The 141,473-nt window shown below is 37.5% G+C and overlaps 10 protein-coding genes, 3 long non-coding RNA genes and 4 pseudogenes across 19 annotated transcripts in view; 9 read left to right on the forward strand and 8 right to left on the reverse strand.

Moving 5' to 3' along the window:
• Nucleotides 1-4,735: 4,735 nt before the first annotated feature.
• LOC137713679 (uncharacterized) lies at nucleotides 4,736-7,049 on the forward strand. Its single transcript, XR_015955617.1, has 2 exons — nucleotides 4,736-5,438; nucleotides 6,477-7,049. It is a non-coding gene; the product is annotated as an uncharacterized LOC137713679 (long non-coding RNA).
• A 12,878-nt stretch (nucleotides 7,050-19,927) lies between these two features.
• On the forward strand, nucleotides 19,928-20,719 carry LOC137712287 (uncharacterized; annotated as a pseudogene).
• Nucleotides 20,720-23,215: 2,496 nt separating this feature from the next.
• LOC137712804 (serine/threonine-protein kinase BLUS1) lies at nucleotides 23,216-40,482 on the forward strand. 2 transcript variants are annotated; one of them, XM_088683891.1, is made up of 22 exons: nucleotides 23,216-23,240; nucleotides 32,962-33,536; nucleotides 33,965-34,219; nucleotides 34,318-34,442; nucleotides 34,557-34,601; nucleotides 35,126-35,207; nucleotides 35,303-35,371; nucleotides 35,563-35,733; nucleotides 35,832-35,897; nucleotides 36,077-36,145; nucleotides 36,280-36,345; nucleotides 36,497-36,846; nucleotides 36,944-37,080; nucleotides 37,198-37,292; nucleotides 37,364-37,402; nucleotides 37,480-37,539; nucleotides 38,760-38,858; nucleotides 38,967-39,018; nucleotides 39,118-39,173; nucleotides 39,542-39,606; nucleotides 39,716-39,767; nucleotides 39,897-40,482. In XM_088683891.1, the coding sequence occupies exons 2-22, from the start codon at nucleotides 33,363-33,365 to the stop codon at nucleotides 39,948-39,950; spliced, it is 2,181 nt and encodes a 726-aa protein (XP_088540017.1). In that variant the 5' UTR covers nucleotides 23,216-23,240; nucleotides 32,962-33,362; the 3' UTR covers nucleotides 39,951-40,482. The 2 variants fall into 2 exon arrangements, with proteins under 2 accessions (XP_088540017.1, XP_088540018.1); XM_088683892.1 differs by lacking the exon at nucleotides 37,364-37,402.
• A 784-nt stretch (nucleotides 40,483-41,266) lies between these two features.
• LOC137713810 (uncharacterized) lies at nucleotides 41,267-42,854 on the forward strand. The gene is made up of 4 exons (XM_088684277.1): nucleotides 41,267-41,666; nucleotides 41,810-41,889; nucleotides 42,042-42,258; nucleotides 42,359-42,854. The coding sequence occupies exons 1-3, from the start codon at nucleotides 41,409-41,411 to the stop codon at nucleotides 42,073-42,075; spliced, it is 372 nt and encodes a 123-aa protein (XP_088540403.1). The 5' UTR covers nucleotides 41,267-41,408; the 3' UTR covers nucleotides 42,076-42,258; nucleotides 42,359-42,854.
• An 18-nt stretch (nucleotides 42,855-42,872) lies between these two features.
• On the reverse strand, nucleotides 42,873-44,409 carry LOC137712286 (uncharacterized). Its single transcript, XM_068451389.2, has 2 exons — nucleotides 43,889-44,409; nucleotides 42,873-43,489 (listed from the first exon to the last, which is right to left on the reverse strand). Exons 1-2 carry the CDS (start codon nucleotides 44,285-44,287, stop codon nucleotides 42,920-42,922), a joined length of 969 nt encoding a protein of 322 aa, XP_068307490.2. The 5' UTR covers nucleotides 44,288-44,409; the 3' UTR covers nucleotides 42,873-42,919.
• Nucleotides 44,410-45,007: 598 nt separating this feature from the next.
• LOC137712285 (uncharacterized) lies at nucleotides 45,008-47,468 on the reverse strand (annotated as a pseudogene). Its single transcript, XR_015955643.1, has 3 exons — nucleotides 47,368-47,468; nucleotides 46,972-46,987; nucleotides 45,008-45,916 (listed from the first exon to the last, which is right to left on the reverse strand). The product of XR_015955643.1 is annotated as an uncharacterized LOC137712285 (transcript).
• Nucleotides 47,469-50,323: 2,855 nt separating this feature from the next.
• On the forward strand, nucleotides 50,324-53,174 carry LOC137712647 (uncharacterized). Its single transcript, XM_068451763.2, has 7 exons — nucleotides 50,324-50,617; nucleotides 50,757-50,903; nucleotides 50,996-51,094; nucleotides 51,397-51,588; nucleotides 51,767-51,886; nucleotides 52,044-52,115; nucleotides 52,670-53,174. Exons 1-7 carry the CDS (start codon nucleotides 50,390-50,392, stop codon nucleotides 52,895-52,897), a joined length of 1,086 nt encoding a protein of 361 aa, XP_068307864.2. The 5' UTR covers nucleotides 50,324-50,389; the 3' UTR covers nucleotides 52,898-53,174.
• A 102-nt stretch (nucleotides 53,175-53,276) lies between these two features.
• Nucleotides 53,277-57,665, forward strand: LOC137712648 (uncharacterized). The gene is made up of 2 exons (XM_088684276.1): nucleotides 53,277-54,716; nucleotides 57,562-57,665. Exon 1 carries the CDS (start codon nucleotides 53,536-53,538, stop codon nucleotides 54,589-54,591), a length of 1,056 nt encoding a protein of 351 aa, XP_088540402.1. The 5' UTR covers nucleotides 53,277-53,535; the 3' UTR covers nucleotides 54,592-54,716; nucleotides 57,562-57,665.
• A 3,121-nt stretch (nucleotides 57,666-60,786) lies between these two features.
• On the forward strand, nucleotides 60,787-62,004 carry LOC137712000 (early nodulin-like protein 8). Its single transcript, XM_068451152.2, has 2 exons — nucleotides 60,787-61,159; nucleotides 61,451-62,004. The coding sequence occupies exons 1-2, from the start codon at nucleotides 60,967-60,969 to the stop codon at nucleotides 61,852-61,854; spliced, it is 597 nt and encodes a 198-aa protein (XP_068307253.2). The 5' UTR covers nucleotides 60,787-60,966; the 3' UTR covers nucleotides 61,855-62,004.
• A 1,131-nt stretch (nucleotides 62,005-63,135) lies between these two features.
• LOC137712284 (putative N(6)-adenosine-methyltransferase MT-A70-like) lies at nucleotides 63,136-65,659 on the reverse strand (annotated as a pseudogene). Its single transcript, XR_015955644.1, has 6 exons — nucleotides 65,620-65,659; nucleotides 65,392-65,510; nucleotides 64,944-65,295; nucleotides 64,604-64,820; nucleotides 64,241-64,320; nucleotides 63,136-63,694 (listed from the first exon to the last, which is right to left on the reverse strand). The product of XR_015955644.1 is annotated as a putative N(6)-adenosine-methyltransferase MT-A70-like (transcript).
• Nucleotides 65,660-66,558: 899 nt separating this feature from the next.
• LOC137713776 (oligopeptide transporter 7) lies at nucleotides 66,559-71,916 on the reverse strand. The gene is made up of 7 exons (XM_068453127.2): nucleotides 71,167-71,916; nucleotides 70,586-71,082; nucleotides 70,327-70,424; nucleotides 68,429-68,998; nucleotides 67,996-68,251; nucleotides 67,575-67,757; nucleotides 66,559-67,372 (listed from the first exon to the last, which is right to left on the reverse strand). Exons 1-7 carry the CDS (start codon nucleotides 71,228-71,230, stop codon nucleotides 66,767-66,769), a joined length of 2,274 nt encoding a protein of 757 aa, XP_068309228.2. The 5' UTR covers nucleotides 71,231-71,916; the 3' UTR covers nucleotides 66,559-66,766.
• A 2,764-nt stretch (nucleotides 71,917-74,680) lies between these two features.
• On the reverse strand, nucleotides 74,681-76,721 carry LOC148691172 (uncharacterized). 3 transcript variants are annotated; one of them, XR_015955635.1, is made up of 3 exons: nucleotides 75,499-76,721; nucleotides 75,173-75,294; nucleotides 74,681-74,968 (listed from the first exon to the last, which is right to left on the reverse strand). It is a non-coding gene; the product is annotated as an uncharacterized LOC148691172 (long non-coding RNA). The 3 variants fall into 3 exon arrangements; XR_015955634.1 differs by having other exon boundaries at nucleotides 74,681-74,994; XR_015955633.1 differs by having other exon boundaries at nucleotides 74,681-75,294.
• A 1,385-nt stretch (nucleotides 76,722-78,106) lies between these two features.
• Nucleotides 78,107-86,791, forward strand: LOC148691173 (transcription factor bHLH147-like; annotated as a pseudogene).
• Nucleotides 86,792-107,762: 20,971 nt separating this feature from the next.
• Nucleotides 107,763-110,959, reverse strand: LOC137712685 (serine/threonine-protein kinase WNK8). 2 transcript variants are annotated; one of them, XM_068451816.2, is made up of 6 exons: nucleotides 110,217-110,959; nucleotides 110,019-110,056; nucleotides 109,676-109,903; nucleotides 109,209-109,587; nucleotides 108,722-109,112; nucleotides 107,763-108,639 (listed from the first exon to the last, which is right to left on the reverse strand). In XM_068451816.2, the coding sequence occupies exons 1-6, from the start codon at nucleotides 110,304-110,306 to the stop codon at nucleotides 107,945-107,947; spliced, it is 1,821 nt and encodes a 606-aa protein (XP_068307917.2). In that variant the 5' UTR covers nucleotides 110,307-110,959; the 3' UTR covers nucleotides 107,763-107,944. The 2 variants fall into 2 exon arrangements, with proteins under 2 accessions (XP_068307917.2, XP_068307918.2); XM_068451817.2 differs by lacking the exon at nucleotides 110,019-110,056 and having other exon boundaries at nucleotides 110,217-110,412.
• Nucleotides 110,960-112,411: 1,452 nt separating this feature from the next.
• Nucleotides 112,412-116,876, reverse strand: LOC137712985 (plant UBX domain-containing protein 10). Its single transcript, XM_068452209.2, has 4 exons — nucleotides 114,982-116,876; nucleotides 113,495-113,665; nucleotides 113,167-113,370; nucleotides 112,412-112,917 (listed from the first exon to the last, which is right to left on the reverse strand). Exons 1-4 carry the CDS (start codon nucleotides 115,792-115,794, stop codon nucleotides 112,687-112,689), a joined length of 1,419 nt encoding a protein of 472 aa, XP_068308310.2. The 5' UTR covers nucleotides 115,795-116,876; the 3' UTR covers nucleotides 112,412-112,686.
• A 10,100-nt stretch (nucleotides 116,877-126,976) lies between these two features.
• On the reverse strand, nucleotides 126,977-129,542 carry LOC137712448 (aluminum-activated malate transporter 10-like). The gene is made up of 6 exons (XM_068451519.2): nucleotides 129,197-129,542; nucleotides 128,931-129,071; nucleotides 128,561-128,833; nucleotides 128,334-128,449; nucleotides 128,043-128,186; nucleotides 126,977-127,687 (listed from the first exon to the last, which is right to left on the reverse strand). The coding sequence occupies exons 1-6, from the start codon at nucleotides 129,540-129,542 to the stop codon at nucleotides 127,217-127,219; spliced, it is 1,491 nt and encodes a 496-aa protein (XP_068307620.2). The 3' UTR covers nucleotides 126,977-127,216.
• A 10,861-nt stretch (nucleotides 129,543-140,403) lies between these two features.
• LOC148691174 (uncharacterized) overlaps nucleotides 140,404-141,473 on the forward strand; it is a 1,609-nt gene continuing 539 nt past the window's right edge. Inside the window, exons 1-3 of the long non-coding RNA XR_015956016.1 lie at nucleotides 140,404-140,821; nucleotides 140,935-141,085; nucleotides 141,344-141,396. This is a non-coding gene — a long non-coding RNA (uncharacterized LOC148691174). The remainder of the gene's footprint in view (nucleotides 140,822-140,934; nucleotides 141,086-141,343; nucleotides 141,397-141,473) is intronic.

Genomic DNA, 141,473 nt, shown 5'->3' on the forward strand with positions numbered 1-141,473 from the left:
TTATTTTGGTTGCATGCATATTGAATGTTGAATTTAAGTAGTTTGATAATAAACTAATTAGAAATAGAAGTATGAAATTAAGTAGTTTGGAACATCAATTTGACTTTGGTATAAATGAGTTGGCATTTCAATTGGTGTGAAATTTCAAATTAATATGAGATAAAAAACCTAAATTTCAATTAATATGAAATTGGGGAACATTTCGAGATACCAAAAGCCCAAATTTTAGCCCGCATTTTGGTTAATATGAGATAAAAAAATCTAAAATTTGAGATTTTTTTTTTATGCAAGCTAAATTTTAATTAAAAAACTCAAATTAATATGAGGTAAAAAACCCAAATTTTAGCCCACATAAATAAATAAAAAAAATCTCAAATTTCAACCGAAAAACTCAAAGGCCCAAATCCCAAAATCCAATCCCAATCCATTCCGAAATACCAAAAACATTTCGGGAATCCCAAAAATTAGGAATACCGAAATTTTGATACAGAATTGATCTTTGAATTCTTATCCTAAAAATTTTCGATTTGAGATTCGGAATCTCATTTTCGGTTTGGGATCTTATATAGAACCACTCCTAATATTTCATGTTATGGTCTTTGCTTTTATATAATTTCAACCACTTGCAAAAGTACCAACCAAATAAATAAAAACTTTTCTGAAATGGTAGGAGGGCAGAATCTGGAAGGAAGTGCTTGATATAGAGCAAGGCAAACGAATTAGAATATTGATCACAATATGGAACACATGATTTGGCTAGTTGATGGGAAAGACTTGCATACGCAGACATTTTATAACTTTCTCGCATATCCTGACCAATAATACAATATTTTATATATTAACTTTCTGCATGACATTATATTATTATCTAAAACTCGAGGATGAAATGTAAGTCTCTATCCTACTTCACAGACATTTGCCTTACTAGCTGACCTTATCATTGACCTTATTTCTCTTTCTTCTTTTTCACAAGGTGTGCCCTTATGAATTAGGATAAAAGTGTTGGGGTAGGACTGGTGATTTCCTCCCAATGAAATGACGTGGTTAAATCGGACCATTGGGAATCTGTAAGTTGTAGATTTGTGGGTCAAATCACCTCTTTCACAAGGTGTGCTTAGGGATGGACAATGGTTATAACGGGCGGGTAACCGAGGGTATTACTCATAACCGTTTAAGCCTTTATCAGCATAACTGTTTACCCGTTGGGTAATTGCATAAACAATTATATTCATACCCATAACCATTTATAAATAGTTAACTGTATTCATAACCGCATACCCATATAACCATAACCGGATACTCGCTTACTCATTTACCCGTTTACTATTTTTTACCCATTTACCATTTTTTTCACCCGTTTACACGATTTTTACCCATTTATAGGTAAATAGAAACAAAATGTTCATTAGCTGCCAGTGTGGACTAAGTTTATGTATGATGTGAGAATCCTAATCCGTTAAATTGGAATGTGGATCCTCTTCGGATCATTTTTGTAAGAATTATGGGGATTCTCAAATCGTGTCCATTCATTGTACATCGTGCGGCCATATATTATTTTAAATACTTTTATTTAGAGTTAAATATAAATAGTATCTGACGAAAACTGACCGCATGATATACGATAAACGGATACAATTAAATGATTCTTAAAATTCTTACAATGAGAATTCAGAAAGGACCGTCATTTGTTAAATTGGACCATTGGGAATCTGTTAGTCGTAGATTTGTGTGTCAAATCACCCTTTATTTAGTAGAAAATGATTGCTGCAGAAAAAAGAAAAATAAACAATGATGTTTTTTCAGCATGATTGGTTGATAAAAGTCAAGAAGATTCTCCATTATATGTGAAAACCTTACTTTCCATCACTCATAGTGTGAAAACCTTACTTTCCATCACTCATAGTGTGAAAACCTTACTTTCCATCACTCATAGTGCTTCTGTTCCACATAATTTCAGTGGACTGCGGACATGTGGAGCCATTGCTTGTTAACCTTCAACTACCTAGAGGATTTGTTTGGTAATGCTCAGAATTGTTTTGTTGAAGTGCTTTTGATAGAAGAACAACAAAATTATTAGTGAAAATCCAAGTGCTTTCTAGCTAAGTATTTGAAAGTGTTATTCTTGAGTACTTTTGTAATCCAAAAATACTTCTAAATTATTCTTCTAAAATTCACTAAAAGTGCTTCTTATTTAGAAACGATGTCAGCCATTTCAAAAGCATTGCCAAATAAAATACAAGTTTCTTATCAAAGTACATATACGTTTCGTTGATGCATAGAAACATATCAACAGTAAAAATTGAATAACCAGAGCCACAATCAAAACAAACACAGACATATACGTGAATCACCCATTTTTGACTTTGTCCACGAGGTTGTAGAGTGTTCTAATGAATAAATTATAAAGTTTCGTAACAAAGTACATATATGTTTTCTTGATGCATAGAACAGATCAACAATCAGAATTGAAACGCCAGAGCTACAATCAAGACAGATACAATGAATCAATGATATATGTGAATAACCCAATTTGGTCTTCGTCCACAAGGTTATATAGTGTTCTCATGAATAATTGATAAGATTACATCAAAGGAAAGTGAAATTACATTTCATTAAACATCAAAGGAAAGAGATCCGTATACATCTTTTCTTATTCAGCATACTTATATTTGTTTTAGGAAGTTTGCGTTTGCATAAGTCCAACTAAGAGTGTCCAAAAGAACAAAATGAGTTTGCGTAAATCATTTCCCTAGTTCAAATCCTGAAACTACTTATCAACTCAATATGTAACCTTCTAGATGAAAACACTAAATTCAACAATTAAGGGTTTTGTCCTCTATGTAAAAAACAATGGCCGTGAGTTGCTCACATACACTTTCCACAGCTATGCTTGTGGAATATTGCTTGTGCCGGCAACTGGCGTTCACACCAAAAAATAAAAGAATGAAACAAAAATGATGATAGATGAAATTAACTGATTGAAACTTCAGATCCCACATGATCAAACAAAGGAGTGAACTTTAATAAAAAACTCTCAGTACTGTTCACTTTAACGAAAAACTATATTTTTACACTAAAAAGTAAATCCTGGTACTATTCACTTTACCCTTTATTTTATCCTTATTGTTAAAATTCAAAATTTTCAAAATTTTTTCATTAGTTTTTCTAACAAAGAGTTGATGGTTAAAGAGTTTTTCATTACTTTTTTCATTAGTTTTTCCAAAAAAAAAAAAAACAACACATATGTCCATGGTTAAAGAGTTGAATTCTTTCTTAAAATCATGGACATATGAGTTGGTTTTTTTTTTTTTTTCCCTTTTTTTAAATAACTATTAAAATACACGCACGTTGAAATTTGGGAGGGAAATAGGTAATAGGCATGGCCCGATTTAAAGGTTTCAATATTGGAAAAGGTTCCTCGCTCGATCCTTTTTTTGAGGATTTTAAAAATCCTATGATCATGACTGTTTATTGTACATCATGAGATCATAAATTATTTTAAAATTTAAAATTTAAAATTAAATATAAATATTACCTAACGAAAACTGACCGCATAATGTATGATAATGATCACGGATCCCTAGGATCCTCTGAAAAAGCATCCATCGAGGATCCTTTTCCTTCAATATTAGGTATGCATGCGTACATCATCCAAAAGTTGACAAATAATAATTTGTTAAGATGTCGAGAATTACCAGCCTTTTTCTTTAAATAATCAAATATGTAGGAAAATTTGAAAACATGAAGAGTTTGACAAAGAGAAATGAAAAGGTGTAGTTTGGTTTGCATCTTTTGGAAAAATATTTTCTGCAAATTTTATATAGCGAAGCGAATTATGATTTTTCGTCACATATTTTAAAAGACATGTAAGAATATTAATATGCATATTAAGATCTGATTCGTATACATCAAAAGTTTATCTTCTTTCTATTTTCATCATTTTCAATTTTTTTTACGCGTTAACAACTACTAGGAACTAAATAACGCACATGTTAGTTTCTAGGAATAGTAAGTCATTTTGCTAGACTTACTCGAGTATTGATATGTATGTATGTATGTGGGATTTGCACACTTGGAAGTTGAAGCTCAAACTTTCTTTTTGGCACTAAAGAGAATGACATAATTTGCATATTATCGTTTTTACTTGATTTGTGATTGACCTTTTCTTTTAGGATTTTCTAGCAATGTGGGCAGGTAGAAGCCTTTGCGCACCACACTTGTTTAGGCTTTAGCATTTTTCTTGTTTAGCTAGCTTCTGAAAGATAAAAAAAGAGAGAGTGGGGTTGCAATCCATTAAAACCACAACAACAAGAACCACCACCATACCCTAAAAACCACCACTTTGTAAAGAAGATTTTACTTGACATTACCATAAACGCATGGGACCCAATTTTTCATAGTGATCATCACATTTTGTTTACATATCCGACACGGAGCTCTAAAAAACCATTCAGTTTATTCATGATTTTCAATTCTAACATCATGAAAAAAAGATGAAAGGCTGGATTGGTATTGCTGTGCTTTGATAAAAAAAAAAAAAAAAGACTACTTCTGTTGTGTTAAGAAAATAAGTAGGGATGGGCAAATGGGGGTATAGGAACCGCGAATTGGGGTGGGTAATCAAGATTGAAGACGGGTAAGGGCTGGTTCCTCATTTTAAAAAAGAGAAATAGGGCAGGGCGGGTCGGGCCTTCGAAAATTTAGGGGAGGGCCGGTTTCAGAAATATAGAAAAACGGGTACCCGGACCAGCCCGTTTGTAATTGCAATGAACGGACGAGATTGAAGATTAAGCTACCATTCAATCTGAACCGTAAGTTTTACCCTTGGTTCTCTCTCGTCTCAAGTCCTCAATTCTGTCGATGGAGACTGGACCTCGAACTCATTCTCTCTCGCCATCAAGCGTGCGTCGTCCCCTCCCCTCTGTTACTCTCCGTCAGTCATCTTCTCCTTTCCGTCACTCTCCGTCAGTCGTCCCCCAAAACCCTCCTCCAACGGTGGTCCAGCACCGGCTCGAGAGGGAGTTCCAGGAAATCTACCCAGATAATGCGAACCCAAGGAAGCTGGTTTCGAGGATAAAGAAGATTCAAGAAGAATTGTCGACTTTGGAAGATCAATGTCGCGAACTTCTTTCAGCCAAACAGACAAATTTTTAATTTTTTAGATAAAATTGGGAAACTTCAATTTTTAATTTTGATTTTTGGGTTTTGGGTTTTGAAGGATTTGATTGATAAGGCTAGGACGACTCTGGTTGGGAACAGAAACCAATTGCATCAACTCCAATGTATTGGTGTGGGCAGGGTCCGTTTCGGGAGCGCCCAGTGGTACAAGTTCCGGGTTGGATTCGGGAAGATCCACGTCGGCGTCTTGTACTTTGACGACGTTGCTTCCTGGAAGAAGTTCAGGAAACCCAGGCATCTGGGTTTTCATTAATCTGCAGGTATGGTTTGAGGAGATTTATAACTTTGTATTAATTATAGATTGTTGGGTTTTCATTAATCTGCAGGTATCGTTGCCTTTTGTTGTAATTTCTCTTCTCCTTACTTTGTCTGAGCAGTCTTAATTGATTTGTTGATGGTTTTTTTATATGAAACTCAGGTGTTATCAGTCAATTTTTTGTTATATTATATGTATATATGAATTGTTTGCTTACTGGAAGTGGAAGTAAGTTGGGAATTTGATTGGTTTTTGATATGAAATTCAAACCTTATACTTTTGAACTATCAGTTCATGTTCTTATAATAGAGTGCTTAATGGAGTTTCTTAGTACAGACTCTATATGCTCTCAAAAGTGGACCTTCATACTGTTAATTATTATTTGTTAAGCGATTAATCATGTGGGGTTCAAATTAGATGACTGAATTCTTCGTCAACTGCTATGTCTCTTGTAATATGGCCAAAGCTTGTCCAATGCCACAAACTGCTAATCTAGCCAGCGCCAGCAATTCTATTCTTTCTTGAAATTGTTCATGTGTTTTCGAAGATTTGTTGATTTACTCTCTACTGATAATAAGATTTGTGAAGAAGGAGTTTGTGACCAAATATTCCTACCATTTATTTGCAGCACTCCCTTGTGCAGCTATAGCACCACTGTTAGCTTGGCAGTTTGTAATTCAGGCTGATATGAAACTCCAGTATTTGTAATGCAATTTTCTGAACATACACATTCAGTTAAATCTCCTGCTCCCCCTCTCCTTAGTTTCAAGTTTTGTTGCTTGCCAAAATTGGCGGAAAAGGGGGGAAATGTCTGATTGCATTCTTCTGTGAATGGCTTTAACTGGATTTTTTACTTTAACTAGTTTTAGATTTTCATGATTCATACACCCCTGTTTATTGCTGGACCAAAAATGGCTGTGAGGAATGTATTTCCCTTTATTTTAATCAAGAAGTTATGCAATCATTGACCCCGAAATTGTATGCATATAGATGTAGACAAGTGTTGTATCAAAATTAAAGTCGTTTGTTTTTAATGTTGCAGCAATGAGAGCTCATACGTAATGGAGGACCTCAAAGAGAAGCTACTTCCACCAAATGTCCCAAAACCTGCATCAGCTGTAAACCTTCACGAAGCATCTTATCGATCATCGGCCTTTGGAAGGCAACCTTTTCAAGGAGTAGATGTTCTGGGGCTGAAGAATATATAAGAATTCATGTCTGTGTTGCTGCTGTGCAATACAGCTTATAAATTACAACAAAAAAAAAAAAAAAAAAAAAAAAAAAAAAGAAGAAAAGTTTGGACCCTTGGACCTGTCCTGAATCGGCCCGTTTTAGATGAGCAGGGTTAAGTCTGGTTCCAAAATTCAAAATCCCTCTACCCGGCCCATTCTGCCCCGTTACTGTTTAAAATGGGTAAGGTCCGGTTCCTCCAAAATTGGGCTTAGCCCAGCCCGTGCCCACCCCTAAGAATAAGCAGCTGTGAAATAAAGCAGTAGAGTGTTTGAGAAACATTGTTGTGAAAGTGCTTTTGGAAAAAAAAAAATAGTATTATAGTATTTGGTAAACTTTTATGTAAAACAGTTGTAAATGTGTGAAATGATCAAAAAAGATATAATATTGGATGTGCCATAAATTTAATTTTCTTAACAAATTAAGGTGAATTACTAAATATACTTTATTTTTAAGGAAAACTAATGAAAATAGCTTGAAAACTTTGAGTTTTAACGATAAGGAAAAAAATAAAGGGTAAAGTGAATAGTACCATGATTGATTTTTTAGTGTAAAAATATGGTTTTTCGTTAAAGTAAACAGTACCAAAAGCTTTTCGTTAAAGTTCCCTTATTTTTAAAAGAAAAATATTTATAAATTTTATCTTAAATATTAATTAGTATGATAAACTACTTCAATTAAAATATTTTAGACTGAATAGCTAGGATTCATTAGTACAATATTGTTAATGTACTTGAAAGTAGTGTAATTAGATGCATTCATCAAATTTGCCGCTATTCTATTTCTTAATGCTTATATCTCATGTGATCTTCAAACTTGATAATTTTGGTATTCATCATCATCATCACTACTATTGCTCTCTTCACAAAAGTCTCTGGGGTCATCAAAATGACGATCACGTTCAGAATACCTTCATATGTAGTTATGAAGAGCCATTGTAACAATGACAATCTTCACTTGCTTATTGAACGGGTAATTAGGCATATCCCTTAAAATTGTCCATCTTTTCTTCGATACCCCAAAAGTTCGTTCAATGATGCTTATAAAAGAAGAATGCATGTGGTTGAATACCTCTTTATGACCCGTTGATTTGGGATCCCTACGAAAATCCGGGAGATGATATTTTTCACCTTTATATGGTCCCAAATAACCTCTCATTTGTGGGTACATTTACCAAGTAATATTTTCCTAAAAATTGAAAATTTTGTTTTGTATTGTAATAGTTATACGAAGCAAGTATGTAAAATGTTATAATAAGTATGAAGATTACCATTTGGAGGCTTAGAAAAGTTTAAATTTGGATTCCGTAGCACGAATAGAAAAACCCTTGTATCATGTGCAATGCCTTCCTATCCGACATAAGCAAATGTGAATTGTAGAGGGACTTCACTACTTCCTTTAGCCTCAAGGCACTCCAAGAAGCTAAGAAAGCACTCACTGAATTGTACAAGGCTTAGCAGAACTTCTAGCTCCTTGCAGCAGCTAGTGGAGAAGGGCTCAGCCATGGAGGAATGCATAATGGTGGTTGTTGCAGAGATCCAAAAGTTGGAGGAGCAACTTTCTGCACTAAAGGTTGAGCAAGTAACCCTCTGGAGCAAATTATATCACAAGATTGAAGAAGTGAAGAGGGTCAATCTCGAAGTGGATGATGCTAAAACCCAACTTGCTAATAGCAGCATAGCTTTGGAAGAGCCTGGTCAAATTTTCACCATTATGCAAACTTATCATTCTAGGATAGTTGCTCTTGCTAAGGATGTAAACTTGATAGAATAGGATTTCTATAATTCTCCCATTATGAAATGAAAACTTCTTTGTTTGCTCCAATACTTGTTTATTTACAATATTTGCAATTATTAACTGATCTTGAGCATAACAAGGATTTTCCCCACTTCTTTGAATACTTAAACTTTATCAATGTAACAGTCTCTAACATCCCAAAGAGTTGGTCGATATTTATTTAAAAATTTGGCATTTACTGGATGTTTTAGCAAGGTTCCTTCTAAATCTACCAAGTAATAACCTCATTGGTCTAATACTCTAGTGATTGTAAAAGGGCCTTCCCAAGTGGGACTCCATTTCCCAAAACCTCTAACTTGAGCTCATAAGGGTAGAACTGCCTTTTATACCAACTCTCCTTCCTTGAAGGTTTTCAATTTTACTTTCTTGTTGTATACTCGGGCAACAATTCTCTTTCCTTCTTGGATCTTGTTCAAGGCTTCAATTCGAGCTACATCTAAATCTTCTGTCCCTTGACATATGGCCTGGATATATTCTTCATTATGTAGTCAAAACTAGTTTTCAAGTATCATAGAACTTACATTAATCTCCATAAGGAGTACAACATCTTGCCCGACGGTTAATGCATAAGGGGTGGTTCCAGTTCCTACTCTCTTTAAGGTTCTATAAGCCCAAAGAGTATCTCCCAACTTCTCATGCCATCTTTTTGGGTTGTCTATCACGATTCTCTTAATAATATTCACCAAGATCTTATTGCTAGCTTTTACTTGACCATTTGATTGAGGGTAATGAGGACTAGACTGGATCATCTTTATCTTGAACTTGTTTGCAAATTCCTCCACTTTTTCCAAGATAAACAATGGCCATTTGTCTGTGACAATTGTCTAGGGCACCCTATATCTGTGTAAAATCTTAGTCTCAATGAACTTCCTCACAACAGTTAAATTAATAGTCTTCACCGCTGAAGCTTCTACCCATTTAGTAAAGTAGTCAGTTGCCATAATTATAAAGGTATGCCCCTTACTGGAGGCTGGATAAATTTGCACGATGAAGCCAATTGCCCAACCTCTAAAGGGCTAAGGTTTTACTACTGGATTCAAGGGTACTGAAGGTATATGTTGAAGAGGTCCATGTCTCTGACATTCGTCAAATCCTCTAGCATAAGCTTTACGATCTTTTTTCATATTGGGCCCGAAGTAGCCATATCTCTTCAGCAACCACCTCATCTTAGTTCCAGCTTGGTGTGCTCCACAAATACCTTCATGCACCTTAGCCATCACCCTCATTGACTCTTCTAGGCCTAAGCATTTCAATAAAACCTCATATGGAGTCTTTCTTAGTAAGGCCTTGTCCCACATCACAAACTTAGTTGCTTGCTGCCTAATCTTCTTACTTGTAAGAGAAAAAAGATCTTTTAAGTACTTAATGAAAAGTGTTCTCCAGTCTTCTATCTCAGGTTCCTTGGTCATTACATTTAGATTGAACCCTCTCTCAAATATGGAAGAGAGATTTCTTCTCTGTACCTCTATACTCACCTTAAACCTTCTTTCTTGAATCTGTGCTTCATAAGCCAACTATGCCATCTCATTGGCAATTAAATTTGCTTATCTGGGAACATGATTGATTGACACTTCAATGCCCTCAATAACTTAACAACTGAGTGGCTGCCAAATAATAACATGCCATTATGATGTGTCTGCACTTGTAGTCTTCATTCAACTAATTAATCACCAACTCCGAATCACCATATATTTCTACCTCAGTTGCCCCTAACTCTATCAAGATTTCAAGGCCAATGATTAATGCTTCGTACCTTGCCCTGTTATTAGTAGTATCTTGGAAATCTAGAAGGAATGAATATCAATGTTAAATCCCCTTTGGATCGATGATAACAATCCCAGCTCCAGCAGCATATTGGGTGCAAGACCCATCAAAATACAACTTCCAAGGAGTGATCCATAGACTAGTTATCCTTCTTACTTCTTGTTGGATCCATTTTTCTTTGCTCGAGTGATCTTTACTAGGTAGGATCCATAAGCTAACCACTTCTAAAGTTCCTGGGATGTTGACATGTTCTTCCTGGGACTTTTGGTGCTTGGACAAAAAGTCTACAATTGTTTGTCCCTTTATTGCCTTTTGAGGCACATACTGAAAACTGAACTCTAATAGTGCTAGAATCCATTTCCTAATTCTTCCAGTTAGCATTGGCTTAGACATCATGTATTTGATCACATCAGTCTTGGCAATGATATAGATGTGGCAAGGTAACATGTAATGCCTCAACTTATAGGTAGTGAAGTACAAAGCCAAACTTAGTTTCTTAATTGGAGTATATCTTGTTTCTACCTCAATAAGGATCCTACTAAGATAGTATATTGCTTGCTCCTTCCCACTTCATTGTTTTAAGCCAATAAGCTTTCTATTGACTTCTCCGATGCAAAGATATAGAGCTTCAAAGGTTTCCCCCTCTGAAGGGGCATGAGCACTAGTGGAGAGGCTAGACAAGCCTTTACTCTGTCAAAAGCTTCTTGGTGTTGTGGGCCTCATTCGAACTTATCTTGATTTTTCAACTTTAAGAAATGAGTCAATGGTTGAATCTTGCTTGCTAAATTAGCAATAAATCTTCTTAAAAAGTTGATCTTTCCTAATAGCCTTTGTAATTGTATTTTGCTGTTAGGGGAATATGAGTCCATTATAACCCGAGCTTTGTTCTTTCTATCTCCACTCTTTTTTTATGAATCAGGAATCCCAAAAAGTTGCCCGATCTAACCGCAAATGCACATTTCTTAGGATTCATCTTCAATTTGTGGGTGCTCATTCTTAATAAGGCTTGTCTGAGATCTTCTAAGTGTTGCTCATCAGTTTTAGACTTCACCACAATATCATCACTACATACCTCCATACCATGCTCGATTAAATCATGAAAGATAACATTCATTGCCCTTTGATAGGTAACACCAACGTTTTTCAGCCCAAATGGCATGACCACATACTCATATGCTCCTACGTGTCCTGGGCACCTAAATGATGTCTTATGTATATCTTCTTTAGCCTTTTTTATCTGATTATATCCAACATTCCCATCCATAAAAGATAGAATTTTATATTTTGCAACTGGATCTATAGACAGGTCATTCATGGGCATAGAGTATTCATCTTTAGGCGTGGCTTCATTAATGTTTCTATAATTGACACAACATCGAACGGCATTAGTTACAATTTTTAATACAGATATAATGTTGGCCAACCACTAGACATACTTTGTAGGCCTAATAAATTCTGCTTTTACCAGCTTCTCAATCTCTTCCTTGACCTTTTCTTCTATCTCTTTCAACATTCTTCTTGGAGCTTGCTTCATAGGCTTGTACCCTTCTTTGATAGGCATTTTGTGTTCTGCTAAGCTAGGGTCCAAACCAGGCATTTTTGTGTAACGTCATGCAAAACAATCTTTAAATTCATGCAAACGATCCACTATTTTTGCCCGATCTACATCTTCCAACAAGCCATTGATTTGTATTGGCCTTAGATCCTCCTCAGTCCCCAAGTTAATGGTTTCCAAGGGGTCTTGTACTTCTGGTGCTGGTTTATCAGGCTTGGTACATAAAAATTCAACTGACTTTGGACCCTCGGGCTCATCCTGTGGTTAGTCAAAGTCATATATACATTCAGCCATGTGAATGGTTACTTCTACTTCTTCTCCCAAAAACTCTTCTCATTCCTTGTCCTTGGTGTCGGAAGTTCCTTTTCCCCACTTTGCCACTTCCTTATTAAGGACCTGACTGCAATCACTTGGTTATTCCTCTTCTGCTCTGACATTATTGGCGTTGGTGGGCTGGGACAATGTAAGGCCTATCCCATTTCTCCTTGGTGAGAGACAATCTTTTTTCCAAGAGTTTTTGGGTTGTCACCTTGGTAAGGCATTCGTTCTTGTCAGCTCCTCAACACAGCAAGATCCCAACACTAAGATTGTAAAATTTTGCTTCTACAATATTAGTTGTGGGGAAAAATAACCGTGATCTGGCCTCCACTATCTCCCAAAATCCTGGTTCCTCAATCACGACCTCATGGTAGCACAGTAACTTGTTATGTAAAGTGGATCGTACAAACAAACTTTGGTGAATCCAATCTCTCCCTAGCAATGCTCCATAGGTAGAGCTGATATCCACCACAAACAATGCCAACATTATTTGCTTAGGAATACAGGCATCTTGAAGTTGAGCGAGAAAAGGTTCTGCTCATCAATATACTTAGGATAAGGCTTTTGGTATGTTATCTTGAACAGCGGGTGAGCTTGTGGTTGAGCATTCTAGACTACCGTCCTTCTTAGCTATATTATTGTGTGAGGTGTAAGCAGTCCTCCACTTCGGGCTACGATCAACGCTCGAGAAAGCCTTCATTTATAGATCTGGTTGTCTTCATCTGTCACCTTCTTTTTTAGCTAATGGTGGTTGCCTGTAGGGCAGAGGCTTGGCCCCAACTGTGGACAAACCTTTCTTATTGGCTTTTCCTACTAAGTTGGGAGTGCCAATCTTCAGTTCTTCTTGCTGAACTGCCTCTTAACATCTGGCAAAGGATTAGGCAAGCCCATCTCCTGAAATTCTTCTTCCCGACAGTTGGTTTCAGCTTCTTCCTTCTTTTTCCCCTTATCCTTCTTTTCTTCCAGTAATGAAAATAAGGGAACTACTGGCCTTTTTCCTAGGTTCACCTCCGTGACTTCTTCACTAGAATAACCATATTTTGGTGAAAAGTATTCTAACTCTAACCTTCTTTGAAACAATCCTGTTAAGGAACAAAGCTGGCTGACCTTTCATCTGGTTTACAGATAGATCATTTCCATGCTTCTCATTACTTGAATCATGGTAGTTTGCAAATCTTAGTTAGTAACCTTTCCACCTAACTTCTTAGAAGAAGTCGAGCTTTTTAAAACTGCTGGGATGTGTAATGGGGGAAAAATCTTTTGGATGATCCATCATACTTATTTTTGCTGGACAAAGAGGATGCTCGTATTCTACATTCCACTTGAACATTTGTTGTTTCCTTCTTCTTGCATACAAAATGACAAAATGAATCCCACCGGGCGTGCCAAAAATATGTTCGAGCTGGATTTTTGGACCTAGACCCTCGCACAGCTTCCTGAGGAAATGGCTCGTTTTTGCCTGTCGGGCAAGATCTTGCTGCTTGGTGTACTGCAAGACAAGTTTATAGTTAGTTTGAAATGTGCCTTTGTAGGGCCTTTGGTGTAGGCCTTGAGGCTCACAATTAAAACTAACAAGGATCTGAGCATGCCACTGTTATCTTTGTATAACAGATTGTTGAATAGGTGTGAATTAAGTTGATTAGTTGCACCTCATGTTATTTAAACTTCTTGTTTATCAAAGGATTATCGCAACTAGGTTAAGTCTTCATTAGGTTTTTTTCCTTTCCTTGTAAAACAAAGACTTTTAGTTCATAACGTTGTTTGTCCAAAATGAAGTGGGTTCATGGCCCTTCCAACTGTCTCTCGATCAAAGTTTATTGTAATGAACACAAGCTTAATAACTTAACCAGATTCAAATCTAAATGGAACTTGTAAGTAGAAAACAGTTGAAAATGACTTAAATGCATGAAGGAAAGTACATTAAATGACATATCTACTAAATGTAAGTACAAAGAAGAGAGACTCGGGCAAGATTTAACCCTGTCGGGCAAGGTTCAACTTTTTGCAGCCACTTCTCTTTATGTTTAGAAGGGTTTGTAAGTGGTGATGGATGAAAAGTAAATACATTTTACTAGAGGGAATCAATGTTACAACACTAAGGGAAGGTAGCAGAGCTTCTAATCTTGACAAAAATGGCTTTCTATTCAGCTTTCTGGGTACGAACTGGCTTTAAAGCAGAGTTTGTATGTCTTTTGATTGGTTGGTTGAGTCTCTTTGTCTCTGATGCGTCTCTCAACTTTTATAAACCATTTGGCCTAACTGCCTCATCTCTATTTTTAGCTGATAACATTTGGAGGGCAGTGAGTCATCACTTATTTACTTGTCATGCCCTTAAAAAGTGTTTTTTGGTTGGTGGTGAGTTGGTCTCTGTCACCCATCATTTCAATCATAGGCATGTGGCCTAAGCTTTGGCTGAAATGGCTTTCAATCTGCTTCGGGATTATCAACTGGGCTTGAGCAAGTCTTCATTTACTTTCGCGCCTTTAGGCCTTCATTATTACAAAGCCCAGTGTTAAATATTAACCCAAACAAGTCTTCCACCAAATATCTTGTCAAACTCCATCCATCAAACTTTACAATTAGATAAAGGAGCATATGGCCCAAACACAATCTAACGAGAACTCATTTTCTTTTCAACCAATGCACGTATGCACCACATTAACCCAAAAACATAGCTAATCCTTCACGTTAGACTCCTCCTTATCTTCATGCAATAAAGATTGCAGTGTGGTTTCAATGAATAATCATAAATCAATACAAAACATTTGCCATCATGTGTTAGGACTATTCACATAATGCTCTGATGCTCCAATCCATATGTCTAAATGCTAAGAATCCCAAATCAAATTGAAATGTACTGCTTGATTCAATATATTTTACATCTCAATTGTCTTAACATCTTACACATCCAACGGTCTAGAACTCTATTCATTCAACGACCTCGATTGCTCGGGTTGATAGTGCAAAATCTATTACAAAAAACACTACAAGAAAACATGGAATAGGTGATGATATTTTTTGTGACGCCCAGAAATTCATCACAATATGGTGTAATAAGTGAGGAATTTTATGAAAGCGTCATATACACACTTGTGCGGGATACATATTTTTTTTTGAAATGTTGTTCGTCGCATAAAAGTCTTAAACTCCTCACAAATTTTTAGGCGGCAAATTTTACCGCTCAATGAATTCTATTAGGTGACGAAACTTTTGCTTTTTTTCACAAAACATAAGATAAGGCCACCTGGGTTCCTGTGAGGAAAGGCAAATCATCACCTTTCTTTTACTGAAGGCAGAGAAACAAAAACATAAAAGTAAATAAAATCCAAAAGCCCCAACTTATTAGAATTCATATGTTCTGCTCTCACTCCACTTCCTCTCTTAGCCGACGTCCACCTTTCCCAAATTTGTCAGCTGACTGCTGGTGACGGCGAGTACCATCGCTCTTTCATCTTCCCCATACTTCCCCTGCTTGCTATCACACTCTACTCTCTTTTGACCTAAGACGACTTAGTTTCTCAACTACCCTTTCTTCCAATTTCTTCTCCAAAGGTACTCAAATCTCTCTCTCTCTCTCTCTCTCTCTCTCTCTCTCTCTCTCTCTTTCTCTCTCTCTCTCTTGAATTTACTGCATTTTTTTATTTCTTTCTTGGAATTTTGTCTTAGTCTTGAAAATTTGTTATTTTATGTATCGAGTTTTTGAGATGCTAGAGAAACCTTGCCGTGGAAGACTTTTTTCCATTTTTAGTTTTTAATTAAATTTTAGGATGATGTCGATGTATATTTATAAATTAGGATTTTCACTATTGGTGCGAATACTTAATGGCATGCTTGCTTTTAAAAAATAAAAATAAAAAAATTTGTACCTAGATGGGTGTGAATACTTAATGGCTTGCTTGTTTGTTTAGCATCTAGCTACTCTTGAATCTCCTGTTAGGCTTTTTAGCCAAAATGGTCCCTGAGATTTGTATAACACATCATTTTGGTCCCTAAGATTGTCTACCATCCATTATTTTGGTCCTTTTGTTAAGTGTCCCAGAGCTCTTGGCTGGAAATTTGGGTAATTTTCAAAGCTTCATAACTCAATTGTTTCTTAACTAAATTTGACCCATAATATATCAAAATGAAGATAGGAAAGTGTAGAATAAGATTATACCTATTTGGAAGCCCAATGGTCACCAGAGATGGCCAGAAAATAGCTTGAAAGGTGACTTGTTACCGAGAAAACTGAAAAACTTACCGGAAACCGGGTAAACTTTAAACATTCATAACTTCTTCAATACTAAACGAAATTGAGTGATCAAAAATAAAAATCATACTTCTCGATGAGACAAAGAGAATGGTACCTTTCTTGATGGCTACTTCATCGTGGTTTAGCCATAAAACGGCTCGAAAGTGGCTAACTTGAGACCAAGACAACCACTTTTAAAAAGTTTTTCAGTCAAACCACGGCGAGTTAGCCATCAAGAAAGGTACCATTCTCTTTGTCTCGTCGAGAAGTATGATTTTCATTTTGAATCACTCAATTTCGTTGAGTATTGAAGAAGTTATGAACGTTTAAAGTTTACCTAGCTTCCCGCGAGTTTTCCAGTTTTTCCACGGACCAGTCCTCTTTCAGGCTATTTTTCGGCCATCTTCACAACCATTGGGCTTCCAAATAGATATAATCTTGTCCTACACTTTCCAACCTTCATTTTGATATATTATGGGTCGAATTTGGTCAAGAAACGATTGAGTTACGAAACTTTGAAAATTGCCCAAACTTCCGGCCCAGAGTTCCGGGACACGTAACGGAGTTTTTAACGGAAGGACAAAAATAATGGATGATGGACAATCTCAGAGACCATTTTGCCTAAAAAGCCTTCCTGTTATTTGAATTTATGAAATTCAATTTATTGACATTCATATTTGTTATGTTATATGTCTATCTTAACAAATTTTTGAAAATTTGTTATGGCAACCTATTGAAATATGTCAAAATGTGACGAATTTGCATGATTATGTGACGAATGTCGGTCGCCACCTAAGCCATGTTTTCTTGTAGTACAGGTTTATAAAATTTTATGTATGAGCATTATCAATGCATGCATGAGGGATTTGTAGATGATGCATTCGAAATAAGAACTCACAAATCCCTTGTAACTTGAAAGTTCCCCATCCAAACATAAGGAAATTCATCATACACTCCTATAATAGAGCAACTAGATTTCGATGAGTGCAATATAAGAACTCACTACAAGAAAAGTGATTATTAAGGGCGGTCGATTAGAGGCATATATAAGGATTTGTCCCTATTAATCTTCATTAGGGTGCATAAGTATAGATTTGTCTCTATTAATTGTAATAGAGGCTAAACAATAAATGCCCCTATTAGTGCTACTACTTTTAGGGGCAAAAAAATCACATCTAAAAAATTAAGGGGGTGTATTCAATTGAGAACTTGAGAGACTTTAATGGATTTATAAATCCATGGATTTTTATGGAGTTTAATTGATTTGTAGAGATTCCACATAAACTTTTGATTCAATTCCCTCAAAATCTCATAGGAAGAGGTGAGATTTGTGGATGCTTAAAATACACTACGAAATCTCTCAATTCCCTCTAATTCCTCAACTTTCTCAAATTCTTTAAAATCAATTTCTAATTGAATACACCTAGAATGTTATAAACATATTTAAGATCCTAATTGAATACACCCAAATTTCTAAGGATTTTAATAAACTATCTTAAAATTCTAATTGAATACACCTTGAATTTCAGAGAATCACTTAAAATTTTGATTGAATACTCCTAGATTCATTAAAAGAATTAATATCCCTCAAAATCCCAATTGAATATACCCCTATTAGTTATTAGTGGTGGATAAATAAGCCTCTAATATATATATATGTTAACTTAATTCAATTTTTAATTTAATAATTTATATTAGGAGCATTTATCTCCTTATATTTAACTTTTTTTTTTCTTAATTATTAATCAAATAAATAAGATAGTTTTCAAAACCCTAATTCTAGGATAATCAACACGCACATTCCCCATATTTCTCTCTTGATTTTCTTTCATGGCACAAATTCCCTCATCTCCATTTTTCTTGTTCCTTCATTTTCTTCTCCTCATCTCCATTTTTCTTGTTCCTTCATATTCCACTCCAGCCCAGTTCAAGATTAAGCCTGTGGAAAATGAACGATTGGAGGAAACCAGAAAATCTTCCAGTTGAATTCAAGATCAAGCCCCGACGACCCTTGAAGAAATTTCCAGCCCAATTCAAGATCAAGTCTCGACGGCCTTTAGATTGACATCTACATTAAGGGACTTCAAAATGCATCTTCTACATGTGACAAGCACATGTATACGACGCGGCCTGAAGTGGGGGCATTTGTAGACATTGAAATTTCAATGAAATAAATGTTGACCAATGCATTAAAATTACAACCTTTATTCATTTCACCTACATCACACACTCATTTCACCTACAAACTCCATTCATGTCACCTACAACATCCACTCACTTCACCGAAAAAAATGGATGGTGGTGATTCATTCTCAAAGCCTATAAATAGGCTTCTCCATCAAGGGATAAGGGGGGAAGAGAAGACCAATTCACATCACACCAAAACCTTGAAGCTTTGAAACTCTAAAGCTCTCAAGCAAATCCCGAAGGATCAAGAAAGCCCTATTCGTTCTTCGTCAAATCCTTCTTCAAGATCAAGCCCCGACAGCCCTTGAAGAAACTTCCCTCAACCTTCAAGATCAAGCCCCGACGGTCCTTGAAGAAAGTGTTCATCATTCATTATTCGTTCATCCTAAGATCAAGCCCTAAAGGCCCTTTGGATCAACAACATCAACAAATTCACACACCCGTTCTTCAAAATCAAGCCCGAAAGCCCTTGAAGATCTGTTCATCAACTGTTCATCAAGATCAAGCCTCGAAGGCCCTTGAAGATCCATTCATCCTCAGATCAAGCCCTAATGGCCCTTTGGATCAACAACATCAACAAATCCACACAATTGTTCATCCCTAGATCAAGCCCCGACGGCCCTTTGGATCAACAGCTCATTCACAAATCTACACTTTACGAAGATAGAATCAGAGGATTAAATTGTAAAAGAGATTGTAACCCTAAAATCAATACAAAAATATTATTTTGTACACGTGTTCTTATTTCAGAAAAATTCGTGTTTACAGCAGATTAGTAAAATTACAAATTACAATCTTATGAACGATAATTGTTGGGTAAAAATCAATTGTAAAATAAATCATAGAAAAATATTTGAATAGAACCAGTTACCAAAGTCACAACTTGACAAATTGTTCCCAAAATATCAAATCTGTCGAACAGTTTGCAAGAACTTGATTGAATACACCCGAAAACCACTCCAAGACAAAAAACCATACCATGGTCCCCCATTCATGCACCTCCCAAACCACCCAATCCTCTACCCCCTCCCCTCAAAATTCACAAAACTCGCATCCCGACCGTCCATTCCCCATCATCCTCACCCCTCCTCCTAAATCAACAATCAAAAACCCAATTACAAAATCCCGCGTCACACACAAATACTTCCCCCACGCAAATTCCATGAGGTTTTCTCCCAGCCCGACGCGCAGAAAAACCTCAAAGACCCTGTTGGCGGTCTTCTTGTCTTTTTCTCTGCGTCAGCACCATAAACCGTGTGCCCACTACCCCCGGAGATCCGAGTTGACCCGCATCTCTCACCGCTATATGATTCCCAACGGCTTCCATTATCTCTGCAACTATCCAACTTAAGTACTTGAATTCCACTCGGGTCAAAATTCATGACACCATCGAAAACACTGAAAATTCAAGATGTGTAGATCGACGGACTACCACCGATTTTAGTCGCGGAAAGACCGATTGAAGATTTGGGAATTTTTTCTTCGATTTTCAGGTTTGATTACCCAGGAACCGTTACCCGAATAGCTCACGCTTATGTATCTTCCACGGATCAACGAGAATGAGCTTGAAATCAACGGGTTGAAGATCCGACCCTACTCGTCGGCATTTATGACGCTTCACTGGGTCGTGAGCACGAAGGTGAAAGAGGGGGAGGTGGTGTTCGGGTCTCAGGAACGGGTCGGGGCTGGCGACGGAATTCGGTTCGAGGTGTATCTGAGGGAGGAAAAGGTGCTGAAGGGAATTTTCAGGAAGGACGAGGGGCAATAGTGGAAATTGGAGTGCAAGTGCGTGCTGGAAGGCAAGAGAGTGGCGGCGGAGGTCGCGGAGGCTGAGGTCTGCATGGTGGTGGAAGGACACGTGGCAATGAACGAGAGAGTGAGGATGGTGGTTAAAAAGACGAAAAAGCACCGGAAATGCGGGTTTAATCGATTGGAGGAGATTCCGAAGGAATGAGCGGTGGATGATGAATATGATAAATCTGATGAATCGAACGGCTGTTGTTGCAACTGTAGATTTGACGGTGAAGATTCGGAGATGGGGAGTGACGTGGAAGGTGAGGATGAAGGGGAGTTGGAGATGGATATGGAAGGAGTGAGATGAGCCATGGATGTGGGGATCTGGGTCATGTGTTTGGGTGTGAGTTACTTTGTTTCTAATACTAATTTTGGACACTTTTATTATTTTGTTTTTTTAATCAAATGATAGATTTTGTTAAATTAGATATTAGATTAGTCAGCGACGGAGTTTGAACCTACAGTAATATAAGAGTTCAACACATTTTTATCACTGTGAGGTACATAATAAAGTTATAAGGCCCAATTTTGAATGTAATTCTTTCACGGGTTATTTACATTTTTACCCCTCAAGTTTCCACAAATTCATTTTCTCATTTTGCCAACTTTAATTTTTTTTTTTTGTCCATTAATTTTTTTTTTATTCACTAAATTCAAAAGCTAAAAACGCACACAAATAGCCATCGGATTTAATCATGGATTTAGATTAATTTAGATTAATTTGTTTTGTAGGGAAATTAGTTGTATAGCATCCATTAGTGTTTCATCGGCTTTTAGAATATTCCAGTACCAATTATTTGTGCATTTTTTTGCATCCTTTGGGCTCCAATCATATACGTACGCACACTTACCTTTCACCCAAAAAGTCATATAGCCTTTTCCCCCAAAACTTTTTTTCGGTTCAGCAAAAGTGCCTTAAAAGCTTAAGTTGATGACCTTATCTTTGGACATGACTAAAACTTAACTTTATGCTTTCTATCCTCTCTACTTATGTTCCACCACGTGCAGGACATGTTATAGTTTTGATACGAGTAACACTAGATAGATAATACAGATGAAATGATTTGAAAGTTGTTTCATAGTATTTTATCTCAAAGTAGTGTTAAAAAGGGCATGTCAGCCTACCTTTCTTTTGGCGCCTTCTCTATCTTCTTTCACGTTCTCCACAGAGTTATATGATGATCGATCTCATTAATTTTTATGCTCATCTTTCAAGAATCATTTCATACACAAAATATTTCAAAATTTAATTGGTAAGATTACTTGAGCTCGTTTTTCAACAGGTACATCACTTAATCTCCATTTGATTTTCTTTGTCCTTGTGCCTAAAATATAACATCTATAAAGATACCTATATACTATGAATTGTGAATGTTCACTAAGAAATTACGCAAAATAGGTATTTTGAGCATAAAGATTCTGCGACCTATACAAATGGGCCTAATCTTTGCTTCACGTCAAATTAAACCACATGCTCCAGCTTGTCTAATTCTACGTCAATTGAGTTTTTCCTTTTTACTATTGTGAGTTTACACTAGCTAAGCTATGTAAGTATTTGCTTTGTAAAATTAAATTGTCATTTTAGCAATTGTTCAAAACTTCTTATAGCGTGGATGCAATTTATGAGTATTTACATTTGCACTTGCAATCTCGAGTTTTGTGTTTTTCGATCTCTCAATATCGTTTTTATAAAAAAGAAACAATAATAAATTGGTTTTTTATAGCCAAAATAGTCCTTGAGTTTTGTATAACACATCACTTTGGTCCCTAAGATTTGAAATCAATAGAAGTGGTTACTGAGATTGTTCATTATCAATCATTCTGGTCATTCCGTACAAAATTATGTTAAATAAGGATCAAAATGATAAATATACCCTTAATTTAATAAACAATAGGCCAAAATCATTTGAAAAAAAATTGATATTGTCCACTTTGGGCTTATCATTCCCTCACGGGTTTTGTTTCAGGGAACTTACGCAAGCAACTTTCTAGTGGGTCACCCATCATGGGATTGCTCTCGCCCGAACTCGCTTAACTTCGGAGTTCCAATGGAATTTGAAGCCAATGAGTTCCCAAAATGCCTCGTACTATAGGGAGGGGAGCATATACATATAAGTCACATCACCCCTCTCCGTTGGTCGATGTGGGATCTAATAATCATCCCCCCTTAGGGGCCTGACGTCCTAGTCGGCACATCCGCACAGAATGGTAGAGTGGCTCTAATACCATTCTGTCACATCCCAGACCAGCTACGCTATAGCACGATATTGTCCGCTTTGGGCTTACCATTCCCTCACGGTTTTGTTTTTGAGAACTCACGTGAGCAACTTCCCAACGGGTCACCCATCATGGAAATGCTCTCGTCCATTAACTTCGGGGTTCCGATGAAATCCGAAGCCAGTGAGTTCCCAAAATGCCTTGTTCTATATGGAAGGTAGCATGTACGTATAAGGCACATCACCCCTTCTCGTTGGTCGATGTAGAATCTAACAATTTTGGTCATTTTATTATTTAATAGATGTTTTTCATGAAAGAATCAAAATGATTGATAGTGGACAATCTCAGGAACCAATTCTATTGATTTCAAATCTCAAAGACCAAAGTGAAGAGTAATGCAAATCTCAATAGGTCATTTTAACTAAAAAACCTAATAAACGCACATTCTTATTTAATCTTAACCAGAGGATCTCTTTAAGACAATTCTAACAATAAGCAAAGGTGTGTGATATCTACATATCATTTTTTTACTTTTCACACACCCTTCTCATTTTATACCATGTATCAGATTAATTGAAAAAGATCAACGAACATAAATTAACAAATGAAGTAAAAAGATCCACATATCCTAAAGCATATACTCTCTTTTATTCGACAATAAAAAGGATCCCCTCGTTAAAAGAGCCTCAATGAAAAGCAGCATATCGTTAAGAGCAACTCCAGCGTTGGAGCCCTCCCCCTGGCAATACACTATTCAATCCACCTAATGAACAGTAACTGCCCTTAATGAACAGTAAGTAGCCCTGGCAATAGAATTTGCATCTCCACCGTTACACTTCAATAGCCCTGGCAATAGGCAATAAAATATTAGTATTTTTTTTTTTTATAAAATAATACAAAATAATTTTAATTGTAATATCATATAAGATTTTTAATCGTTCTCGTTGCGCCACGTGTCATTATCCGAAGTATTATTAAATAATACAAAATAATACAATTATTGGTGATGGATTTCTGATAAGATTATTAACCAATCACGTCGTGCCACGTGTCATAATCGGTTCACAATCTTTGAGGATAGATTTCCATCAGATTTTAAACGAATGACGGCATGCCACGTGTCATAATCTGTTCACAATCTTTGAGGATAGATTTCCATCAGATTTGTAACGAATGACGGCATGCCACGTGGCATTATGCAGAACCTAATCCTTTCTGAATCCTCTATATAATCCACCATCCATCCTCACAAATCTCACACCAAAATTCTCAAGATCTCTATCATTATTCATAGTTTCTGCTTCCTTATTCACAAAAATTTGTATCATTATTCATAGTTTCTGTTTCTTTCTTTCAATGTCGTCTTCTTCTTCCTCAAGGATGATGTGGGAATACAATCAAGAAGAGGAAGAATTGTTTAACGAATCTAAAGCAATCTTCAATCACCAGAGGGTAAGAAATGAGAGGGAAGAGGATGAGGAGCGTCAAATGAGAAATGACGAAGTAAGAAGGGGCAGAGCCTCACATTCCGGTCGAGTCATCCAAGTTGCGGCTCAGATCTGCAGGCCCAGCCGTTTCGGAAACCTTGATAGAAGCAGGCAACGACGAGGTATGGAACTCTTGGATGATTATTTTGTTCCTAATAGTGCATTCCCTGATACGTACTTTAGACGTCGTTTTAGAATGGAACGACATTTGTTCAACAAAATCATGATTGCTGTTTGCAACCATGATTCTTATTTTGTGCAAAAAAAAGATGCTTTTGGTGCTATGGGTCTACTGCCTGAGCAAAAAATTACTGCTGCCTTGCGGATGCTTGCATATGGAGTATCTGCAGACCAAGTGGATGAGATAATGAGGATGGGCCAATCAACCATTCTTGAGTCCCTGATGAGGTTTTGCGGAGCAATCGAATCTATCTACACCGCTGATGCGAGATTTATACGCACACAAATTAAACCCTCTTTTCGTCAAATTGTAGTATATGTATAAGTAGGGATCGTTCTGGACCGGGGATTAGGAGGGATTGTTAATCACTTGGATTTGACTCAAAAACGTAAAAACAAAGTTAAAAACGTTCACAAAGACTCAAAGGACTCAAAACAAGTTCAAAAGACTCAAAACTGCCTAAAAACACTAACTAGGCAGTTTCTGACCTTAAACCTAATGTTGGACGAATTTAAGATTATGGCTTGATTCAAACGTAAAATAACAATATAAAACACTATACTAGACTCAAAGAATGCAAAACTAAACTTTAAAACACTCAAACAAACCAAAAGACTCAAAACAACACAAACACACTCAAATCTGCCTAAAAACCACTTTCTGGGCTGATTTGAGCACAAACACAAATTTGGACGAATTTGTTGAACAAAATGAATCAAAACACTTATAAACACAAACTAAAAGTATTTCTAACTAATCTAACACTTTAAAATAAATGGGGGATTGGTTTTGAAGAATTTAAACTAAAAGAACAGATTGTAAGTAAAAACAGATAGTAAAGATGAATGTGATAGAAAATGAATGGATGAATGCTAGCTAGAAGGTTCTTCTCCACACATGTTACACTTGCATAATAAAATGATTTCCAATTGCATTTCAATAAACCATTAATTCTCAACACCCCAAGTTAACCGTGATGCACTAATTAACCTTCAAATCTTCCTAACGTTATTGAATTGGATGATGCATGCGACAATTCAAAACATTCCCCACAAGTCCTCAACATGAATGCATAGAAGAGGTACAAGCAAGAATCATTACGCTCTATGAAAATTATAAGTGTTGACGAGGCATTCGTTACTATGATTGCATGAAACTTATGCCAAGAATTCGTTTAACGCGATTGTTTATAAGCAACCTCCACTACTTGTGAATATAAGTTCGTAACTATTAGGTGAAACTCACTTATATTCTAGCGTCATATTCATGCATGAAAATTAAGCGTGCACTCTCAATAAACATACATAAATAAGTTATCAATCAAACGGTTAAACAAATTGAATCACAACTTATGAAACGCAATTAGAAGTAATCAAATCAAAATGTAAGCATAAACATATATTTCGAATTTCCTCATAACTTTGAAATCAAAGAAACACCTAAACATTCCAACAACTCAAACTTGAATTGTATGAACGTTTAGGCACTCTTCTCTTCCATTCCTCATACGTACAAAACAAAGAGAATTGAATTTAAACATTGAAATCAAAGAAACACCTAAACATTCCAACAACTCAAACTTGAATTGTATGAACGTTTAGGCACTCTTCTCTTCCTCGTTGTTGTAGCACAAGGTCTAAGGATAGTTTGATGGTGTGAATGGTTTGGGGAGTGGTGTTTGGATTAATAGGGAAGGCACGGCACAAAGGGGGAAGTGTTGGTGGTATGTACAATGGAATGGAAGTGTTTGTGGAATGGGTGAATTTCTGGCACAAAGGCCTTATTTCTGTGGTGAATGGATCCCCCCTCCTTGTGGCTGCAATGAAGGGTTATTTATAGGTGAAATGGGGGGAACATGACAGCTAGGAGGGTGGTGGAAATCTGGAATGGTGATGGGAGATGCATGTGGCTGATTTATGCATGTGATTAAAGGGTGGAAAATGCATGTGCTTTGAATAAGTGGCTGCATGTGCAAGGGGACAATCTGGAAATGAGATGGGAGATGCATGTGGCTGATATGAATGTGTTTGCATGTGAATTAAAGCTTGGGTGAATGATGATAAATGCATGTGGATGGAAATAATGAAGGGTGAATGTGCATGTGCTGCAATGGGTTGGGAAAACATGTGAGGGAATGATTAAGGTGAATGAATAATGAAATGGGAAAGCATGTGCAAAAGGGGAATGCATGTGGCTGCAAGGTTTTGTGTTAGGGGATGGGTGCATGTTAAGTGATAAGTGATTATGATAAGTGATATGATAAGTGATGATGATAAGTGATAAGTGATAAGTGATAAGTGATAAGTGATAAGTGATAAGTGATATGATATGTGGTTATGATAAGTGATAAGTGGTGATGATAAGTGATATGATATGTGGTTATGATAAGTGATAAGTGGTGATGATAAGTAATGGGAGCATGTGAGGGAATGAATAATGAATGCATGTGTATGGTTTTGGGAGAAAGGTGGAGATGCACGACATAAGGGAATTGGAAAGGTTTAAATGTCCTAAAACTAAAGGGAACAAGGTTCCAACACTTTGGTCTTCAATTTCGTCCAACATTTTGGCGCCAAGCATAAACTATCCATCCTTAGCCCAAAAGTGCTCCAAAAGTCTCCAAAATGCATCTTTTTGCTCCTTTAGCCCTTTGGACCTACAAACACACGAAAATAGCTTAAAGGACTAAAATAACTAAAGAAACATAACGTAAATGCACGAGAACAAGCCATTTAAGTCGCATGAATATGCTCCTATCAACCGCTGAGTACCTCCGCAAACCTACACACATGGACTTGGAGCGGCTGTTGAAGAAGGTGGAGATGCGTGGATTTCCTGGGATGATTGGAAGCATTGATTGTATGCACTGGACGTGGAAAAACTGTCCAAGTGCATGGCAAGGCACTTACGGGGACAGAAAAGGAGCAAAAAGTATCATTCTGGAGGCGGTGGCATCTTTTGATACATGGATTTGGCACGCCTTTTTCGGGGTCCCGGGAGCTCAAAATGACATCAACGTCCTTGCCCAATCCCTAGTGTTCAACGATGTCCTGCAAGGAAAGGCACCAAAAGTTACGTATGAGGTCAACGGACGTATGTACGACGGGCCATACTACCTAGCTGACGGCATCTACCCGCGTTGGTCAACCTTTGTCAAAACAGTGCCACGTCCGCGGAGTGCAAAGGAAAAACACTTTGCAAGCTGTCAAGAGGGGTGCAGGAAGGATGTGGAGCGTTGTTTCGGTATCCTCCAAGCTCGCTGGGCGATCGTCAGGGGTGCTGCCAGATTGTTTGATGTAGAGTCGCTTCGATCCATCATGATGACATGCATTATTCTTCACAACATGATTGTGGAAGATGAGTACGATTATGAAGCTGTTGATGAATATGAGCCAGACCCGATGAACAATTCAAGAACACGTATATATTGTGCTCATGACGCCACCGATGAGCCCGTGCAACATGAGCCATTACAAAGGGATGAACGTTACAATGAAAGGCTCATTCAACGATATACTGCATTTCAAATGCCAGACATGCACAATGCCCGACAAATTGACTTGATAGAGCACCAGTGGGCATTGAAACAAGCTGAAGATAATTAAGTTCATTTAGTGTGTTTTTTTGAATTTGGTATGTTTATGTTATTTTATTTGGTGTGTTTTATTATTTGGTATGTTTATGTAATTTTTTTATGTTTATGTTTATGTAATTCTTAGTATATGTAATTCTTAGTATGTTTATGTTTATGTTTATGTATTTTTTTTATGTTTATATTTATGTAATTCTTAGTATATGTAATTTTTTTATGTTTATGTTTATGTAAAGGACTTTTAATTAGAACGATGGACTTTTAATAAATAACTTACCAAATTAATTTGAATAAATATTCAAGAAATTGGAAACAACATAAATAATACAAACAATAAATAATAAATTACAACCCAAAATGATTGGAAAATTATGGGCTCCGATTACAAAAAGTACTATATTCATCATCACTTAACCAATTTGTGGTGCTAGGATGATCTTTTCTTGCGGTGCTAGAACCACCTTGGCTTGCTATTGCTTCTCTGGCACGCCTCCTTCGCACAACGTCCGCTTTCTCTGACTTCCAAAAAAATTTAGAATTTGGAGACTTCCCTTCTAAAGACATGTTCATAATCTCACGATCTTGTTGAGCCCGTCTTTCTTCTCTAACATGTTCCCTTTCTTGCCTAAGTAGCTCTCTTTCTCTCTCATTAGCATAAAATTTTCTCTCAACAGCTGCTTGTTTTGATGCCTCTCTAGCCTTATCAGCCTCATCTTTCGCCAGGTCACTCGCCAAAGTCAATTCACCTTGGCGAGTAAGTTCTTCCATGAACTTTGCATAATCGTTCTTCGAAGCACTCCCTTTTCTCTTTGAAGCCTTCTTACCTTGAGGCCTAATTGGAAAACGGGTCGAACCCGACGCGCATTCAGGGAGGGGCGTTTCGGGCACTTCTTCTGCATCATCTTCATGAACATGATTGGGTGTAGAGTGTAGAGGGGTGCTGTTCATGTGCACTTCTGGACCGACTGGCACAACTCTAAATTTAGGACAATCTTTGACAATATTCCAACATTCCCACCGGTTGAATGATTTATTTTTGCTTTTGGTTTTGGCAGCGTACCAAACTTGTGCTTGAAGTTCCTACACAATAAAAATAAGTAACAAATAAATAATTATAATGAAAATAAGTAACTAGCAAATATATACATATATATATATATAAGTAACAAATATAATGAAAATAAGTAACTAGCAAATATATACATATATATATATATATATATAAGTAACAAATATAATGAAAATAAGTAACTAGCAAATATATATATATATATATATATATATATATATATATATATATATGTCATGTTAATCATAACATGGGGCTAGAGTTCCAAGTTTAGTAAATAAATAATACAAACAAACAAATAAATAAATAATACAAACAACATAATTATAATGTAACAAATAAGTAACAATAAATAATAAATTTTGTACGTAACAAATAAATAATACAAACAAATAATTATAATGTAATTATGTAACAAATAAATAATACAAACAAATAATTATAATGTAAATTTGGGTATCAAATAAATAATATATTGTTACCTGATCCGAGTAATTTTCCCCACTTCGAATATTACTACTAGCTTGTGCCAAAGCGTCTCTCCGCGTACTAAACGATTGGCTAAGTAATTTCCAACGACTGGACATCGATTCTTTGGTTCTTTTCCCACCAATTTTCTCAAGAAAATTGGTATGAATAAGACTCCACATTTCTCGCAACTGCATCTCATTACCCGTAAGCGAACTATGAGTAACTTCAACCCAGCTAGTACACAACGCAACATCTTCAATAAGCGACCAATTCGTACCTGCACCAGTTGTGACAACCCGTTCCAAATTTTACGTTTTTATTTTATTTTAAAAGCGTGAATTTACTAAATTGCCCTAGAGGCAAGGACTTTGACTTCCGTTGACCATCGACTTGAGAGATGTGAGACTTATTCTTTAAGCATATCCTCGTAGTACTCTTTGGTACGAACGTATAGGCGAAAGCCGTTTGCGCGTCCGGATTATAACGGTATAGTTACGGACGTTCGAAATTGGTTATTCAAGGTTTAGTGTGTATTTAAATTAAACCCCCACTTTGTGGGGGAAGCCCAAAAAAAAAATCAGAAACGGAGGGAGGAAAGAAAGAAGAAAAAAAAAAAAAAAAAAAAAAGGGAAGAGAGCTTCCCGTGCACCCATACCCGCGCCACCACGAGACCATCTTCCAAGGCCGATTCCGGCCAACTCCGGTGGAGTTTTTCGATGCCACCACCACCATCTTGAAGCTCTCATTCCCCTCTACAAAACCCACCCAAGAACCACCTTGATTAACCATGGTATGGAGCGGTTTGAGGCCACGAAAGTCGACGAAAATCAATGGTGCTCCGGCCACCCTTTTCGATTTTCCGGCAAATCGGCAAAGCGATGGCCGATGCCACCACTTGGGCTTTGTAGCCCATCATCCCAGGAGAAAAACCCAACCAACCTTGACCCCGTTGGACCACCGTGGACGACGAATCGACGTCGGGAAGTTTTAGGCACCCACCGGCTTCGTGGGCAAAATTGACCATCTTCCGTCCACTTTTGGACTTCGTGGCAGGGACCAATCATTCAGGACGCCTCGATGTGTGCGCTAGAGAATCATAGCGTGAACTCCAGGTAAGTGGATCTTTTCCTTTTTATCGTACATATTATTGAGAGTTCTATTGACACTTTTAAATTGATTAGGTATATTACTTTCATATATAATTATTGTGAATGCTTGAAGTACGATATGAACTACGAATGGCTTGATCCCTATTTAGGGTACGTAGGCAGTCTAACGAGACATTAGATGCAGCCATAAAATAGTTGAGACCAAAGCCTTGTTTGGGAAATTGAGTAAGGCGAATGAAATTTGTAAAGGCAAGTTTTAGTTTTATGAATTAGTTAGCTAAATTAGTGTTAATTGAGTCGTCATGGGTAATTATCCCTGAAAATAAGTAGTTTGGGAGTAATACGTTATTGATTGTACACTTCTCACTGTATTGTTTATAATTGAACACGCTACGACATGGTTGAGTATTAGATTGCATCATAGTATATCAATATGTATATTACTTGCATATAATTATTGGGAATGCTTTCAAGTGCAAACGTGAACTCAGGACACCCAGGTAAGTTCAGGTGAGTTTATGGTACTAGTTGAATCGATTGCGTTATAGCATGACTACAGTTATGTGTTAGGCAACTTCGATACTGTCGTACTGGTTGCCATGAGTTGCACATGTTATATTGAGATGCATTGAGAGCTCATAAACCTGCACCCCGGTGTTAGTGCTCCCGCCCGTGGCCAGGGCACAGTCCTTCACGTGATGTTCACCTCCCGCACCTTATGCTCACCTTGGATTCAAGGTAGGTGCACAGTCCTGTCGTACATACCACTTTAGGTGGTTCCGACTCGTAGGTGACCCGCGATTATTCGCCCAGTCTTCACGTGATCGTAGCACTTGAGCTTATTTATTTACACCCAGTCCTGTCGTACAGACCGCTTTAGGTGGTTCCGACTCGTGTGCAGGTATACTTATTAAGCTATATGCTAGCCAGGATTGATGAGATATGGATAAGTCGTACAGGTCACTAGAGGTGACTCCGACTTATATGCTAGCCAAGATTGATGAGATATGGATAAGTCGTACATGTCACTATAGGTGACTCCGACTTATATGCTAGCCAGGATTGATGAGATATGGATAAGTCGTACAGGTCACTAGAGGTGACTCCGACTTATATGCTAGTCAGGATTGATGAGATATGGATAAGTCGTACAGGTCACTAGAGGTGACTCCGACTTATATGCTAGTCATGATTGATGAGATACGGATAAGTTGTACATGTCATTTTAGATGACTCTGACTGATATATCACTTTGTATTGATTTAGTTCATTTGGCCTACTTATTAATGTATGGTGGAGTTAATGGCAAACCGTGGTTTTGGTCATTTCTGAGTATGGTTTGGATATATGTATATATGTTGTACTGTCTTATGGAAAACGATACGGGTTTTACATTAGGGCATTACTTTTAGAGAGGTAATAACTTTGGGAAACTTGGTTTTATTGCTTACTCACACCTTCTATTTGGTGCCCTCCAGGTTTTAGCTGCTGAGTTTGTATCGACAACAATCTGTGGTGAATCTTAGTATTAATGGATATTTTTGAGGGTATGATTCTTACCCATGCTACTGTACCTTACTTATGCTCTGACCTCGCGTGTGAAATGGGTTCGCTCCCACTCGTAGCGCACTCTGGTACTTAAACACTTTTAGATTCAAATTTATTCACTTTTTGTACACTATCACATTTTATGGCTTCGTCACCTTCCAGGTGTCGGCCAGCACAGCTCGATTCAGGGTCCAAGTGGACTTTCTAGGTCGGGGTGTGTCACCAGTGGTCATTTTGTTGAAAAAAAATGGATTCAAACTTTGAGACAAAGAAAGGAATGTGATTGAAAGTAGTTGAGAAAATATGAAATTGTTGTGTAAGGTAGATGATAATGAGAAGGTATTTATAGAAAAGTAAAAACAATTTTTTTTACAATTTTTTTCAGATTTTTCAGATATTTTTTTGAATTTTTTTGAATTTTTTACAATTTTTTTAAAATTTTTATTCAATTAATTAATCTCTACCGTTAGATATAAAAAAAATTTGAATTCCAACGCTCCAGATTGTGCCACGTGTCACAACGGTAACTTTTCAGATTTTTAAAACTATTTTTTCATTTATTTTTTAATTTATAAAGCATTTTAATATCCACCGTTGATCTCAGATCGAACGGTGGATATTAAATCTGACTTCTTTTTTTTTTTACCGTTGAGATCTAACGGTCCACATTAAGTGACCGTTAGGATCTAACGCACCGTGGGAAGCCACGTGGCTTCCCAACGGTAACTGACACTTGCTTTTTTTAATTTTTTTTGTGTCGGCGACGCGCCTGACACAAAAAAAATTACATAATGCGCTGACGCCACCCTGGCGTCAGCCCCACCTCGGGCTCAAGGCCTGGCAATCCCTCACGGGCCTGGCCCTTGGGGCTCCCCCTGCCTTCGGCCTCCCCCACGCTGGAGCATCGCCATCGGCCCTCGGGCCATTGTTTTGGAGCCCTTCCCCCGAGCAAAAGCCCACGCTGGGGATGCTCTAAGAAATATATTGGGCAAAGCAAAGAAATCTGGCCAAGAAACTCAAATCGTGGTTCCCAAAAATCATGATTTATCTGAAATTACATATAATTAGCAACAAAATTATTGACAACTCATCCAATTAAAAAGTAAAATTACCAAAAGGCCAAAAGGGCCAAGCACGGGTCCCCGCCGTCCATTTAAAGACCCGTCCACGTGTCAGAATCCCCTTCAACGTTCACCACCACCGCCACGTCATCACCCCTCTCTCATCACAAAGCCAAGTTACCTGCTCCGAGTTCTCTTTCTTCACTCTCGCTTCCTTTGTATCGCTTCTCATGGCGGTCAACGTGTCCATATAAACCATCGAAACGCAGAGGCCTGTCCTCAAAACGACATACCCGAAGCACAAGTCCTCGAGCAGCATGGGGAGGATGGGAAGCAATTCGAGAGCTCACTCGGCGAATCCGAGCGACTACAAGCTTCTGGAAGAGGTCGGATATGGAGCCAGCGCTACTGTTTACAGAGCGATCTATCTCCCTTTCAATGAAGTCGTCGCGGTCAAGTGCTTGGATCTCGATCGCTGCAATAGTAATTTCGTCAGTTTCTTACTACTCTCCATTTTTTATTTTAAAAACCCAAATTTTGTAGTTTTTCAATGATTGTTGTGAATAATTTGAAATTGTTTGGTTGCTAATTGAAGCTAGATTTGAGTTGGAATCAAGATCTTTTCTTTTTTATGAGATTGGAATTCGATTTCGGAGATTTGTTAGATTTGGGAATGTGAAGTTAGTGAGCAATCGAAAGATTTTTGCTTTTTTTTTTTTTGGATTGGTGTAGGTTTTAATTTGGATGAGTTTATGGTTAAGATCCTCAACCGTCGTTATCGATGAGCACGAATCACGAACTGTAAATTTTACAATGCTATTGTTTTACTTGCTGAAGAAAACCCAAGTTTTAGTCTTTTCAATACTGTGGGTGATTCCTAACCCAGTAATTGATGTATTATGTTTGTATTATTTTGTAGGAGGATATACGAAGGGAGGCGCAGACGATGAAATTGATAGATCATCCAAATGTCGTACAGGCGTTTTGTTCATTTGTTGTTGAAAGAAACCTTTGGGTAATCATGCCATTCATGGCAGAGGGTTCTTGTTTGCACCTCATGAAAATCGCATATCCGGATGGGTTTGAGGAATCTGCGATTGGTTCTATCCTTAAGGAAACCCTTAAGGCTTTGTATTACCTTCATAAACAAGGTCATATTCACAGAGATGTTAAGGTCTGTTTCATTTTTCCGGTAACCATTCACTGCGCTTCATTTTCATATCTTTGTTTGGGGGATCTCACTTTTCGATTGTGTTAATGTCTTGGCTGCAGGCTGGAAATATATTACTTGACACTAATGGGGCAGTGAAGCTTGCCGATTTTGGCGTTTCAGCTTGCATGTTTGAGGCAGCTGATAGACAACGCTCAAGAAACACTTTCGTAGGAACACCATGCTGGTAAGTTTTATTGCCTCAGAAGTTATTACTTAATTCCTGGTTTGGTACCACATGTTAAACTGCTTGCTTTATCACCGATGTAGTTGAAATTTGGATTTGTTTTTTGCTTTCCAGGATGGCACCAGAGGTATTGCAGCCAGGAAGTGGATACAATTCCAAGTGAGTTTTATTTGATATAGTCACTTAAATATTTTTGAACTTCTAAGAATTTCTGGCTCCTTCTCAAAAAAAAAAAAAAAAAAGAAAGAAAGAATTTGTGACTCCAGGGAACACATAAAATCTCTTCTCCTCATCTGGAGACAGACGTAGTTTCTAAATTAATATGCATGACTTCACAAATTGCATTGCTATATTTGTTTCCTTCCCTGAGCATCAGAGCTGTTTATTACAGATTTTTTCCTTTCGTAATTGCCACTGTGCCATATATATTGAGCTGATAACTAGATAACAAGAAATAGAAGCTGTGCCTTCTAAAATGTTAGATCTATAGAATGTGTTTATGCACATATCAATTATAGATTAGATAGTTGACTTGTACAAATGGGGATTTATTTTTTATTTTTTATTTTGTGTGTGTGTGTGTGTGTGGAGGGAGGGAGGGAGGGAGAAAAAAAAATTGGTGGGGGGGGGGGGTGTGGCATATATGATATGTCTTATTTTTCTGTTGGATTGTCACTGTTCAGGGCTGATATTTGGTCATTTGGTATAACGGCACTGGAGTTGGCTCATGGCCATGCACCATTTTCAAAATACCCTCCAATGAAGGTACTTATGTTACCTGAGTATAGCTAGACTGCATACCTATGTGGTGGTTCGTCATCTAAACCTCTGACTTGCCATTCTTTTGTTTGTTTTCATAGGTTCTTCTAATGACCATACAAAATGCCCCTCCAGGACTTGATTATGACCGTGATAGAAAGTTCTCTAAGGTATTGCTTTTCTTTCTAGATAGAGTAACATTAGTGCAAACATTTGTTTTTGTATGTAAAAACATTTGTTGCTGCATTCTGTATCATTAATTGGTATATAAGTGTCAGAGCCTTCAATTCTAGTGGTACCCTTGTATTGTATTTCGCTTACAGAATAATATTCTAATTGGAGGATTTTCAGTTGTCATCAGTCTTTTAAAGAAATGGTTGCAATGTGCTTGGTAAAAGATCAAACAAAGAGGCCAACAGCAGAGAAATTATTAAAACACTCCTTTTTCAAGAATGCAAAAGCTCCAGAGCATTCTATAAAGAAACTGTTTACAGACTTACCACCTCTTTGGAATCGTGTAAAAGCCCTCCAGGTTAGCTGTCACACTGTTTTATATTGCTTTCCTGCTTTCAGTCTTTCACGTGTTAGTATGCTTGTTTCATGAATTGCTAAAGTATTGGACTATCACAGCTTAAAGATGCAGCACAACTGGCTTTAAAGAAAATGCCGTCAGCAGAGCAAGAGGCAATGTCACAGGTCTGATACGTATCTTCAAGCTGTTACTTTTTCACCTAAAATTAACTTAAACAGGTTCACAAATGTTCACATTCAGAGTTCAGTTATATAAAAAAATTTCTTTGGTGTATTCCTTAGTGGTTTACTTTTTGTTTCTTTGGGTTTTTTTTTTTTTTTTTTTTTTTTTTTTTTTTAAACAGAGTGAGTACCAGCGAGGAGTTAGTGCCTGGAACTTTGACGTTGAGGATTTAAAAGCTCAAGCATCCCTGGTATGCCACATTTTATTATTTAGCAAGTATCAGCATGTTCCATATAAAGATGCTATCTCTGGGGATTTCTTTGTTTTTGTGTATCGCTGACTGCTGAGTGAATCTCAATTAATATCTTTCATTTTTTATGCTAGGTGCGAGATGATGATGAAACGATGGATGAAGATGAAAATTTTAAACCTGTAGTCGGTAATGATAAGGTCATCAATTTGCTTTATTCTTTAGAAAATTGTTACACTATTTTAACTGCAGTTCAAGATTTTAGTTTTATATTGTACATTGCTGGCCTTTTGCCTTTAGAAGTGTGATTATTATGCAGAAAGGTGATTTCCTTTTTGTTTATGCTAGCAGATTGAAACTAGTTGGCGATCCAGTTTGGGGAAGTTGAATGAAAATAATGAATCATATTGGACTGATTACAAGGGAGAAATAAATGGTGATGAATCACAACAGGTTGAATGCTTAAACAAAAAGGGCAAGGATATTGAAAGTAATTTATCAGAATCCGCTGGTCAGCAGAAAACAGGCTGGAAGAAAAATGAATCAAGCTCTGAGGCAACAGCGTCTACATCAGAAAAAGACACAGTGCAGGCCAAGCCTAAAACTCTTTTTGTGAAAAGTCGTCAAGCGCTGAGTGGTCCACTCACACCTGGTTCTGTACTTAGTCATTCATTATCAGAAAAGGGCCGCACCATTGAAAGGTTTGTCATGGTTGAGTAATGCTCCAGAATTTAAGCTTTTGGTTTCATCTCTCGCTCTCTCTTGTGGGATATGTTCCTGATGCTTTGATAACTTCAGGCGTGAGAATGAAAATCAACCGATAATTGATAAAGGTAAATGTGAAGTACGACGAACACCAAGCTTTAGTGGTCCACTGATGCTTCCCAATCGAGCTTCAGCAAACAGTTTATCAGCTCCTATAAAATCCTCTGGAGGTAATGAGTATTTTCATAATGTTTTTAAAGATGAAAATCAACAGTGCAACTTTTTCAACCGTTATGTGCCCAATTGCTTGGAATTCTTATAGCACTAATTGCTTTACCTTTTAATAGGATTTAGAGATTCTATGGATGACAAGTCAAAATCTAATTTGGTGCAAATTAAGGGGCGATTTTCAGTGACATCAGAAAATTTAGATCTTGTAAAGGTGAGGCTTTATTATTATGCTATGCTTATTCTATTTTTCACAATCACTAACTTTAAAAAAAATTGCCATAGGATATTCCATCGAGTACAGTACCTCATCATTCTTCACAGGTAGGTAGCTGGTTTTGCTTAACCCTTCTCAAGTAAATGTTTTGAGTTCTAATTCATGTTCTGTTTTGTTATTTTAGGGATCACCTCTGAAAAAGTCTGCTAGCGTTGGTGATTGGGTATTTGAATCCAGGCAAATGGTTTGTTTGTGATCTCTCTCTCTCTCTCTCTCTGTAATGGTTTTTATCAGAAATGTTCCTTGATGTTTCGTCAACTCTTAATTCTTGTCCATCTATTGAAATGCTTGTCAATGTTGTCCCTCCATCACTGTTAAAAATCCGCAAGATTACTGACGTGGCGTGCATGTGGGGACCATTTATCCAATACCATGTATCAAAAATGCTGAATAAAACCCACAAAAAGTTAATAAAAAAATGAGTATAAAGATGTTAAAAAACTAAAACAAATCCCCCTTCCATCTCCGCCATTGCTACAGCACCCAACTAAACCGTCCTCCCCCTCCTCACTACCCCATTCCCTGACCCTCATTCCAAAACCAAAAACCCATATTTCTGGCTGCAATCCACCCCCAACCGTACATGCACACATACAACCAAAACCCGATTCTCCGTCCCACATCATCTGTGTCCAATAAATCTACCATCATATGTGAGCTTGATGGGGACGGTCATGGCGGTCAAGATCTCGACTGCTTTAATGAATATTGAATGCCATGGCGGTCCAATAGGACTCTTGGGATGGGCCAGGTCATCGGAGGGTAGGGTGGTTTGGTCAACAGGTCATGTGTATTATTTTGGTTTTTTGTACTTATTAAAAATTAGATTTTTCATAATTTATAAACTTTTTTAACCATTTATTGTACCCACATGGCACTCTCTCTTTGGATAAATGGTCCCCACATGCACGCCATGTGAGCAGACTAACAGAAATTTTAACGGAATCTGACAGAGGGACAACATCGATGAGCATGTCTATAAATGAATGAGCAAATTGAGGTTTTTGAAATCTAAAAGACTAGAAGTAGGAGTTGGCAAAACATCAAGAACCATTTGTGATAAAAATCCTTAAATAAAAGAAGATTACTTTATGAGATCTGGATTCCAGCCGTTAGATACTGAGTCACTGTAGCGAGCATGAACTTCATTCTCATCAATAACTGGGAGATCTAAGTTATATGTGTGCATATATTAATATTCTGAGTTCATGGGTGTATTTGATGAACAATACTAGATTGTGTCTATAGCTTTTTCCCCATTTTCTATATTCACTTAGCTCTTAAGTAGTTGGTACTTTATACTATGACGAGCATGTTGAAGGTTCAGTTACTGACTTTGCCTCTGCGTGTAGTTTGAAATCTTATTTGTCCTTCATTTATATGATTTCATTCTTTATGTTTCAGTCTGCCATGTCACCAAAGGAGTTCAACAACAGCAACGTACCTGCATCACTTCTCCTGCCTCACCTTCAGAATCTTTTTCAACAGACGTCGTTTCAACAGGTAAAAGAGCAAATCTGGTTCAACACAGATGGTTGATGGACTTGAAGAATTGATTCAAAACTTCAGCTTTCAAATTTAGTGCAAATTTGTTTATTCTTTTAATTGCAGGATATTATTACGAATTTGCTAAGCAGCTTGCAACCAGCTGAGGCAGTAGAAGGTGAGTGAAATATCTGTGGGAGTATAATACTAGATATAAGTTTTGTATCAGTAAAGATTTATTGAACCAGTTAGTAAGGTACTCCTTTTCTTATTTCAGCTACTCAAAATGGAAAGTTACCTCCATTGCCTCCCTGTTCTCAGAACAATGGAAATGTACGTATATTTTATTTTGTTCCAGTTCTGATATAAAGATATCTTATCATATTAGCTTCTCAGCAGTTTCCCTTTGGTATTTTTTTTCTTTTCCAAATAGTAGATTTCTTGATTGTTTTCTTTCTATCAACTTTGACTGATTGCTAAAACTTCCCTCAACCTTCACTGAAATTTGTTGTTAAATCAGTTAAGTGGTCTTTTGCTTGCTAGATGAATTAATTTGATACGGGCCTTTTCGGAAATATTATGGTGGTCGCTTTACTCTATTGCATTGCATGTTAAAAACTCTGTTAGACTTGTATATCAACGGTTAGTCAATGATTAGCTTTGTACATTTTATAACATTCTCTAATTTGTCCGACCAACAGGTTGAAACCGCAGTTTCTGAGAGGGAGCGTTTATTGCTCATCAAAGTATCGGAGCTTCAAGCCAGGTTAGTTATCCCAAGTCTAAATTGAGTACTGCGGAAGTGGCTTTTTTTTTTTTATCTTTTATTTTTTCCTGCTTTTATACAAGTTTGGCTGATGTTTCTCTCTTTCCAGAATGAACAACTTGAGTGATGAACTGACCGCCGAAAAGACGAGACACGTACAAGTGAGTTGCCAAAGACTTCTTATTAACAGTATTATGAGTAGGAAGTGTTGATGGTGATGGGTTTCTGTGTGTATCCCGCTATTTGCTTGCATTTATGATAGCATTAACAAGTTGGTTACCGCTTGACAGTTGCAACAACAGCTAAATGCTGTATCTGGGCAAGAGAACGGAGAAAGAAGTTGAGGCTGCGTGACCCAAAGTTGTGATTAGTGTAAAGTGAATCCATGATGTACATCCGGCCAAGAGCTGTAGACGTGCTGAACACGTTCTCCAACGAATTTTCCTCTTTGCTGAACGGGAATCATTTATGGCTGCCGATAGAAGTAAATGCATCGAGAGAAATTGATGTTCCCAGATCTCCTTCTTCCACTGTACGTAATAAGTTTCCTTCCTCACCACTTGGGAATTCAGACGAGCAATACACGGTTTACGGATTCATCAGGATGTGATTTGTCCGGTTCGAAAACGGTAACTTATGTCCTTCCCTGTAGTGAAGATCGAACTTCTGGGCTGGCGGTCAAATTGGTTTTGTAGTTATAGGCTTGCAGCCATGAGTAGCCATGAAATATAAGGAAAAGAGAGGTTTTTATATATGTTTTATTTTATATTTATATCGTTTTTGGTCAACACAGATTTTATGAGCTTGTATATGATGGCTGTAGAACACAATGTTTATTTATTATTTCATTGTTTATACTAAATCTGCTTCCACAAATCTTTAGCAATTAGCAATTTGGTATTTAATATACTTTTTTTTTCTTTTTGTTCATAGTTATTGGGATTTCCTAAACCTTATTGGATTAGAAATTTTATAAAGAATTAATGAGGTGATTTTATAGGTTTATTTTTTTCCCTTTTAACTTGAAAATATTGAGATTTGTCATCGCAGGTTGACTTTTTGAATAGGAGCTGCTTATGAGCTCTACTAATCGAACATATCAAACGTTCAAGTTTGAGTAACGGGGATCCTCTTTGTTCATCGTATATATCATAAATCATTGTAATTTTTTTATTTGAAATTGAACATAAATAGTATCTTACGAAAATTGACTGCATGATGTATGATAAAATGAAATGATTGGAAGATCTCGGAATTCTCACCAAGAGAAAACATATCAAATGTTCAAGTTTGGTTGAGGTATTTGTTGATTTGTCCCCTAAACTGATATAGAGCTGCTAAGCTGATTACCCCATTGAACTTTTATAATTCCTGACGTTAGATTTTAAAAGTTTTCATCTAATTTTTTTTATTCATTTTGATCACAGAAACAACACATGACAATTGTATGAAAGCAAAAATGATAAAAAATTGGATGGATGAAAGATTGAACGTAGGCTTGACAGTTTAACTCCATACAAGTTTAAGGTGCAAATCAACAAATATGCCAATTTGGTTTCTATTTTATTAGGATGAACCGTAAACTTGGCATTTAAAAGTCAATTTTCGTGACAACTTTATAAAATAATTTAAAAAAATATATATGAGGACTCTCTTAGCATCTCTCTTTCCCAGAACGCGCGAGAATCGAGGTGGCTACCGCTCAGGATCAGCTGTGCAGTAATCTCCGATTACATTGGCAGGAATCCAGTGCAGTGCGCCTCACATGTTACGCTAACCTCTCCCGAACCCAAGCAAAACCCATGGCCGCCGCAATCCACTGCTCCTCGGCTCTCCACTCCCTAAAACCGTCGCCTCTTCCTCCTCAGCTCTCTAGCCTCAGACCCTCTCTCCTCTCCGCCAACAAACACCCAAACCGGAGGAAGAACAATAACCTCTTCGGATACAGACTCTGCAGAGCGGAGTTCTCAAACGACGCGCCGTTCGCCGCCGCCATCGGCGCCTGCATGCTCTCGTCCCTGGTGCTTCCTGTCAGCTTCATTCCCTACTTCAATTGGCTGGTAAAACCAAAAACAATCCACTTTTCTCTCAAATTATTGATCTTTTTTATCATTTATGTATTTTTCTTTCAAAGTTTTGAACTTTTTATTTATTTTTATTGGGTTTGTTTTAATTTTTGTTTGGTTGCAATGAATAATAGTAGAGTTGGATTTTTGCTTGGCTGGATACCGGAAAACGGCGGTATGCGGTGTATGCGCTTGTGTACTTGGTTCCCTACCTGAGGTAGGGGATGAAGATTGTTGCTTAATTGAATGCTTTTGATTTTGATTATCTGAGCACTTGCATACTTGTTGAGCTTATGCTTGTAGTTTTCGATTTTCGAAGAATGAGGTAAATGTGTCATGTGATTGCTTGATTTTCCAATGATTTGTTAGGACGAATTTGTCGCTGTCGCCTGCGGAGATCTAGCTGCCTCTTGCTAGCATCGTTTTCTGCATTATTCATGTCCAGGTATGAGTCCTCAATTATGCTCTCCACCCGGTTCATCAGTTATCGCTTATATTGGGGTCGAATAGAGTTCATGTTTTTAATCTCTCATCAACGGCTAGAAGGAAAGATCATCAGAGTGGGTATCAAGGAACCTCTGAGGAGGTATTAACTACTTTGGGTCTCTTAACAGTTTTTAAGAATTCTAGATAGATTTTGTGTCCTTATCTTATATAGGCTGTAATCGCTTTTATGTCCTATGAAGGGGAAGAACAGGGAGAATAACAACCTTCCATCCAGTGAAGAACAATCGAGAAACGGGATTGATGGCTGGGGACTTCCCAAGAGGCCCTTACAAGATCGTGAGGGCGCCAATGAAGATTGGGAAAAAAAATGAAAGGAGGAAACATTAGAAGGTCAGAGTTGGATGCAAGCAATTTCTATTTGAAAACGCAGCCGTTGCACCCAGACGAAGTACTATGAATGTTTGATAGTCATCTTTTACTAAAATAAAGACAACCGCGACTGCAAACTTAACGCGTGAGGAAGAGTCGTGAGAGATACCGTACACAGAATGTAGTCCGATATCACTATCTGCACACTGATATGAATTAAAACATGTTGATGAAGATGAATTCACATGTAGAGTGTATAATCCATTTCGACACCATTGATATGAATTTGTTTATCGATTAAGTTATTTTGTTTTACGAAATGAGAGATGAAGATGAAATACAAGATCGCGAACTAATCATTTTATTTGTTATTGACTCTTGATATAAAGCTCAAAGTATCGTTGTTTCTCGAAAGTATGAACATCGTTTGGTTAATTGGATCCTGATACAGATTTCTTGATAGGAAAAGGACTCAATAGCCCTGTCTTCAAACAATAATCCAGAGCAACAGCAGCAGAAAGAAAAATAAAAAGACTCTGAGACACGTAAATCGCGCCATCAAAAGCATGTGAAAAGAAGCTACCGGCATTCAGTTCCAAAGGCTGTCCGCCATCCAGTGTAGCAAGCCCTTTGACAACTCCGAATGCTGCAGGCGCTCCGGTATTGAGATGAGCATCGTCCAAGTCTCTTCGTATTGTGTATCGGAAGGTGACTCCAAATAGAGCGCAGCTAGCGAAGGTGACTCCCAGAGGGAGGATCAGCTCAGAAATGCTTGCCACCTGAGTGAAGGAGAAGGGCAATGCAGCAACAGTGCCGGCTAGGGCGGAAACTGAAGCTGCTTTTATGGATTGCCATCTCTCTTTATCCTTGTCGATTTCCTTATTTTCGGTCGCTGCAAAAGCATATCCGCCACCGAGTTGATCCCCGTCTTGTGAGACGGCACGTTCAGCTTCTTCAACCATGGATTTTGCTTCTGATATCTCCTTTTGACATTCTGCAATCTTCAATGCAAACAGAGTCAATAATCTTAGCAGGAGAAGATGCCCGACAACATATAATATGTCAACTATCGTTGTATTTGAACAAAAATTATAGTTAGAAACAAAAAAAAAAAAAAAATGGAAATCTTAACACAACAGAAGCAAATGACAAATCAATGTTTTCAACAAATGAACTGACCATTTCACTTTCAAATTACACAAAAAACCGAATGGGAGCTGGTATCGACACTCCAAAATAGTCCATCCCGATAAGAAGATAAGGCGGATAGAGTGCTTAATGACTATTTTGAAGTGCTAATAACAATTCTCAATCGAAAAACTTCAAGGATATAGGAAAAGGCACCTAAAACAAAAACCCAGAAAATGAATCAAAAGTTGGGAACTGAGAAGATTTAGAACCTCAGAAGCTCTGCTTTCTAGTTGAGCAATGTAATCCCTCACAAGCTTGGCCTCAAGTTCCTGCCTTTCAATCTCAGCCAGCTCTCTCTTAGCAATCTCAACTCTCTGAGACGCCTTTTCCAACCCATCGAGCAACTCCCTGTTCTTTTCTCTTTTCAAGAGCTCCTCCACTTGCTCTCCCACAATGCCACTCAGTGCCTTCTTCAAGCCGCCGCCCTCTCCGGCAGCGCCGCCAGTCGTGCATTTTGCTATGAGGGGTCGATGAGGTGGGGAAGGATTAGAAGCTCGGGGGAAGAAGATTGCAGAGGAGGATTCAGATGGGGTGAGGAGTTTTGAGGGGAGGAGATGCGATGTGGGATTTGTGGAGGGAGCCCAAGTGAGCTTGATAATTAAGGGCATGGTGGTCGGAGGATTTTGTTATCCTATTTCATGTTTTGTTTGAGAAAGTACTGACCAGTGACCACCACTCACCCCCAACTTCTATTTGCAAAGTTGCAACTTACTGAAGGCAAGAGGTAAAACAAAAACTTACGGCATGGTTACTTATTTGAAAACGGGGAAGGCAAAGGTCATGCAATGCAAATGGTTAAGAGTTTTTATTTATACATTGGACATCTTGAATTTGAATCATTTTATCGTATTGTTTGATAAAAAATTGAAAAAGTTATGAATGAAAAATTGGGAATAATATGAGAAAAGAGACATGATTAGTATGACATGCCTGATTTTAACGTGAAACCTATTTACTTTTTTCTTTCAAACGTGTTAGGAATAAGAATAATACACACCTTGCATTACCTATTTCTGATATTTGCATCTGCCCTCCTCACATACGAGTGATGCCTGGTTAGTGAACCAAATACCAACAATGCCTCGTTATTGACCTGGAGACGTTGCCTCCGTCCATCCTAGTGTGAGGTTTGACGGACGCATATGGTGGGCTATTTTTTTTATACAACGAGAGGTTTGTGAGACCTTTTAGTCTAATGGTGGTGTTTGTGATGGCCTACTTAATGAAGAGAAATGTATTGAAATGCCAATAAACATCTAAGACAAAATTCTCAAAAATTCTTCTGTGAAGAAAAGCAGCTCTACTAGGTAAGCTACATGTCACTGTCATTACCTCCTACGGTGGTGACTATGCCTGTCCATCCTATCCCTACCATGAGTTGAATTATCAAGGTCGTAGTCGCTCCTTTGCTCGCCGCGGCGATGCCCTCTGCTGCCAGTTTCTGAATGATGGCTCGATCTGCTGTGTGAAGGGTGCCTAGAGAGCTCTGAAATTGAACATCCAGGTGCCCAAGGTCTCTCATCAGCATTTTCTGGGATTGGTGCGTTTACTCCGGGAAATTCTACTGTCATTTTCCTCTCCGGTTCAGCATTGTCTGTTTCGATAATCTCCCCGTCCTCATATTCTTCCTTAATATCCCCACCATCATATATTGTAATCCCTGATAGCTGATCCTCATCATCTTCATATAGATATCCCGGCGGGTAATCAATTTCTCGCATTCTGTTAAGCCAAGGTGGTAGATCAAGCTCCCCGAGACCCAAAAGCTTCTGCGTCTCAGCATCGAGAACTCCAGGCCTTCAACTATCATACTTTCCAGCTGCGGAAGACTTCTGATAATATCGCGTTGGATTGCAAGAACCAGCATTCTGATTGCGTTTGGACTTGAGCTGTTTACGGGCACTATTGACAGCAGCATTATTACGACGCTTCGGGCATTTTTTAAACGAGTGATCTGCTTCCAAGCCTCCTTCCAAGTTACTTGAACCATCACCAGCTAAAGTCAGACCTATGGCGTAACCACGATCATATAGGGGCACATTGGGTTCGTTGTGATCTGCTTTCCTTGTTTGGTTGTCCATCCAGAAGGACACCGCATGCGCAGATGCCTTCTCTATGCCGACACGAAGAACTGGAAAGAACGTCTCTTCACCGGATTCCACTGCTTCAATTGGATCTTGAGATGAAGAAACATGTTTTGCATGCCACGGCGACCACTGCCGTAATACTTCTTCAAGCTTATTGATGAGTTAATTTCATATTATATATTTTACCTCATTCTTAGTATATTTTGGTAATTATCTTGGTAAAATTTTGATACTTTGTTTTATATTTTCAACATAGGACATTCGATTTTCTCTGGAGTAAAACATGATCAAATGGACCAATGTTGGAGGTGTCAAAATTTCTACCAAACAGTTATTTTCTAGTGATTAAACAATGAGCAGTGCGTGTTGCTGGAAAGTAACATTTTTGGGCTTAAATGCAGTTTTTGAATCCCAAGATGATCTCAGATAGGTTTGTGGCCTTCAGGTGTAGTGTTCAGAATAGCCCAAACTTAAAATCCTACTATTTTGGGCCAGTTTTGAAGCTGATATGGGTCCTAAACGTGGCTGTGAAGGATTTTGGGCGAATTTCCAAGTGAATTTAGAATTATGTTTCCTAATTTATTTCAATTTATTTAGTTTCCTAGTCTTATTCTAAGACCTTTGACTAGGAGGATTTAATTAGAGTAGTATAAATAAGTTTTTTTTGGCCGGCCCTAGGTTTTATTTTTATGCAATTTCTAGAGAGAAGATTTGGGGCAAAACCTAGAGATTTCAAGACTAATACTTTCAAGGTGTTTTCATTCTTTTTCCATTTCAATAAAGACTTTGCTATTTTTATTATTAATATGCGTAACTAATTTTTTTTGCTAGGGTGAGGCCATGATCCTTAACAAGAATATGTAGTCTCTTTTTAATTTGTTTATGAATTTATCCATGCAAGTTTTGTGTTGTTAATCACGGGTTAAAACTATCTAATTGTCTTAGTGATTCGCAACAATTAGGATATTTAGAAAAGTAGTTTGATGCAATTTTGGCAGAAGATTGTCCCTAAAATTGACTAAGGTTTCTTGTGGTTAATATGTGTAACTTCTTAGGATGGATGACACTTCTTAAGGGTTATATGGTTGTTCAAAAGGTTTTCACAAAACTTAATGAGTCTTGCATGTTGACATTTGATCTGGACACCACTAACGGGTTGCATATTAAATATACGTTCAATGTTGGAGGTTCCAAGTAGGATATACTCTAGGAAAATCTAACCTTCAAAATATGCATGTGTAATTCATAAGTAATTAGAAGAACTATATAAGATTGTTAGGCTGACGGCGAAACCCTAGTACTTTCTCACTTTGAATTCTAAAAATTGTTTCTTTCTCCTTCTTTAAAGTTGCAGTTTTTAAGTAATCTTTTTAATTAAATTCGTTTTTCTTAATTTAGGTCATTAAATCACCTTTTTCAAAAACTTTGTTTTAATTAATTAGTTGAGAATTGATTTTGCTTTAATCTTTTTAAATTAATTCATGTGGAGAACGACCTTACTTAAGCCAATTATACTACAATAACCTTGTTTCTCTTGCAAGTATTTTAGGTGTTTTTAACCCTTTTTGGGCAGATGGTAAAAATCCTATCATTATGTTTACCTTGTCAACGAATCATATGTCACTCGAACTGAAGATTGTTGTTCATCAACTACCATTCTAGCTCTCTTAGCAAGGCGACCGATAAAATTCTCAGATTCCATATTTATGAAGAAGCTACTTATTTTGTAAGAGACCACCCAGAACGTACTATTGAGTTGAGTGAGATTAGGATAAAAGCACCGTAGCTTCTGTGACTCTTTGTGTATTACTCGCGATCTCCTCTTGAATCTGTGTTGAAAACTCAGGTTTTAATTGGTATATATCAAGAAAAGTTCAAAATAATAGTCCAAATCCTAATGGGAATCAGAATCTCTACTAATTATAAAACACTCATTGTCAACCAAAATCCTATGAAACTACCATTTTAACCCTTTAATTAAAACAGAACATGAATAACAAATATTGGGCAGAAATGTAATTTCACACAGCCAAATTTTGCTTTTTCTTTTCTTCAAAGTGTTACCCACATGTAATCCTAACATATCTCTAATAAAAAATAATAAAAAAAATCTTCCCACTCCCACATTCTCTATCACTCTCTTCCTCTCTCCTTCTATTTCAAAAATAAAAATAAAAAATCTTCTCACACACTTTGTGTGTGCTCATATGCTAGTATATATAATTAATAAGGAAACACAAAAATATCCTAACCAATTAGTAAAAGAAAACCAAATCCATATGTGAGAAGGAAACAAAATGCCCCTTGCATAAATGGGGAATATAAATTGCGGTCCTAGTTTCTTTTAGTGATAATGTTAGAGACACTAAGGGGAGTGTATTCAATTGAGAATTTAAAAGATTTTAATGGATTTATAAATTCATGGATTTTTATGGAGATTCCATATAAAATTTTGATTCAATTCCCTTGAAAATGTTAGAGAGACTATAGACAAAATTTGCAAATTAAATGATAGAATAATTGTCACATCCTGGCCCGGGCGAAATCACTTTCCGGGCCCGCTCCACCACCGTAGCACGATATTGTCCGCTTTGGGCTCCAACCACGTCCTCACGGTTTTGTTTCTGGGAACTCACACGAGAACTTCCCTATGGGTCACCCATCATGGGAGTGCTCTCGCGCGCTACTCGCTTAACTTCGGAGTTCCTACGGAACCCGAAACTAGTGAGCTCCCAAAAAGCCTCGTACTAGGTAGAAATGAGAATATACATATAAGGATCACTTCCCTGGGTGATGTGGGATGTCACAATCCACCCCCTCTTAGGGGCCCGACATCCTCGTCGACACACCACGGCCAAGGTTAGGCTCTGATACCAAATTGTCATATCTCGGCCCGAGAGGGACCACTTCCCGGGCCCGTTCCACCACCGTAGCATGATATTGTCCGGTTTGGGCTTACCATTCCCTCACGGTTTTGTTTCTGGGAACCCACGAGCAATTTCCTAGTAGGTCACCCATCATGAGATTGCTCTAGCCCCCTTCTCGCTTAACTTGAGAGTTCCTACGGAACCCGAAACTAGTGAGCTCCCAAAAGGCCTCGTGCTAGGTAGAGATGGGAATATACATATAAGGATCACTCCCATGGGCGATGTGAGATGTCACAATAATGATAGGGAGACCAATTTTTTTAAATCAAATAATGTGTCACCAATAAAAATAAGCACGTTAATCGATAATTAATTAATAATCCAATCATTTACAACCACATCATTTAGTTTGCAAATTTGGTTAAAAAAATTTGATCTTCCTAAAAAAATTTGATCTCCCTAACATTATTTTAAATGGTATGTCACCAATAAAAAAATGATCACGTTTATTAACGATTAAGCAATAATCTAATTGTGAACATAAATAATACCACAAAAATCAATTATTTAAGTTTCCACGACTAAAAAAAAAATATTTAAATTTTGAAATTCAATTTTGACAAGTATCTTTTAGCCATTTTTTTCTTTACATTTTATTTACAATTTTTCTTTAGGACCAATTCTTGGCCTAGCATGGGCATGGCTCCAATGGCAGATTTAGGAAAAATTATTAAAAGGGTCACATGTAAAAGTTCGCAAACATTTTTTAGATATTAATAGCCTTAAAAATTAAATCATAGTTTCATCATTCATAATTTATAGACCAAATAATAATACAAGTCACAGTTGTCCATGACACGTTTTTATATTTTGAAAATCCTGCATTATAACTTCATTATCAATAGATGAAAAAGCATTTACTCTCAATATAAACCACCAAACTGTCACTCAACCATTGATCTCCTATTTGGTTGTGCAAGGAACATTTCACAATATTCATAGAGGAAAATGCTCTCTATACTGAAGCAATAGCTACTAGTAGAACTAAGCCAATAATTATCAAATACACATATGTGACGATCAGGTAATATTTAAAAATATATATATAAAAGAAGAGCAACCCTTCTTTGAAGCTTTTTATCAAACAGTTGGGGGATATGTATGAGACCAAGTCCAACTTGGTGTTGCCCCTTGAAGGTTGGAGTTAGTCTTTGAGGCGTTTTCAAGTTTCTTCGTAAAAACATCTCTACCTATGAACATACAGGCTCTTTCCATTCTCAAGTACCAAACGTAGTCCACTAATTAGAAGAATAAATTGGTATCGAATTTGTTATTCACCAAATTTAAACCTAATACCTCTTCATAGTTACTAATAATGAGAAATATCACATATCAACACCAGATTTAAACCTAAGAAATATTACTCTACTGTCACATTAATTGGTACATGTTATATTCTTTAATTTCTATTACTTCTTTTAGGTATGGAGCCTTGAAAAATGCATTCGACCATTTGACTTAAAATAGTATTCTCTACACACCATTTTTATTACTCGCACAACTCTTTTAATTTTCAACCATTTTATAGAATTTGAAAAAAAAATTAATTAAAAAAAATTAACAGAAGTATGTAAGAAATAATAAAACGTATGTGTATAACACAAAACTTCATTTATAAGGTGTGAAATTAATTGTAAACTAATAATAAATGAAATTGTAGAAATAACTCCCCGACTGTTGAAATCCCCGCAAAGGCATGCTTCTGCTAGTAGGCAGAGGGTTCAAGCACACACTCCCATTCCCCGCCTACCACCACCGCCTACACCTCCACCTCTCCCGCTCTCTCATGGCCGCCGCTACTTCACCTAAGCGAGTGGGGACCCATAACGGCAGCTTCCACTGCGACGAAGCCCTCGGCTGCTTCATGATTCGCCTCACAGACAAGTTCTCCAACGCCGAAATCGTCCGCACTCGTGACCCCCTGGTTTTCAATCCCTTTCCCACTTTCTGTTTGGTTTCCGAGAAAATTGATGATAAATTAAGTTACTTGGTTGAAATTCGAACCATTTGCAGTAATTTGTGATTTCTTATTGTCGTTGTTATTGTTTGTTTGAGGGTTTTAGGTTTTGGAGGGTCTGGATGCTGTGCTTGATGTTGGGGGTATGTATGATTCTAGTCGGGATCGATACGATCATCACCAGAAGGGTTTCGAGGAGGTTTTCGGGCACGGATTTAAGACCAAGCTGAGCAGTGCTGGTCTGGTTTACAAGGTATTTACTTCAAATGGTCAAATCTGTTTTTAGGGATTAAAGTAATCGGAATTTCGAATGTGTAACTTCACTCGTGTTAAATCTATTTGTAGCATTTCGGGAAGCAAATAATAGCGAAGGAGCTTCAGGTCGATGAAGGTCACCTCGATGTGCAACGGTTGTTCTTGGCTGTGTACAAAAGCTTTATGGAGGTTACTACTAAATTCTGCATCTTTTCTTCATTTTCTATGCAAATGTAGAATAGGGGTCGTGCTACCTTTAATTTTTTAACTACATTTGAAATCGAATGGAATCGTTGATGCTGAGAGCCTGTTATGTTATAAATTAGAACAAAAACCATTACGAGGCCATTTTTTCCCTGATTCTATAAGTTTTTATTGAAATGTCATTTGTCATTACTCAGTTTGGTTTTTTTAATGTTCAGCGGTTTCATGTTGACATGAATTCTTGTTATTCCAACTGTATTTTTGACACTTTCAATTACTTGTAACAGGCAATTGATGCTGTTGACAATGGGATCAATCGGTATGATACGGACCAGCCTCCAAGATATGTGAATACTACACACTTGTCTTCAAGGGTGGGCAGGTTGAATTTGGATTGGATAGATCCTGATCAATCATCTGAAAAGGAGAATGAAGCCTTTCAAAGAGCAATGGAACTTGCAGGCAGTGAATTTTTAAGTGTACGTCTTCCTATCATTAAGACTTGGCGGTTGTAGAATTTGCTCATGTTTAATATGTTTCTTTCAAGTCCGAGGACAACCAAATTAAAGAAGGGTTGAACGCTTTAATGAGGATGTGTTTTAGTTGGAATTTTTATTTTGCATCCCTTTTCAATGACCTTGTTTTTCAAAATTTCAGAGTGTCCGTTTTCATGCAAAATCATGGTTACCAGCTCGATCTATCGTGATGGAGTGTCTCTTAGCAAGATGGAGTGTTGATCCAAGTGGTGAAATCATGGTTTTGAATCGATTTTGCCCTGTAAGTATGCAATGCTGTATTATTTATTTTTTTCAGTTAAATACTCTTAGGTTTAAGCTTTCTCATATCATTGTCTAATGCTAATGCTATTAATTTTACAATTTCTTCATTACCTTCAACTATTTTTTAGCGGTATATATTATTTTATTCCTTGCAGTGGAAGCTTCATTTATTTGAACTTGAAGAGGAAATGAAGATTGAGCCGCCCATCAAATATGTTCTCTATCAGGTACCTTTATTTATCTGGTGTCCTTGTTCTTATTATTTTATTTTGTTATTTTTTTATCTTAGTAATTTTTCCTTCCATTGATCTGTATAAAGTATAAATGCATTTAGGTGGTAGAAAGGAGATTGGGAAAATTCCTGCTTGTGACTTTATTATGTGCAAAGAAAATAGTAGGAAACCAGAGTCCCAATAATGGATATAATACATGTTAAGAGAGTATTGGCATTACAAAACTTGTTTACCTGTAAATATGCAAGTTCTTTTGACGCAATTCAAAAGATTTTTAGCTTCTTTAAGAGCTATCGGAAATGTAAGTAGATTTAAAGAACGTTTGTTGGGATCATTTGGAAGTGTAGTGTGTACTTGCACGACTTTCTGGCCTCATTTCTAGTTGACGATATCTCTCCTTTCTTCGCAAAAAAGAAATAAAGAAAAAGAAAAGAATGTTTTAGGTGACCTTTACGTTTCATTTAGATATGAAGCTAATAATATGTCTGCAATTTTTACATGGAGAAGAGTCCCTAATTTTAATATTACAATAAAAAATCGATATGCAGGATGATAGAAGCAAACACTGGAGAGTTCAAGCGGTGGCAGTTGCTCCTGATAGATTTGAGAGCCGAAAGGCTCTTGCATCACAATGGCGGGGGCTTAGGGATGAGGAGCTCTCAAAGGAGGCTGGGATTCCCGGATGTGTTTTCGTTCACATGAGTGGATTTATTGGAGGAAATCAAAGTTATGAAGGTGCTCTTGACATGGCAAAAGCGAGTTTGAAGTTTGATTGAGCAGATTGACTTGCATTGGCTTGTTACCAATTCAGATTACTAAATCTTCGGCATTTGAGTTACTTCTTCGCTAATTTCTATTACTTTAGCCCGTTTCTTTATTATCAGGGCCAATTTTGTCTCTTTATTCGTTTTTGATATTGTATTCGAAATTTTCCCTCTTAAGGTTAACTAAGTAAACATTTTATGCTGCGATTTGAACTGGTATATGGAATGTGGGACTTCAGTTTTATTGATGATTGACCTGGAAAATGTAATTTTATTTCAGTTGAGCATATATCTATCTGTTTAGCCTTTTACATCATTATTCAGATGTTTGCATAATATAAGTTGTCTTAAATGTGTGCTAACAAAATCTAATTTCTCATCTCAATTCCTGTCATGCCACGAGACGGGAATAAGCCTGAGACGAGAAAGACTTCCGTGAAACGGAGCGGACTGCAGCCATTAGAGTACAGTAGAATACGGGTTACACAGCGAGAGCTCCAAGAGTTCACCACGCACGTGCACACGTGACAAGTGTCTCTCCTCTCGCACCAACATTAAGCTGCGTCGCGACGACACACAGCTCACAAGTCAGTGAAGTTATAAGTGAGAGCTGGTTCTTCTCCCATAAACCAAAACACCAACCGGCAGCTATGGCCACGCTCACTTATCCCGCCGCGGCCGCCATCAGAACCACCAAACACACCGCCTCATCATCTCTCAGAAAACCCATCTCCATCATCCCCATCAAACCCAATTCCATCTCCCCACTGAAAACCCTAAACGTCACCTCTAAACCCGCCACCTTCTCAATCAAATCCACCGCCACAACCACCATTACCACCACCACCACCTCCATCTCCCCCTCCTCCCTAACGCTCAAATCCCGCCTCCAAAACGGCGAGACCCTCTACGGCCTCTTCCTCCTCTCCTTCTCCCCCACCCTCGCCGAGATCGCCGGCCTCTCCCGCTACGACTTCGTCGTCGTTGACATGGAGCATGGCCCCGGCGGCATCCCCGAAGCCCTCTCCTGCCTCCACGCCCTAGCCGCCACCCAAACCCCCGCCATTCTTCGCTTACCCGAGACCTCCGCAACTTGGGCCAAAAAAGCCCTAGATCTTGGCCCACAAGGCATCATGTTCCCCATGATCGAATCCTCCAAGGCCGCCAAGAAGGCCGTCTCCTACTGCCTCTTCCCTCCAGCCGGCGTCCGTGGGTCCGCCCACACCGTCGTTCGCGCCTCCAACTACGGCATCGACGAGGGGTATTTGAGTAATTACGAGGACCAGCTGCTGATCATGTGCCAGGTGGAAAGCGAGGAGGGCGTGAAGCACGCGGAGGACATCGCAGCCGTCGATGGAGTCGACTGTATTCAGATGGGGCCGTTAGATCTGAGCGCCAGCATGGGATACTTGTGGGACCCCGCGAACAAGAAGGTGAGGAAAATGATGGAAAAGGCCGAGAAGGCGGTGCTGGGGTCCGACCCCAAAGGTCGTGGGGCCTACTTGGCTGGTTTCGCTATGCCCCATGACGGGCCTCGCGATTTGGGGACACGTGGATACCACATGGTGTCGGGAGCCGTCGATGTAGGGCTGTTTAGGAGCGCGGCGGTGGAGGACGTGAAGAGGTTCAAGATGAGCTTGATGGACGGTGCAGATGATGAGCAGGAGGATGAGAAGGATGCTGATGAGAAGTACTGGAGCGAATGAAGAGGGAGATTGTTGAAAGCTTTCCTTTTTGGCGGGGAGAAATATTGACGAAAATAATTAGAATTTTGGACTCGCTTATTTGTAAATTTTGAAGTGGGGTTTTTTTTCGTTTTATTTCTCTTGTGGTGTATGTAGACCTGGCAAACGGGTCGTGTCTGTCGTGTTCGTGTCGTTTTCGTGTAACACCTGTTATCTTAACGGGTCGTGTCGTGTCACACCCGTTATCTTAACGGGTCCTTAACAGGTCGTGTCACTTTACCCAACGGGTAAAGTGACCCGACCCGTTATGACCCGTTAAGAAAAAAATATTTTTTTTTTAAAATTTGCACATACCACACATTGCGACATAAATATTACTTGAAAACATTAAAACATTTCTCGTTCAAGTACTATATCTACACTCGAAAATGAAAGCCTAATAAAAAAAATAATACATACACTACTAATCTATTACAAATATTAAATGTGCAAGGATAAAGAGTTTTTGTTTTTAAGATTGACTAACACTTAGAGTTTATTTATACTTTTATTAAGTATAACATAAGATTTTGTGGTATCCACTTGTGTAAATATTTTAAATTGAAGATCGAATTCATTCATTGTATTCATATAGGGTCAAGGAGTGTAGTTATAAAAAATCATCAAAATCGGAGTTAAAATAACCGTTAAATCGTGATTTTTCGTTTATAACCGTTGAAAAGCTTTGTCCCGTTACTTGATCTCTGAATGTTTTTTTTTTGTGATTTTTTGCTGATGTGATCTCAAAGCATATACAAACAATTTTGACGGTTTTGATCGTTGAAATTAGTTTTGGAGAATTCGTAAAACGATAGATTGACTAACACTTAGAGTTTATTTATACTTTTATTAAGTATAACATAAGATTTTGTGGTATCCACTTGTGTAAATATTTTAAATTGAAGATCGAATTCATTCATTGTATTCATATAGGGTCAAGGAGTGTAGTTATAAAAAATCATCAAAATCGGAGTTAAAATAACCATTAAATCGTGATTTTTCGTTTATAACCGTTGAAAAGCTTTGTCCCGTTACTTGATCTCTGAATGTTTTTTTTTGTGATTTTTTGCTGATGTGATCTCCAAGCATATACAAACAATTTTGACGGTTTGGATCGTTGAAATTAGTTTTGGAGAATTCGTAAAACGATAGATTGACTAACACTTAGAGTTTATTTATACTTTTATTAAGTATAACATAAGATTTTGTGGTATCCACTTGTGTAAATATTTTAAATTGAAGATCGAATTCATTCATTGTATTCATATAGGGTCAAGGAGTGTAGTTATAAAAAATCATCAAAATCGGAGTTAAAATAACCGTTAAATCGTGATTTTTCGTTTATAACCGTTGAAAAGCTTTGTCCCGTTACTTGATCTTTGAATGTTTTTTTTTTGTGATTTTTTGCTGATGTGATCTCCAAGCATATACAAACAATTTTGACGGTTTGGATCGTTGAAATTAGTTTTGGAGAATTCGTAAAACGATAGATTGACTAACGCTTAGAGTTTATTTATACTTTTATTAAGTATAACATAAGATTTTGTGGTATCCACTTGTGTAAATATTTTAAATTGAAGATCGAATTCATTCATTGTATTCATATAGGGTCAAGGAGTGTAGTTATAAAAAATCATCAAAATCGGAGTTAAAATAACCGTTAAATCGTGATTTTTCGTTTATAACCGTTGAAAAGCTTTGTCCCGTTACTTGATCTCTGAATGTTTTTTTTTTGTGATTTTTTGCTGATGTGATCTCCAAGCATATACAAACAATTTTGACGGTTTGGATCGTTGAAATTAGTTTTGGAGAATTCGTAAAACGATAGATTGACTAACACTTAGAGTTTATTTATACTTTTATTAAGTATAACATAAGATTTTGTGGTATCCACTTGTGTAAATATTTTAAATTGAATATCGAATTCATTCATTGTATTCATATAGGGTCAAGGAGTGTAGTTATAAAAAATCATCAAAATCGGAGTTAAAATAACCGTTAAATCGTGATTTTTCATTTATAACCGTTGAAAAGCTTTGTCCCGTTTACTTGATCTCTGAATGTTTTTTTTTTTTGTGATTTTTTGCTGATGTGATCTCCAAGCATATACAAACAATTTTGACGGTTTGGATCGTTGAAATTAGTTTTGGAGAATTCGTAAAACGATAGATTGACTAACACTTAGAGTTTATTTATACTTAGATTCACCACTTCTATTAATTTTCATTTTTCCCTCTCTTTTTTGTTTCCTTTTCAACTTTTTCTTATCATTTTCACTTTTCCCTCCAACATCTTTCCCTAATTGAATTCCCTCACTTTTTTGTTTTATTTTCAACTTTTCTTAACATTTTCATTTTCCCTCCATTTTTTTTTTCAAAAAGGGCGGCAAGTTGGCAAATGGCAATGGCAAGAAATTGATTATTGAAATTTGAGAATGGAAACAAATCACATATGAGTCCTGACGCATCAAATTTCAATGGATGCAAAATCATGCAAATATGCAATGCATGATCATGCATATTAAATTATTAATTAATAATTATTATAGTTTTTATAAAATTTAATATATATATATATAATTAGTATAGATAGACTTAATATTTTGGGGGTATAATTATTATAGTATATATAATTATTATAATTATTATAAATTTTATAGTTAATTTAATATATATATATATTTATTATAATTTTTAGGGGTATAAAATTGTAAAATTAATGTATATAATTATTACAGTATTTTTTGAGGGTTATAAAATTATAAAAATAATATTCTGCTTATCGTGTATCGTGTTTACCCACGTGTATACCCGACCCAACCCGTTATCTTAACAGGTGCTTATCGGGTTACCCGATAAGACCCGATTCGTTATCGTGTCGACCCAAACACCTGTTAATTTCGTGTCGTGTCGTGTCGGGTTATCGGGTCGTGTCAGAAATTGCCAGGTCTAGGTGTATGGGTCCATGGGTGTTTTCATAATGAAGGTCAAATTGCCGGCCAAATTGCGTAATTAGAGGGATTGGATTGGAGGCAAAGATATCTACAGTAATTTTCGCACTCTTATTTTCTTCTTATGCACTCTTAATTGGAATAAGCTTCATTCAAACTTGAACCCGAAAGAGCCTATTGGATGGCAAATGTGGAAAAAAGAACATGATTAGAAATTCAAAATCTCATACGTTCCAATTCCTGTCTAATTTATTTAAAATACACAGATTTCAGAATTTACATTTTAATAAAGAATTTTAGGGGTTGGAATATAAACTTTCAATCCAACTTACACAGTAAAATTGTCCTTCCATTTATCTTATTAATTCCTAAAATTAGGAAACGAAAAAAAAAAAGCATCAACAAAAGTCACTTGCTTATTATTTTTTAATTGTTAAAGTTACAAGTTTTTTTGATAAATGATAGTGGAAGTGAGTTAGATGGTTAAATTTTAAGAAGGAAGTGAATTGGTTGGGATCAAACCCGCCGAGTTGCGTAAATATTGGTATCACGAATAAGACAAGGCATTGCAAGTGTTTTTCCTTATAGATGGCTTATATGGGAAAGGGATCCTCTCTGGATCCGGATCCTTGAATTTTGATCTAACGGTTACAAACAAAGATTTTCTTTAAAAATTATAATAATTTTAACCTTTCGATCAAATTTTAAAAACCCTGATCCTTTAATTGAGTGGATTAGGTGGAAAGAGATCCAAAGGATCCCTTTCCGCTTATATGCACTCTGCTTCTAGAACATGTAGGTCGTGCAGCGTTCAGAAATTTAATTTGGCAAATAAAGTGGACTATTCATATATATTTTTATGAATGATTATATTCGTGGGTTAATATCAGCCCAGCGATGGGCCAGTTAATGACCAATTGACGAGTCTGGTCACTATGTGCAGTTAATGTATTCTCCAATTACTGTAGACTGATGCCTGAATCAGGTTTTTTTTTTTCACTGTTGATGTTAGAAACCATCAGGATGCTTCATTAAAGTTTCTGTTTTTCCTTCTTTGATACGACTATCGTCTATGAAATTTGAGACTGAGTTTGTTTTTTTCTTTGATCCAACAACTGTCATCTTTGAAATTTGAACTCAAGTCAATGTTAACATTCACAATAGGTCAGTTAATTAAGTGCATTCGATCATGCACTCAACGTCCCAAGTTCAAATTCTCCTTCCAGTCGTATCGCTTACATAAAAAGAAAAAAGAATGTTAACATTGTAGTATTCCTTACATTTCTAATTTAAAAATGTTTGACATTGCACTCTTGAATTTATGTGAATATGAACTCCATAAAACCAACAGAGAGAATGTTGACATTGTCTTCTTAGTTGGAGTGGAATAATATTAAGAGAAATGCTAAGAAAACTCTTTTAAAGTGAAACTCTTTATAGATTTTATGTTACAAGAAATTTTTTATTGTGTCAAGAATACGAGTGACATGTGATATATCACTACTTGTATAATGACATGTGATATATCATCCCTTGTTGCAGGCACACTGAAAAATCTTTTCTTTATCACCTAACAATTTAACGTTAATTTCCATTTACAAAAAATATGAGATGACATATAGTTCATAAAAAGTTCATTTTTAAGAGAGTTTGCTTAACATTTCTAGTAAATAAACATCTACACGGAGAATGTAATTAATCATCAATTGTTATTGGGCAATAAAAAAAGTTTTGATATACGTGTTCTATTTATTTATTTATCTATCATAGATTTGACTATAATTTAATAAAACCTTAAACAACCACCAAGTAGCTGTTAGTGAGTGCCCTCCTCTGACCGAATCCAGAAGACAAAGCATGTGGAAAGGTGACAGGTTCTCATGTTCCTTCATTTCTTCCCTAGATGACGATGATCCAATTACAAACTCAATTTATACTCCCAATCAATATTCAAATGAAAATTTCCAATCCCATTTGGAGTTGAATTCATGCATCACCATACCAACTTGCCCATTTGACATCATTGGCCATATGTTCTTTGGTTTTCCAATTTCACCCTATCAGCAAACTCTTAAGGTAACAACACACTGTTATATATGAAATTTAAAACGTTTGATAATGCATGATCAATTTGAGATATCACCAAATATTTCATATAAGTTTCTCTTGTAATTGATAGTGCCTTGTTTATGTTACCATTTACCAAGAACAAACCCACTCTCCATTAATCTACAAGTGTGAGAAAGACTTTTTTGAAACAAATTCAAGGGATTGGTTATCGCAATTCTTTCTTTGCAAAATTATCAGCAATTATTATTGGTATGGAGTTTGCTTATCAGTTGGGTTGACATTGTCTTTGGTTGGAAAATGACTCTTCTAGTGATATTTCTGCTCCCCAATTGACTAATTTCGATCCTCATTGGCCCCTTTCGTACACAATGGTCTATATGTTTGGACCGCATTCGGAAATGACTTTTTACGCCTCTCACATATATCGCGAGGGAACTGTTGTCGCGAACAACTTTGCTAACATGGACTTGTCTTCTCCAACTTTGGTATGACATGATTCCTCTCTAGTGGTGGCTCGTGTTGCTTTGTTTTCAAACTATGCTAGCTTTCTTGGCTTTTGCTTCTCAAATTAATGTGCATCTCGACATACATGTTTGCCTGACTATCTTATTTTCTTTTCTTAACCTGTGATGTTGCTTGATCTGTTTTGCAGATTTACACTTTTAGGTTTAGCTTTAGAGGAGTTAGGTTTCATATCCCTATTTTTCCCCTGTATCTTTATTGTTTTCGTTTATATAAATGTAAGGTTTATGTCCCATATTTTTAAATTATTTTTTCTTGTATTATGAGTACTTAGGTTTATATCATCCCTGATCATGTGTAACATTTTTTTTTATTATCAATAAAAGTTTTCTCATACCGTCGAACTTTTTCAAAAAAAAACAGAAAAAATTTCATCTGTAAAAACTTTCCAAATAATTTCTTATTAATGACTCGAGATGCAACGGTGGCAATGGTTGTCTCACCTAAATCCTTCTCTTGCATGTCTTCCATAATTTTTTTTGTCCAATTTGATAATCAGAAATAAACAAATAAACAAATGTGTAAACATACCCTTTTTTTAATGTTCTTTTGATGTTTTACTCTTTTTGAGACAGCTGGCTGGTTTGCATCGAGTCTTTTGACAATTTTAAAAGATGGAAACCATTATCTTAATTTGCCCAATCTCACACAAACCAGGGCATTTGGTAATTGTGTCTTCGGGCTGTCTGTCTCCAGAGACACCCTCATAGCCGATAGGACTTGCCCTCCAGCCTGTGACTAATTCTTAAAACTCTCTCTTAAATTCAAGACTCTCAAGTTAGAGAGAAGTTAGAGAGAGAGAGAGAGAGAGAGAGATGGCCAATCTCAGAACTCCAAGATTCCAGTTCCTATTGGCTCTGCAGTTCCTCATGCTAATACAGTCCCAGGTGCTCTGCTACCAGTACAAAGTAGGAGATCTAGATGCTTGGGGAATACCAACTTCTGCAAATCCACACGTCTACACCAAATGGTCAAAATACCACCAATTCAAGCTTGGAGATTCTCTTTGTAAGTTTCTTCTTCCTTTTTTCTCATTACGAATTCGCATATCTCGGTTAGATCGGTTGACTTGAGCAGTATGGCCGTTTCATTGCACCCCACCTCAAATCGCCTTTCTCAGTAATGTATAGCGGTTTAGAATATCAAATTGTTGAACAAATCACTAAAACAACAAAAGGAAGACCAAATGGTTTCATTTCTCTCATGTGTGGGCCAGAACAATGTCCTGGCCCCATTGCAACAAGTTCGAATAGAATAGTTTAGAATATCACCTTTCTCATTTTGGTTCTCAAAATGCAGTGTTCTTGTACCCACCAAGCCAAGACTCGGTGATTCAAGTGACAGCACAATCCTACAGCAGCTGCAACCTCAAAGATCCAATCTTGTCCATGAACGACGGCAACTCTCTCTTCAATTTCACCACATTGGGGGATTTCTACTTCACCAGCGGCGAACCGGGCCATTGCCAACAGAACCAGAAGCTGCACATTTCTTTTCTGTCGGGCAATGGCTCTGCTTACTCTCCCTCCGCCGGTCCCAGTGCATTGGATGCTTCCGCTCCTTCTTACCCCACCGTCTTCGGCAGCATCCCGGCTCCGCCTACTTCTGCACCGCATTCTTCTGCACCGTCGCCAAGGTTTCCGGTTTTCGCAGCAGCGGTTGTTGGATTTGGGGTGTTTGCATTACACAGTGGTAATCTTTGAAGATCTTAAACATAGATGAGTTGAATTTTCTCCCCACGTTTGGACAGTGATTCTTTTTTCTTTTTACCATTAATATTGGTTCAATATTATGGAGGTTGTGGTTTCGTAATTCTTTTTGTTAATTCAATAGAATAAAGCAAATTACCAGAATTACTGTTCTTTGGTTTCTTTTGGTGAAACTCCGAGTTTTCGGAAAATCGTTGCGAGAGAAATAGAAACATAATTATATTAATTGTCTGATATTTCAAATTTTTTGGATTGAGAGGGGTGTAAAAGGATATCTTTTACCTCAAAGAGAAGGTTACAAAGTGGGTTACTTTTTTTGGTAATCGAGAAAGATAACATTGGTTTCCTCCCCATGTCAAAGAAGAAGGAGAGGCCGACAGAACCCCGCCCGCTGATTATGGTGGGTGACCAGTTATAGTAGTTTATACAATTATTAAGTTTCCAGCTGGATGAGCATGTTGCTCGCCTGTGATAAGAGATTTTTTAATGTGTTTGAAATATAACAGATACGTAATATGTTATTATACAAGTTTAAAGTAGATAGACATTTAAAAAAAACGAAAAATAAAAAAAGAAACTTTCCTCTAGGCACATAATAACGTACAGAATACCTCTCCGTGTTTAGAACACTTTGAAAAATCTCTCACCCACGATGGTGTGACAATGTCCATCTCCATCTTGGACAAGGATTGTCTGCCCTTCTGTTTGTATGGTCACGGTTAAGCCATGTCAACATTTTATATTACTATTCATTGTTGTCTTATCACTTCCGGTGCCCTCCTGTTTGTGTGGTCACGGTTAAACCATGTTAACATTTTATATTACTATTCATTTTTGTCTTATTATCTCTATAAAAAAACAATATAAAATATTAACGTGGTTTAACCATGATTATACAAAATAGGAGGACATAAGAGGGCAGACAATCTTTGTCCCTCCATCTTACATTCTTATGTGGGTCCAATCAAAATTATGCAGCATATCATTGATAAAAAATAAATAAAGTGCAAGAAATGAGAAAATTTTATGTCACTCATACGTATTTTAAGACTTGTATTGCATAAGTGCATTGTCATGGTAACATTTTGGGTTAATAATATAAAAATATTTATTAATTTCACCGTTATATGTTCTTGTCTCGTGTTATACAAGTTCTTAAATGCATCGGATTAGAATCAAAGAGTTCAAATTCCGATCCAAAAATCTTTCAAAGTTATAATAGCCTTTGGATGCACCGGATGCACACACGACGCGACTACCAGGGAACAACAGCAGTAAATAACGATCAAACATCATAAGCTCAGAACTATAGTAACTGTAAAACATTGCATGCTCAATTATATATGGCACAGAAGTACACTATCTAAGCCTCGTTGTACTACCGATTTTTTTTCTTTCTTCTTATCTTAATACTAAAAAGAGGTAAACACATCTGACAAAATCGACGACGATCAAGGAGTCCCTCTCAACCTCATCACATTACTATCATAATCCGAGCAAGGGCCGGGCGGGACTTCCTTTCGACATCTCAGTACAAACAACGGAACGCTTTTTTGGTTGAGTAATTGTGATGGATCAAGTGGATACTCAACCGGCAATTTCAACATCCATTGGTGATGGCCTCACTTCAGAGGCAGCATAGGGTGCCTCCGGAACTGCAGGTTCTGAGAATGGACACAGCATTTGGGCAGCATTAGAGTCGACTTCCATGGCAGAGGGCCTGGGTGGGGAAGCGGGCTGCACCTCCACATCCGGATAAGCAGCTTTGAATCGTGCACGCAGGCCTTCATCCACCAATCTTACACCAATGAGTTGATTACCTAGTGACATCCACCTGAAACAAGATACTTCGGAACAAAATTAAAGAAAAACATAAAAACCATAATCCAAAAAATGGACGTCACTTTGGGACACACATGTGAATAGCCACCCCAAGTGGCTAAAAGTAAGAAAGTATCTCGCCTCTCAGTAATTCTTATCCGTCCCCAGACAAGATGGGAAGCAAAAAATGCTCATAAACGGGATGTCTGTCTGCAAACGAGTGGAGGATTAGAAAGCTTGATCTTCAACTAAAGGCCCCACAGACAACAAGAGGGAATAAACAATGGTAAACGCATTATAATTACCCGAAAGAGTTATAATGTTCATCTACCCTCATTAGCATGATAGCAGACTTTGCCTTTACGAGTTGTAAATCAAATCTCTTTTAACCTACGAAACCTAAAGACAATGCTAGATTCAGATTGTCACCGGTTGTCACAGGATCCTCTACTACCCTCATTATCAATTCATGCAAAAAGTCACTACTTACTACGTTGGTGATCAACAGCAATGAAGGAACTTCATTTAACAATTACAACCGGTAGTCAAGAAATCATACCCTGCATGAGTATTGTGCATGCGAGCAAACAGTTCTAGCTTTCTTGTCCTTGGACTTACCCTCTCCAGCAAAGGATACATCTGCAGGAGTGTATATAAAGACAATAATTAAACAAATAATGATAATATAAAGACGATAATCATGATAAAACTATTGACAATAATTAAACAAATAATGATAATATAAAGACGATAATCATGATAAAACTATCTAGAAGAAGGCAACAACTTCTAGATTACCACCACTTAACTTGTAAGGGAAAAAGTACAAATTCTATTATTGTTCACCCTGTAAGCGCATTAGGAAGAATTATATTCGAATAGGAATTTCACTGCAGAATTAGACGAAGTATATTCCCCTAACCTCATCTGGCTTACGGCTCGTCTCTCTGACCTCGGCAACAATGACATCAGTATCGATATTTCAATTTACTATGGGATCCCCCTTTATTCCAACGAGACAATGCTCCTTGCTATGATTAAGCCAGTGGCCAGCCCGCCCTGTTCTAATTATTCGTTGGAGTTGATTAGTCTTTACTCAAATTATCTCCTCAATTCGCTTGTATCCCCAAAGTTCTAAACTGCAAGAAGGAGGGTGGTATTTCGGTGAGCCAAAGCCAAAGAATAAGCAGATCCAATTAAGCATCTTTGATTATATGCATCAGGAAACATATAGTTGACAGATGGCCAAAGTATACACATACCATTCACGCCCAAGCTCCATTGCACGTCCAGTGACCCAAAGGAAAATCAGACCATCCGTCTGCAATGCTGGAACATTAAGATTGCACATTTCATCGTCAGCCATTGTCCCATAGGGCAATTCCATATGAATGTCCCCCGGTGGATCTGCCATTATCACTCCAAATTGTCCTATAATGTCCATTCTAAAGTTGCGTATATCACAGTTAATCCACTCTGGTTGAGTTCAACCTCGGAACAGTATTCAGCACGCTGAGGCCTTAATTGTCTAGGGGGACCGAGATCTCGAGGCCCCATCATCATGTGTGAGACATCAGGTGTTGGATCAAGCTCATAGTGGACATACTTGCACGTCTAACAATGAAGAGAAAAGTGTAATACTTCATGAAAAGTAGTCATTAGAATAAATTTAGTTTATCACTCAAGTAATGGGATGGGGGTAACGTTTACCTTCATGTGACGACAAGTTTCTGGAAAAGAACAGTCTCCTAAATTGACATCAGTATGTAGAGCGATTATTCGCCTAAAATGAACCTGATAAAAGAGAGAATAAAATGACAAGCGAAAACCTAAATAGTTTTAAGTACTAAGATCGAAGTTATTTGCAGTAATTTCAGGATAAAAATTCGAAATACAATCACCAAAAAAAAACTTCGAATAAGTTCACATAAAAATAACTAAGTGAATAGGAAAATAGCGAATACAGATATATTTCCATTTCTGAAACAGGAAAAACCAATTATACAATCCTCCAAAAGGGGATGCTGCAAGTCAAAATTAAAACAGAGTTCATTCATTTAGTACCATTACACTTGCCAGCAGGAATTTTTGGGGTATTTCAGCACATTATTAGCTAGTTATTATCTCCGTTATCCAAGTAAGGACATTTCCATCTAATTTATGCAAAAAAAATTTATTAAGTTATTATAAACTTATTTATAAAATTATAATTTATTTGATTTGAAATATTTAAAAATGAAATAAAATTAACAATTGAAAGTAAAATTATTCTCCTCCCAACTCCCTAACCTTCTCCCTAACATTACCCCCTCTATTTTCTATGTTACAACTTTAATCATTTTTTCAGATTGAAAGTTTTATCTCTTATATGTGTTATTTCTCATTGATTTGCATTTTTCTATAAAGAGAGAGGGTAATTATATCTTATATGATTTTTCTTATGAATTTTTTAAAAGAGATTGAATGAAATGTTCTTAATTGGCTAATAGAGACAAACACGATGACTAAATTAGCCAAATCCAAGACATGGGGACTAAATTGCTCATATGGCTATACGACAATGACCATTTTGACATTTAAGCCATTCTTTTATGAATACGCAGAAAACCTATTCCTTCATCAATAAGCCCTCATTAATGTTCAAAAGAAAGATTCTCGCGTGTCAGTCGCGTACATCTTTTTTACGATCATCAAATGATCGTTGTAAATGCTAATCAATTGCACTAGAGATTCAAAAAAGGTTAGACCACGACTCTCGGAATTCTATTCATATAAGATAAATTCCAATAGGATTCCAAAGAATGTTTCAATTAAAAGAATGTTTCAATTAACATAGTATTCATTGTTAGGTTACATTAGACTTGTAATTGGGTAACATTTTGTTGAACCCTAGTGAGGTTGCCAAATAACAATTAATTCAAGAATCAACGATACATGGGCAAATTACAATGAATCCCATTTGTTTCCTGATTACAAATCAACAATACAAACAATCAATTGGAATTTTATAATCAATTTCGTATCTAGTGCAATTCTTCAACAATAAAAAACAAAGGGATTATATACAACTTACAATTTCTTTCTTCTATGTGTAAGTAGGGCAACCCTCAACAACCACTCCTTTGGCCGTAGGACAAGTAGCCAAAGGACAACCATCAAGGTCATTCCCCCACCAGCTAAGACTAATGTCCTCCAACCCCAAGCTAAAATACAAAAGTACCCCCATAAAGGCAAGTCCAGCATCAAGTGCCCCAGAGAGTACATAATTATGGCGCCTCCACCAGTCTGGTCTATATCTATACACCACAAAACCAGATAGAAACCCTAAAATAATCCAAGAAGTGTAGTTCACCGCTGTAGCTGGCGGCATCGATCCTGTCGCACCGATTAGGACCGGCATGTTGATGAGCCTAATCCACTCTTGTTGTGGGAAGGCCTTGGCAGCCAACCATACAAAAATGGGGGCAATTGCCCCAACTAGGAAGAACCAGTTGATTGCCTCATATATGCCTAAGTCACCAAATATTCTTCTAGGACCAATCAAGCCCCAAATGACCGAGGCATCATAAAATACTGTGTCACTAGGGCAAGTCCATATTGATGACGTGTCCTCACATATGTCCGGGATTGTTTCCATTAGCCACCAAGCTGTGCTCAGGTATATAATGGCAGCTATTAGGGTTCCCACAACCTAAGAGGTGATCAACATCAATATTAGTAAAAAAGGCAATAAGAGTAAATTGTAGGGGACTTTTGTGGTCAACCGAGGTATAGATACCCATATGTTTATATCTCTCGTCACAAGAATGTGTCCTAATCACATGAAGAGAGATATAGAAAGATGAAAATATATGTCTAGTTTATCTCTCGTAAATTAGGAATAGGAATTGTACCTGGGCCATAAACATAGTTCTGGGAGGGATTTTCATGTAGTGACCAAGCTTGAAGTCTTGCAAAAATGTGATGGCTTGTGTCATACTTATGTAGCCATACACCTTGAAGCACATATTGGCTACTGGGTATCCTGGGTAGATGTACCCAATTATATACTCAGTGATGATGTTTAAGCCTGGTGTCTGTAATTAGAAATGGAGATATACATTGAAAGGTGAATGAAGAAACCAAAATAGGTAAAATTTGAATATGAAAATATTAGCAAGGTTAATTGGAGCACTACTCGAGGGGGTTTGTGTACCATTGGAAGGGAGTTGGAGTGTTATCATAAGGATGTTGTAGCGGTTATATATTTCTCAATTTTGAAAGAGGTTTGAGTGAAAATATTAGCTAGAATAAGTTGAGGTGTCGAAAAAGTACCTGATTTGTGATGGCAGTGATGATACCAATGGGGAGGGTGAAGACAATGGCAATAGCACAAGCGAGTAAAACACCCCACCAAGGCAACTGGAGCTGCTCAATATAATATTGACAGGAAAATATAGTGACTGCAATGTTGACCAAAAGTATGATCACAAACCACCACTCAGGCACTTGGTTGTACCTCTGCATCAACCTTGTGTGTATGTCCATTTTCTTCTCCTTGAAACTTGCTTTGCTTTGCTCCCATATTTCCCTACATACCATATAGCCAAAGAATGAGCTGCAAAACCTACATTCCTATTATTGATTGTATATTATGTGTTTATCTGTCTCATCACATAAATAATTATGTGCTCCAAGATATAAACACGAAATTATAAAAACCGGTGCCTAGTTAAAACGCATTGTGATATGAAATGTGACTAGTTACCTTCCATGAAATAAAGCAACATGTACAACTGTGGCGGTAAGCGCAGCAAAGCCAACACCGTATGTTATGGCGAAAAACGTGCTGAGATAAAGCGGACCTTCCCGATTGTATGCTTCCAAATCAAGGTGAAAATTTGAGTCAATGATGGCTGTTATGTTGTATTCTTGACCATCCGATGTGAACAATGTGTCTGAGAAAATGGGGAAGGTTTTGGCTTTGTAGATATTAAACCAATAGCAAATGGGAGTCAATATGTACATGACAAAGAAGAAACCAGCTGCCACGTTGGCTGTGGCAAACCATGGGCTTGCAAGTGGGCTTCCAAGGTAAGAGGAGATGGTTGACCAGTCAATCCCAACAGCGCCAATTCCAAGCCCATAAAGACCTGAGCCAAGCTGTTGGGCCAAGACATTGTTGGGGAAAATCCAACATATCCATGAAAGGGAAGTTAGCATCTGAAAGAGGTAGCCTGGGAAAACATAGTAGGCAAAGCTGCACATGAAGGAAATTAGGAAGAACTGGGTACGTGTCAACCCACCCTTGGGCCTTGCTTCGTTCTCATGGAGGGCCCTGTGACATGAGTTCTCTCAAATGTTAGTTATCCAATAATATGTGGAATGAGACGTGACATGTTATTATTTTGCTTTAGTAATGAGACTTAAAGTGAGATGATGCATGAACAAATGAAAGTATTGTAACTTGCTAACTCAAAAGGGTGTGGTTTTAATACTTCGTAGCACTCAGTAGTATGAATGTTATAGTTTTAGGTTTGATCCCAAACTCAATCATACATTTTATATACCACTTAATGCTACATAATATAACTTATCATATTTTACGTTTTTTTAATTATTAAAATAGTTGACATTTGTTAATTTTTTTAGTGAAATGATGTATTTACTAATGTATGGAATATTTGGACTAATACACACACAATAATCTAGCTATAATAATTTAATATTAAACTCGTTGTATACAAAGAAGAACCCAAGAGCTGTTCTAGCGCAATGATTCGCCTTAGCTCAATTAATGAAGAATCTTTTAAGTGATTTTGACTTGCATACAAAAATATGAGAAAGACTTGTTTTGGTTTTTTATGTAAACAAACAAAATGCAATTGGGTATTTCTTTTGTGTGTTGGACAGCCCAACCCGTCATTCTGAATTTGTGATTAGAAATCATCTCTGATCCACAACAGTTCATCAATAATACTTTAGTTTTTTTTTTTTTTTTAATATTCATGTGCGTACAGTGGTTGGGTGTCGACCACCGATGAATATAAATTTTACAAAAATTAGAATATGGGTATTTTTTTCAATTATTTTTAAAATGATAGAAAATATTTTTGAAGAAAATGTTTTTAAAATCAATTCTTAATAAAAATACAAGTGAATATTGAAAAAGTATTTGAAGTAATTTCTACAAAAAAAACACATACGATTAAAAAGCAAAAACACTTTCAAACAAAGCTTATATCAATAGCTAGCTAACAATGACAAGCGATTGCCCTTCACATTTCTAAAATATTTATATATAGAAATGATACAGATGTTAAAAAATATGCCAAAACAATGCAAACAACTAATATCCCTGTCGTTTCCTTGTAGCATTATAAACTTTTGTGTCATGCATGGGCAGCTATACTGAAAACAACACTGCTTGAATGCAAACACCTACCCTTCTTCTAAACCCTCCAAACCGATCGATGTACCAACCGATCAAAAGTAATAAGCTCGATAGCCACCCAAAAAACACCGGAATCCATGATTATTCGTAACCCAAAAATATAGAGAAAAAAAAAAAACCAAAGATATAGAGGGAAAAAAATGAGATGACAAATTTAACCACACCTTAATGCGGTAAAATTATATAGTAATGGTTAAAAAAAGTGTACGTACCTGAACAGTGAAACTTGAACCAGGTTTGCTGGCCACCACATAGCAGCTGGTTCAACCAAGTATCTTCTAAAAATCCCAGCCCAACCAAACCCTAATACCTACCAACCATTCAATAATTCAAAGCCCATCAACCCCTAATCAACAAAATATCAAAACAAATCTTCTTCAACAAATAAATCAATTAATTAACTAAAACCGATGAAACAAAAAGCTTCAGAATTTAACCGCTGGTTGATAAAATAAGTTTTGACCTAGCTACCTGAGTTGTTAGGATAACAAGCAAGGACACGAAGAAAGTGATGTGCTTCTTGTAAAAAACTTTAACCACGGTAACAATATGGATCGCGTAGACGGTGCCAGCGCCGGAGTTGGCGAAGATGGTAATTAGAACATGTTCCTTGACGTTGAAAGGGCCAGGGTTTAGCGTAAATTCCCAGCGGGACCCTTTGAAGAAGACACGGTTGGTGATTTTGGAAGCCATAAGCTGCCCCAGAGGCACCACCGCAATCTGGGCGGAGATTGCGGTAATGGAGAGGGGCTCGGTTCTGTACCAGAAGAATTGGTTGAGGAAGGAGAGGAGGACGCAGGAGAGAGTGCCTAGGACCCACATTCGGAACGTCAGGACGGGGAGGGAGGGATCGTCGGTTGTCGGCACAGTTAGCGCTACTTGTTCCACTGGTGAGTTTTCTTCTTCTGTTGATCCGGAAGATGATGATTGGCCATGGAAGCCTTCATGTTTTTTCTCTTCCTTAGGAACTGCAAATATTCCATTAAAAAAAAAAAAGTAAAATTAGGAAAAGAAACAAAGAGAAAAATGGAAAATAAAAGAAGGGGACTTACTGAGAAGGGAGGTGATTTCATGAGAGGATGCTTCTTCCATGGATTCTCTGCTACTTTCTGTCATTCTGTGTTTTTTTTCCTAAAATTTATCACATGGATTTTTGGATATAAATAGGTGGGATTGTTTTGTAAGGTGGTGAGAAATTGAATAACATGACATATCAGAGGACTGAGAATATTAAGAGAGGATAGGAGGTAATTAGCTAAATTGGCTAAATTAACTAGTAGGTCAATATGTGAGTTGTTGCAGCTGCACCCCCACGTGGTGCGCTTTTTTAGTTTTTTATGTCTCTATATATGTTTTTGTTTTAGGGTTCATGATCAACGTTGGAACATACATATCAGTAAATTCAACCAAATTTGAATTCTATAATTTACAAATTGTTCGAATTCAATATCAGATCAGTAAATTTTTACTAAATTTTTTGTTTAATACTTTGTGAAACTGTACCGAACCATGTAAAAAATTCACTAGATAATAAATGCTATAATCGGAACAACTTATTTTTTTCAACATTAAAATTTATTTTTAAATAAAATTCATTGTACAATAAACGTTATAATCGGAACAATTTATTTTTTCCAACATCTAAAATTTATTTCTAAATAATTTATTCAAATTTATATATCACGTTTGAAAGGAATAAATAAAAGACTTTTTTCCTTGCTGGGAATGATATGGAAGTGTTATTCAATATTATTCACAAAAGTGGATCATCCTAAATGAAACATTGGTGGGAATGATATGGAAGTGTTATTCAATATTATTCATAAAAGTGGGTCATCCTAAATGAAACATTGGTAAGAACTAATTGTGAAAGCTATTGGCCCATATTGCGGTGGTGATCATGTACAGCAGGACAAAAGATGGCAAACGAGAAGAGTTTTGAGGGGTCCATTACAGCCTACCAAAACAGTAGGATGCAGTGTGGCACCTACCCTTCCAATCCAACCCAAGGCCAACTGATTTTTCCGTTGAGTGTCTAAATTACACTTTTTGGTCAAAATTCAAATATTATTCTTGAATCTCTGTAGACTTGCGTATGGAATTCACGATACACATTCGTCCACGTAAAGTCACTGCGCGCTGGTACTAGCCCGAATAAAATACCTTACCTTTCTTGTATATCATAATCTCTTCCTAGACTCTTTTTCCTTGAAAACGAGATTTTGGATGAGTTTATAACTAGTTAAACAACTCTTCATGTTATCAATTTTTTTAATGTATTAGAGTAAGTTACTTTACGTGTGAAATCAATGACTACACATGCTTTATCTCACTTTATTTGTATCGTTTACATATTTGACTTAAAATAGTGATGCTATTATGAGTTGATATATGATAATCTTATTTGTATTTTTTCACTTGTACATAAAATCAAATGTTTGACATTTTATATCATCAAAATGCTAAGGACTCGTTTGGTATCCTATTAAAAAAATTGATTTGATTGTTCTTAGATCCCTTTTTTAAGGACATCTCTAAAGAATAATACTTTTTTAATTCTCAAAAATTCAAAAACTTGTTTAGTTAAACTTTTGAAAATAACTATTTTGGTTGAATTCAAGCTTAGATTCAACCAAGGTCTGGTGCATTTATTTGAAACTGGAAAGGTCAAAGCTATTTCTTCCTCTCGAGCATCTCCTCTCATATTTTTTTTTTTTTTTTGAGAATGATATCATGATTTTCTGTAAAGTGAACAAGGCTAGTTTGGTACTAACCTGCAACTTTTCTTTAATGAGCATGGCTTGAATTCTGGATATTGGTGAATAAAGCAAAGTTTCATGTTCATCTAGGTAAGTAAGATGTTCATCGTCGGTCTCTAATTGGTTGAGAATTCCTAATGGAAGGCTTCCCTTTATTTATCTTGGGGTTCCAGTTTTTGTTGGACGACCTAAGGGTCCGTTTACTAATCCGTAATTATATTGAGAGAAATTGAATTGAGGAGGAATTTGATTGATAATGAATTGAAATGAGGTGGAATCGGAATCAGATTCCTGTTGAAGTTGTTTACTAAAACTGTCTGGAATTGGATTATGAATGATGTTGAATCCATATAAGTTGTTTACTAATCTACTTCAATCGGAATTAAAACTAAAATGATTACTAAATTGTCCTTACATAAATAAATTATTTTCATACTAATTAATTAAATTAAATTCCACCCATCAAATCTCCTTGCTCCGTTCCTAATCCCCAAGTAACTCTTCATTTTTCTTCTTTTTCGTAAAGTACGCACCACCTTCATACCCCAACTATCTTCAGCTTCCCCTTCTTATTTTTCCATCTCCCTCCATCTCTCTTCAACCACACAGCCACTGGAATATTCCCCACAACCACCATAGCAATGGATCCACCACCACTGCAGCTTCAATTCCAAGTGTTAAGAGTGTCGTTCAATTGACATGCGGCACCGAACGAGTTTCAAATCCGTTGTTCGCTAACGACAACCCATTCCACCAACTCAGTCTTCGAAGCCCATATTGGCATAAAATCATCCAGTATCGTGATTAAGCTGGTGAATGTGCAAGGGAGTCGGCAGACTGGGCAAGGAGAGTCACATGTACGAAGGGGGAGGTAGAAGATACGAGGGTAGTTTGGGTATAAAAGTTGGATTCCTGGAAGAGCCTTCTCCCCGAAACCCAAATACCACCTCCATCTAGGGATCCAATTCCAGGAGATTTAGGGATCCAATTCCTGATTTTAAGTGGACCCCATCTTGTTTTTTTATTCCGGAAATGTTAGTAAACAGCTTGAATGCCTGGAAAAAAATGCAATTCCGTTTCTTGCCATTCCGTTCCGCTTATTTCCAAATTTTGCCAGACAAGATTCATAATTGTATATCTGAATGGTGGTCATTCTCTTTCTATGTATTATTTCGACTATTATTAGCATGTTATCTCACAATTTTTCTATTTATGCTTGGCCTAAGATTGTTTTAGTACATGTTAGCAACTGGACGCGCAATTTTATTTGGACAGAGTATAAATTCTCAGGCCTATTTTCCTGTTTCTTGGAAGAAACACTATAATAGAATTGGTCTTTTGCGGCGCACAAAAAGCGCCATAAATGGTTATTCACGGTGTAAGCCCCCAAGCAGTAAAAGCCCCCGTCGTAAAAGATGTTTTGTCAAATACGACGTACTCTACTAATCGTGAATAATTTAAGCAAATCATGCCGTAAATGCATTTCAAGGCGTGCCTTGCATGCCTTAATTGATATTAGATACGGCGTTAAAGGAGTGTCATAATATTACGAAAACAATTATGGCATACATATGTGCCGTAATTTATATCTGATACGATGTTTATTGAATGTCATAATATTGTGAAAACAATTACGGCATACGTCGTATATTGTAAAGAAAGACTACCATCAACAATTATTGCTAATTTTGCATCCATAATTTACATTTATTATAACAATTCATTTTAGATGAACCTCACTTCATAACATCTAAATTAATATTGTAAAGAATACAATAAAAAGATAACAACAGTGATCATAAACACATTAAACTCAAAATACTTGGAATAATTAGTAGAAATTGTCAACTACAGTAAAATTGGAAGTTTTCACACAAACAAAAAATTTGAATTGTTTTGTTCCTCTTATAATTGATGTACATCCTAAAGTTGACAGAGGAAACTAATGATGACTACAAAGCTGCATCCTACCAAAAAAGCAATCTCCCAAGCACATCCTCCATGTCCATAGAGCATCCAATTTTGATCACAAAATGCACCATACCAACAAAAATCCAAGCAATTCTTCAAGAAGTGCTGAGCTAATTCTCAAATCCTGTTAGATCATCCAGTTAGAAAAACCTAGCAGATCCGAGAGCAAAGAAACATAAACAGGTGAATATTAATGATGACGATGATCATAATAATTTTTAAAGAGTTCACAACAAAAAATAGCGATTGCTAAATCTATATAACGAGATAAATCCACATGGATGGAGAAAGCCCATAACAAGTTGGGATCAAGTCACATAGGTTTTACCTTGGAAACTGAATACTAAATGAACATTCACATGCTCCTTGTGAAGTGGTGGTTTCATTCTTCCTCGCCTCCTATCACTTCCACCTTTTCAGTCAACAGAGTGACGTTTGTGAAGAGAACGTCTGCACAAAAGAAAACACAACAGATTTGGAAAACGTTTCAGGTGTGCTCACATCACATAACAGTTGCAAACCAACTCATGGAGGCATGAAATTTCTCATGTATGACAGTAGAAGATGAATGATGCCAAGTTTATGATATGCAAGACAAGCGACAATTTGTAGTTGAATGATTAGAAAGCTAAGTGAAAGAAACGTGTTTCTTACCGGTCTTCTTGGTAAATTTATAGCCTTCACACTGACATAGGTACGAGGGGTGGGCACCAAGAGGTTCCTCAGGCATTCCCTGTGTCTCCAGAGCCAACAAAAATGTACAAAAAAAATTGTATCAATACGAAATTAATACTCTGTTTTTCCCATTGAAACAACAAACCTTAGTTATCACACACCCATCAACATTGCTTCCAATTCCCAAGTCATTGAAAATTCTTACATAACATATTGCTTCAGTTACAAGCTTTATGCCTTCATCCCCTCTGCATCAAAGTAAATATCCAGAAATCTAAATGGGGACGTCACTGACTCACTACAAATAACCATATAATAGAATACTATTATAGGCATAAAATATGCAAACGCTATAAAAAATGCTATTAAAGGCATAAAATACTATTTGATAGCATTTTTAAGAAAAAAATGCTACAAATGAATGCTATTAAAGAGGGTTTGTGGTGTAGTGATAAACACACGGTGGCTCAATTCGAACTCCCCAACGATGCCCCCGCCACCAATTCCTTGGTACCGCGATGAGGGAAATCATACCACCTACTTCTAAACTGTAGAAACCGATCCAGAAATTCATGCAACGATTTATCACTAGCCACTGACAAGAATGGGGCAGCAGCAACACAAAAACAGTGAAAATATTATCAAGAAATTGATTATTCAGTGTCAAGTTTCCAGCTTTTGCAAGTCAAGATGTAAATGACATAGCAATAATTTTACCTTGTCGCTGAAACCTTAGGTTTAACTTCAGCAAGCCAGAGAGCTCTCTGTTAAGAAGATCCACCACTCTTCGCAACTCCAAGGCGTTCAATCCACCTTCGTCGACGCCGAGCCTAGCCACCACCGCCTCATCCTGGTGCAAGTAAATTACGAAATTGCCACCACGAGCTCTGCAGCGGTGTAAGTTTCAGCATTGGATTGCTGCTTGGGGAACGATTGCCGGAGAGAGGTGGAGAGCATGGGATTGGGATTCAGATTGGGCTCTCGAGGGATTGGATTGTTGTGGTCTGCATTCTTGGGGACGAAGACCCATTGGGGTTTTGGGAAACCCTTGCTTCCGACGGGTCGCAGGTGACAATTTCGGTTCGACATGTTGTACCTCGCGCTGAATCCGATCGGGTCTCTATTGAGGGCAAGTGAGACTAAGAGAGAGTTCGGCGTGGATTTGGGTGTCGTCACGCTAGAGAGAGAGAGACTGGAGAGAGGCGCCATTACCTCCCGCTCTAGATTTGGGAAGGAATCTGAAAAGGTAAAAATCATTATTTACCACGTGTCATTCGTATCATAAAAAGTAGGAACCTAAATATATGAAAATTCTATTTTATGACATAATGCAAAATCTTAAAAGAGATGGAAAGTTTGTTGTGTAAATTGTCAAATACGACACACAACACTTAAGCCATAAATATGTTTATTTAACGACTTACACAAAAGTGATGTTGTGAATGCGAGATTATTCATAAGTATTACGACATAAACTTTATGAATGTCGTGAATAATATTATTTAAGGCATGCCAATACTGAACGCTGTATATTTTAAGTCGTAAAAGATCCAAACTGTTGTAGTGAAATGTTGTGCCCCTCTAAGACATACTCCAACCCTTGGAGTAAAACTCAAATTTTAGATTCAAAACTTACCTCAACTTACTCCAACCCTTGGGACAAATATAACTTAAAACTCAAAACTCATTTATGGGTCAATTTTAGCTCAGGATTCCTTCAGGGTTAGTGGGCTGGCTCACCATATATGTATACTTTATTTAGTTTTATATTTATAAATTCATTAAATCTAACGGTTAAAATATAAAAATTTAAACCAATGGCTAAAGTAATTAAAAAGAAATTCTTTTATATGTTTCATATTTTTCATAGTGTTTCATGAGTTTCATGGTGTCGGTTAGTGATTTTTGAACATTTGTCCGAATCTAAATATTTTTTTGTTAAAATGTTCATAAAATTAAATTAGGATAGTCTACATAATTTTTTTTTCTTTTAAAATTTTACTTTAAGGAAAAAAAAAAGCCTAAATTCATTCTTTAATAATTTAGGGCTAAAATTTTAAACCAAAATGGTTGGAGCAAAAATGTTGTTTTTGGGTTAAAACCTAAATTTTCTAAGCTAAAAATTTTAGGTTTTAACCCAAGAGTTAGAGATGATCTAAAGGAAGGGGGTCTTGGAGTGAGGAATTTTCAAGCTCTTAATCAGGCCTTTCTTTTGAAGAAATTTTGGAATTTTTAGGGTAAATTACATAAAATTACCTTCATTATTGGATTAGTCACATTTTCATACCCCCATCTTTAAAAAATTTCAATGTCATACCTAATCTACGATTTTTTTACAATTTTATACCTTTCGTTAATTTGTCTATCAATTCTTCTATTAAATATTTTAATATTATTTTTACATGTGGGACCCACCCCTCACCCCCCAACTTCTCCCTTCCCCACCCTTACCGGCCACCCATCAATGACGGAGCCGCTTCTCGTTTTCATCATTTTCCTCTCACTTTCTTTCTTTCTCCTCCCCCCCACCCTTTTTCTCTAAACACTCTTATCCCACTTCTCTGTTTGATTAACAGAAAAAAAATCCCCATCCAAGAACATTCCAATTCCAATTCCCATTCCTCTGTTTGATTCTGAACCCCCCTCCCCAATTAAAGAGAGAATCAAACCCCATGACATCGACTTTGATTTCGAATCCCATAGCCACCTCTGATCGAGCTTGGGATTCTTCTAGAAGGTAAAAGAAGAAGAAAATCCAACCCAAGCAAGACCACCTCCACCAACAAGAACCCGCCCACAGCCACACCAAGTGGAAGTCCGAGGCCTAGCTGACACGCCCCAACCTCGATATCCCCACATATCAGAAAAGACACGTGTTGGTCGACACACAAGGGTGACGAAACCATTTTAAACATGCATGCAAATAAAAAATAAGTAATTAGAACGATTATGCTAAAGTAAGAACGTGTTCAGAGCATACAACTTAACCAGAACAATATGAAGGAATTACTAGGTAAAGATATGAATAAGATACGAATAAAGGAATGATACCTATGTTCAGAAGATTCAAGGATACCTAAGCTGAAGTGCCTTGACGCTGGGATCGAATGCCTCAATTCTAACTCCTGAGGGGGCATAAAATAGAAAGAGTGAGTGGACCAAAGTTTATAATAATAGTACAAATAATAAGAAAACCATTTTACTTTTGAACATAATAACCCCCTGTTTTGAAAACACATATATAATACTACATAGTAGGTTTTATAAAAACCCTAGCATGCCATGAAAAAACATCTGTTATGTACTCAACTAGGGGTATCATAGTCCCCCGAAGGCAGTACCTGTCCATCTCCCGAAGGTGAAGCTGTATAAAATAGCATACTTCCATATAGACACTAACTGTGGCTAGTGAAGTTGTCCGACACTACTTTCAGCAGTGAAGTTGGGGGTATATAATATATCATATCTCACTCCTCCATCATCAATGTCCTATGGCCATAGACATCAATATACCCGTGTTGTGTGGATATGTCGTATGATAACCCACTAAGTAAGTACCAAAAATATATCTCAAAATCTCGTATCAAACATCTGAGCTCACTAGCTCAAAGTCTCATCTCATAAATCCAAGATAAATCGTATTCATGAAATCCATAAAATAATTCATGTTCATAAAACCGTAATATAAATCATATTCGAAAACCATAGAAATCCATATAGGCAAATCCAATAGTTCAATACCTTTAATAAAACGTAATTTCAATAAATCAAACTATTTCGTAAACCATAATTATAAAAGTCCATAAATCATATTCAAATCATGAAATATGGAATGCATGCTAGGCTAATATTTATAAAAACAAGTAAGTTAAGAAGGGGTCCACTCACTGCTATTTTATTGCCTGAGTGCCGCTCGAACTAGCATGAATGAGATCACCTCCACTGATGAACCTAAACGCACATATAGAGGCCATTTAGTAAAATTCTATTAAAATGATCGAATTTGAGAAAATGGAGTGCGGATATGGAATCGGGACGTCAAAATTAGTCTAGGAGGAGTCTCGGACAAAACCTGAAAAGTCAACCCGAAATCAACAATCAATGGTCAACGTTGACCAGAAAGTCAAGGGTCACCGGGTCAACGTCGGGTTGGGTTGGGTCAATGGTTAGTGGGTTGGCCTGGTTCATTTGGGTCAAATGGGTTAGCCCAATATTGATTTGGGCTTGGGTTAAGTTTAGGTGGGTTGGGCCTAGGATAATGGGTTATGGACATGGGCCCGGTTCTAGGGTTAAAGGGGTTTGGGTCGGGTATTAGGTTTAGGGCTTGAGCTTAGTTTTGGATTGGGTATGATTATAAGGCCCAAAGGTTTGGGTCGGTTTAGTTAGGGCTGGGCTACCTCAGGCTGGGTCTGGCCCGTTACACTCGCGGGTTACTAGACCCTAAAGAAGAAGAAGGTCAGATTTCGGGCGGAATTTCCTAAGCTCCGATGGAGCTCAAATCTCAACTAAAAATCACGATTTAATATACCAAAATGAAGCCAGTGAAGCAATGAATCAAACCATACTTATCACGTGGCCTATCGCCCCCGAAGTTGGCCGAAAAAGGTCGGCAAGTCTCAGGTTCCCTCGCCGAAATCTGGGGAATTCTCCCATGCCATTTCTGCATTCAAACTTAACCCATTCATGCATGTAGGCTCAGTAACGCATCAGAAATTCAAAAGTAAGAGAAGGATGGTGTCCCCAAGGCTTACCATAGTCGAGATCGTGGTACACTCGTCGAAAAACCATTGGAAACAATTGTGGTACCATTGTACAGGGAAGGAGATGGAAGAATAGGTCTCAGTCAGGTCTCGGTTCGTGATGGAGAGGTCTCGAGGGTGGTGAGGTCACCGGAAAGTGACCCACAATAGTGGTGATCCAGTCACCCCGTGGTGTTTTCGTGTGTGTGTGTGTGTGTGTTTGTTCATTGAGAAAAAGAGACATAACTGAGAGATGGGAGATATAAGCTGAGGGAAGAAAAGGTAAGAGCTGGGGAACGAGAGAGAGTGTATCCCGGGAAAAAAAAAAAAAGAAAGGGAGAGAGTTCTGGAAAGACAATTTTCGACAGAGATAAAGAGAGAGAACGCATAGAGGAAGGTTACCCTAGAAATAGGGAGGGGATCTGCCACGTGTCAGCCTAGGGGAGGTCCTAATGAAGAAATATCTTCAATTATAAAATTACTAAAATGCCCCTATGTTTCAAATTCTGTAAAATCTTCATTCTAACTCCAAATTTGAATCTACTTGCACCCACGCGTTCGTAGCAATGAGTACTACGAGTATACGCTAAAAAGGGATCTTACATGACATGACAAGGTGGTCAACAAAAATCAACATTTTCGCCTTAAAAGGCATTTTCATAAATTCACATTTTAAAATTATAAAAATCGTAATATTTGGGGACGGGTCGTTACAATCTACCCCCTTAGGAAAATTTCATCCCCAAAATTTAAAATAACTTGTTATATGTACGATACTCGAAAATAGGGAGAAAATATGTATATATATACAAGGGAGAAATCAGGTTAGAGTGGCTACATAAAGGAGAATGCCATTTCGTCATGATTGGATTGCAATGATTCTTCTTTTATGCCTCCAAGCTCATACCTTATTCATTCCTCAATACTATAGTAGTACAACACTTATGTAAAACATAAAGTTGAAAATACAAATAATTATGTAATAACATAAGATAAAAAATATATGCGTATAATAAGCCAACTACAAGAATAGATATATATATTGTTCAAATACTTGTACTTAACTTAAAATCAAGAGAGGAAATAACTCACCCAAAATTTGAAATAATAAAAATACACATATGTAAATAAAATAATGTAGTTTGAAAATATTTGCTCGGAAAAACAAAACCAAGAATGAAAATGAGCCTTGCCCAAACATTAGTCATGCCACGTACTCTGAGAATGAGTGTGTCTTGAGTCGAGTCCTAATCATAGCAAACTAATAGCTCATGTTGTCGACAGGTTGACTTGCCCACTTGCTTAGTGAACCCAACAATTAAGCTATTGATATTACAGTCTGCAGTCTGTAATGCCGATAACTCATCGTTGTCTCGATAAGCAAATGAGAAGTTCCCGAGTCCTGAGAATGCCATAATACCATTTTTGCTTCCCAATGTAAGAATGTGCCTAGATCGTCCGATTCACATCTCAATTACGTTGTCGTACTATCCAGTGCACTAATCAGAGCTGCTAGAAGTGCTTCGACATCCACGTGAACATGAACATTAAGGTCCTGGAGTGAAGTAGTCGAAAGATGCGTAGAAGCGAACACATGTCGTAAAACATTTCTTTCGTGACTAATTGCGATGATCATTATCCTGATTGAGAGGTATAAAATTCGAGACCTATATTAGAAGAACCATAATTCTGACCGCTTCCTTCGAATAATGTTTACCGCCTCAAACTATTCACATAACTGGTCCCAAAATTACCAGGCTCGGAACCCATGATGGAATTTAATCTCAGTAGATGCATATAAAAGGTGTTTTAGAGTTGGGTGGGAGACACCCTTAAAATATTTGGGCAAATGAACATATATATATATATATGTATATGTATATGTATATCGTTAGAAAATAACTACTATAGTATGATACGATGCCTATGAATTGTAACAAGATAATAGGAGGTGATTGTTCATTTCTGCGTGTAGTTAGTGATTGGTGATGCAATCTGCTGACCACTTGCATTATTACTTTCACCAATCCCTTACTAAAAGACAGCTCAAAACCTCACAACCACTTGGAACTCTTCCTGCTAAGTCTAGTAAGCTTGTGAAAAGGTTATGCTCATAACGTTCCTGTCCGAATCGATATGAACTGGGCCCATGATTCAGCCGAGTCGATCCCTCTTGAATTCCTTACGGATTTAGTGAGAAATCATGTCAAGAAGGCTAATGATCTTAACTAAAAACTTCGACGTTTGAGTGGTTCTCCTAGACAATCTGTTCACTTCAGAAATGATACAAAGAATAGTAGGGTAACCCGATATTGACTATGACATATTTTAGTACCAAAAGGTGAAACTAGGATTACGAACAAAGCTAACGTGGACCAAAATGTTAGAGAGTCTGGAAGATTCAAAAATGAGGAACTCAACCAAATGGTTCTAGGTATAGTCCTCACGGACTGATGGATAATACACCGAATGAGATGGTCAACAAACGTCGAATCATTACCAAAGTCTCCACGGAAGGTGTCATTAAGTTTTCCAAGTACGGATGGTAGTTGTTAAACCTAAGTAGAAGATATGATGGTTCACTTCATACAGTGTTGATGTCAAAAGAAATTAACGTCACACGATCATGCTGCATCCGTGCACGACAAACCATTCAGTAAACATCACCGCCGGATTCGGCATTTATTGGTGTCATCGAAATGTGTAAGAACAATGGTAGGGTGAGGCAACATCTCAAACAAAACTGATTCGTTTCCTAACTGAAGATGAGAGTTTGGGTTATAGTCAATGAATCGATGACAAATGTTGATAGGAATCAACAAGATCAATGATATTTTGTAATTCACAACCCTTGAGAAGATCATCGATTACCGATTGTCACAACCTTGGATTTGGTAAGAATAACTTCTGCTATGCTCATGCTTCCCAAGAAAGGTACGAAGTCCAAGCGAGGTCAACAATTGAGAAATTTGTATAAAGCTGCATGTAGATGTCTAATAGCTAACCTTGTGGTCAGAGTAGACAAAGATGTTATCACTAAGACAATCACCGAGAAGATTTTTTGGAAGGTCCACACAAATTCCCTTAATGAAAACAACAAACCTGAGGAAAACTAATTCGGATTATAACTGATGCTTTCTTAATTTTTCTCCAACACAAACTTTGGGTATTTTGAGTAATCTCCCAATATGTATAACTTTGCCTGCCATTCCAAAGGAATGCATTTTGCAGAGTACCATCACAACCTCCGATCTTCAACTGATCCCAACTCGACTTTATCCCACTATACTTCATCCCACTAAGATTTCCTCTAACTCACGTCACTCCGATGTTGAATGTCATTCCTTGATCACTTACGTCAACTTAAGGCACAATCCGGACACGAGTTTCTTATTCTTCAATAGGATGTGACTATTCAGGTAGGACGAGGATTGCACATCCATGTTGAAAGACATCAACAAGTGGAAGCCATGACATCCAAATGATATCAAGGCCAACACACTACCAGAGTAGAAGAAGATCCTAAGTATACTCTGAACAAACTTGGCTCTGATACCAAATTGACATGCCCCAACCCCGATATCCCCACATACTAGGGTAGACACGTATTGGCTGACACCTGAGGGTGACGAAGACATTTTAAACATGCATGCAAATAAAGAATAAGTAATTAGAACGATTATGCCAAAACAAGAACGTTTTCAGAGCATACAACTTAACCAGAACAATATGAAGGAATTACTAGGAAAAGATACGAATAAAGGAATGATACCTACGCTGAGAAGATTCGAGGATACCTAAGATGAAGTGCCCTGACGCCGGGATCGAATGCCTCGATTCTAACTCTTGAGGGGGCGTAAAACAGAAAAGGTGAGTGGACCAATGTTTATAATAATACTACTAATAATAAGAAAACCATTTTAGTTTCGAACATAATAACCCCCTGTTTTGAAAACACATATATAATACTACATAGTAGGTTTTATAAACACCCTAGCATGCCATGAAAAACATTCGTGCTGTACTCAACTAGGGGTATCATAGTCGCCCGAAGACAGTACCTGTCCTTCACCCGAAGGTGAAGCTGAATAACTTGTCCATCGCATTAAGGTGAAGCTGAATAACCTGTCCATCACCGGAAGATGAAGCTGTATAAAATAGCATACATCCACACCGACACTAGCCGTGGCTAGTGAAGCTATCCGACACTGCTTTCAGCAGTGAAACTAGGGTATATAATATATCATACCTCACTCCTCCACCATCTGTACCTTATGGCCATAAACATCAACATACATGTGTTGTGTGGATGTGTTGTATGATAGCCCACTAGGTAAGTACCAAAAACATATCTCAACATCTCATATCAAACATCGGAGCTCACTAGCTCAAAGTCTCATCTCATAAATCCAAGATAAATCGTATTCATGAAATCCATAAAATAATTCATGTTCGTAAAACTGTAATATAAATTGTATTTAAAAACCATAGAAATCCATATATGCAAATCCAATAGTTCAATACCTTTAATAAAACGTAATTTCGATAAATCAAACTATTTTGTAAACCATAAGTATAACAGTCAATAGAGCATATTATAAATCATAATCAAATCATGAAATATGGAATGCATGCTAGGCTAATATTTTATAAAAACAAGTTAAAAAGAGGTCCACTCACTGATATTTTATCACCTCCACCGATGCACCTAAACGCACATATAAAGGCCATTTAGTAAAACTCTATTAAAATGATTGAATTTGAGAAAACGGAGAGCGGATTTGGAATCGGGACATCGAAATTAGTCTAGCATGAATCTCGGACGAAACCCAAAAAGTCAACGGTCAACGTTAACCAGAAAGTCAAGGGTCACCGGGTCAACGTCGGTTCGAGTCGGGTCAACATTTAGTGGGTTGGTTCGGTTCATGTCGGTTAAATGGGTTGGCCCAATATTGATTTGAGCTTGGGTTAAGTTTAGGTGGGTTAGGCCTAGGATAATGGATTATGGACATGAACCATGTTCTAGGGTTAAAGGGGTTTGGGTTGGGTATTGGGTTTAGGGCTTGGGCTTAGTTTTGGATTGGGTCTGATTCTAAGCTCCAAAGTTTTAGGTCGGTTTAGTTGGGGCTAGGCTGCCTCGGGCCGGGTTTGGCCCGTTACACTCGCGAGTCACTAGGCCCTAAATAAGAAGAAGGTTGGATTTCGGCAGGAATTTCCCAAGCTCCGATGGAGCTTAAATCTCAACTAAAAGTCACCATATAATATACCAAAATGAAGCTTGTGAAGCAAGGAATCAAACCATACTTATCTCGTGGCCTATCACTACTAGAGTTGGCCGAAAAATGGCCAGCAAGTCTAGTGTTTCCTTGTCGAAATCTGGGGAATTCTCCCGTGTCATTTCTACATTCAAACTTACCCCATTCATGTATGTAGGCCCAGTAACGCATCAAAAATTCAAAAGTAAGAGAATGATGGTGTCCTTGAGGCTTACCATAGCCGAGATCATGGTGCACTCGTTGGAAAACCATTGGAAACAATGGTGGTACCATTGTGCAGAGAAGGAAAAGGAATGAGGGGCCTCAGTCAGGTCTGGGTTCATGATGGAGAAATCTCGAGGGTGGTGGGGTCGCTGAAAATGACCCACAGTGGTAGTGATCTGGTCGTCGCGTGATGTTTGTGTGTGTGTGTGTGTTTGTTCACCAAGAAAGAGAGAGATAGCTGAGAGATGAGATATGTGAGCTAAGGGAAGAAGAGATGAGAGTTGAGGAGCGAGAAATAGTGCATCCTGAGAAAAAAAAAAAAAAAAAAAAAAAAAGAAGAGAATTTTAGAGATAGAATTTTCGAGAGAGATAGAAAGAGAACTTGGAGATGAAGGTTACCCCAGAAATAGGGAGGTGATCTGCCATATGGCAGCCTATGGGAGGTCCTAATGAGAAATATCTTCAATTATAAAATTACTAAAATGCCCATATATTATTTCAAATTCCGTAAAATCTTCGTTCTAACTCTAAATTCGAATCCGTTTAGGCCCACGCGTTTGTAGCAACGAGTACTAAGAGTATATGCCAAGAAAATGGATCTTACATGACATGATAAGGTGGTCAACAAAAATCAACGTTTTCGCCTTGAAGGGCATTTTCATAAATTCACATTTTAAAATTAGAAAAACTGTAATATTTATGGACGGATCGTTACACCAGCAGTACCTCTACTCATCCAAACTCCTCCATGCCCTCACCCAAGCCTCCATTAACTCGGCACCTGACTTCTCCATCGCCACCGCCAACTACTCCGCTTCCACTTCGACTCCACGACACCGCCGAGCCATTCGCGAGGCTGCCTATAGAGCTCTTGCCGTCACAACTAAGGGTAAGACCCATAGGAGCCGAGCCATTCTCACTAGCCGCCTTAAAATCAAGTTCCGTCAACAAAAACGGCAGAGATCCGCTGCGGCGACTGGGATCGGGTCGACCCGGCCCAAGAAACCCAAGTTCAGTGTCTATTAGCTGAAAGGGAAGGGTTTGCCGAAGTGAAGGGAAGATGATGAAAACTAGAAGTGGGGTGGGATCTGGGTTTAGGGAAGACGGGAGAGGGAAGAAAAGGTGAGGGGATAAGGGGTGGGTCCCCTATGCAAAAAAAAAAAATTAGTTTTTAATATTTAATTAATGTTTTAATAGAGAGTGGGCCCCGTCTCAAGCCACATCACTATTTAACAGAAGAATTGACAGACAAACTAACAGAGGATATGAAATTGTAAAAAATTCATAAATGAGGTATGACATTGAAATTTTTTAAAGATAGGGTATGAAACTGTGACTAACTCAATAATTAAGGTAATTTTATGTAATCTACCTAATTTTTAAATACTACTTCACTAGTTGCTATTTTTTTTTGTGCACAGTTTTTACTAGTACCGGTTAGGTGTGCTCTTGTTATAAATGGTCTTCTATTTGGCCTGGTTTGCGGCATTTATTTGTAGATTGTAGTCTGAACTTCAAATGGCTGGTGGGCGATGGTGCTTATATATATATATATATATATATATATATATATATATATATATATATTGACATGCAAATTGGATTAATGATTCAATTGTTAAATGGTTGGGTATTCCTCAATCTCTTGGTAAACTTTTGTTTGCGCCTGTTTCATACTTCAGTCATAATAGGAATTGGTTTTGCCCTATTGATACAACTAGTGTCGCCCTTTTTGCTATATTGTCTAAAATTTCGACAATTAAGCTTCCCTTGTCGAGATTCGATGATAAACTAATTTGGTTGATTGCTTTCGATGGTGTATTATCTTTATCTTTGGCTTATGAGTTTAAGAGTAGTAAGCAGGCAGTTGTTCCTTGGAATAGATGGGTTTGGCATAGATGTTTTCGACCACGTAATTCTATTTTATTATGGCATTTTCTTTGGTGTAAGCTTTTAACTGATAATTTATTGCTTCACCTGGGATTATCTTTTGCATATATTTTCTATTTTTGTTGTAAGGCTATTGAGTCAGCTCAACATTTATTTTTCGAGTGCTTATTTTCTTTGAAAATTTGGCGTATTCAGGTTTCTACATTATTCTCCGTTATCACATCATTTTTTTTCTTATCCTTTGCAGCGTCATTTTGGTACTCAACTTCAATTATTATGGTGGGTGTGATTGGGGCAGGTTTTTACGTACTTTGGCAAGCTCGAAATTTAATCCATTTTGAAGAAAAAATAAATTTATAGTTGATCAGTTGGTTAGTGGCATTCGCTTGCAAGTTTGTGAGGTGAATTCTTAGGGAATGGGTTTTATGTTAATCTCAGTTGATGAGTTTTGCATTCTTAGAGTGCTTGGAGTGCTTGGAAGGCCTTCAAGGGCACCTAGAATTCATGAAGTTATTTGGATTTCTCCTTGTTCTTTTCGAGTTGAAGTTAACACTGACAGTGCGGCCCGTGGTTCTCCGGGTGAGTGGATCTTTTTCTTTTATCGTACATATTATTGATAGTTCCATCAACACTTTTAAATTGATTAGGTATATTACCTTCATATAATTATTGTGAATGCTTGAAGTACTAATATGAACTACGAATGACTTAATCCCTGTTTAAGGTACGTAGGCAGTCTAACGAGACGTTAGATGCAACCATAATATATTTGAGACAAAATCCTTATTTGGGAAATTGAGTAATGCGAAGGAAATTGGTAAAGGCAAGTTTTAGTTTTGTTAATTAGTTAGTTAAATTAGTGTTAATTGGGTTTGTCACGGATAATTATCCCTGAAAATAAGTAGTTCGGGAGTAAGGCGTTATTGATTGTACATTTTACACCGTATTGTATATAATTGAAAATGGTACGACATGGTTAAGTATTAGATTGCATCATGGTATATCCATATGTGTATTACTTGCACATAATTATTGGGAATGCTTTCAAGTGCAAAGGTGAACGCAGGACACCCAGGTAAGTTCAGGTAAGTTTATGGTATTAGTTGAATCGATGGAGTTATAGCATGACTACATTTATGTGTTAGGCAACTCTGATATTGTCGTACTGGTTGCCATGAGTTGTACATGTTATATTGAGATGCATTGAGAGCTCATAAACCTGCACCCCGGTGTTAGTGCTCCCGCCCGTGGCCAGGGCACAGTCCTTCACGTGATGTTCACCTCTCGCACCTTACGCTCACCTTGGACTCAAGGTAGGTGCACAAGCTTGTCGTACAGATCACTATAGGTGGTTTCGACTCGTAGATGACCCGCAATTATTTGCCCAGCCTTCACGTGATCGTAGCACTTGAGCGTACTTATTTACACCCAGTCCTGTCGTATAGACCACTAGAAGTGGTTCTGACTCGTGTGCAAGGATGTTTGATGAGTTATAGATTAAGTCGTACAGGTCACTATAGGTGACTCCCGACTTGTATGCCAGTATTGATTGATGAGATATAGATATCTGCACCCCGATGTTAGTGTTCCCGCCTGTGGCCAGGGTACAGTCCTTCACGTGATGTTTACCTCCCGCACCTTACGCTCACCTTGGACTTAAGGTAGGTGCACAGGCATGTCGTACATACCACTATCGGTGGTTCCGACTCGTAGGTGACCCGCGATTATTCACACAGTCTTCATGTGATCGTAGCACTTGAGCATACTTATTTACACCCAGTTATGTCGTACAGACCACTAGAGGTGGTTCCAACTCGTGTGCAGGGATGATTGATGAGATATGGATAAGTCGTACAGGTCACTAGAGGTGACTCCCGACTTATATGCTAGCATTGATTGATGAGATATGAGTACAGTCGTACGGGTCACGTTAGGTGATTCCGGCTGATGTATCATTTTATATTGATTAAGTTCATTTGGCTTACTTGTTAATGCATTGTAGAGTCTATGGATATGGCATACCCGTGGTTTTGGCCAGTTTTGAGCATGGGTGGATACATAGATATATATATATATATATATGTATGTGTGTGTGTGTGTGTGTGTAGTACTGTCCTATAGAAAACGATAAGGGAATTATAGTGAGGGGTTATTACTGTTAGATAGGTAATAGTTTTGGGAAGCTTGGTTTTACTGCTTACTCACACTTTCTGTTTTATACCCCTTTAGGTTTTAACTGCTGAGTTCGTATCGACGAGGATATATGGCTAATCTTAATATTGGTGGCTACTTTTAAGGGTATGCTTCTTACCCACACTACTGTACTTTACTTATGCTTTGACATCGCATGTGAAATGGGTTCGCTCCCACTCGTAGCGCACTCTGGTATTTAGACACTTTTAGGTTCAAATTTGTTCGCATTTTATACACTATCACACTTTATGGCTTTATCACCTTCCAGGTGTCGGCAACAACGCTCGATTTGGGGTCCTAGTGGACATTTCGGGTCGGGGTGTGTCAATTATTGTCTTTTGTTAATTTATGTGTACTTTTTGAATATATTATATATGTTGGATAATTTGATCACTATTTTTCATATATAATTTTATTTTGAATATGTCAATTTAAATTAAAGTATTTAAAAAAAATAAAATCATACAATTAAATTAAATTAGAAAAGTAAAAATTCAAAAAATCTTGCGCTACCAAATATTTCGTTGTGTAAACAATTAATATAATTAAATTAATATAAGAGAAATAATAAAACAAAAAATCAAAAACCTTGCGTGACAAAATATTTCCTCACGCAAAATATTAAATTAATTTATTTTAATTAAAAAAATTAAAAAACAAAATTTTAAAATTTAAAATATTTCGTCGCGCTCGTCGCACAAACCCTATCGTCACGAGCCTTGCAAGACGAACCATGCGCGACCAAAATTTCATCGCTTAAGGTTTTGCGCGACGAAATTGTACTTTGTGCAACAAACTTATTTCGTCGCACAAAGTGTTTTTTGTAGTAGTGTCAGCATTGAGCCTCTGGTGCTCAAGTTCCACTGTCAGTATAACACACTCCTTTTCTCTCTCTATCCGGTTTTCATTTTAAAAAATTTACATGTTGCGGTTTCGTTTCTGTTTTCAATTGCATTTTTGAATTTCTCCAGTCAAATTGAAGAAGCAGATCTCTTGTTTGCTTCAACTCTCGTTTAAGAACGATTGGCTATGTTGCTTTCGAGGTCAGCCCCTTTTGTTTTTGTTCTTGTATGTGTACGTGTTGAATTTATTTGAATTTGGAATTTGGTATGGAATTAGACCAAAAACAAAATCAAAATCCACTCCAATGCTAATACACAATCATTTGCATTTGTGGTTTTGATATAAAGATTTTAGAAGTACTCGGCATGTACATACATACATACATACATATATGTATATATATATAAATATATATCTTATGAAATAGTTATGTGTACTTGTTGAATTTATTTGATATTTTTTTAATTAGGTAATATTCTCGGGTTCTCTGTTTGTAGAAAGAGTTCTCTTCTTCTTCTTTCTTCCTCCTTTGCCTTCCTTTTCTCTAGTAACTGGTCTGTACGAAAATGACTTGTAGACTTGTCATTTGGGAAGTTTTCCGAAAAGGGTCAGGTGAAGGATGAGAGAAAATGAAGATTTTCGAGCTGTTTTTTGAAGCTTTTTGATAAACTGTAACTTACTCTTTTTATTTACACTTCTGTCACGTCTCTGATGTTTTACGTATGACACTAGCAAGGGTCACCGCACATGATTGTGGGGGGCGTATAAAACATGCAAAGAATTCTAAATATATGTACTTACAATCCAATTTACAATAAGGAACAAAATAGGTGACCGGGGTTGGCTTTACAACCCTATTTATACACACATATACATATATACAAATCATAGTTCTGAACTTCCTTATTACAATTTCGCAATTGAGCTCGGAATTTTATTTGGACAGGGAGTATAAAATCTCAAGCCTATTTTCTTGTTTCTTGGAAGAAATGTTGTGCCTCTCTAAGACCTACTCCAACCTTTGGAGTAAAACTCAAATTTTAGGTTTAAAACTTACCCTAACTTACTCCAACCCTTGGGGCAAATATGAGTTAAAACTCAAAACTCATTTCTGGGCCAAATTTAGCCCAGGATTCCCCCCAGAGTTAGTGGGGCTGGCGCACCATATATGTATATGCTTTGTAGTTTTGTATTTATAAATTCATTAAATCCAACGTTTAAGATCTAATTTGATAAAATCCAATGGTAAAAAAAATCTAATGCTCTAAATTTAAATCCAACTGCTAAAGTAATTAACAAGAGATTCTTTTATGTGTTTCATATTTTTTTTCATAGTGTTTCATGAGTTTCATGGTGTCGGTTAGTGATTTTTGAATATTTGTCCGAATCTAAATATTTTTAGGTTAAAATGTTCATAAAATTAAATTAGGATAGTCTAAGTAATTTTTTCTTTTAAAAAAAGTTACTTTAAGGGAAGAAAAAAAAGCCTAAATTCATTCTTTAATAATCTGGGGTTAAAATTTGAACCCAGAAGGGTTGGAGCAAAAATGTTGTTTATGGGTTAAAACCTAAATTTTCTAGGCTAAAAATTTTAGGTTTTAATCTAAGGGTTGGAGATGGTCTAAAGGAAGGGGGTCTTGGAGTGAGGATTTTTCAAGCTCTTAATCAGGCCCTTCTTTTGAAGGAATTTTGGAATTTTTTTAATACTACTTCACTGGCTGCTAGTTTTTTTTTTTGCACGATTTTTTACTAGTATCGGTCGGGCTGCGGCCTTTATTTGTAGATATTAGTCTGAACTCCAAATGGCTGGTGGGCAATGGTGCTTCTATATATTAACTTTTGGCGTGCAAATTGGATTAGTGATTCAATTGTTAAATGGTTGGGTATTCCTCAATCTCTTGGTAAACTTTTGTTCATGTCTGTTTCAGACTTCATTCATAATATGAATTGGTTTTGCCCTATTGATACAACTAGTGTCGCCCTTTTTGCTATATTGTTTGAAATATTGACAATTAAGCTTCCCTTGTCGAGATTCGATGATAAACTAATTTGGTTGAATGCTTCCGATGGTATATTATCTTTATTTTTTGGCTTATGAGTTTAAGCGTAGTAAGTCTTTGTGTTGTAAGGCTATTGAGTCAGCTCAACATTTATTTTTCGAATGCTCATTTTCTTTCAAAATTTGGCGTAGGGTTTTAGCCTTATTTCAGGTTTCTACATTATTCTCCGATATCACGTCATTTTCTTCTTATCCTTTGCCGAGTCGTTTCGGTACTCAACTTCAATTATTGTGGTGGGTATGATTGGGGCAGGTTTTTACGTACTTTGACAAGCTTGAAATTTAATCTGTTTTGAAGAAAAATATTTACAGTTGATCAGTTGGTTAGTGGCATTCGCTTGCAAGTTTGTGAGGTGAATTCTTGGGTACAGGTTTTATGTTAAACTCAGTTAATGAGCTTTGCATTCTTAGAGCGCTTGGAGTGCATGGAAGGCCTTCAAGGGCACCTAGAATTCATGAGGTTATTTGGATTTCTTCTTGTTCTTTTCGAGTTAAAGTTAACACTGACGGTGCAGCTCATGGTTCTCTAAGTATGGCTGGTTTTGGTGGTATTTTCAGTGACCACTTGGGTCATAGTCTTGGATGCTTTGCAAGATCTTTTGGATTGCTATGCCTCGGAGGTGGCTTAAAACTATTATTCATGTTGTTTATATGGCTTTTGAGAGGGGTTGGCATTCTCTTTGGATTGAGTGTGATTCTTGCATAGCAGTGCATTTGATTTGCTTTCTAATGGCTCTTCTTAGGTGCTTTGTTGGGAAAATTGTTGTAACATCCTCTCTTCCATGCAAGTTCGGTTTTCTCACATTTATCACGAAGGAAATTAGGTTGCAGATTGTTTAGTAAATTATTGTGTTGGTCATGTTGGGGTTCATTGGTGGGAGTCTCATCCGCCATGTGCAATTGCGGCTTTTGCTCATAATCTTTGAGGGAATTTTCGTTTCTCTTAGAAGTTCTCTTAATTGATTTTTGTTTCTAATAAATTTCAACTTCTTGTTAGGGTTTGGTTTCATGTCCTCACTAACTTATTGTATCTTAATCTTTTTCTTTAATATATTCACAATAATATCTTTTTTCATGATAGAAATGTTGAAGTTGATGTAACATTATTGTTTCGATTAAAAAAACAACTTAAACCTTGAGCAAGAGTTACGTGGCATCAGAGATGAAATTGAACTACACATGACGGCGTCGGTGCAGCTCGAGGCGTCGGTTGGCGTGTAGTAGAAGCCCTCAGAGCACTTTCAGACCTTTTTTTTGCTAAAAATCCGAATGGCATGGCCACGTGAGCGGCTGCTGAATCATCCTTCTTGTTTCCCCGGAGAAGCTCCGATTAGAAAAATGAACAGCGGCAGAGATTTATTGGTCAACTAAAAGAACTCAGGAATCCAATCTTGTTGCGTATGTCCTCCCTAACACCACATAACAGGCATTTAGCGCTGTTAGCTTCAATTATAAGTTTGACTTTTTGGGTTTGTCTGAAAATAAGCTAAATTCTTAGTCAATACTCAACAGACATGGTTTTAAAATGTAACGGTTGTTGTAAAATATAGTGTGAATATCACACATATGAATGTATGAAGAAGTAAACCAACTTGCCATCAAAGTGAATTTTGGTGACAACAATTAAAAACTTTAGGTGAAAAAGTCATAGGGAGGTGAAAAGTTTTCTACATGCATGTAAAGTGGTATCGGATCAAAACCTCTATATATAAGGGTTTGTATCCTCATAAAAACATACAAGATCAAAAGTGAAAATGATAATATCAATCTCCCTAGACTCTCTTTACCTACATTTATTATCTGATATAGTTACAAAATTGAACAGTGTGAATATTGCTAACGTTCCACTTTGATTTCAAGCAATTTTCTGTCTCACTTTTGCTTATTTATAACAACTATAATTAATATAGTGTTAATGCTCGTATTAATGTGGTGATGAGCAAAAATGCACCCAATTAAAAAGCATCAAACCAACTAGATTGGATTGGATTCTCACAAGTAAATCCGTCATATGTTTCATTCATATTTGTTTTTTTAGTAATTCAATTCAATTCGTCACATCATTAAAACCGAGCAAGATTGGACTGGATTGTCCGTTTGAGCGGACTGCGATTGGATCTTGAACAATTTAAAATACAAGATTAATTGAAACAAGTTACAATTTCCATATTGAAGAAATCAGGAAAATAAATCAAGCATTAGTATCTTTACTTCATACATACAGCTTGAGCTGTAATAGTCTTCCTTTTTTTTTTCATACGTTAATGGACGATATTCATTGTTGAAAGATGAATAAGTACATGAAAGAGAAAAGGATGCATTTATAATTTAGGTCTCGATAAAACTTTGACAGAGATTTCAACTTGGTCAAAAAAAAAAAAGTCTCGCACCAACATCACATGGTTGACTATCCTCAAATAATACATCAAGTATCAAGTCTGGGGGTTTCAAACCAAATTAAATCATTTGCAGCAGTCAGGCCAAGCCTTGCCAGTCTATGAGCAACACCGTTAGCTTCTCTTTACACCGTTAGATTGGGCAGCAATAGTTTGAATCTAAATTGAAATATAAGAGCCTGCTTGGGATACTACTGAAAAAATCTTAACTCAAAGCTTGATAAGCCCTACTTTGCACATTCGGTCCTCCATTGGAGGTTCAAGAACTTAACCACGAGTCTTTGAATTCCGTTCACTCACAATCCCTTCAACAACCCTTCATCTTCTTCTCAATCTTAATTATCCAATCCCAGCCCTCCCTGGTCTCTCTTGCATACTGTTTTCTAGGTTCATATAACAGCCCTTGAAAATACACATCCAATCTAGAAAGTTTGTCGGCATATTCATAACTTTTGTTTTGAGAATGAACAGCGGAGCAGCTGCGAACGAGCTCTATGCCCTTTTCCATTTCAATTTGCAGATTCTTTAGTTGCTCATTTGGAAGCCTGGTCAAAAATCGTTTTAAGTTTTCTAGCGAGTATTCGAGGTATATGAGGATGCGCTTAAACATCTCTGTCTTGTCCTGCGCTTGTATAAAAGAGCGTTGCGCTTGCATAACAGTGAGTCAGAGCACTTCTAACGCTTCCGGAAGAGCAGCCTGTTGTACACCATTCCTTTCAATTCGCTCGTGCTTATCCGTCACTGTATTACCTGGCGGAAACTATACTCCCACGTTCTAACTGCTGTATTTTCAGTTCCTCGAGCTTGACAGCGGTCTTCTTAGCCAAAAGCGAGTCTTCATTATCAGCCCTATTTTCTTGACATTTCAGTCTGTTCAACAATTCTCTAAGAGAATGATCCAACTCAACAATTTGATTGGGATAACAAGGCTTTGTGCACCAGATGTACCGGTACCACGTACGAGCTTTTGGTAGCTTCCTAACGAGCTCTTTAACCTCCTCAATTTGTCTTTGTAAACTTCGTAATTCATCGTCTTCGAGATCCAATTCCACGTTATGATCTTCTATCTGTTGGATAAGTTGTGGTTGTACACATTGTATCGTCACCTTGAGATCTACAAGGAAGGGTTTATAGTGCATATATAGCAGTCGTGTCCATGGATTTTGAAACGACATCATACACTTCTCCAGAAAGTGTTTCTATCGCAGCCGCCCCAACAAAATCCAGTGCCATTATCTACGACGGTCTAGCACCAAAAACTCTCTCTCTCTCTAAAGTTTTAATGGATATCAAGCAAAGTATGAAAAACAGCAACCCTAAGGTTTAAGCCTTTATATAGGCAACAAAACCAAATTCTACTAGCCTGCCTACTAGGAACTGAAATTCAGAAATCCTATTAAGCCTTGGTTCAAATCCTATTAGGAATTGGAAATTTGGTTCAAATCCTATTAGGAATTGGAAATTTAGTAGATCTTATGGGATAAGGAAACAGGATACATAAAATTATCCAAAATCCTAAGCTTTACTAATGAAAACACAATTCTATATATGTAAATATAAAAAAAATTAAAAAGAAAAAATATATATGGAAAAGTGAAGTTGGAGAGAAATGTGAGAGAAAGAGAAATATTACGGGTTTTTTTTTTTTAATTAGTGATGCCATGATGACATGTAAGCGAGGTTTGAAAAAGAAAATTAGTTTGTGCAAAATTATATTATTTGTAAAACCATTTTGTGAATGACAATGAATTATGCCGAGAATAAATGAGGGAATAATTGACTTGGCAATCAAGTTAATGAAATCTCTAGGACTCTCGGTGCCTTTAGGAAATAAACATATTGGAGTCCTAACTAAATGCAATCAATTATGGACCTTTATTAAGTAAATACAAGGAATAAGAGTCATGATGGGACTCTAATTGATTAGATATGATTTGGGTTGATATCCCTTCCGATAATAGGGAGGAATGGGTTGAAACCCTAGCTATATAACCTAAGAATAGTCCCTGTTTCCATACCAACTAAAACTCACAAAAACTACAATCCTATTTCAATAGTAGAGTTCATTGAGAGGTACTGGAAGTAGAAAACTACTTCTACTTTGTTGCAAGGATCAATAGCTTCATCTTCATAACCATATGTTCCATATTCTACAGATAAGTTTAATATAATTAGTCAATCTCTATTTTATATTGATTTGATTAATTCGTGATCCTAATGTCTTGTTGTTGTGATTTCATAATATGTCTTACATTATTATCTATAATTTGATTTTGTGATAGGAGTCCAAATTGACTTTTCACCCCCTTTTAGTTGACAAAAAAGAATTTAATTAATGGATAGTTTAATTATTTCAACCATTAAAGTTAAAACGCAAAATGAAGAACGATATTAGCTCTTCGGAGTGAAATGATGTAGGACATAGCCAGAAACGTCCAGCCTCAGACCCAAAAACTACAAGTCCTACATGCTTTGGGATCGCACTGCCCATCCGCCCATTTCATATTAACCATGACAACCGTCTCACATTGTCAAAGATCGACTTCCACGATATATCAAGACTCGGAGGTTTAAGAAAAGACTGTTAAGTTTTCAACATCTCTGAAAATACTATAGGAGCGAGAAAAGAAAATTAAAAAAAAAACAAAAAAATTACATATTGTCTCAGCAAATTAATTATAACATATTAACATTTCAACTTTTAACGTTGCTTAGTATTACGGTGTAGTGATATTCGTATTCACTTGTAAGTGAGATGTCTTAAGTTTAATTCTTGCCAAAAGTGAATTTAAACTATATTATTGCTAGTCCAAAAAAACATTTAAACCTTTAACATGACTTTCTAGTGTTGAAACATGTCTCTAACTTCGAATCTTCTTCAACCAGGTAAAAGAAAAACCATGCCAATATATTTCTTACATTATTCAACCCTAATGTGCACGAGGCCAGAAGTTGTGTCCATGGTTAGGGTAATCTCCTTCTTCTGGTCAGTCAGATACTCAACAGACACATTAAGAATACCATTGGCGTCGATATCATCAGACCGAGACCGAATATTGAAAATAGGAACGCCCCTGGGAGATGGAGGAATGTCACGGAGCCTAAAATCACCCATTATTTTTTGCTTTTGCGCTCTCACCTACAAAAATGGCAAATCTAACATCAACTTGGTTGTCATGGCTAGTAGTTATGGTACAGTTTTTCTTGCAGGGAATTTTGGTGTTCCTTGGAATTCCACAAATTCCATGCACCATCGTTCGGCTTCAGTCCCCACTCCAAGCGATAGGGGGGGTGACATCCAAGAGAGTGAAGTTCTAAAGCTTCTCATTTCCATTCCCACTAAACACTGCAGCTTGTATGGCGGCACCATAAGCTGCGGCCTCATCCAGATGAATGCCATCATACAACCTCTTCCTCTTGAAGGCAGAACTCTCTGTTAACTTATTCAAACTTGTCACCAGTAATAGTTATATAAAAAATTATACCCTCGTTACAGAGAGTCAATTTTGAAGTCACATTCAAGAAAAGCCTCCCCTTCGCATTTCCACAATCTCTTTTTAACCTCAAAAGAGCTCTCGAGTTTCCATCAATGTCCATCTTGTGCTTCCTTTTAAACTCCACGCAGTAGCTTACTATCTGTTATCAAAATCTTCTCCTCAAGGTTTGAATGTTTGCAGTAGTTGCTTGACTTCAAAAAGACCATCACCTATGGTAAGTAGCGACACATCTACAGCACTGGCACCCCAATCAAATATCATTACACTGCTCTTGCCATATCAACCGATCTTGTCAAGGCCATAGGCGACGTACTTACAAAGAAGAATTTGTGCAAGACTGTTGTTCTCGAGGTATTCGTAAACCAAAATTCTTAGGTTTCCTTCGGAAAAAAATCCATACAGCCTCATACGATTATATGAATAATTTTTTAGATCGCATAATCTTTATTCAAAAAACTCCTTCAACCCTATGTCGATTCAGCTAAGAGAACTTTTACAGCAGCCATTCTTCCATCTTCAAGACGTCCATGATTATTCACTGTGGCAATTCATTAACAAGGTCAGGGAGAGAGAATGTTACAATTAAACACCAAATTCAGCAGCACTGGTATACAAACACACACATTGAAAAAGTAAATCCGAACTTTCCTTATAGACAGGACCAAGACTTCCTTCCCCAATTTCATTGTCTAAATGAAAATCTTCAGTTGCGATCCTCAACTCTTTGTAGGTGTGTAGTTTTACACCATGAATGCCAGAGATTTCTGTTGCCATAAAAAAACTTAATCAGAAATTTATGAAGCCATGTCAATAGAAGAGTATCTTATTTAGGTACATGACCTTGCCAACGAACAATTACTTTCACGTCACTTGCCATATCATTTGTTGTATAAAATTTCAGGAAAAGTTTTGGTTCCTCCAGTATCAACTTCAAAAAACGAATATGTGCACTTGCAGTAGCTACATGAATTTTCACTACCTTTCGCATGTTTCTGTCCATAATCTCTTCAACTTTTTCCTCCCTTTTTGGTTATCCAACTGAACAATTGGAAAACTTTGGTGAAGTATAAGGTCCGCTACCCTGCGTATTCGCGTGTCATGTACCAAATTCCGAGGAGAAGCCTTGTGGCTCAAATTCGATTTCAGACTCTTCCTGTTCATGAACAATGTGGCATCAAAATAGTGTCCAAAACGAGGCTTACAAATGCACAGTTAACTTAAGAATAAAGAATGAAGAGAATTTAGACATACCATTGAAACCATGTTTGAAGCTTGAATTTCAATCTGATTTTGTACAACACCACTCCCTCAACTTTCTTGGCCTCCTCCTCTAATTTCCTTGATTTCGTCATCTTCCCTGCTCCCTGCACGCTTAACACATCCAAACGAACTGTAGCCTATGGAAGTTCAGGTACTGGACGCCGACTTTCGGTTTGATCATATTGTATCACACCACTCTCTAGTTGAATATTAGAGTGTGCACTGAACATAAAACTTCTATTAAGTAAAGAAATATTGAATTGCCAACAATGCCTATTTATAAGAAAACCCAAACAGTAAACTATGTACTATTATTTTTCAACACTTCCATCAAACTCATGGCGGTAAAAACATGAGTTTGCAATCAAGTAGATGTGGATGCAAGCTCCGCTAGGCGGACATGTAGGCAGATAGACTCCACTACGCGGACAGGCAGGTGAATGGGCAAACTAGACTTGACTTGACTGGCTGGCAAACTGATTCTTATTTAAACATGCTGATGTTGAGAGTATGAAAAGAAAGCATATGAGGACTCCTGCTACTAAACAAATGAGATTTCCATAAATAAATTGCAGCAACGAATGGACAAAAACAAACATTATCACTTGAGTGGTCATTAGTCCAAGCACTGATTGTTGCAAACAATCCCAAACAGGCCATCGACTTGTGTGGGCATCAAAGACTTCAAACAGAAAATGGAAACAAGCCATTTTTTTCCTTGCCGGTGTGGGCCTCAAAACCTCCGAACAATTTTTTTTCCTTTTATTACTTTTTTCCGTTTCTTTTTCTTTCTTTTTTTCCTATTTCCTTTTTCCTCTGTACTTGAACGAAATAATGGGCGTGGATTTGGGTTGGGTTGCAGGCGGCGTGACAGCGCGGGATGTTCAGGCAGGGTTGTGGGCAGGATCTGGTGCGCGTACTCGACGGGTCTGGCTGCAGCGGACTTTAAATTCAATTCAGAAATTTTTGTTTTTTATTTTTACACAAAACGAAAAGCTGTTTTTATAGGAAACCATAAAATCTGGCAAACAAATTAAATCCTACTCTCATAAGTATGAAAGAAACTAACTGAATATAAAACTTTATTAAAAAAAGAAGTACTGAATTGCCAAAAGACTACATAATTCGAAAAAGCTACATCTTAACTGACTTGTTATTTATAATAAACTAATCCTAAATTTATAAGAAAAACCAAACAATAGCCTATGTACCGTCTCCATATTTGTTACCGAAACCAAACATTCTGTCGCATCCCTTGCTAGTTGCACTTTCACTCTGTTTAGCAATCTCTGAAGAGGGTCATTCAATCCAAAGAGTTTATTGGTATATTCATACTTTTTGTTGCTTGCCCAAAGACTAATGTTGGAGCACTTGTGAACGAGCTCTACACCCTTCTCCATCTCTACTCTAAAAGTTTCTAGTTCTTCCTCTGTAAGATGCAATACCTGGTTATATTCTGCTATCTCTTCTATCAATGGTTTTATGTTGTACAGCGTGGATTCGAGATGTCCCAGGATGCGTTTAAACACCCTCGTCTTTTCCTTAGTTTGTATAACGGCACTAAATAATACCTCAAACACTGCTTCTAGAGCTGCCCCTTCTCTGTTTATTGGCGCCGCTTGCTTCAAACCACTGCCTCCAATTTGCTCCTGTACCACTGTTTGTGTATTGCTTCCTGAAAGCTCTTGCACAGCCTTTGCTTCCTGCAGCGCTCTCGGTATGTCCCTGTCTCTTTGCAGTAATTTCGACTGCCTTGTTGCCAATTTCAGTTGTCTTTTATGTATCTTCCTATTCAAAAGCTTCAAACCACTGCCTCCAATTTGCTCCTGTACCACTGTTTGTGTATTGCTTCCTGAAAGCTCTTGCACACCCTTTGCTTCCTGCAGCGCTCTCAGTATCTCCCTGTCTCTTTGCAGTAATTTCGACTGCCTTGTTGCCAATTTCAGTTGTCTTTTATGTAACTTCCTATTCAAAAGCTTCAAACCACTGCCTCCAATTTGCTCCTGTACCACTGTTTGTGTATTGCTTCCTGAAAGCTCTTGCACACCCTTTGCTTCCAGCAGCGCTCTCAGTATCTCCCTTTCTCTTTTCAGTAATTTCGACTGCCTTGTTGCCAATGTCAGTTGTCTTTTATGTATCTTCCTATTCAAAAGCAAGATCGCCTTCATCTCTCGGGCTTCCTGCAACTTGAGTAATTCAAACAGCCCCCTAAGAGAGCTATTCAATTCAATAAGTCGATCGGTGTAGCTAGGCTTCGAGCATTTGCAGAAACTGCACAAGATGTTGTAGTTCCACATGCTAAGCTTGGATAACTTGTCAACCAGCTTTGAACCCTCCTTTATTTGTTGTTGGAGACGTTCTATTTCATCTTTTGGGAGACCCAATTCCACGTTGAGTTCTCCTATCTCTCGGATGTCCCGCGGCCGTAAACAATCGAGTGTGAACTTGAGATCTTCAACGAGGGGTTTGTACTGCATAACAATCCTTCCCATTGTTCCTTCACGACAGTTCTTCTCACTTAGAAAGTTTCAAGTGAATGATTTTATTGATGTGTAGAGTACAATATATATACAAGTCATAAACTTGGAGTACAAGTAACATTCCCTATTGATACAAGAATAATAAATACAAAATCAGGAAATATAATCTCCAAAACAATTCGTAAAGGAAAGGAGAATCAGATTTGGATTCTCCTTTCCTAACACAACAACATCCTGCACGCAAAAATTCACCTTTTATGTTTGAGGTACTAAATATTACCTTTTTATTCTAGGAAAAATAATTAAAATAGTTTTAAATTTTAAATCTTAACAAAAAACTATCTTAACAACTTTATTTAATAGTTACGACAAAATCCAAATCAAATCAGCCTAATAAAACTGGCACAAACAAAGTAACCTATTTAGTTTCTAATTTTGCCCCTAACGGCAATCCTTGGTCGTTTAATCTCTCTTTTTCCTTTTCTCTCTCTATCCGGTTTTCGTTTTAAAAAAATTTGCATTCTGTGGTATCGTTTTTGTTTTCGATTTGCATTTTTGAATTTCTCCAATTTATTTGATTTTTGGAATTTGGTATGGAATTAGACCAAAAAGAAAATCAAAATCCACTCCAATGCTAATACACAATCATTTGCATTTGTGGTTTTGATATAAAGATTTTAGAAGTACTCGGCATGTGTGTGTCTATATATATGTGTGTGTGTGTGTGTGTGTATATCTATCTATCTATCTTATGAAATAGTTATGTGTACTTGTTGAATTTATTTGATTTTTTGAATTAGGTAAGATTCTCGGGTTCTCTGTTTGTAGAAAGAGTTCTCTTCTTCTTTTTTCCTTCTTTGCCCTCTTTTTCTATAGTAACTGAGCTGTAAGAAAATGACTTGTAGAGTTATCATTTGGGAAGTTTTCCTAAAAGGGTCAGGTGAAGAATTGAGAGAAAACGAATAGCATATTTGATACTTTACTTGAATTCAAGTTTTTAAACTAAAAAACAATTTTGAAGTTTTAGGCCTTAAAAACTTGTTTGGTATGATTATTTTCAAAAACTGAATTCAAGACTAACTAAAAAATATAGTCTATTATCTAAAAACACAAAAAGTAAGTTTTTAGAGTTTTTAAACTTAAACTCACTCCTTTCTTTTCTCTCCCTCCGCCCCCCTCATTCCAAATCCATCTCTCTCTTCTTCTTTGTCTCTCCCCCTTCTCTTTTTCCTTTTTTTAACCATTTTCATCCCTCCTCCAATCCGTTCTTTTCATTCTCTCGGTTCTTTCTCTCACTCCTTTTCCTCTCTATCTCCTTCAATCCTCTCACTTTTTTCTCTTTCCTCCAATCATCCCTTACTTTCTTTCGTCCTCTCTCCTCTTTCTCGACCCCCTCTTTTTGGATCTTTTTGTCCAATTTAAGTTATAAACTTTGAAATTTTTAAATTGGATATCAAACAAGTTTTTTAGTCTTAAAGAAAATTCTTTTCAAGAAAAATTCTTAAGAAATGTTTTGAGAAATTATAAAAAATTTCAAATAGGATACCAAATGATATAACCCCTCGCTATAATACCTGTATAGGTTCCAGGAAATCATCCTACATATAAGTATGAAATCAAATGTAAATCAAATGTAAATCCAAGAATATTCCAAATCACAACATATCAGCAACAACAATATAAATCAAGTGCTCATCAATCTATGGTAACCCACGAGTCGGAGTTGCCTAACGCAACATATACGACTCATAAATCAATCCATGATAACACATGAGTTGGAGTTGCCTAATGCAACCTGTACGACTCATAAATCAATCCATGATAACACATGAGTCAAAGTTGCCTAATGCAACATGTACGACTCATAGGTAACAAGTACGACAGTGTCGGAGTTGTCTATCATTGCAACATGTACAACAGGGTCGGAGTTGCCTATCATTGCAACATGTACTACAGTGTCGAAGCTGACTATTATTGCAACTTGTACGACAGTGTCGGAGTTACCTATCATAGGTAACATGTACAACAGGGTCGGAGTTGCCTATCATTGCAACATGTACGACAGTGTCGGAGCTAACTATTATTGCAACATGTACGACAATGTCGGAGTTGCCTATCATTGCAACTTGTACGATAGTGTCGGAGTTCCCTATCATTGCAACATGTATGACAATGTCGGAGTTGCCCAAAACACTAATATAGTCATGCCCTAACTCAATCATTTCAAATAATACTATAAACTCACCTGAACTTACCTGTACATCCCGCGTTCACCTTAGCACTTCAAAGCATTCATAACAATTATATGTAGGTAATATGCATATGGTTATACCTTAATGCAATCTAAAACTCAACCATATCATAGTATTTTAGAATATACAAATATATATATATATGACATGGCATAAAATGCATAAATCAATTTAAAACCGTTTTGTGGAACTATCAATGATATACATATGATAAAAGGAAAAGACCCACGCACCTGAGGTCCGCGCTACGACTCCCTAGCAGGAATATCGAGACGTCACAAACAATCCTCACCTAGAACAATTATTCAGTCACGTCTCAGAACTCTTATCAATAGGACACATACCTTACATAAAACACATCCCAATGACGTTCTAGAATGATTTGAGACTCATTGACCAAAAGTCAACCGTCGGTCAAAGATCAACGGTAGGGTCCTCAACCCTACGTAACTCAATCCGAAAGATCCGCACCACGGATTTCCAATTTTTAACTTCCAAAGATCCACATTTTGCTTCTAAAACATCATACTAAAGTTTCATTACGATCGAACGGCTGGATCTCCGCCAATTGCCAATTCAAGTGGCGGTCAACATTTTATTTTACGCAAAGATCTATACATCAGATTCCCAATTTGTAAGTTTCTAATATCCTCAAATATTACATACTATAATGTACTAAATTTTGGTGACGATCCAACGGTCGGATCGTCAATTCACATGATGTTCAAGTAGCGATCTTTATCAAAACTATGCTCAAACAATGAGATTTCATCAATTTGACTTCACCTATGGAATTGGGGTGTCAAACTTAGCTTAGAAAGGTCAGGCGGTGACTCGGCTCACACGCCGCCGCACACGGTGGTCGGCTGCCCCGATTCGCCGGAAAATTCAACTATCTCAAAAAATTCTCAAATTTTACAAAAATGAAGATCTCAAAGGGTAGAGCAAATTTTATACATGTGACCAAGTCCAATTTGGCCAGGAAAGGCTCCAATTTCACTCAAACCCGCCGGAACCCTAAAATGGATGAACTTCAATTATCCTTCCTTGGTGTTGCAACGTCTCTACCACTGGTTGGATCTTGTTCCTAGGTCCAAGGGAAGTTGATTAAGGGTAGTTTTAGGTGATGGAACTCGTTAGAATGGAGGAATTACCATCGAGCACCTCCGGTGCTCCAATGAAATTCCTTGCGGGTTAGGACCTAAAAACCCTTAAATTTGGATGGGGATGGTGGAGGGAAGGTGGTGGAGTAGATTGCAGGTGACGGATGTGCGAAATTCAACTTAAAAATGGTAGAAATTGGCTGGAATTTTGGCCAGATCATACCTAGGTTCATGGAGTGCACGGGGAAGAGGGATCCTCCCTCTTGATTGGCTGCCCTCCTATTCATCAAATTGGTCCCTTGCCCTTTTGTCCGATTGATCCACTCATTCCTCCCTAATTTCTAATTGGTTACAATTCCCACATGGTGGGAGTTTATTTTCCTTTAAATCTACAATTTAGTGAAACAACTTCAAATGTCTGTAACTTACCATTATAATCCGGACTTGCGAACTGTTTTCTCCTATGCGTTTATACCAACAAGTATTACACAAATACGCCAAAAGAATAAGTCATACGTTCCTCTAGACAATGGTCAATAGAAGTCAAAATCCTTGCCTCTAGGGCATTTTCGTCAATTCCCTCGATTAAAATAAATAAAAACTAAATTTTAAGGACGGGTTGTCACAATTGACGTCTTGAACTATTAGTGCAGTTGAAATTGACCTCCTAAACTATTTTTTTGGTAAATTAACCCTCTGAACTAATTGAAATAAGCCAATTAACTCCTTGTCGTTGGATTATGTCCACTATTCTGTCAAATTCAAGGGCAAATTAGTCTTTTTATCATCAATTCTTACATGTCACTTATAACCAAAAATAAATTATGACATGTGGACACATAATAATGTGTGATGACAATGTGAAATGGTATGTTATGCAAACGTTTAGTTTCTTTATATTTCTTATTATGTTTTAAGTTCTTGAATTATTTTGAGTTCACTTGTAATTATTTTATTGATGGTTATAACTGACACGTAAGAATTGATGATAAAAAAAATTAATTTGGATATGACATAATAGTGAACGAAATCTAACGACATAATGGGAATTGGCTTATTTTAAACAGTTCAGGGGATGAATTTACCAAAAAAATAATTCATAAGGTCAATTTCAATTAGGGTAATAGTTTAGGTGGTCAAATCGCAGTTTACTCTTCCCAACCATTCATCTACTAAAATAAAACTAAAGTGTAACCAAGCATCTAAATTTACTCTTTTTCCAAACCCCAAAAAAAAAAAAAAAAAAAAAAAAAAAAAAAAAAAAAGCCAGAAAAGAAAGCAAGTGTAAGCACAAATCTTGTGATAGTATACAAAAAATTTCACCAATTCTTTGGTTTTACATACAAATCAAAGCAAAGAAAACAAACTCATTTGAAGAAATGCTCAACAAAAAAATCCCAGATTTTAAAAATTATAAAAATAATAAAATGTTCAAAATCCAAGAGGCAGAATTAATCAAAGAAAATAAAAAGGTGGATTATCTATTATATAGGATTTCTGGGAATCGACGTACCGGAGGTACGATGTTGAGCCTGCGGTTGGTTTGCCGCCATGCATCTCAAGTAAAGGTCTTCAAATGCGTTTATTGTATTTTCTACGTAAATAAAAAAATCATACATTATCAACAAATAATAAGATGTTTAAAGAAAGGAAAGAAAAAAAACAAATAATAAGAGGGCTAAACCTTATCGAAATTCGCAACCTAAAATTAAGGATTCACAATAACTTTTAAAACTTGAAGACAAATAGTGCTAAACCAATGCAGATAATAAGCCACAAATATAAGATAAAAACGATATTGCAAGGACCTGAAAGATCAACATGAGGCAGAATGAACCAGAGGCGGGAAAACTATCTAAATAGTCAGTCAACTGAGATCTAATTAGACTTCAAGAAAAAAACAAGAATCATCGGAGCTAACAGAAAACTTGACGTAAAATCGGGACGTTTTATGATTCATAAGACAACCCCACTTGATGGGATTAGACTTTGTTGTTTATATGTTTGGGTACACAAGAATTGTAAATTCTCAACATCTCTAACAACATCAATGGAACAAACAAATTAAAAAATATTCATTAGTAACAATAAAACCAAATGTATGTACCAAAATCCAAACGTAAAAACTCGGGAATTATTCGCTTCGCCGAGTTTCTTAACCGAAAAAAAATTACAAGTATAAAACGAATGTTACAGGTAGAAAAAGACAAATGAGAATACTATTTATAGGACATCAATTAACAGCAATTTTCTTTTTCTCTATCCACCTCTTCTTTGCACCCTGGATTTCTTCTTCCCTCAACCTCAAGAGTTCGACAAGGCATCGACGATAGTGCATGTCAATAGCATCAAGCTCCCCCTTTAGCTCACTGTACCCATCTTTGTTGGCTAGAGACAGCTCAGATAAGGAACAAATGCTTGACATGTCGGTGCACGCCTCGTTCATCACAAATGAATCACCAGAATCAGCTTCATAACTCTTCTCCTTAACCGCACCCTTAACCATACAATCTGGACTGGAACCGTAACCATCTGAAGCTTTACAGCACTCATCTGAACTGTATTTAGCCAACTCCATAACTTTGACATTACTGGCCCCTGAGGCAGTAGAAACACCATACTCAGCTGAGGTAACCGAAGTATCTGAAATCATTGATGATTGGTTATCTTGGTCCTCCGCATGTGCAACATGTGAGAGAACATTTTGCAGTGCAGCATGATCAACACATGAACTATTTGTTCCACATGATGAACCTTCTGATGAAGGTTTCCAGCCAGGTACAAGCTTCATGATCAAGTTATCAATTAACTCAGCTATGACAGAGACATCTTCATGTGGAAGATCAAGTTGCTCAACCATCTCCCCAGCGATTGAAATTGCAGTATCGGAATCAAGATAGAACTCAAAATGGATATTCCTCACACGACCTGTTTAAGAAAATAATATTCAGGTGCAGTTCAGGAAAATAAGGAGGAAAAAGAAAACCTTTTTGCAGGAAAATGTATTTACCACATGTATCAGCAATGCGCAAAGTTAAAGAGACGGTGCTATCAGAATTTTTCTCCGCTCTTAACCTGAACTCATTATTCTCGGTGGAACTCTGTAACTCCAGAACTGAAGGGTTCGATATCTCATTGGTACTTCTCCTACAAAATCCAAAGGAGGACTTCTGGTAGTTAGTATCTACGTCCATAGGACATGCTTCAGGCTGTGGCAAGTTCACCAACTTTTCTAATTGTGAAGTAACACAATTGGGCTCCTTCAAATTGTCAGTTGCAAGGAATGGATCTTTCAAGAGTTCAACTGCACTCAATCTCATAGATGCTGGAACTAGACACTTCTCTATGAACTCCTTGATTTGAGGATTGTCCACTTTACTGAGTGAAGCAGGCTTTAGACCCTACAACAAAGGAAGTCAGGATAAATATTAGGCAACCATTTAGTAGATAAACAAAAACTGGACGGAAATTCATAAAGCAGTCGATCAGAAACTTACAGAGGTAACCTTTTTATAAATTTGTGCAGGATTTTTACATTCACTATAAGGGTATTCACAAGTCACCATTTCTAACATGCACAAGCCAAAAGAATAGATGTCGACTAATTCATTGTATTCCTCGTCATAAAGCTCTGGAGCCATGAATTCAGGGGTGCCAATAACACTATGAGCAGTAGGCTGCTGCATGACAATAGCCAATCCTAGATCTCCGATTTTAATTTCTCCGGTATTTCCATTGACAAATATGTTGTCGCATTTCAAATCTCTATGAATAATTGGAGGATTGTGAGAATGCAGATAATGCAAGCCTCGAAGAATCTGCCTTGCCCAGTTCTTCATGGCCTTCATATCAACATTCTTATGCTTCTTTCGGTACCTAGATCCCAGAACAGAAACGGTTAGTATTTGATAAATGTAAGCCAACTAAAAACATGAAACATGAAAAAACAGTCGGTGAAACTCACTGCCTCAAACTCCCAGAGGTGAACAACTCTGTTATTATGTTGATGGTCTTGTTCTTATCATCCACCCAAGAGTTATGGAATTTGACAATGTTTTGATGCTTTAATGACTTCAGCAGATGAACCTCAGAATACAATCTCTCCAACTGTTCCGGAGACTGCAACACCTCCTCGATATTCACTTGGCACCAGGCTACTTCTATTCCTTCCTCCTCATCGAATGCCTTGTATCTACATTTTATACAACATCCAAATAAGTAAAAAAATAAATTTAAAACGACAAATTGTTAGAACCCTCGAAACCCACTACAAAGAAACGAATTCAAGGTAGGTTAGAGAAGCATACGCAGTCTTGAATGCTCCCCTCCCCAAAAATTCGTCATACTGGATGAACAAACACAAATCTACGTAAGAATTCTATCACCAAATCCAACAACAAGAACGCAAACATGACGAAAACACATTTGATAAACACCGATAAAATTAACATTAAAACACAATTCATATACCAAAATTAAAGAGCAAACAGGATTCGAAATCGTACCCGCAAGTATTGCCCAGTCGGATCTTTCTCCACAACGCCACCATCGTCGCAAGCAGAATTTCCACCAACAAAACCACTACAGGAATCCATAACCCTAAAAACACAACAAAAATCTCCCCAAAGAAGCAAACTTTTTTTTTTTTTTTTGCAAGACGGAAAACAATTCTTCGCAAACCCTATCAAATCTTCTTGCTTACAACACCCCCAACCGGAATCAGATTACCACAGTGTTCAGAAAACGCCTCGCAAGCGACGGAGTACGGGTCGAACGCCGATCGAAGACGAAAACGGCAGCCGATAAACCACATGTCCCCGAATTCCGTACCTGAATTCCGGTTCGCAACGGAGCTCCACATTGTCAAACCTATCCGAGACTCAGCCATGGCGCTATCTGCATCTTTCGGATCGCCAAAGTCAGGGATTTCACTCTCGCCTAAAAAATTTCGGGCTGGGGAGGCGAAATTGGGGGACTCTGAGAACCCTAAGAAAACCCTTGAGTGCAGAAATCGAGCTGCGGAGAGAGCGAGAGCGATTGGAGATGGAACCCTAGGGATTGCGATTGGGAGGAGAGGGGTAAATGTAGGGTTGGGGGGACATTGTTTTGGGGTTGGATTGGGATTTCTAGGGATTTTGATTTTTGGATTGGAAGATGAGTTCTGGCGGAGTCCTTTTTCCTCTCTGATTTGATGGTACACGCTGTCCTTTTGGACTTCTACTTGGAAACTAATTTAATTATTTATTTTTATTTTTTATTTTAATTAAGGAATTGGGAGGTTGATTAGGGGAAGACAACTTAGCTTGGATCGTATTAGTAAAAGTTAATCTACTGATCAGAGAAAATATTAGTAAATTAATCATTGATTTAATTAATCATGTTGTCCTGTAAGGCTGGAAGAGTGGAAATTGGAGCTCCACTTGTAAAATAATTTAATTTAGATTCCTTTTTCTAGATTTTCTTTTGTTTTGTTTTTTGACTTATTCTACATTTTCGGTCAAATATATTTATTTTTCTTCATATTTTTCTTATATTTGTTCTATTTTTTTACTTATTCTAGAAAGTATGTACTCTGTATTCTTCTAAAACTGACAAAAAACAAAAAACTAGGATTCTTTCATATCTATTTTTATTACGTAACTCGTGTTAGCAGTATACATAATGTATTATTTCATGTGTTATAAGATAGGCGATATAGTTGAATGTATATATTTACAAAAGCAAAGAAATTCACGTATTATAGTTGAGTGAAATAGTAACGTCATATTATCGCATTTCAGATATATCAATAACTTATTCATATTTAAAATAATTATTTTTAAAACTAAGCGTATAAGTTGAAATTTGGAACAAATTCAAGAAAAAGGATAAGAAAAGGGAAATGGCGGGGAAAGGCGTGACATGAAGAGGTGTCAATAACTTTGGTGTTTTGGTTTTAGAAGCATCGGCCATACTAACAAGTTAGAATCAACCATAAGAGGTTAGGATTTTCAACAAAGAAACAAGTTAGACATGGCTTGGCTTGGCTTGCATGGCATTTCCAACTGTATTCTCCACAGCCACAAACCTTTTCCAACTATATGGCAACTTTTCGTTATCTGGAAGCATAATTTTAGTTTTTTTTTTTTTTTTTTTTTTTTTTTTTTTTTTTTTTTGTTTTACCACGTATCAATCTATGGAATATTTACATCGGACCGTCTAGATGATGCTGCAAAACACATGTACGCATTTCATTTGTGTAATTAAGTAGGGTGTTAATTTTCATGGAGTTTCGTACACAAAAAACCCACATCCTTAACCACATAAGATATGGATAACGTTAAGCTGATCATGAGTTCAGTTATCACGTCAGTCGAAGGTCTCTGGTTCAAATCCCGTCAATTAAAATCTCCGTTTCAAGTCCGGGCAACATTGACTATGGTTCCCGGTGTGTTAGTTGTGCTCGATGAACGGTTACATCAACAAAGTTCTGGTGATTATGAATTTAAATTACGAACAATGAACCTTCGCACAACACGAAACAAAGTTCTGCTGACATATTATGTTTAGACTTGGTTCTTGCAAATTGGACCGAGCAAGCTGGAGGCAATTTGCCAGGCGCTCATCTTTGAAATTCAAAATTCAACAACTCCATCAGGAATGAGAAGGACGGGAGAAGGCAACACCACAAAGTAATCATCAATCACATCACATGGAGAAATGAAAGGAAGAGCTCATTTAGATTTTCAAGTCTATGTAGTCAGTATCATTATTTCAATTCCAGCTTCAATTTTGGGGGCCGCTCGTTTGAAAGAATTTGCAACGAAATCAAACTACACATCCACATATTGTCAGTATCATCTATCTTAACTCGTCGTATCGTTCTTATGAAATCGACATAGTTGCTGCGTATAGAGATGCAAAAATAAATTAAACCCTAGTTGCAGTTTTGCAGGAATCATCTCTACTAAATTTTGATAACAAACCATCATATTCTCAAGAATTCAGCTCCAGAAAAAGGCTGGCCTGTGGATGCAATCCTGCTTCTTTCAAGGATAGAGACAACTTCTCTGGTCCATATACAACTCGAGGGAAGTTTGACACCAAACTGTAGCTCTCGGCATCAACACAACCCAAAGAATCGACAAAATCATAGACACTTTGGATTAATGCAGTGCTGTGGAATCTCCTTTCCTTGCGTTGTCCAGTTGGGAAACGAACCACAACCTGGTTTATCAAATAAAAACATAACCATGCATACGTTAGGTTAAAGAACTATTATCTCGGACAAAACAAGGAATAATGGGAACTGCAACCCAGCATAAAAGGTGCATACGACTAGAATTACTATGAATGATGTCTAAACATACTGAACTCTACACATGGACATAATAGAAGTTATCTGAAACATCTATACATTCAAAATGTACAAGAAAATAAAAGAGAAAATTTACGTAATAATGCAAGAGGGATTACCTGTGTAACATCAGGTCCTTTTTCAGGTTCGGCACCAAGTGACAAGGCTTTCTCCTGCCGCATCCTAGCTAGTGCAGCCTCTTTCTCTGCAGCTTCCTGTGCTGCTCTTTCACGAGCCTCTTCTTCTTCCTGGCGCTTCCATTCAGCTTCAGCAGCTTCTCTTTCTAGACGTTCTTGCTCTTCCCTCCTCTGGTTTTCCCTCGCCTGAAGCACACGAACATAACAATAAGGGAATAGAACAACCTAAGAGCTTCCTAAAACCTAAAGCCTTTGCCCGTCACGTGAAAGGGTAAAGGGAGCATGAAATTCGGTTATACTATTAACATACCTGATCAGCTTCAAGTGCTGCTCTATAAGCAGCATCTTGCTCCTCCCTTAAACGAACGTTGATTCTCCTTTGTTCTGCCTCATGCCTTGCTGTGCCAAGAACAGAAGCACTTTCTTCAACCACTCTGTTTAGTATTGAGAGCATTTCTTCAGGAGACTTTGGCCCCTCAACCTGCCAAACATGACAAGATAGTCGTTACGGTAAAATGAACAACACATCATCCATACTTAGTTACCATACAGTTGAAACGGAAAATAGGGAAATATGGAAAAGAAAGAGAAAATCAATATCAAACTATTATCTAATAATCTAGAAATAACAACTTCAAGTTCAAGATGCATCACTTAAAGAGGAAAACATGTTAAACGTAGGGCATAAAATAAAATGCTCATACCAAGCTATAGAACAGCTTAAATTAAACTCAATAGCTCAATAACAAATTTACCATCCACCTAATCTGAATCAGAAACAATAATATTTTGTTACCATCCAAGATAAATTGCGACACAATTTCTATATATGATTCACCTTCCTCAGGAATATGATCAGTCAAAATAAAAGCTAAAGCTCCAACATCATTGAATTAGAACTTAGCAACAATTTTCAAGACAAGCACGAGTCAAACACACAAAATCTCATGCACAGACCATATTGATCAATCAACAGCTTCAACTCAATAGCATTTTCAGAAAGAAAATAGCACAAATTTTCTAATAGTTATCCATTCAACTTTCCTGTTGAGATTCTTATCCCTCCAATAGAATATTTCCTACATTCAAATCTAAAAAAGGAGTGCCATCTTTCTCACCAAAATAAACATGCTTTCAGTGTTAACGGGGTAAAAGCAACAAAGGAAAATCCCCAAAGTTTTAAGTTCAGTCACTGCAGTAGGAACTCTAAGGATGGAAAACAGAACAGACGGAGAATCAGCAAGCTAAACCACACCAGTACGTAAATGTCTACCTTGTTTCTTCCGGTGACCATTAACACCAATACACCCACCATAAAATCATTTTTAATGCTAACACCAATCACACCGCTCCGTGAGCTTCCTAGTTAAACCCCATGAATCACTACTACTGGCTGGTCAACTCATTTACAAGAAAAGAAACAGAAAGGAGTTGCATACAATGAGTCAAATGTGTCATTCAATAAACCGTGCGCGTGCTGGTAGGTGATAACCACGTAGATTTGAACTTTATGCCAAGAAACCTCTAGTTTCAGTATGTCTCCCTAGGAAGATACAACGTCATACATGACATAACTTCCATTCCTCCATCTTCATCCCCCAATATTAAACAAAGACTGTAACTGATAATTCTGACTTCCGCCCTACGACCTTCCAATCCATTACTAACAACAAATGATATAAATATTTAAACTTACAATATTTCTCAATCAGTTCAATCTATAGGGCTATCAATTCCGTATACTCTTATGGACCGATTATTCTTATATGGAAATAAGGCAAGCAAAGAATCATATACCTGCTGAAGCAGTAAGATCCTCTGGTTCGTGGCAGCCATTACGACGGCACAGAAGGGATATCTCGAGGCCTTCAGACTATTACTCATCTTGAAGCCTTCACTTGCCCGAATGCTCCCTCCCCACGACACGAAATTCTCATTAACATAAGCCACCAACATCTCAGAGCACAGAGTCCTCTCACAAAACGACGGCGTATCAGGATGATCTGGCGAGTGCAAGTAGACGAACAACAGCTTGAACGAGTTTCTCGACCTCTGCAGGGCGTCCATAAACCCCTCGCTGACAAAATTCGGCCTCCTCGTCCCAAAATCCTGCTCAAACCTCGCTACAAACTGCACTGCTTCATTCCCCACCGCCGGCACCGACAGTAATTGGGCAGAGGCCTCGCCGTCCCGACCAACCCGGAGTCCAATCATTCCGACCGAGTACGATAGCACTCCACCGGCGGCCCACAACCCAAGCCCAACCGCCCGAGAAATCAACCCTAGACTACCAGAAATAACCGAAATAGGCAGAGTGATGATCCTCCAAGCAAAACCGGGTGCTGCGACCGCGTTTGACGACTGTCCAGACTGATGCGACGATTGGGGAATGGAGCGAAGGCCGTCCCCGCCGAAATCGGAGACTATGGAGGTGGTTCCCGAATCGGATGGATCTTCCGGCGAAGGCGTATCGTTCGCAGTGGTGGTGAAGGAGGAGATCGCGAGCTCGAGGTCCCAGCCATGGGCGGTGAGAATCTCCTCGCACAAATCGGTGTCTTCGAGGCCTGTGATCGCTTGGAAATACGCTAACTTGTCGTTGGCATCGACCATCTCTGTAAACAGATTAGGGTTTCTCTAGTTCGAGAAGAAAGAGGAGAGAGACGAGACCGATACGACAGCGCTTTGGGGATGTCGGTTCTCTTCTCTGAGAAATTACCGAGGAGGTTTATGACAGCATCCGCGGGAGCGAAAGCAGAAGGTCTACAGTTATAAGGTTTTGTGGAACACCAGAAATGCCCCTGACTATTTGGGAAATAACTGAATTGCCATTGTCGTGATTGGCTAAATTATCGTTATGCATGCTGGCGGGGATTTGCTTGTAAGCAGATGAGAAGGCAAACATAACAAAGCGGGCGTTCCTAGTGTTGATAGGCTTGTTGCATCATCTACGAGACCGAGTCCCGGACCTGGGCCAGCAACGGAAGCACCAGCATGGATGATCCTAAGACTTCGTTTGGCAGTATCGGACCGATAACCATATTATTTATAATGTGTTTGGTACTTAACCGGAAAAGAGGAATTCAAAGTAACTTTGATATTTCACTTCATATTTGTCCCCTGTTTAAATCAATTACTAAAAAAAAATTAAAAAATAAAATAAAATCTATCTCTTTCCCAGAATCCCAGATCCCTATGTCGCACCACCCCCACAAACACCCTCATTTTCTTACCTGTTGTTGGCCCAAAGGGGCTTGAAAACACCATCAAGCAGATGGAATCTTAAAACCCAGAAATTAAAGAAATAAAAAACCCAGATGAAATCTTAAATCCAGAAGAACTCTTAAATCCAGAAGAACTCTTTCTGAATCGTAAAACCCATATGAAACCTTTTCGAATTTTCAAATCCTATTATCGATTCCCAATCAAGGTTCTAAAACCCAAATGAAATCGTTCCGAATTTGTGTGGTGGTGGTGCGAGTCGTCTCTCTGTGGGTGTTATCAGATAACAAAGGTGACAGGGGGAATAGAGCCACCAAGAGGAGATGGAGAGAACATAGCTTGCCAGATGAGACGAGGAGAACACAGCCGGCGAGAGAAGGAGATGGAGCAAGCGGCGGGGACAGCAAGAGAGAGTGCCCAGTTCGCGCAAGAGAGAAGAAAGAGAGCACTAATTAATACGCCCGTTTTGGACTGGTTTGCTAAGAGGGTATATGCAATATAAAATAAATGGGTCGGATTAAATTAGTTTGGTCTAATTTAATACAAGAGAGCGCCAATTATTTGTCTTCGTATTAATAGTCTTATCCAGCACTATATACGGCGTACCAAACAGAGCCTAAGGCACCACATTCTCCCGCATAAACAATTCGGTACGCTGGAGATTATGTGACTGCTTAATTAAATCAAATCAAAGACAATCAAACACAAAAATCACAACAAAATGAAATCAAATAAATCTATACAAATTAGCAGACGTACCTTGTAGCATTGCTGCGAACCGCACTTGAGTTGCATCGAGGGAATGTATACTGCAAAAATTGCTTCTGGCGGCTGCAATTAAAGCAAAATAAAAACAAAAAATTGTATAAATTAAAATCGGAAAATTTTCCAGAAATAAATTAGCGAGCTTTGATGATGAACATCACACATTTCCTTGCACAAGAATATCATTTTTCATAGTTAGTTGACTCATTTTGATAAGGGTTAAATATAAATTCTGATTTTAACATATTTCGAGTCAATAGTTTTCAATTTTGGAACTCTCAAATCAAATTGGACATTCAAAATTTTAAATTTTGAAATCCCAAATTTTTTTTTTCTGACAAAATTAAAATTTATTTTAAGATTCAGAAAGCTCTAAAATTATAATACATACAAATTGAGTTTTCAAGCTTAAAATGCCTAAAGTAACTGGCCTTATGTTGAAATAATTATGTCAAAGTGACACTCTGCTTGTTCTTCTCTTCTAAAGCCGCTGAATTCCCACTATAGTTTCTTCATGTTTTCAATATGAACTTTTAATTTTGACCCTTCAAATTGTTGCGAATATTCAATGTTTCATGTTATTATTTAAAGAATTTTGAAATACAACCGAAAGTTTTCCAAATTGGAATGGATGTTGAAATTAAAATTCTTTGGAATGGAATTGAAAAACAATTCTCATTCTGAAGATATTTTGGATTAAAATTGGAACCCTTGAATCCAATTCAATTCATCTGAAAATCAAACATAAGTTATCTTAAGTGTCACATCCTGGCCCGGGGGGGGACCACTTCCCGGGCCCGCTCCACCACCGTAGCACGATATTGTCCGCTTTGGGCCCCGACCACGCCCTCACGGTTTTGTTTCTGGGAACTCAAATGAGAACTTCCCAGTGGGTCACCCATCATGGGAGTTCTCTTGCGTGCTACTCGCTTAATTTCGGAGTTCCCATGGAATCCGAAGCCAGTGAGCTCCCAAAAGGCCTCGTGCTAGGTAGAGATGGGAATATACATATAAGGATCACTCCCCTGGGCGATGTGGGATGTCACAATCCACCCCCCTTAGGGGCGGAACTCAAAGCCAGTGAGCTCCCAAAAGGCCTCGTGCTAGGTAGAGATGGGAATATACATATAAGGATCACTCCCCTGGACGATGTGGGATGTCACAATCCACCCCCCTTAGGGGCCCGACGTCCTTGTCGGCACACCACGGCCAGGGTTAGGCTCTGATACCAAATTGACACATCCGGCCCGGGGCGGAACCACTTCCCAGGCCCGACACCACTGTAGCACAATATTGTCCACTTTGAGCCCCCAGCACACCCTCATGGTTTTGTTTCTGGGAACTCATACGAGAACTTCCCAATGGGTCACCCATCTTGGGAGTGCTCTCGCGCGCTACTCACTTAACTTCGGAGTTCCATGGAACTCGAAGCCAGTGAGCTCCCAAAAGGCCTCGTGCTAGGTAGGGATGTGAATATACATATAAAGATCACTTCCCTGAGCGATGTGGAATGTCACAATAAATTGTCACATCCTGGCTTGAGAGGGACCACTTCCCGGTCCCGCTCCACTACTGTAGCACGATATTGTCCGCTTTGGACCCCAACCACGCTCTCACGGTTTTGTTTCTAGGAACTTATACGAGAACTTCCCCGTGGGTCACCCATCATGGGAGTGCTCTCGCGTGCTACTCGCTTAACTTCAGAGTTCCCATGGAACCCGAAGCCAGTGAGCTTCCAAAAGGCCTCGTACTAGGTAGAGATGGGAATATACATATAAGAATCACTCCCCTAGGCGATGTGGGATGTCACATTAAGAATTAGTCCGATAAAAACATATAGAGAATTTTTATTTGAACCCACATTATGTAGATCTACACCGATTTAATAAGGAATGTACGTTTTTATTTTATTTTATTTTATTTTAAATCAAATTAATTGTCATATTATATTAAGTCTCAACCATTGATGTTGGGCCAATCTAATGGTTTAAAACTTGTGTAGAAAAAATATAGTACCATGAATCCACCTTCTGTGTGTGTGTGTGTGAGAGAGAGAGAGTGTGTGAGAAACATTATTATTAGGTGATTCACCTACCAATTTAGTCCATAAATTATCACCTTAGTAAAAAATTAGGTCTAAAAACTTTTTTTTTCCCTTCAGAAAAATCAATCTTTAAATTATAAAAATTTGCCAACTACATCCCTAATATTATATTCAAAACTACTATATTCAATTTTCTGTCAATTTAAGTCACGTTACTTGCAAGTGATACACATTGGAGGGTAGACAGGTAATTTTTCATAAAGAAATTGTGTATGGAGTTAATTTTGGAGGGTAAATTAGACGTTAGATTTTCAACTTATATGAAATGTCAAGGGCTTATACGCGAAGAAATGACGGTATTGCACTTTAAAATGTGTCAATTGATTTTAGTTGACGAAAATTTGGATAAAATAGCTTTAAATATATTAGTAGGGATGAAATTAGCAATTTTTAATGAATTTAGGGACATATTTTACCAAAACAATAATTTAAGTACCTAATTTTCACTGAGGTGATAGTTGAGAGACTAAATTAGCATTTCACTCTTATTATTTGTTTTTTTGGAAAGAGTGCTGATAATCCCACCCCATTGTCCTATTTTCCCACCCACGTTTTAATAAAAATCTTAAAAGTATTATTAACATGTTTATCATTTTATCAAAAGACTATTAAACCCCTACCCCATTTCTCTCCCTCTCTCTCTACGTCCTCATTTCTCGCTCCCCAATTCTTCTCTATCTTCAGTTTCATTTCTCTTCTTGGCTTCTGCACCGACTGCCACAGCCGGAAGCATGGACTATCACGGGGAGCACGACAGAGTTGTTGTGATGGACGAAGGGCAAGAGGACTTGTCCTCTCCTCTCGGCCACGTCACGTCACGTCTCTCGTTTGGAGCTTAAATTTCAATTTTCTATTGATTTTGAATGGTATCGTGGAGATTGAGAGCGTCATCACAATGGTAATCAATTTTTTAATTTCTTTCTTTTGACCTTGAACTTCATTGGTTGATAGTTGCTACAAGAGCAAATGATTTGTTGCAGTAATACATAATCTAGAGATTCATAGCTTGTGGAACAAGATTGAGAAAATGGAATTTGAGAAGAACTGCAAGGTTACTCGTCTTTTTTTCTACTTGGACCTCCGTTGACTGATTTTCTCAAAGCAAGTGTGTATCTGTCAGTTGTTAATGTTAAAGAATCATGGAATGATTTACGTCCGCTAATACTGATTTCTCTATGGGCATTGTTGAGTTGAAGGTAATCTTAGTCTATTAAAATTCTTGATTTTCACAAGTGTAATTAAGGTATTGGATTTTGGTGTTTTGGGTTGCCAAAGTAATGCATTTTGCTAGAAGTTCCAGAGAGACTAGGGGTGGAAGCAGGATAATGATGGGGTGGTGGTGTGATAAAGGTTATTTTAGGAATAATAGTGGGTGGGAAAATAGAATTTTAATTTATTTTTATTTTTATAGTAGGTGAGATTATAACGGGGTGGGAAAATAGAACATTGGGGTGGGTCTAGTATCACTCTTTTGGAAAACGTCAAAAGTTAGAAGCTTGGGGAATAAACAACGACTAATGAAGGTATGAAAATGGAAAATATGGGTTCCAACCGGCGGGCGGACAGGGAAAGAGAGAAAGTTAGTATGGAAGGGAGTTGACAGAAGAACGAGCAAAGTCATCATCGACAGCAAAGTCGACGAAGTATTGCAGTTCCTCTACGAATTAAGGGGAAAGAGAAAAGAGGGAAGAGAAATAGACAGAAAAAGTGGGGGAGGATGGTGGTCGTCGATGACATCAAGGAGAAATGTTATGATTCAAGGGGAAAAATGGGGGAGTGAGTGTTGATTGTCGATTGGTTTTGAGTTCTACTATTCCTTGAATAATGCTCCGTGGCTGAAAAAAAGTAGCACGTCATGTTGAAAATCTAATTGAAACGGAACATACGTTTGAACAATTGAATTAGAAACTATGAGCAGAAACACCACTAACCCAACAAACCGGTCCAAGAGCCAAAGCTCGATGTCTAAGGCTCTATCTAGATTCGGGAAGGTGTTAGGAAGTCAAAGAAGAGCATTGTTGTGAGGAAGCCGGAGAAGGGTGGTTGCTTAGGGAGGACCGATCTGTGAGAATTGTGTGCAAATTCTTTTGCTGGTCGTCGATTTTTTTCTTTTTTCTTTCAATTGTGGTTATGTTAGTTCAAGTTTTCAATTCTTCAATGGCTTAAATCTAATAAACAGTCATTGTGGTGATAAGGTAATTGAAAAATGGCTCCAGTGGTTAAAAAAATTATGTTTTTAACTCTTGTAGTGTAGTCCATTAACAAATTTAGTTCAAAAGTAATTATTCGTTAAATGTATGTTAAATACAAAGGTAAAAATGTACATTAACATGTGTATCTTCTTCTTCCTTATCTCTCTACTCTCTGTAGTTTGTATTTTCACAAGGAGGTGGATTGTTTGCCCTCCCATTTCCAAACTTTTCTCATGCCCTTCAATTTGTGTGGTCACGGTTAAGCCACTTCAACATTTTATATTCCTATTACTTTTTGTTTTATTATTTCTATAAAAAAATTAATATAAAATATTAGCATAACTTAACCGTAACCGCGCATCACAAAAGAACATGAAGAGAATGTTAAAATTGAAGAACCGACAATCCACCTCCTTTTCGCAAAACTAGGTCTGAGAAGTACACCTTGTTTCTATTTCTTCATTTCTCTCCTTGCGGATCCAACGGACCATCAAATCTTGATCGTCCATAAAATCACACAAAACGATGCAGCACCACCTTTTTCTTCTGTTCACTAAATGCTCTCTCTTGTTTCTATCTCTGTTCATTGCCTCCATCTCCCACCTTCTTTTTTGATTTTGTTATCATTAGTTCCAGTGAGTCCTTAATAGGAAAAACATAAAACAATTATTGTGGTTATTTATTTATTTATTTATTTGGATAAATTACATTATACCTCTTAAGGTTTCGGTGCAATTGTAATATCATACAATATCTTTAAACATTTCAATCTCATATATTTACTATTATTTTATTTCAATTTTATACAACTGTTACAAGGTGTGACATCCCACATCGCCTAGGGGAGTGATCCTTATATGTATATCCACGTCCCTACCTAGCACGAGGTCTTTTGGGAGCTCATTAGCTTCGGGTTTCGTAGGAACTCCGAAGTTAAGCGAGAAGAGGGCTAGAGCAATCCCATGATGGGTGACCTACTAGGAAGTTGCTCGTGAGTTCCCAAAAACAAAACCATGAGGGAATGGTAAGCCCACAGCGGACAATATTGTGCTACGGTGGTGGAGCGGGCCCGGGAAGTGATTCGCCTCGGGCCGGGATGTGACAGTTTGGTATCAGAGCCTAACCCTGGTCGCGTGTGTGCCGACGAGGACGTCGCGCCCCTAAGGGGGGTGGATTGTGACATCCCACATCGCTCAGGGGAGTAATCCTTATATGTATATTCCCATCCCTACCTAGCACGAGGCCTTTTGGGAGCTCACTGGCTTCGGGTTCCGTAGGAACTCCGAAGTTAAGCGAGAAGGGGGCTAGAGCAATCCCATGATGGGTGACCCACTGGGAAGTTGCTCGTGAGTTCCCAAAAACAAAACTGTGAGGGAATGGTAAGCCCAAAACGGACAATATCGTGCTACGGTGGTGGAGCAGGCCCGGGAAGTGATCCGCCCTGGGCCGGGATGTGACACAAGGTCTGTTAAATCAACCGTTAAGTGATGACATGACAAATATGAGATCTTCATTTGTGTTGACGTGACTGCTACATTTGTATCACGTGGCTAAACACTTAATAACAAATATAGAATATTAAAATAATTAATTAAAGAAAAAACAAAAAAATCCAGAAAAAAAAAAAAAAAAAAAAAAACCAAAAATCCCAATCTTCATCTTCCTCACCCGAGCCCACTCCTTCTTCCATCTCCCATCACCCAACCCTTCCCCATTAATTCTACACCTACATCTCTAACCCAAAATTTGCAATAAATTACTCACACAATGAAGACTTTCTTCAATTCGCGCAACAAGCAAGTCTCTAAAATATGGGTTAGCAGCGGGTTCAGATCTAGGTTGGTCAAGCAGCAGATGGAACTGGGTTCAGATTTGAGTTTTCCTTCGAGTTGCGAATCGGGCTGGCGGGTCCAAATCAGGCAACGACGACTTCGAGGTTTTACCATGATGGTGATGCGAGACTTCTGCAATCCACCTCCATCAAAATCTTGAAGGCAGCCGAGAGTTCTATGCACGGAGGCGCTCTCGTCGAGGTCCCGATTAGTTCGACTGATGCACATTCGTTCATCAGGGTCCCAGTTCTTATTGACAAGGGCATCCATGAGAACCCTAGCAAGGAATTTGGAATTTTGGGTTAGAGATGGAGGTGCAGAATTAATGAGGAAAGGAAGGGTGATGGGAGATGAAAGAAGGGGGTGAGCTCAAGTGGGGAAGATGAAGATTGGTTTTTTTTTTTTTTTTTTTTTTTTTTTTTTTATAGTTTTCTTTAATTAAATTATTTTAATATTCTAAATTTTTTATTAAGTGTTTAAAGCCACGTGGCACAAAAGTGGCAGCTACGTCAACACAAATGAGAATTTCATATTTGTCATATCATCACTTAACAATTAATTTAACAGACTTTGTAACGGTTGTATGAAATTGAAATAAAATAATAGTAAATGTATGAGATTGAAATATTTTAAAGATGTTGTATGAAGTTGCAATTATACCGAGATCTAAGAGGGTAAAATATAATTTACCCTTTTTTCAGAACATTGACATGGAGAAAGGCAAGGAAAATTTTTGGGTCTCATATCACTAAAACTAAGAAAAAAAAATATTTCTAATCACTTATCAGTGGTCAAATGCAATCAAAGAGGAACAACAAAGAGATTAGAAAGAGAGAGAGAAAAAAAAAAAAAAAAAAAAAAAGAGTTATGGGACTATGGCGGTAGTGCTATGAACAGAAAGAGAAAGTGGAGACGAAACTAATTAGAAGAAACTAGAAAGGGAAGAGGCAACCTCATTTTGTGTGAAAAAAGAGGATTTTATTTGTGGTCGTTCGATTTGCCTGAACGGCTAAGATTCAAGGATCTATCGGATCAGTAGAGTAAGATCAAGAGAGGATCTTAGTCCTTTGCAGGAATCTGGTGTTGTTTTGGTAGCCCAAGAGAGGGAAGTTCTAGTCACTTTCTCCATGTTCTTTGACAAGTCAAGCTCTAGACCCAAGCACTTGATTCTGGACACAAATCCTCTCCGAATCTGAGCCTAGGGATTAATAAATCCGGGTCATTGAAATTTGATCAAACGGCTACAAACTGGGGACCTCCCTAAAAGTTATAATAATTGTAACCGTTGGACCAAATTTCAATAGCCCGGATCTATTGATCTCTAGGCTCAGATCTGGAGAGGATTTGTGTCCCTTGATTCCGACTCTGATAATGTTAGTCTCTACATCTCTCTCTCTAGAAACTGCATATGACTTCCTCTGATAAAAAGGCCTAAACTTTCCTTGATTAGGGAGAGAAGAAAGACGAGGAAGAAGGAAGAAGAAGGTGCACACATCAAAGTACATTTTTATCTCTGCATTTAATAGGCATTTAATGAAAAAATCACTTTTCGACTAAATGTATTAATGGACTATACCACAAGGGATTAAATCCTAATTCTTTTACCACATGGACCATCTTCCAATTACCTTAAATTTTCAGAAGTTGTCAATTTCTGATATGCTTTTGATTCAATTGTACTTGTTTCTGTTTTCTGTATTAGTAGGTTTTTAAGGGAGGGTATTGTTAGGATGCCAAATGGATAAAATTGGATTGTTGAGGTTGTTAAAGGTGGTTAAAAGTTATTAAAGGGTAGCTTAAGGAGTAAGCTAGGAAGTTATTATAAATAGCAGCAGCTGTAATAATTAGAGAGTTATGTTGATGATTCTAATAGTCTTTGTGTAACACAAGAAGGTATTTTGCAATTGATAAAGAAGTGGAGTTGGGTTTTAACATTGGTATCGAGCCAGTCGTTTGTCCATCTCAATCATTTCCTCGTTGTATGATGTGTCTAGCTTTGAGTAAATCCATGGAAACTTGCGTCTCGAACCTAGAGGCCTCGTTCGCAAATTTTTGAAATAAACTCAAGGCCGCTCAACACGAATTCAAAGCAAGCCAAGCTGTGATCTTGCAGCAACTGCAGTTACTTATGGCAAGAGGCAGGTGTTGGATTGGTCGGTCAATTTTCAAAGTTAACCCATGTAGATCCTTATTTCCAGGAGGGTATGAACCCTAACATTTTCCTCTTTGCTGTGAAATCGAATCAAGTTGTTCTCAAGCTTTCCATGAGGAAAAGGTTCGTGCCCGAGAGAAAACAGATGCGTTTTTTTTTTCCAAATTCATCCAAGATGCAAGCCCAAGACTCGTCCTTGTTTACGACCCATATTGAAGAAATTCAAGAAGGGCCGTTTATCTGTTTAGGCCTTCTTCAATTGTTTGGGCACATGTTCATTTCTGATTGAATACCATGCAGGACTTACTGCTTTTCTTTTACAGTCAAGCATTATTCATATTCATTAGGCAATTCTATTGGCACCCCAAACTACTCCAAACACCACGCATCTAATCTTTCCTGTTGAAATCCCACTTTTAACCATTAAAAAAAAAAATCAAAAACCCCGCAATGAGCCACCCCACTGCTGGCAACCATTATGACGAGAAATTTTTAATTGTGACGGGAATACAAGTGGTACACCACTTGTTTTAATAGAAGTGGTGGGAAATTTCATTTTTTAAGTTTTTAACTTTTTAGCACATATATTCCACCATTTGTACAATAACACATGGTGTACCATCCTGTATACCGGTCACGTTGAAAAATCTCTCCACCACGACAACCCTCTCACTGGGCTACAAACACCACCCAATCAGGCTATCATCTGCCTCGCCAGTGCATGTGTCACCACTGGTCATTTTGTCCCCAATCTTCACCCCCAATTTATAATGTTTCATTGTCATGTTTGTAGTTTATTGACTTAGCTTTGGAATTGAGATGGCTACGCTAGGTAAAAGTTCATGGCTTCCTTCCGCTTGGCCAAATACAGATAGAAAGAGCGAATGAAAGAGATAGAAAGGAGGAGATGTTGCTGGCCGTTAGAAGATTTGGGGTGGGTGGTCGACGTTGAGTGGCCCCTGGTGGGTGGGTGGGGTGGCTAACCTGCTTGGGTTTTTAGTTTTTTGGGAGTTTAACTAAGGGCAATATTGGAAGTTTAGGAGCAAAACATCAAATGTGGGGTGTTGGTATTGCTGTGTTTTGAAAAAAAACTACTTCTTTTGTGCTGTGAGAATAAGCAGCTGCAAAATAAAGCAGTAGAGTGTTTGGTAAACTTTTTTGTAAAAGTGTTTTTGAAAAAAAAAAAAGAAAAAAAAAGTAGTATTATAGTGTTTGGTAAACTTTTATGTAAAATAGATGTGAAAAAAAACCGGTTTTTCAAAACTGGGTTTTGCAACTTCTTGTTTTTGGCTTTTTTTCACCCAAAACTGTGAAAAAAAACTGAAGCTGAATGTTTACCAAACACAAAAACAACTCCCAGTTTTTTTTTATACCAGCTTTTTTCAGAATCATCTCAATACCAAACTAGGCCTTAGTAGCTTGTGGGGTTGCGTATAAAAGTACCCTATTCATTTCTTTTCTTTTTCATTCATCGAAAGGCAAATTTGCTAATTTGTTATAAAAAAATTATTATTTTGGTGTAAAGATATTGAGTTCAAATAAAATTTTCCAAACATAAAATGCCATTTGGATTTTAAAATCTCAGATCAATGTATACACGGTGATCAAATTTAAGTTTGATCAATTGAAAGATTTTGAATTATGTTCCAAGTTGTTAGATTGGTATAATTTACAGCACCACCTCATTACTATATATTTCTTGCTCCCTTTTTGGCAACGCAATCTGCGAAGAACAATAATCAATGTACAATCAATGTACAAATCTATCTCAAACCCTTTGGAGGGCACTTTGATCTGGTATAACTTTGTTAGTAGTCTGATTCTGATTCGCCTTCCGATCGCCGGCTGCCTTGAATTCAGCCAGCTTTGCCAGCTCTTGAACTGCACTAACCATGCCTTCAATCCTAGCAACAATCTCAACCAGCAGAGAAGTTAAAGTCACAAGTGGAATTATGTCCATGAGAGCAACTGCTGCTGCTTCTGCTTTTGTTTTGTTGTTGTTTCCAGGACTTTCGGGTTCTTGCAGAAGCGGTTGTGGATTAATGAATAATTTAGGCAGGGATTTCAAGTCCTCTTGGAGCTTCAAAACTGAATTGTTCATTTCTCCAACGAGGAGATCTATTGCAGATGATTTCTTCATTGTTTTCATAGTCCTTGCTAGTTCTTTTATCACCATTGAGGAGTCTGAGCTTACTTTTATGGCAGTGTTGCTGATATGCGTCTTTGTGAGCTCAGATACCTGTAAAGTCATATGAAAGTGGATTTGAGTCATTCTTGCTCTAATAAAAACGTCTTTAGATAACTGAAAGTGCTTAATTCATATGAAAGTGGTTCAATTTAAGTCATTCTTGCGCTAATAAAAGCATTTTTAAATAACTGAAAGCGCTTTTGACAACGTCCAACCAAACAAGTCAGAAAAACTCGTTTATGGGTTATAAGAGCACTTAGAAGTTCCATAGTGGAGAAACACTTAGTAGATTCTTCTTCATGAAGCATGAAGCAGTTCAAGTATCTTTCTAGAAAGCACTTGAAATTTAATTAGAAAATTCGATTCGTTTATGATAAATGCGCTTTTAGTAGATTACATAATTTACCTCATTTTCAGAACTGACACAACCGTTGAGCGCCTCAATGCAATAAGCACAGTCACGCATTAATGCCCCGATTTTAAGGTATTGCTTCCACGGATGCCGGAAGTTGAATCGGCCGTGTGCCGGCTCCCATATAGCAAAATTGGCCTATAAAATGGACAATTAATGGCACTGTTAGAGATATATACATATTCCTTCTTTTTCTAAAGAAAAAAATCTCGATGATACAAGAGAATTTATTGAATCAAAAATGAAAATTACACCATGAAATTATATATGTTTCTGTTGCAATACCATGGATTCTTCTGTTGCCTTTGAACCCAAAACACACTTGTAGCCAAGCAATTTATTGTCAGATTCTTTGTCACCAGCAAAGCCTCCACTATTATTGAAATAATCTGCCACACAACCTGAAGAATATAGTGGGTAATTTTATACTGTCAGCAAAATTGTCCTAGGACAACTACACAAGTTGGGATTAAATTGTCCTAAACTTGTTGGCATTGGATTAAATTTTGTACCGTCTAAGGAATTGGCAAGCGTGTCCATGTTCCGAGTGATGAGCATGTAGAGTTCCTCCCCAGCCCAAATGGGGCAAATGATCATGGTTATGACAATGCACAAGGAAGTTCCAATGATGATGGTCGACATTCTTTGTTTTGCCAGGTCGAATAACTGATCCACTCGATAACCCGACACCGAAATTAAGCTGAATGTGAGGATGAAGATCATGGCACCGTAATCAAATCGGGCTTTCACCGCCGGTATAAATCTAGAGAAGGTTGCTGCAGAAGCTGAAGAAAAAAGAATAACAGTAACAGTAACACATTAAACTTATGTGTTCTATTAGCTACTACAAAGTAAAATGAGATTAATAAGACTACTACATACCTAATAAGAAAATTGAAAATCCAGTGATGAAATGCTCAACATCTTTCCCGGATAGATCCGCAATACAATGGATGCCGATGGCAAGAAATCCGGCAAGAAAAGTTCCAAAAATTCTATTTATACTTTTACTTAATGTTGCACCTGCATGCACATAACAAGTTACTAATGGGTGCTTTTCGCTTTGTGACCTTCATTGAGGAGCTAATATCGCACTCATCCTTTAAATCGTGGTAAAAAACAAATGAGAAAAAATAGTTGTAACTTACCAACGGTATTTTCAAAGACAACCACAACTGTCATAACTGCCCATATGGCATTTCCTCCTACATCTTTATATAGAGGTCTCATGGCGTAAAAGAGTGAGACAACTGTGAGGGCCACCCCAACTTTGAGGCAATGGATCACCTTTCTAGGCTCATTGTGTCCCATGTCCCAAGCTTTCTTCAGAAAGTTCCATACTTTCATAACCAATCCTACAACCAGACCCTTTAATGCAAGCCAGGCTATGCCGGGGTACCCTCGTGCCTTGGTGGGAGCCAAACTTTCAGATGACCCGCCAGTCATTTTTATCTTCCACTCCATTGCGCCAATCGCTTCCTTCTCCTGAGCCATTTTTTTAAAAACGAAAATAACGAGGAAAATAGAGGATTAGACGAGCAGAACTATACGACGGAGGGTCACGTAGATGAGAGGATTGTTGGTGAGGAAAGCGGAGCGAGTGTTGAAGTATATATATTACAAGGGAATGACCCCAATAGTTCTGCACATTGACTTATACGATCCAATGCAATTTCCAGTCAGGCTTTCCCGTCCACCTTCCAATATTAATATCATTATTTTACATAGACATTCCCGCCCACCATAGTAATGTCAGCAGCTAAAGGCCAATACGCTTGTTTGTTTTTTGCGTTGGGTAGGTCACGACAGTGTTCAACCCTCGCATGCACTCGTTTGAGAGAAATTAAAATGATGTGAAATAAGAATTAGATTTTTATTGAAGTTGTTCAATAAAATTGTCAGAAATCAAAATAGAAATGATATTGATCTATATAAATTATTTTCTAATTCACATGAATCAAAATAAAATCTAATGACCGAAATAACTGTCAGAACTCGTATTTTATAATTATATTTTGTTTTGTCTTATATATAAAATACATATATATGTGTCGACTAGGGTTGTATATTGGTCAACACATGATGACCAAGTACATGTATCTAATGTGACTCATGAATTTTAAGCATGAGCTGTTTAGATCAGGCCTTTGGTTATCTAATTGGAGCCAAAGTTATAACGTGTCATCCATTTGGAACCAATTAGATGACTCTTTCAGCCGCCGTATCACCACCATAAATAGGTGAGTTCCTGCAAAGCTTGAGGAAGCATGCAGTGCATACAACGCGGAGAAAAAGAGAGCACTAGGGTTTGTGTGTGGAAATGTTAGTTAGCTTGTCTTGCTGAAGTTTAGATTATTAAGGTGTGTGATTTATGTAATGCGTTGTAAATTTTTTTTTTTTTTTTTTGGTAAACGAAAATCATGAGTTATCATGAGATTTATCTATTTATAAATATATCTCTATTTCAAGTCAAGCATGTTGAATTTGTTGAAATGTTTTTGGAATTATTAATATAGTGAAATCTAAATTATTGGAAATGTTCATGGAGCATGACAACTTTAGTGTTGCATTAATCTGAGGGATGAATGTAAAATGCACACGGAGACATTAGAGTAGGAAGGCCACTAGGTGTCACGTAATGAGTTACATTTGATGAAAGATGTAATGAACACGCAAAGGGACGATGTGATATGGCATTACGTGGTTAAAGCTTTGATATTACATCATATTTGTATAGTGTGAATGACCCTTTTATTTTACAGATGAGTTACTTGGCCAGAGAGGAACTAGATGAGATGAGGTTGTGTTAGACAAGGGATTTAAGATTTTTTATTTTATTATTTTTTGTACACCTTGTAAGGGTTTTTGGAGTTATTTTTATAAGAGAAGTTTGTTTCTCGTTTTATTTTTTAATCGCGCGCCAAACATAGGGTTAATTTTTCCACCGACTCCAGGTCCCAGGTGTGACAATAACTATGTTAATTATTTTTAGTAAAAATTTTATTTTATTTTTCATTTTTTAAGGAAAACTAATGAAAAAGGCTTGAAATGTGACATCCTACATCGCCCAGGGGAGTGATCCTTAAATGTATATTCCCATCCTTACCTAGCACGAGGCCTTTTGGGAGCTCACTGGCTTTGGGTTTCGTAGGAACTCCGAAGTTAAGCAAGAAGGGGGCTAGAGCAATCCCATGATGGGTGACCCACTGGGAAGTTGCTCGTGAGTTTCCAAAAACAAAACCGTGAGGGAATGGTAAGCCCAAAGCGGACAATATCGTGCTACGGTGGTGGAGCGGGCCCGGGAAATGATCCGCCCCTGGCGGGGATGTGACAATTTGGTATTAGAGCCTAACCCTGGCCGCGTGTGTGCCGACGAGGACGTCGGGCCCCTAAGGGGGGTGGATTGTGGCATCCCACATCGCCCAAGGGAGTGATCCTTAAATGTATATTCCCATCCTTACCTAGCACGAGGCTTTTTGGGAGCTCACTGGCTTCGGGTTCCGTAGGAACTCCGAAGTTAAACGAGAAGGGGGCTAGAGCAATCCCATGATGGGTGACCCACTGGGAAGTTGCTCGTGAGTTCCCAAAAACAAAACCGTGAGGGAATGGTAAGCCCAAAGCGGACAATATCGTGCTACGGTGGTGGAGCAGGCCCGGGAAATGATCCGCCCCGGGCCGGGATGTGACATGAAAAGTTTTAGTTTTAATAAAAAAAACCATGTTATAAGTTTTGTTTAATGATTAGTATAATGCCCATATTAAAGTAGTACAACTAAAAATGGCCCAACTATAATAAATTCTAATTTGTCGATTTTACCCCTAACCTTATTAAGTTGAGTTCCAAATTTTCATCGTTAATAGAATTCATCGTTGTTTTGCAGACCTTCTTCTTTTTCTTTGAAACAAAAATATAGATCCTTATGCTATTTAATTTATATTTTTTATTATTTCGTTGAAATGTGATCGTCATTATTATTCATAGTATATTCGAGGTACTGTTTTTCAATTTTTTTTTGTCAGTGGAGTTCATCATTTGTTTCTTCAGAAAATAAATTTGAGATCTGCATATTATTCAATAATAATGATGGGTCACTGTTTGTAGACTGTAAAAATAAACTGTTTCTGGATTTTAAGCAACATTATTTCTGGAATCTAAGTCACTGTTTCTGGATCCAAATGAAATAGACACCTTGTTTCTTAAATGTAAGTTAGAAAAGAAATAGTGAAATTCACTGTATTTGGATTCAAAGCAAAATAAGCACCATGTTTGTTAAATATAATCAACTAATGCATAAAAGAAAAGAAACAGGAAAAAATTAAAATATAGATTGTTTCTGGAATCTAAGTCACTATTTCTAGAATCTAAGTCACTATTTCTGGAATCTAAGCCATTGTTTCTGGAATCTAAGTCACTGTTTCTGGAATTTAAGTAACTGTTTCTGGAATTTAAGTAACTGTTTCTGGATTTTGGTTCTTTTCCTTTCAGATACAATGTTTGTTTGTGCACATACAAAACAAACACTATATGATTTTTTTTCTTCAGAAACAGTGTTACGTTTTGGGTTCTCCAAAAATAGTTTTATGTTTTGGTTTTTTTTTTTTTTTTTCCAGACAATTTTCACCGGTTTCTACCACTAAATTTCTTTGAACTTGTTTCAGCGGCTTTGTTTTGATGAATGCTTCCTTTTTCAACTTTAATTTGATTGTTTTGAAATGGAAGAATTCGATTTGATAGGAAGACATGGAGTTATTATGGCGGTTTCGTGCTGGGTTGAGATTGGTGTAGAGTCAGGACAATATCGAATTATTTAGGGGTATTTACGGAAATGTAGATTTATAACTGGTTGGGCTTGTAAGTTTGATCCGTGGACAATAGTTTTGGATGATTTTTTTATTAAACTTTGAGTCATTTCAGTTAAATAACATTTTGGGATGATTTTTGGTTAAATATTTGTTGGCCCAAGCCCTTTTCATTAAGGCTTTCTTTTTCTTTTCCTTTTTACTTTTTTAGCAAAGAGAATATTTTATTTATTTATTTAGTAATAAAACATTTATTCTTTCTGTTAGAAAATACTTTTTTTTTAACAAAAAAAATAAGGAGGGATGAACTTAGCCTTACAATAGGCTAACAATAATGTGGTTCAAATTCATCTTTGGCGAAAAAAAGATTCTAAAACCTCTCACTTACAAGTGAAGAGTATTATCACTAAATCATATTACTAAGTGGCTGTTAAAAAAGACTCTTATTCACCCTTAAGTACATGTATGTAGAAGCAGATTAGTACGAATTTAATATATAAAAAATTATCTTTTATTGTCACGTAGCACTACAGTCTAATAGTATTCATCTTCACTTGTAATACTTATTTTTTTTATTTGCTTCTATATGATAAAGAAGACCCTTAATCCCCCTAAACCTTATTAAGAATATCATCATAAAGTAAACCAAAATAAAATTTACTTGCTTTATTTTTTTCTCTCTCTCTCTCTCTCTCTCTCTCTCTCTCTCTCTCTCTCTCTCTCTCCCTCTTCTCCCCATTCTTGACCAAAATGCTCAAGATCTCACCCACACCATCCTCTCCAACACCCACCACCACCACCGTCTCTCCCCCATCCTCTTCTCTCTCACCCTCCCCTGCCTCAACTCCCTCCCTCTCCCCCACAAAACTCTAATCATCGCCAACCACCACCTCACACTCTTCCACCCCTACCATAATTCCACAACCGCCACGCCCCAGACGAAGAGACCTCGACTCCGTTCTGCTCCTCCTCTTCTGCTCCTCCTCTTACTCTGCGAAGTACACCAGCACAACCCGCAAAGGCTACAAACAACACCATCCCTTGGTTCGTTCCCCACTCACAATATTTTTTGGAGTTTCATGGTATTATCGGTACAAAACTTGGATTCCTAATGAATGCCATTTCCAGGAATCTCTCTCTCTCTCTCTCTCTTGCAGTACTATGGTAAGGGTCTTGAGTGGTTTAGTTTCTTTCCTGAAAACGCCTGGCTTTGGAGAGACCGACGAAGTGAGAGAGAAAGGACCGTTAGACTGGAACATTCATTTACTTTTGCTTGGATTATATGGAGAGGCCCAAATGAATAGACTACGCCCAAGTAAGGTGGCCAAATGAATAGACCAAGCCCAAGTAAGGCCCAATGTTTGAAGAGGGATGCTACAAGCTCTATGCTATCACACACAAACATAAGTGACACTAGCATTCTTCTTCTTATAATTCACGTGTCCATTTCCTTGCACAAGAATATCATTTTCCACGTAAATAGTGTAGTCAGTTGACTCATTTTGGTAAGGGTTAAATATGAAACTGATTTTGACCTATTTCGACTTAATAGTTTTAAATTTTGAAGCACTCAAATCAAATTCGACATTTGAAATTCTAAATTTTTTTATAACATAATTGAAATTTATCTTAAGATACGGAAAGCTATGAAATTCTAGTACACAGACATTGTGCCTTCAAGCTTAAACCATTCAAAATAACTGGCTCTATGTTGATGTATTATTTCAAATAGGGGTGGGCAAACACGTATAGGAACCGCGGGTCGAGATGGGTAATGTGGATACGAGCCGGTTCCTAGTTTTTAAAAAGAGAAACGGGACAGGACGGGCCGGGTCTTTGAAATTTTAAGTTAGGACTGATTCCATAAGTGTAGAAAAATGGATACCCGGACCGGCCCATTTGTAACATTTTGCCATTCCTATTTTTTGTCACCTTCTCGAAGACTCTCCTCTCCTCATCATTCCTCCCCTTCAGATTTGTGATTCTCAATCTCCTCCCTCTTGATCTCTCTCTCCCACAGTTTCTCTCCATTTTTCTCCCCGAACCTTCTTCTTCTTTTTTTCTTCTTCTCCTTCAAGTTATTAATCCCATATGGGTTTTCCATAGCTTCAAGACCACAGTCTCTCTCTCTCTCTCCCATCCACAAATAAAGGGACCTCTGCTTTCAAAGCTTCTATCTTCAAAAAAAAACCTCTGTTGCAACCTGCTAGAACCAAAAAGCTGCAATGCTTTGTGGTCAATTACCTTGTCCAGATTCTTGATAAATATGTTTCCGGTTCCACTCTTTATAATATTAAGGTCCCGGTGTGAATACATAATCTTGATTGATTTGTTTTTCATTTGAGTGAAGTTTAGAACTTCCAGTGCCCTCGCAGCATCCTGAGGACCACTATGGTTGACGTAACCATAACCGAGAAATCGACAAGATCAGCGAGTGCTAAAGTCCCTGCAGACCCTCACCGACACAACCTGACCGACCTGGTTGAACAGATCGTACAACTGCGAGTTGGTAACATTATGGTCAAGATCCTCAACTGTGTGGCAGTTGACGACGTTAGGGTTATCGACATTGCGGAAGATGTCGATCTCTAGGCAAATTTGGCGATGCACGGCTCAGGCTCGGAGAAGTTGATGAGCTGCGGCGAAATGGGACCGAGTAATTGGTTGGAGGAGAGGTTGAGGACGGCGAGGTTGACGAGGTACTGGAGGTCGGAGGGAATAGACCGGCGAGGAAGTTGGAGGAGAGCTTGTTCAATCTGTGCCCCCAAAATAAAAAAAAAGGGAGGACCCATCTACCCAGCCCAAACCGGCCTAGTTCAGCCCATTTCTTTTAAATCCGGGTCCGGTCCCTTCAAAATTGGGCCCAGCCCGGTCCATGCCCAACCTTAATTTCAAAGCGATACTCTACTTATCCTTCTCTTATAAAGCAGCTTTCTTCGTATTTTCAATATGAACTTTTAATTTTAACCTTTCAAATTGTTGGACATATTCAAGAATTCAAGTGTTCTTTTTTTTTTTTTTTCCTTTTTTTCAACAAAAGATTTCAAGTTATTATTTAAATTTTTTTGAAATATAACATTCAGAAATTTTCCAAAAATTATGATTTTTCCAAAATTGGAATGTATGTTGCAATTAAAATTCTTTGGATGGAATTGAAAAAAAATTATCATTCCAAAGATATTTTGGATTAAAACTGGAATCCTTGATTCCAATTCAATTCAACCGAAAATTAGACCTAACTTATCCCAAGAGTTAGTCATATAAATATATAAAGGAAAATTGGAACTCACATTACCTACCTTTACACCTATGACCATCTTTTACCTTTAGGCTAAAACTTAAAATTTAGGTTTTAAACTAACCCAAATCATCTCCAACTATGTGCCCTAAAATAAGTTTTGGGGTTACAACCTAAATTAGGTTTCAACCCAGATTTACCCAAATTTAAGGTTTTAACCCAAATCTTATAAAAATATAAGTTTTGGGTTAAGACCTAAAATTTGGACAAATTAACCCTAAAAACTATCCAAACCCATTTTTATGGCCGACTTTTATGTGTGGACGCGCTAGAAAGAGCCTAGTCTCAGCCCAATCCACATGCGCCACACTCTGCACGCATGCTAGAACAGCAAGCCAGACAAGCCTGGGACCTGTTGTCGGCTACTTGTTTTCCCCTAATGACTAGTTTCATAATCATGTGGCTGAAATTAATGGACCGTTGGTTGATCCAACGGTCTAAGTTCAAATATTTTTTTTTATAAATCTAATGTATAAATTTATTAAATCCAATGGCTGAGATTATCAAATCTAATGGTAAAAAAAAACTTAACGGCCCAAATTAAATCTAAGGACTAAAAAAATTAAAAATTTTATTTAAACTAAAAAATTCAGCCAAAAACTCTATAAATACTTATGTATTTGTTCAAACATCCACATAAAAATCACTTTTCTCATACAATTCTTCCATTTTTTCTTTCTACCCAATTCCAAAACTTAGGGGTGGGAAATTTTACCATAAACCGATTTGCCGACCGAACCATACCGGTCGGCTCATAATGGTATGGTATAGTTTTGACATTTTTTTCATAATCGGTTGGCATTTTACTTAACTGACAATTAATGGCATGACTTTGGTAATTGATTTTGTATGCCGTCGGTATGCCATACATACATATATATAGATATATATTTTTTCTTTCTATTTAGATATTTTAGGTATGTTTTACATGCTTGTGTCACATCCCGGCCCGGGCGGGACCACTTCCCGGGCCCGACTCCACCGTAGCACGATATTGTCCGCTTTGGGCCCCCAGCACACCCTCACGGTTTTGTTTTTGGGAACTCACATGAGAACTTCCCAGTGGGTCACCCATCATGGGAGTGCTCTAGTGCGCTACTCGCTTAACTTTGGAGTTCTAACAAAACCCAAAGCTAGTGAGCTCCCAAAAGGCCTCGTGTTAGGTAGGGATGAGAATATACATATAAGGATCACTCCCCTGGGCGATGTGGGATCTTACAATCCACCCCCCTCAAGGGCCCAACGTCCTCATCGGCACACACGCGACCAGGGTTAGGCTCTGATACCAAATTGTCACATCCGACCCGAGCGGGACCACTTCCCAGGCCTGACTCCACCGTAGCACGATATTGTCCGCTTTGGGCCCTCAACACACCCTCATGGTTTTGTTTCTGGGAACTCACATGAGAACTTCCCAGTGGGTCACCCATCATAGGATTGCTCTCGCGCGCTACTCGCTTAACATTGGAGGTTCTGAAGCCGGTGAGCTCCCAAAAGGCCTCGTGCTAGGTAGGGATGAGAATATACATATAAGGATCACTCCTCTGGGCGATGTGGGATCTTACACTTGACTCCTCAGTTTTAGGGTTTAGAAAATAAATGACTCCTTAGTTTTAGAGTTTAAAAAATATATGTATATGTATATGATTCATGCCATAATAAATATAGAAAATATTGTTAACAAAATTGATAGCATGATGATTACTGATACTATATATACACGTACATATATATGATTTTGAATGTATATGTGTTGCTTATGTTTAGGATGATGGAGTCTAACCAATCAACCGCTAGTGCATAACATGGATTAACCCAAAATGAACCACACAATGCAACCGAACAAGCACTCCAATCTGAAAATCAAATTGAGCCCTTGGAACTGGAAGATGGCGAGGAAGAAGTGGAAACCACCGGTTGTGCCATTTACCAACCGAACCAACCAATAATTTTGGCTGAACCCATTTTTGGCAACCGCAAGAAGATGGTTGTCTAGCGGTAACTGATTTTCGGTAATTATGTATATGTCCGGCAGGTGGCACAAGGAATTTGGCACAGTTTACCAACCGAACCCAGCCCTACCAAAACTATTTCTTCCCATTTCCAAATTTTTCAAGATGGCAAGATTCAAGAAAGACCAACACATGTTTCATGAGTTACATGAAACACCTGTTTTGTGGGGTAAATTTTGTAATTTCATTAATATTTATTGGAAGCTTTTTAGGTGAAAATGTTCATAAAAATAAATTAAAATAGCTTACATAATTTTTATTTTTTTCAAAAGTTTACTTTATAAAAATTTAGCCTAAATTCATTCCTTAATAATCTTGAACTAAAATTTTAGCTTAGCATCATTTGAGGAAAAAAAAAAAAAAAATTTCTGGATTAAAACTTAAATTTTTTGATTTAAAAAGTTTAGCTTTTAACCCAAAAATTGAAGATGATTCAATTAATAAATTTTTCCTAATAAAGTACCAAATATGCCCTTAGATGAATGGGAAAAGAAAAATATATATATTAGAACACACCTATAACCCCCTCCCCCATTTTTGTCGGTGACCCCAAACCCAAACGCACTGCTGCTCTCCTCTCTCTCTCTCTCTCTCTCTCTCTCTCTCTCTCTCCCTCTCTTTCTAGTTAGGTTAACATTTGATAAATTTTATTTGAACCCATATAACCCCATTCTACACCCAACTTAAATTTAAAATGTGAATTGTCAGTTTTACCCTATTGTATAATTACCATCAAATACAAGATGAAATCAGAAATCAAACTAAAATTTATCAATAAACCCACTGCCGGTTCCAATGACAACTGAGCGCCTAAGTTAATTATTATTACTAGTGTATGTGACTTCCCACATCGCCCAGGGAAGTGATCCTTATATGTATATTCTCATCTCTACCTAGCACGAGGCCTTTTGAGAGCTCATTGGCTTCGGGTTCCGTAGGAACTTCGAAGTTAAGCGAGAAGAGGGCTAGAGCAATCCCATGATGGGTGACACCCACTGGGAAGTTGCTCGTGAGTTCCCAAAAACAAAACCGTGAGGGAATGGTAAGTCCTAAGCGGACAATATCGTGCTACGGTGGTGAACCAGGGCCGGAAAGTGATCCGTCCCGGGCCGGGATGTGACAATTTGGTATCAGAGCCTAACCCTGGTCATGGTGTGCCGACAAGGACGTCGAGCCCCTAAGGGGGGTGGATTGTGACATCCCACATCGCCCAAGGGAGTGATCCTTATATGTATATTCTCATCTCTACCTAGCACGAAGCCTTTTGGGAGCTCATTGGCTTCGGGTTCCGTAGGAACTCCGAAGTTAAGCGAGAAGGGGGCTAGAGCAATCCCATGATGGGTGACCCACTGGGAAGTTGCTCGTGAGTTCCCAAAAACAAAACCGTGAGGGAATGGTAAGTCCAAAGCGAATAATATCGTGTTACAGTGGTGGAGCGGGCCTGGGAAGGGATCCGCCCCGGACCAGGATGTGACATGTATTCGTATATATAAAATGAATTGGAGTCCTATAATTCATGCAGATTTGAATTACAGTGGCTAAAACCCAAGTGATGCCTAACAATATGTATTTGCAAATTACAATTCCACCACCCAATATTCCTAATCTTAAAACCGAGGTAAAAACTTGAGATTAAAGCATTTGAAATACGCTACTGCATTTGTTTACGAAGCGGCAATGGGATAAAAACAATGAGAATGCAATTCACATAAATCACACAAGGATTAAAACCAACTCGATTTCTATTGTAAGAGAAATAAGCATATTGGTTTAACATTTTAATCTCAAATAAGCACAAAAACACCGTAACATATGAGTTAATTACTTCATCTAATCTTATCTACTCACATAACTTCTCGATTCCAGATTGCTTATTTGACCAACTCATCAAACACGAAACCATATACGTATGGACATTACACTCTCAATCAACGAGTTGTGGTAAACAAGTTGTAGAACACTAATTTTGGATTTTTATTTTTAAAATGGGTGTAAAGATACATTTGCATATTATATTAGGTTTGTGAGGGTAGTTTAGGTAGTAAAATTAGGTTTAAAGAGATATTGATAGTTTAATTAAAAACTATATGGGTGTAAATAATAAGTTGGGTGTAGAAAGAGGTTATATGAATTCAAATAAAATTTCCCTTAACGTTTTCAATGCCTATTAATTTGATATACTAAAATATCTCTAATATTAGAAAGCCAGAATGAGAGTTTTGTGTCTCAAAGGTTCACCAAAATAATTGGACTATAAAGCCCCTCAAACAAAAAAAATTCACAACTAGCTGAAAATAATAGAAACAAAATAGTAGGGATACTTTTGTCAAAAAGAAAAAAGAAAAATATGTTAAACAAAAAGAGAATTAAAAATTAGAAAAAAGAAAAAGAAAAGACAAGATAAACGTGGGGAATAGATTGGAAACTGCTATGCGTGAAACCGGGAACCGTTTTGCGAAGGGGGAGATAAACGTGAACATGCAGTGGTGTTCAGGAGGAAAAGAAACGCCCTAATTGTGCAGAAAGAAGCAGTTTGCGGGACGAGAGATATATAGAAGGAAGGACACAAAATAAGAACCTAAAGAAAAAAAATGAAACAGTTTTGCAGGAGGAGAAGATGATACAAAAGCCATTGCTCGCTCACAATTTGAAGCGAATTACAGGTTTGCTCTCCACTAATTCCATGCGGTTGTTGGATAATTCGAGTTCAATATGTTGGATTGTGCAATTTTTCCTTGCACATGTATTACTCATTCCTTATTTCTCCACGTTTCAGCGCTCACAAACAATTCTTCCATGTCTCTGCGCTCACAAACAAAGCGGGAAGGTTAGACAGAAAAAGAAACCCCTAAGGTTCGTTGCCTTAGAAACTCGAGAAGAGTAGAGGAATTTCCAACCCAAGAAGGAAGTGAGCAGTTGGGCTTTTCGTATGTTTTGCTTCTCCCAACTAGAGCTATTCACCTTTGATATTAGTGGCTGCTTTCAATCACCACACTATTCATTGTTTATAGCACGTAGTTATGTTTTTTTTATCTTGCAAATTTATGAACAAGGATTGGGTATCTCTCTGGTGATTGTGTAGGTGACGCCGGTTTCCTTTCTCCACTTTTTATTGATTTCATTTAAGTTCATCTATGCCATATAATTGTTTTGGGAGTTTATATATCGAATGATTCTTATCGCAGGTAACTTTGAATCTCGGATTCTCCATTTCCTCTGCATTCCTTCTCCATCCAGGGTTTGTCTACTATTCACCAAATTCATTTTCATTTATGTTTTCGATTATTTACTTCTCGGTGAAAACTTGGTGCTTCT

Source organism: Pyrus communis, chromosome 14 (genome assembly GCF_041283825.1).
Source record: "Pyrus communis isolate YQ-2024b chromosome 14, ASM4128382v1, whole genome shotgun sequence".
In the NCBI taxonomy this organism is placed as follows: domain Eukaryota; kingdom Viridiplantae; phylum Streptophyta; class Magnoliopsida; order Rosales; family Rosaceae; genus Pyrus; species Pyrus communis.

What these genes read in the sequence shown, in the direction of transcription:
- LOC137712804 (XM_088683891.1), top strand. Translation starts at nt 33,363, where the DNA reads ATGGGGAGGATGGGAAGCAATTCGAGAGCTCACTCGGCGAATCCGAGC. An exon ending in GTGATAGAAAGTTCTCTAAG is followed by an intron (nt 35,372 to 35,562) that starts GTATTGCTTTTC and finishes AGTTGTCATCAG; the next exon opens with TCTTTTAAAGAAATGGTTGC. An exon ending in CTGTAGTCGGTAATGATAAG is followed by an intron (nt 36,346 to 36,496) that starts GTCATCAATTTG and finishes TTATGCTAGCAG; the next exon opens with ATTGAAACTAGTTGGCGATC.
- LOC137713810 (XM_088684277.1), top strand. Translation starts at nt 41,409, where the DNA reads ATGGCCGCCGCAATCCACTGCTCCTCGGCTCTCCACTCCCTAAAACCG. An exon ending in TTCCCTACTTCAATTGGCTG is followed by an intron (nt 41,667 to 41,809) that starts GTAAAACCAAAA and finishes GAATAATAGTAG; the next exon opens with AGTTGGATTTTTGCTTGGCT. An exon ending in TACTTGGTTCCCTACCTGAG is followed by an intron (nt 41,890 to 42,041) that starts GTAGGGGATGAA and finishes ATGATTTGTTAG; the next exon opens with GACGAATTTGTCGCTGTCGC.
- LOC137712286 (XM_068451389.2), bottom strand. Translation starts at nt 44,287, where the DNA reads ATGCCCTTAATTATCAAGCTCACTTGGGCTCCCTCCACAAATCCCACA. An exon ending in TAGAAAGCAGAGCTTCTGAG is followed by an intron (nt 43,490 to 43,888) that starts GTTCTAAATCTT and finishes TTTGCATTGAAG; the next exon opens with ATTGCAGAATGTCAAAAGGA.
- LOC137712647 (XM_068451763.2), top strand. Translation starts at nt 50,390, where the DNA reads ATGCTTCTGCTAGTAGGCAGAGGGTTCAAGCACACACTCCCATTCCCC. An exon ending in TCCGCACTCGTGACCCCCTG is followed by an intron (nt 50,618 to 50,756) that starts GTTTTCAATCCC and finishes TGAGGGTTTTAG; the next exon opens with GTTTTGGAGGGTCTGGATGC. An exon ending in TTTTGAATCGATTTTGCCCT is followed by an intron (nt 51,887 to 52,043) that starts GTAAGTATGCAA and finishes TATTCCTTGCAG; the next exon opens with TGGAAGCTTCATTTATTTGA.
- LOC137712648 (XM_088684276.1), top strand. Translation starts at nt 53,536, where the DNA reads ATGGCCACGCTCACTTATCCCGCCGCGGCCGCCATCAGAACCACCAAA.
- LOC137712000 (XM_068451152.2), top strand. Translation starts at nt 60,967, where the DNA reads ATGGCCAATCTCAGAACTCCAAGATTCCAGTTCCTATTGGCTCTGCAG. An exon ending in CAAGCTTGGAGATTCTCTTT is followed by an intron (nt 61,160 to 61,450) that starts GTAAGTTTCTTC and finishes CTCAAAATGCAG; the next exon opens with TGTTCTTGTACCCACCAAGC.
- LOC137713776 (XM_068453127.2), bottom strand. Translation starts at nt 71,230, where the DNA reads ATGACAGAAAGTAGCAGAGAATCCATGGAAGAAGCATCCTCTCATGAA. An exon ending in TGAAATCACCTCCCTTCTCA is followed by an intron (nt 71,083 to 71,166) that starts GTAAGTCCCCTT and finishes GAATATTTGCAG; the next exon opens with TTCCTAAGGAAGAGAAAAAA. An exon ending in TTGTTATCCTAACAACTCAG is followed by an intron (nt 70,425 to 70,585) that starts GTAGCTAGGTCA and finishes AATGGTTGGTAG; the next exon opens with GTATTAGGGTTTGGTTGGGC.
- LOC137712685 (XM_068451816.2), bottom strand. Translation starts at nt 110,306, where the DNA reads ATGGATTCCTGTAGTGGTTTTGTTGGTGGAAATTCTGCTTGCGACGAT. An exon ending in TTTATAAAAAGGTTACCTCT is followed by an intron (nt 109,113 to 109,208) that starts GTAAGTTTCTGA and finishes CCTTTGTTGTAG; the next exon opens with GGTCTAAAGCCTGCTTCACT. An exon ending in GCGCATTGCTGATACATGTG is followed by an intron (nt 108,640 to 108,721) that starts GTAAATACATTT and finishes TTTCTTAAACAG; the next exon opens with GTCGTGTGAGGAATATCCAT.
- LOC137712985 (XM_068452209.2), bottom strand. Translation starts at nt 115,794, where the DNA reads ATGGTCGATGCCAACGACAAGTTAGCGTATTTCCAAGCGATCACAGGC. An exon ending in GGATCTTACTGCTTCAGCAG is followed by an intron (nt 113,666 to 114,981) that starts GTATATGATTCT and finishes CATGTTTGGCAG; the next exon opens with GTTGAGGGGCCAAAGTCTCC. An exon ending in CAGCACTTGAAGCTGATCAG is followed by an intron (nt 113,371 to 113,494) that starts GTATGTTAATAG and finishes CGTGTGCTTCAG; the next exon opens with GCGAGGGAAAACCAGAGGAG.
- LOC137712448 (XM_068451519.2), bottom strand. Translation starts at nt 129,542, where the DNA reads ATGGCTCAGGAGAAGGAAGCGATTGGCGCAATGGAGTGGAAGATAAAA. An exon ending in GCTTGCCAATTCCTTAGACG is followed by an intron (nt 128,450 to 128,560) that starts GTACAAAATTTA and finishes TATATTCTTCAG; the next exon opens with GTTGTGTGGCAGATTATTTC. An exon ending in AGGCAACAGAAGAATCCATG is followed by an intron (nt 128,187 to 128,333) that starts GTATTGCAACAG and finishes TCCATTTTATAG; the next exon opens with GCCAATTTTGCTATATGGGA.